The sequence below is a fragment of the Phalacrocorax aristotelis genome, chromosome 3 (assembly GCF_949628215.1).
Source record: "Phalacrocorax aristotelis chromosome 3, bGulAri2.1, whole genome shotgun sequence".
Classification (NCBI taxonomy): Eukaryota; Metazoa; Chordata; class Aves; order Suliformes; family Phalacrocoracidae; genus Phalacrocorax; species Phalacrocorax aristotelis.
Genome location: NC_134278.1, coordinates 100634824 through 100777420, shown reverse-complemented (window position 1 = coordinate 100777420; position 142597 = coordinate 100634824). Strand labels below are relative to the sequence as shown.

General features: G+C 43.0%; 5 protein-coding genes and 2 long non-coding RNA genes across 15 annotated transcripts in view; 4 read left to right on the top strand and 3 right to left on the bottom strand.

Annotated features, from left to right (window-relative positions):
* The window catches only part of EPHX1 (epoxide hydrolase 1), a 23587-nt gene extending 8682 nt beyond the window's left edge, over window positions 1-14905 (top strand). For 2 of the 4 annotated variants that reach the window (XM_075088752.1, XM_075088755.1), the window contains exons 2-9: window positions 2247-2431; window positions 4235-4415; window positions 6644-6871; window positions 7916-8045; window positions 8523-8737; window positions 11118-11226; window positions 12188-12313; window positions 13837-14905. In XM_075088752.1, the coding sequence (XP_074944853.1) occupies window positions 2252-2431; window positions 4235-4415; window positions 6644-6871; window positions 7916-8045; window positions 8523-8737; window positions 11118-11226; window positions 12188-12313; window positions 13837-14062 (1395 nt within the window). In that variant the 5' untranslated portion in view covers window positions 2247-2251 and the 3' untranslated portion in view covers window positions 14063-14905. Of the gene's footprint in view, window positions 1-2066; window positions 2164-2246; window positions 2432-4234; window positions 4416-6643; window positions 6872-7915; window positions 8046-8522; window positions 8738-11117; window positions 11227-12187; window positions 12314-13836 lie in introns of all 4 variants that reach the window. The other 2 variants (XM_075088753.1, XM_075088754.1) reach the window with 2 other exon arrangements.
* Window positions 14906-24477: 9572 nt separating this feature from the next.
* TMEM63A (transmembrane protein 63A) lies at window positions 24478-57184 on the bottom strand. Of its 2 annotated transcripts, XM_075088751.1 has the most exons (24): window positions 56961-57050; window positions 55801-55930; window positions 54716-54912; window positions 52346-52425; window positions 50739-50802; window positions 49308-49345; window positions 47991-48133; window positions 45418-45469; window positions 44169-44277; window positions 43708-43778; window positions 43164-43244; window positions 42359-42482; window positions 41867-42000; window positions 39453-39590; window positions 37933-38086; window positions 37061-37167; window positions 35301-35387; window positions 34607-34669; window positions 33508-33670; window positions 32278-32383; window positions 30138-30305; window positions 26581-26696; window positions 26152-26214; window positions 24478-25570 (listed from the first exon to the last, which is right to left on the bottom strand). In XM_075088751.1, exons 3-24 carry the CDS (start codon window positions 54899-54901, stop codon window positions 25400-25402), a joined length of 2418 nt encoding a protein of 805 aa, XP_074944852.1. In that variant the 5' UTR covers window positions 54902-54912; window positions 55801-55930; window positions 56961-57050; the 3' UTR covers window positions 24478-25399. The 2 variants fall into 2 exon arrangements, with proteins under 2 accessions (XP_074944852.1, XP_074944851.1); XM_075088750.1 differs by lacking the exon at window positions 55801-55930 and having other exon boundaries at window positions 56961-57184.
* A 17206-nt stretch (window positions 57185-74390) lies between these two features.
* Window positions 74391-77298, top strand: LOC142055809 (left-right determination factor 2-like). The gene is made up of 4 exons (XM_075089886.1): window positions 74391-74672; window positions 75364-75598; window positions 76440-76679; window positions 76959-77298. The coding sequence occupies exons 1-4, from the start codon at window positions 74408-74410 to the stop codon at window positions 77296-77298; spliced, it is 1080 nt and encodes a 359-aa protein (XP_074945987.1). The 5' UTR covers window positions 74391-74407.
* Window positions 77299-86705: 9407 nt separating this feature from the next.
* On the bottom strand, window positions 86706-96755 carry SDE2 (spliceosome associated SDE2). Its single transcript, XM_075088748.1, has 7 exons — window positions 96572-96755; window positions 95831-95948; window positions 93572-93683; window positions 92869-93038; window positions 92045-92156; window positions 90981-91389; window positions 86706-88008 (listed from the first exon to the last, which is right to left on the bottom strand). The coding sequence occupies exons 1-7, from the start codon at window positions 96677-96679 to the stop codon at window positions 87793-87795; spliced, it is 1245 nt and encodes a 414-aa protein (XP_074944849.1). The 5' UTR covers window positions 96680-96755; the 3' UTR covers window positions 86706-87792.
* Window positions 96679-110609, top strand: LOC142055172 (uncharacterized). Of its 5 annotated transcripts, XR_012659831.1 has the most exons (6): window positions 96856-98184; window positions 103833-103936; window positions 104019-104135; window positions 104921-107211; window positions 109326-109488; window positions 110524-110609. It is a non-coding gene; the product is annotated as an uncharacterized LOC142055172 (long non-coding RNA). The 5 variants fall into 5 exon arrangements; XR_012659830.1 differs by adding an exon at window positions 96679-96784 and having other exon boundaries at window positions 97950-98184; window positions 103833-107211; XR_012659829.1 differs by adding an exon at window positions 96781-96831 and having other exon boundaries at window positions 97950-98184; window positions 103833-107211.
* On the bottom strand, window positions 110139-112912 carry LOC142055173 (uncharacterized). Its single transcript, XR_012659832.1, has 2 exons — window positions 111759-112912; window positions 110139-111626 (listed from the first exon to the last, which is right to left on the bottom strand). It is a non-coding gene; the product is annotated as an uncharacterized LOC142055173 (long non-coding RNA).
* Window positions 112913-113609: 697 nt separating this feature from the next.
* H3-3A (H3.3 histone A) lies at window positions 113610-120387 on the top strand. Its single transcript, XM_075088746.1, has 4 exons — window positions 113610-113765; window positions 115212-115366; window positions 116805-116958; window positions 119750-120387. Exons 2-4 carry the CDS (start codon window positions 115239-115241, stop codon window positions 119876-119878), a joined length of 411 nt encoding a protein of 136 aa, XP_074944847.1. The 5' UTR covers window positions 113610-113765; window positions 115212-115238; the 3' UTR covers window positions 119879-120387.
* Window positions 120388-142597: the final 22210 nt, after the last annotated feature.

The window sequence follows — 142597 nt, the reverse complement described above, 5'->3', positions numbered from 1 at the left end:
GTGCTGTGCCTCTGTCACCATGTTGGCAGAGGCTGTGGTGCTGATACAGCATAAGCCAGGAGAAAGAGTCCCCTGTTTTTCTAGGTACCCCAGCCATCCTGCCTGAACAACGGGGCTGGCGCTGACAGCAGCTCTTTTCTCTTGGCATGGCTGTTTGTCGTGGGGCTTTGTAAACGTATTGCAGTTGGACAAGAGTTTGAATTTTTCATACGTGGTGTGTACATAGTTACGCTGGTGAACCTCTGTAGCCTAGGCATGGCCAGAGCTGTGCTGTGATTTCAAGGGAAGTTGCTGCTGTTCTCTGCGAAGACTTAGTAATAGAAATGGTATTAAATACTGTGGTAGGTATTATTTCTATGTGAAGTGCCTTGAAGTTTCTTGAAGTCCCTCCAGTTCTGCTTTGCAGTAAAATTTAATTGTGCTCTGGAGGCTCCTAGACTGCATTGGTTTATGTGTTGAGGCAAGCTGAAATTGGACAAACTTCTTAATTTTGGGGTAAGTTATGGCCTGAGTATGCTGGAAGTGGGAAAACATTGTTGTCTTGTGCTCCAGAGAACATGGCGAAGGAAAACTAGCATCTCCTCAAGCAACAGAAATTATGGAAGGACAAGTGAAACAAATGAACAGATTGAGTGATTGAGTTCTTTCAGTGCCTATCATTTCCATTTCTTCAGCCTCTGAGGACTAAGGAATTTCAGGTCACTTTTCAAGGCTGTAGCACTTGCGTATGTAAGCAATATATTGTTGCAGCTTGCTGTTGTACCTGCACAGTGCCTGACTTCTCTACAAATGATTCAGTGGCTGCTTATTTTGACAGTTTTATTTATTTCTTTACTGTCAGCCATTAGAAAATTAAACTCAAGAGGTTGACTAAAACGTGTCCTGTCACATAAAGGCACTTACAAGACGGGTCAGTTTTACTCCTGTTATAATCATGGCAACTCCCATTAACTTGTGTTACAATTCCTGTTTTGATCCAGGAACAAATTTGGTCCATTCTGTTGACTTCTTTAGCAATTTCAGAGCCTCAAATTACTCTGCAGCAACAAAACAAACAAAACCTCCTAGCTCTGGAGAAAATGAAGACTGTTCTGTGTTCATAAATAATGCTTGCCCTACAGAAGTTTGAAATCACAGAATGGCAGGGGTTGGAAGGGACCTCCGGAGATCATCTTGTCCAACCCCCCTGACTGAGCAGGTACACCTAGAGCAGGGAATACTTCATGTCTTCTCAATTCCCCAGAAAATGAGTGTTTGAAACATGACACTCTACAATTATGCATTAAATTGATGATGGTACTGTTCCCCAAACCACCTTACAAACATTTTTCATACTTGGAGGGATGCTTGATAACATCAATAACTAAAGAGCCTGAGTAACTATTTTTACTACTTGCAGCATGTAACAGTTCACATTATTCAAAATGGATTTTTTTAAGGTGTTCTATTTGACTAAAGCACAACAGCCCTTGCAGTCAGGTTGTGCAGATATGCTGTGAAATCAGGTTGTTCTTCAGTATGACAGAATTTTATCACTTGGTGAAGGGTGTGTTAGTGCCAGGAGAGCACACATGTGGTCTTCTGTTTTCTCTTTAGAACAGTTCCAAGGGAGGAAGAAAGGGAAGGTGCTTCTACCCTTTGCACTGCTGTTCAAGGATTATGTTATGTAAATATATCCCTGCCCTGCTCCCCCAGGCTCATCAGGAGGTACAAGGTGGCTGCCCTCATGCGCTTCACTTTTTATTCTTTATATATGTCTTGGGTTTTTTTTCTTCCAAATCTCTAACAATAGATAAGTGAGCCTTACTGAAGAGATGCTCTGCTTTGGAGTCTGTGGGAAATGTAGTGCTTCAGAGGAAGAGAAAGCATTAAACTTGAACTATATCCCCAGTCACCTTCTTTACAGTTGAAGTTTAGCAGCAATCAGTGGCCACTGCAGAAGCCAACATGGTGTGTTTAATCAGAGGACTATTTAATTACCAAGCCATGTGATCTCTGGACTTGCTTTGAGTTTTGTTTTTACTAAATGTCCTTTATGTAAAACATTTATTTCCTCCTCATTTAAGCTGTGTAGGTTAAAACATCGTCTTTCTGAAAATTTACAGAAGTGTTGATGTCCTGTGAGTGACAGAACATTGTGTAGATTGAATCCTATCTTTAAAAGTGAGTAAACCTCTACAGTCTTTACAAAGTATGTCTCTGAACTATCTGATTGGTCTTACAAGATTTCTGTACTTCTCTTGCAGGCATTATGCTGCTCGAAGTATTCCTGGTTCTGGGGACAGTCATCATCTACTTCTTGCTTTCCAAGAAGAAAGAAGAGACATTACCCTTCAAAGAAGGGTGGTGGGGGAAAGGACAAAAGCCTGACACTGAAGAAGATACAACTATTTGGCCGTTTAAGGTGGAAACTACAGAAGAGGAGCTGAGTGTAAGCAAATCTCTATACTGGGGAGAGAGGAGTAAGAAATGGCCAAATAAATGCAGAACTTGTTTGGAAGTAATTTTTAAATTGAACCAATAGTTACATTTATGAGAATGAGCAATGATGCCCAGGACTTGGGGGAAGGGCTTTTTCAGTACTTCAGAAGACAGGTATGGATTTCATATCCTGCTATACAATTTTGTTCTCAGCTGGCTGTTGCAAGATTGCTAGTAAATAAACCTCCTTTGTAAAGCCTAATAAACATAAAAATCATATTGCAGATTACTCAGCTCTGTGTTCCTGTTGTGCACCTTCCTCAGTTTGATTGTATAGACCAGGATAAGAACAATGTCTTTTTTTTCCTTTCAGAAGAAATTATGAATATCTCATTTTCTTGACTGCTCTGTTTACAGCTGTGTTGAATGCTGATTCTTCTGTAATTAATGATCTACTTTGGCCAACGCCAATACCACAGTGGTAAATTACAGTAAACACCTACGTTGCAGAATTTGTTAGATAGCGAGATTTTGATTGTGTAAGTCGGGGATTGCACAATTACATAGATCTGTGTGTCATAGGGGTTCAAACAGTACTCATGGGATTGCTTGTATTAGTCATTTATACTGGTTTCCTATTTTCTCAGTAAGGCCTCCTGGGGGTTTTAACACTTTGTTTGCCCTCAGTAATATCAGTGAACACTGATCTCCATACATGTTTTCCCCTTACACTGCAGACACAAAGCTAGATAATTTCTAACTTACAGGTGTTTTCAAAAACACACAATTCTGTATTATGACAGCTATTGCAACATAGCCCATTGGTAGAAAACTCTTTTCTAAACATATTCTTACATAAACTAGGAGTTAAAGTTATGCTAGCATACATTATTAAAACATCTTTTAAAGGGTGTCAACCATAGACAAAAAGCGTGAATGTAAAGACATGTTAAAAACTTCATTTAGAAATCCATGCTTTCTGTACCCATGATAAATGCCAAAACCAGTGAGCTTGCATACTAACGTCTTGCCTAGACGGAGACAGCCCATTCAGTGTGAGGCATGAGCCAGTGCATACGCCTAACTTGTCTTCTGTCAGAATCAGAGCCTCCTCTATTGTTGTATTAGAAAATGCTGTTCAGGTTTAAACCCCACAGAGGTTTGAGCAGTATTAGATTTCTAGACCTGCCTTCCCCCCTCACCATTCCATGGTTCTGTTTGCAGTAGGAAGGGGCTCTGGGCTGTCCTTCCCTGCTAAGTGACTTTGGACTGATTTTGCAGTATCATCAGCATCCCTTGTAGCCTTGAAGTGCAGTAGGAAGGTCACTTTAGTAGTTATTCTAGATTGGGAAACTTTCACTCCAGCCCAGCTTCACCAACTTCATAGTCAAGCGAAATCCCTTAGAGTGTTTCCTGGTGAAGACCCCAGCCCCTTGGTTTGGGAAAGAGAGCAAAAAGTTTGGGCCAGATCCATGCATTGATTCTGAAGTTGGGCTCACAAGTAACCTGGGGAGCAAAGTACTGTGGGAAGGCAACGAGACTCATGCTGTGAAGCCACAGTGCTGTCAGAAGAGTGTATTGTCCTCTGCGGATAACAGCCTGGCAAACAGGTTAGCCTGCCCTGCAAAACAAAGACAGAGAGAGGATTAAGAACAGCTGGAAATGGAAGAGGGAGGAGGCCATCTGGAGGAGAAAAATGGAGATGTTATCTTCATTCTGGTTTCACTTGGGAATAACTAGAAACCATGTACAGTAGAGCCCAAGATGGCAGACACAAGTGCCTGTAATGTCTCTTCTCTCCTTTTCCATCTAGGACTTATTTAGGAGACTTGACCAGGCTCGATTCACTGAGCCGCTGGAGAACAGCTGCTTCCATTATGGGACTAACTCGGTGTATCTCAGGAAGGTTGTATCCTACTGGAAAAACCAGTTCAATTGGAAGAAACAAGTTGAAGTCCTCAACAAGTACCCACAATTCAAAACTAAGATTCAAGGTGTGTGGCTTTTTTTCTTAAAAAATAAACAAACAGTAATACATAATCTTGTCTACAAGGGATCTTGGTGCTAAGAATGCTATGGCTGCATCCCATGGGGCTGCCCCTCCCTGGCTGCCATGGCCACTGAAGCAGCGAGAAACTCCATCGTAACTGAAACCTTTAGGACAAGGAGTGACAAATGTAATTCCCTTGTGCATGGATGGGTTGTCAGCTGGTGTTAACAGGAGCCAGGCACAGGCATTTGGAAACCGAACTGGATCTTAAGATGTACACATGTTCTCTGACTTGCATGCAGTCACACAGAAATACCCACAGATGCTGCCTCTTGCTCCATGTTGTTCCCCAGCTGCTGCTGTCATGGTGATGCCGTCAGTCTCGCAGCCCTCCTCGGCTGGGCATGCTGGCTGCTCAGGTTGTCCCTGCTTGGCAGGGCAGATGCACTCTGCTGTTCCATTTCAAGCATTCATAGGTCTAGAAACGTAGAATGCCTTTCCCTTGGGGTTGAGTGTGTGAGGTTGAGCCAGGTGTGAGTGAAGGGTTTGTCTTTTCGTTCAAAGCACAGGCACCTTTTGAATGAGGCCATTCAGCTAAGGTCTGCTGGAGCCAGAACTTCGTCAAACTGGGTGATTTAAATGCTTGAATTAGGGTTGTGCTTGGGTCATGTGGGGATACAGTTGTAGATGTAGAGCGCAGCAGGCAATCGTCTCACATGATGGCAAAACTCAAGCTTGAGATTATGCTATTACGTTTTTCCTTGCACCCATATTTGTACATTATTTCAAATGGGGCAGTTCACCATAATATTTAAAATGGATTTGGGACAATAAACGGTTGTTACGTAGTGGTTAGAAGATAAAGATTTTATTTAGGCGTATAAAACACAGTTAGTGCTGAAAAAGATAAAAGCAAAAACTCTTCCCTTAAAAAAGAAAAAAAAAAAGATGTATCATCTGAGATAAGAAAGGAAGAAGCAGCCAAGGACGATGTACTATGTATAGCAACGGGAAGACAAATTTCAACATTAGGAATGATTACAGAGATGAGCCATGAAAAGACAAGATCAGACCTGACGTATATCAGATTCATAGCTTCTGTCGTCGCTTGAAAGTTTTGCAGAGGGTACAGAAATCCACGGAATTGTCAAGGATGGGGAAATCTCAGTGAGTGAAACGGGGTGGGATTTCTGGTGAGTGGGAGTTGATGTGAGCGAAATGTGCTTAAATGCATCAAGAAGTGAGGCATTCAGGCTCTAAGAGCAAATTATTGTTTCCTGGAAAGCAAAGCCCTGAGTGAGTTTGAGGAAAAGCAGTTCACCTGGACCAACTAGTGCAATGCTGTGTGAAGCCTGCTGCTTAGGTATTGTAAGGATCACAAAGGAAATGGGACTGCAATTTTTACCTTTTTACTTAACAATGAGGAGACTGGCACTAGAATGTAGTTTCCAGGTTTGGTTTACTCATTTAAAGAGATACTGAAAGCTTTAGACAAAAGGCAGAAGAGAACTACAAAATGGAACACTTCAACTCTCTTTTAGCAAGGCATGTTTTCAAATCCTTGATTCAGCATGATTGGTTTATCAGCAGTTAAGATGAGTGACTTGATTACCGGAGGCCTCCGCAGACAGAGCGTACTTACTGAAGGCTTTTAAAATTCCTTTTGCTGTAACATTAGGCTCAGTGGCTGGAGACAGAAGCCAGACATGTTCAAGTGGAAAGTAAGGCATGCACAAGACAAGGAAAGTGATTAACGCCCCCGAACAAACAGCTGCTAGTTATGATGAATTCCCTATCCCTTGATGCCTTCAAGTTGCAATTGTGTGCCTTTCAGGAAGAAAAATCTGTGGTTGGCTGAAGCCTATCTAGTGCCATATAGGGACATCTGGGTAAAATTTAAGGGCACTTGGACTAAATGATGTAATCATCTCTTCTGCCTTTAATCTGTGTGAGTCACTGTGTTACCATTAGTAGATTGTTTCACTTCTATGTCTTAATTTGCCAATTTATTTTAAAACAGAAATATGCCAACCTCATTTGGCTGCTGTGCTGCTTAATTGCCCATTATAAAGTACTTTAAGGTCGTTGGATAAGTGGATCTAGAGAAATGCAGTGTGTTTGCATGCTCACCAAAAAGAGACTTCAGTACAGATTTGTTCATAATCTGTTCTCTGATTAGTTTCAGTGTCATGGTAAATTTGGGCATGTTAATTAATTATTTTATTTTTACAGGCATTGATATCCATTTTGTTCACGTAAAGCCTCCTCGTTTGCCTGAAGGCCAGTCTGCAAAGCCATTATTAATGGTTCATGGTTGGCCTGGCTCATTTTATGAGTTTTACAAGATCATCCCTCTCCTGACGGATCCTGCCAGCCATGGCCTCAGTGGTGAACACATTTTTGAAGTCATTTGCCCATCTATCCCTGGTTATGGTTTCTCAGAAGCACCCCACAAAAAAGGTATGATGTATGAGAAGAAACTGAAGTAACAAAAGCCTAGCCTCATAGTGAGATAGCCCCTGTTAGCGGAACAGTAACTCCTGGCTCTTCCTGTGTCATGTGGGAAGAGGGAGGTGAGGGCATGACTTCAGGTGACATCATTGATTAGTTTCAGGAGCAATGTATAGATAATTTACGAAGGACTATAAAAAGTTATGAAGTGACAATTCACAAATTGTAATTGAGTCAGTGAATTGTGTGTGGGTGAGCAAGAAGAGTAAACTTGATTTGTTGCTGTTCCTTTTGGGCGTTCGAATCCGTGTTCAGCAGCGTTATACAGGTAGGTGAGAAGCAACAGTTGAAACAAATCAGTTCATGTATCTGCATGGTAGACTGCAGCCAAATACCTGCTTGTTCAGCTTGTGCTCTGAATTATACAAACACAAGCTGCAGCAAATTGGAGTGAGGTGGTATTTAAAGTGATACTGAGTTTAGTATTTAATTACATGTGCAGGTGAATGATGTGGGGAAGGCTGGTATTGCTTTTCTCTGCTTCCCTGGTTGTGATTTATGTGGTCAGCATTTAGTGAAGTGCAGAAGCACATTAGTAGTGGAAACTTGAAGTTTCCAACTATCATTAAGATGAGGCTATGCTCATGGTAGACAAAATGGAAACTGCCTGGGCAATGCTCAGTGCCTCTGACAGGGCTCATCTGGAGTGTAACTACAGTTTAAAGGCAAGCCCTTTGAAGTCTGGCAGCCCCTCACTCTGGCAAGTGCGCAGGCAACTGGTGGGGTTAGGAGAACACTAGTCTGCAATGAAGGCTGGATTTTCTCGTCATGGTGTCTGCTTGCTCTCTGCACCTTCCCTGGGCAATGTGACAAGGGTTTCCATATAGTCAGTCTGTCAGACAGGCAAGGAAAAATGGACTTGTAGCTTTTTAGAAACTTGAATGTTGCCTTTATGGGGAGAATAAATGCTGCAGAGTCAGAAGTGTAGCTGGAACTAATGCAACAGTGATCTGTTTCTGTGGTTTTGTTTTTGGTTTTTTTTTTTTAATGCAGACTTTAATTCTGTAAGTGCCGCTTCTGTTTTTTATGAATTGATGCTCAGACTGGGATTCAACGAATTCTATGCACAAGGTGGTGACTGGGGCTGGCTCATCTGCACCAATCTGGCCCAGATAGCTCCCAAGTGAGTACCCCTTTGGTACAGTGCTGCATGACTGGCACGCAAAGCTGTTTTATTCTTTAAATAGTTATTTCTTGTGCACTTGAGAGCTCCTGTCCAAGTCCTCCTATGATCACTGTGTAGTTTTTCCTATAGTGCTCAGGGTTAAGCAGTGATCCAGAATTACACCTGTTCTTTCAAACACTCATGCAGTAGTTTTGTAATGGCCCCACGGGGGTCTGGAGTGGGGTAAGTACTTGTAACAAAAGGAGGATTTGCGGCCTGGTGTCCAGGACTGTGTGCCGATTACTGACAGCTGCCCCTTTGACTTGTCATTTTTGTGTGAAAAGCCACATACAAAGTACATCTAAGGTCACAATGTGATTAGCAGGGCAAATTTCAGGTATGTCCATTTTTGTTAATAACATTTTAAATATAACAACTTTGAATCATATTTTATTTTTGTTAATTTGTCGGGGATTTTTCTGTTTTTATTTTTAGCCATATGAAAGGTCTCCATTTAAATCTAGCCTCAGTTACGAACATGGGATTCACTCACCTGCTCTCCATTCTGCTGGGCCGCTATCTTCCAGGGCTGTTCGGTTTCCAGGATGAAGACGTTAAGCGGATGTTTCCCTTCTTGAAAAAGGGGCTGTACAGGATCTTGTTGGAGTCTGGCTATGCTCACATACAGGCTACAAAGCCTGATACTGTCGGTAAAACAAACAAAAAAAAAGCCTTTTGAGCTCAGAATACTTAGTCTGTTTATTCCTGTTGTACTTTCATAGAAACAAAACATACTGCTTAAAATATGCAGAAAATCAGTTGTTTTCAGGGAAATGGAAGCAGGAAGGTTAAAGATTTTTAAAGGTGCGCTCCTTGTCTGTATCCAAGTCAGGAAAGGTTACATACGGGTATTTAGTATTACACTCACTTTTGCATGCAGAATTGGTAAGCCTGCACATCAAAACTGAGCATGCTCTAAGTGCCACCAACCTCATTTTCAGTTTTCCTAAATAAAATGGTTTAATACTTTTTCGCTTCTGCTATCAGTGGGGCCTGTAATTCTATTTCAAATGTAATTATGCTGAGAGCAAAATATAGTTTCTTCACAGAGAATGGATCACATTCAAATGATGTGCACTACAAGAAGCTTTTAGCTGTCTCAGCACACAATGTACCTTATTTATAGGCGTAAGTAATACCTGAAAAGCAAAATCAAATTTAGTTCTCGTTGTTCTGAACCACTTGCAGACTTTGTGCCTGGCACACTTGTGCCTATGAATGTTCTTTTTAGACGAGCTAGTCACTCAGATTGCTTAACTACTAAAGTATCTGAGTATTAAGTGTTTCTATTTCGAAAACATCTTTTGCAACTGAATTGGACAACTGAGCCAAGAATACTGAATATATTTTTTTAGTGCAGCAGCAATTCCCTCGTGGATTTTACTAAAAACATAGCTAAGGACACATTTTCTTAATGGTTTTCTATAAGCTTACCTACAGAAGCAGGTATATTCTTAAAATATGTAGGCAAAATAATTTTATGTTTTTAAAATAATTTTGCTTCCTTTTGAGTTTTGGTTTCTAAAAGTTACTAGTCTCTAATCCCTTTTTGTGCTTTAAGAAAACACAGGGAAGCTGGTAGCTGAAAGTGGCCTAGCCATGCTCCTTCTGCTCTGTTTTCTGGCTGATTCTTGTCCCTACTAGTAACGTGTGTTCTGTCAGAGCCAACTGGGAACCAGCAGCAAGTTCATGTGTTGGGAGCTGGAGCAGGGGCATTCTTGCAATTTTGAGGACAAAGAAGAGAGGAGCATGGCAGGTGGCAGGTTCCTGTAGGGAGAAAGACACTCTGAAGAAGGGAGGGTAAGGTAGCTGGGAGAAGCGCAGCCATGGAGGCTACCACAGTCTTCCTAAGACTTCTGGTGGTACGGGGCTACCTTGCAAGCTGTCCTAAGCAAGGAAGTTGTCTCTGGCTCTTGGTATATACTGTGCTTGCTAATACTATACTCTTGATTGCTTCAGAGTTGGCATTTCATCAAAGTGGCCTGCATGGATTTGATTTTACACTTATTCTTTGGGAAACCTGCGTGGAGCGTGGGTTCATTTTCAACTGGCTGAAATAGGCAGCAGCGCCTGTATTCAAATACCGCTAGGATTGATGTAAATTTTTCCTATATGTAAACTGACGTACTCTTTGTTCACAGTAAGTGTATGAGAACAGGCTATTGCTTGTCCAGTTCTGCAGATCTGGAAAGCATGCTCAATATAACTTTCAAACACCTGGTATTTTAGTTATCAGTGTTAGTTGTTTGATAACTGAAACTCAAGTATCATGTTTAAATAGCAATTACTGATTAAATTGTGCTGGCTATAGAGTTAGCCATCTTTTGGGAAGGTTGGGTTGCATGGGTGGAACTTCAAATATATTGCTGTTCCTTAGGAAGAGCTTTTTCTAAGGTTTTTCTGAGCAGCTGGGGCAGGTTACAGTCTCTGTATTTCACAGCACTAGGATGTATTAGCAAAGTCCCAGGTGCAGGCGTGGTTTTTTCTCTCCAAGCAAACCAAACTATAAAAAGTATATTAAGCCTTGTTCTGCATGAAGTCAGTTGACTAATGCTAATTCAGAAGATGGACCTTTTAGTAAAGCCTTGCTTTTAATGACCGTCTAATAATCCTTTAAAAATATTTTTGCTGTTAGACAATGATGCAAGTTCTCCTGGTCAGGTGTAGGCATGTGGGGTTTGGCCCTGTAATACTGTTTAATACATGACAACTTCCAGATTAGTGGAAGCAAACCCTTCTTGGCACATAGAGCTTAATCTTATTAGCTTACATGAAGAAAAAAGGCAGCAGAAATCCAATACTGTTACATCAGGTCAAAAAACATACAGTGTGAGCTAATGCGGAGCCTGTGCGTTTGCAGATACTATCCGTTTATGATTCAACAATAAATGGCTCCAACTTGTTCTACTATTTTATTTATTTATTTAAGAACACAGCAGCTGGAACAGCTTTGTAACGTTATCTGCTCTGTATTATAATGGCCCGCTTCTGTAACAGTCTGAGTTCAATTTTTCTCCTCTTCCTTTTCAGGCTGTGGTTTGAATGACTCACCTGTTGGACTGGCTGCATACATCTTGGAGAAGTTTTCTTCATGGACTGATCTGGAATTCCATAACTTAGAGGATGGAGGACTAGAGAAGTAAGCATTTTGTCTTATGCCCTTTTGGATGAGGTGACTAAGCCCAGAGTCATAGCTGAAGAAGTTTGTCTGAATTGATCGCCTCGCATCTCGTAGGCAGCCTGTAGCGACCACAGATGGCACAGTGCTGTACTACAGCATGCAAAGAAGCAAACAGGCCACGAAGGCCTGTACTCCCTTCCTGCTTTGATCTGGAAAAAAGAGATACACCCTGCAACTCTGGGGATTAAAAACTGATTTAGGTGGAAGAATCTCATTAGGACAGAAAAACAAAAGTTACCATGCATTAAGATGCTGGGGAAGATAACTCATAATTCATTTTAATACTAATACTTAACTCTATGAATTTGCTTTAAATTGATCAGTATTGCTTCACCTACCTACCATTTGCTAATAAAGGATCGTTTTTAGTGTGCAGCAGAAATCTGAGATGAAGTCCCCTTTGAAAATTGCTGAGACACCTGGCAGGAGTGGGGCAAAGGGGCATGTTATGAAAAGGCCCCATGACAGTGGATTTGAATAGAGTGTTTGCACTGCATACAGCTAATAATTCGGTATGAAACATGCACTGGCTCTATTGAAGGCTCATGGCAGCATGTCAAATTACAAATAATAAATGGCACAAGCAGTTCCATGTGCTCTTCTGCTCCTGCCCTCCCAGTCTAGGGACAGTACAGGGAGCTGGGCTGGAGCGTAAGGTGCTTGTTGGAGTCTGTCTTCCGTATAGAAGTTAAAAGGTCATTTCCCAGTTTGTGTCTGAAAGCCTTTAACGTGCTTCATTAGTCACTGACAGACAGAGGGAAAGTAACACACTTCACCTCTCAACTCTTTTCTTAACCAAGTTAACTATTTTTTTCCTGTAACTTTTTTTCTTACAACCAAACCGAAGTCAAGTCCCTGCTAAAGTAATACAAAGTGGTATTCAGTTCTAACTAAGCAATCTCTGGGCTTACCTATTCAGGAAGTTTAACCTGGATGATCTGCTCACCAATATCATGATCTACTGGGTGTCAGGCTGCATAGTCTCCTCAATGCGTTTCTACAAAGAAAATTTGCAGAAGGGGGTAGGCACACAGAAACATGAAAGGTAAGTAAGTTTTTTTTCTTTAAATACTTTGCCCTGAACTTAATTTTATGGTTGCAGACAGGTTGCTTTTGTCTTATAACTGCTGCAAGTTTCCAAATGTTGACGAAAAGCCATGCTGTATCACCGCGTTCCTGCGCAGGACGGGACTGTTAGTTGATGTACTGTGTTGTGTTTGAAAAACATGGAAATTGGGTAAGAATCCTGAACCATCAGTAAGGAGATCTGACTGGAGGCTCTGCTTGAGGCCCTCCCATTCACCCTGTATCCAACTAGGGAAAAGCACATGTAAGTTCTTCCAGATTTTACTTATTAAATTAGCCTGTTGTTTATTTGTTTTGTAGTTTTTGTACTTTTCTGGACGCAGTTTGCCTATTTGTGCCAAAGATTTAAGTCCTACCTTTGGAAGCAACTTCAGCATTTGGAAGCAACAAACTGCATAATTTGCAAGTCATTAAGACTGATGTTCCTGCTGTGCAGACACTTAAGACAGCAGTTTGGTTGCATATACTTGTGTCAGCTTGAGTATTAGTGAAGGCTTTAAACCTGCCCTGAGATATTTGGAACCACAGCTCACTGCTGTGGTATTTATTTAGCTGTGAAATTACGCTCCCAGGAAGCTGACTCAGTTCTTGAAGCTGTTGTGGCTACACTGTGGGCAGTATCTTGCTCCAGTTCTGCCTACATGAGATGAGCTATATATGTGCCTAGAGGAAGGAGTCTTAAAGACTTAAGTAAAATTAGGCACCCAGTTTTCAGGTTTCCAGTGGTCATGCACCCAGCAATTTTTGTATCTGAATTTTAAAATATGTCACTTCTGACAATGCAGCTTACCTGTATGGGATATTTAAACCTACAAAATGTTGCTCTGTTTATAACAAGCGTGGCTTATTCCACTCTGTTAGGTAGTCTTCCCCTCAAACCCAGTTGCTTCCCTGCCCTTGCCACTGTGCAAAGCATTCTGCAGAGTGTGTTTGTGCCAGCTGAAAGCGAGGGCTACTTTACAGGGTAAAGTCTCACGTTCAGAAATGTTTCCTCTGAACTAGCGTAGATTAACCCTCTATTATTCCTCTCCTCTCCTCCTGCTTCAAGATAATTCTTCCCCTGCCTACCCTCAAGTTCTCCTGCCAGGTTTAACATGTTCTAGTTGTAATCTTCACTGTAAATCTCTCTCCAGCCCTTGTCAAATCGTGTGCCTTCCCCTCAATACAGGACTAGAGCCCTGAATGCAGCGCGAGGAAACTTGATACCCACCACCTCCTAGGGCTCTCTTCTCCACTTCCATGCTTCTAAGTTTTATGCCCTTGCAAAATTATCTTAGTATCAATGTATACAATTCCCGCCCCCCCCCCCCGCCCCAGGAATGAGAGTGTTGTCTAGTCTTCAAATTTAAGATCTGGAAGTCAAATTTTAATTGCCTAACAACAGCAAGCCCAATGGTTTAAGAACAACATTTCCTTGGGACTTTCCATTTCTTGCTGAGTTAAGTGTTTAAAAGATTAAAATTATTCTCTCTCCTCTCTCAGGCTCACAGTACAAGTACCTACTGGCATTGCCTCCTTCCCTAATGAAGTCATGCACACACCCCAGGCCTGGGCCAAGAAGAAATACACCAACATAGTTTCCTTCCATTTCATGCCTCGAGGTGGCCACTTCGCAGCTTTGGAGGAACCTCAACTTCTTGCTGAAGATATTCTGCAATTTGTTGGGAAAGTAGAGAAGGAGCAACTTCGGAATAAAAAAGGAGGCTAACTCCCCTAGCAAACAGCAGGGTAATTGCCTATAGCTTAGCACACGTACAGGCCTTACTAAGTCTACTGTAATCCATGTATTTAGATGTTATTCTTGAACAGATGTGAGAGAGGACAGCAAATAAAATTCCGTCTATGTCAGTGGGATACTGCTGTGGGGACCTACTGACTGTGGGTTGGTGGTTTTTTTCTGTTCAGCTAGGCTAAGAATGCAGCATGAAGTTTACTTGGCTGTCTTCTCCTCCAAGCAGAGACTTCTAAAATCTGTTCTGTAGTATTCCCAACTCTTGCTTTGCAATATGAAAAGTAGACCTTACGGCTAATAACAGTTTAATTATGACGAAAGGGGTGTGTTTCCACAGCAGCAGTAAAACTTGAGTTGGTGTAGGTGTGAGGTTCCTCACATAAAGACTGGGAACAGCCTGGCAAGACCTAGCTTGCACGAGTGCATCGGTTAATCAGCATCAATGATCTACAGTACCTTCAAACTAGCCAGCTGGCTACAGCTGCCTGCCTTTCTCTTCCAGCCTGGGCTGTTAAGCAGCTTCGTGGCTGTGAGGAAGCTCAGCTCCTCTGCACCAGGCTCCTGGGACAGCAACATGTGAGGAACAGCTGAAACACACAGGTGCCTGTAGCTGGGACCAGAAGGAGGGGTTGGGTAGGAGTAATTATAGCCCAAGCTACCTCTGCACTGAATTTGTACCCTTAACTACAGTCATAGCCCAGGACAGGCTCACGACACTGTGGCTTTGTACTGCTTGTGCAGGGTATTATAAATACTTCTTAGTAAAGAATAAAAATTTCATTATTCAAAATTAAACTGGCATTAAAATTTTGAATAATACCTGTGTTTCTTTTAAATTTTTTGAATAACCAAGCTTTTGCTTGGTCACTGCAAAGAGAAGCATCAACTCAGGACCTATTGATTCTGTACTGCGTCTGTTAAAAAGGTCAGACTGAAGGCAAACTGCTCAAAGAAAATTGAATTTGAAGGGCTGCATGTTTTTGCCAGCGACAGTCCCTAGTGTGTGCAGTTGAGCTTCAAGCGCACTTAAACTGTATCCAGATGACTGATTTCAGTATGGTTTTGTTTTCCAGTCACTTCTGATATACTTCCCTACCCTTGCAATCACAGGGAAATATAATCCACCAATAACACTTGCATGGATTAGTAATATTTCACAATATTAATTGAAATGGAAGCTGCTAAATAACGGTCACTCCAGCAGAGCCCGGCTCCACCCCACAGGCCTTTAAGGCTCAGGAATACCAACCAATACTTCTGTTTCACAGAAGGCGAGACACTGCTCCTGCTGGGAACGTTTGAATCTTAGTGCTCCAAGCCACCCGATGTGCCACGACAGAAAATCATTAGAGCAGGCTAGTTGTGGAACAGCTTGGATCAGTCTCCTGAGCAGAGACGAGACCTCTCGCTACCCTTCCTGTGCCTTCGCTGCTTCTGCACCTGGTGCCAGCAGAGGCAGGCGCAGCAACTCTCAGGTCTCCCTACGTGAGGTGACTTCAAGTACGGCTTGAAGGTCTAAGAGAGCTAACCGCTTCCAGATTAGTAGTGAGTGCTAATTCTGCATTTACTTGTAAATGCTTTCATTAGTCAAAATTTGTGTTCTCATTTGCAAAACATCGTGTGGTTCAGGCCAGTGCGTTTTGAGTCAACAGGAAGAAAGTACGGAATCATCCACTTTGTCTAACAGAGACTCTTCTCGGAGACGCCCATCCCCAAACTTGTTTCAGGTTCAGTATATTAGTAAAAAGGATGCTTTTTCAGGAGGAATCAGCTCACCTCTTCAATGACAGCTGTTTATAGGTACCACTACACTCGCTCTTGCATAAGTCTCGATCTCTGGACATTTGTTTTTGCCTTCTGTCCTGTGTGGCCTTACGTTTCAGGGCTGGAGACCATCCTTTCTCATCTTCAATGTGCAGGCAGACATCTGCTGCGGTGCTTGGGAGCGCTGCCATACACTGATAGAACCGAGCGCTTCCCCAGGGACTGCTCGGTCACAACGCAGATAAAGTAAGTGGGAAGGAAGTTTGCTATGGGATACCTGCCAAACCCATTTTCACATGTGAGTAGAAGGCTCAAAGCATTCTCTCTCTCCCTTCTGGAGCAGATCCGCTTGAAGGGGCCCAGCCTCACCAAAAGGAGGCATATCAGGGTTGCGTTTAGCGATCTTAGTTACAGCAGCTCATCCAGGCTCAGTCGCCAGCGAGAGCTGGACAAAGGACACCCGCCCATAGAACCTTCCTATTTTTATATATGCCTCAAAGTTCTCGGCGATCTGAGACTGATGATGAACGCAGATGGGAAGCGAGCACGTCCTCGCCCCGCTCTGCGCGCCAGGTAAGTGCGCTTCCGCCTGCTACAGACACCAGCTGCCCGCACCGTCAGTTTTACTTGGTATAGAAGATGGGCACTGAGACACTAAATCAAGCACAAAAATGGGTTTGATTAGCTACTGTCTGAAAGAGAAAAAAGTCAGGACATAAAAGGTGTAGACTTCAGAAGCTTAAAAACGATAACTAAATGCCTGTTACATAGGGAAGGGTGTTCTGAATTCTGATGTCACACGTCTCACACCTTAAGCCCACAGCCATCAGCAGCTGTTGTTCATCACCTACTTATCTACACTTAGATACAAAGATTCAGGAAAATACAATGGTGTGAGAGTATAAAATTCAGCTATGGGCGAGCTGTAGAGCCTGCCGTCCATTCCCTTCCCCTTTTTCAAAACGATAATCTGTTTTTCGCAAAACGCAGCCGATCCCACTGCCTGTAGCGCAAGGTTTAATACTAATGAAGTGTTCGCGGGCTAGCGGTAGTATCTGCGTGTCTTCCTGCAGGGAGCAACTCTCCCACGAGCCTGAGATTTGGATTTGATAACCACCTTGAGTGAATCCAGACTCACTCCTGATACACTCTGGTATTGGCTAACGGGCAATTATTTGGTGCAGTACTAGAGTCAGCAGTGCAAACTCCAGTCAGATAATCGGCAACAGTTTTAACATTTCTGTTAGCAAGGAACTGCCTGTCAGATTATTGCAATAGTAATAAGCAGTAAGAACGGACTCCCTGCTCTGTTCCGCTTGCTCTTATTTAAGCGAGCCAGCTGAGTACCTGCTGTTCACACAGTAAGTTTCCTCTTAACAAGGCCAAATGCGCTGCTGCTGGGCTGGCTGAGCTCTTTCTTGGGAATAAGGCTCTTTGAAATAGTAGCTACAGCCTTCAGGAGAACCCAGAATCCAGTGGCACTTTGATGTTCAAAACATTTCTTTTTGCTCCAGAGCCATTTCTCACTGGTGGAGCTTCCAGTCCTGGACCAAAGTTGCCCCAAGTTTCTGCTCGAAGAAACTGCTGTCCTAAAAGCCATTCCTCCTTAAGTTGCTCTGAAACATGCATTTATCCCACACTGAAACCAGAAGTAGCTGACCTAAACCCTGCTTTTTAATTAGCTGGTTACAGCCCATGAAGAATCTGGATAAGAGGTTCAGAACCATGGAGATGCCACTGAAAATAAACAGAACTTACACTCTGCCCCCCAGCTGAAGCGCTTTGGAAAGTATCCGCTTCCGGTATTGAAAAACACTAGTAAGGTCATCATCTTCTCACACTGCTCCAGCTAAACTAACTCCCTCTACAACCAACTTACGATTTTTAAACTACAAACCATAAAGTCCTGAAAAATCCAAGCTGCTATCTGCAGCCATTGGACATCCCGCACAACTAAACAAGACAAGCCTTCATGTACAGTAAATGAAAAAGGCATTACTAAGATAATGAATGAAAAATATATGAACAGAAATCACACTTTCATACAAAAAAGGAGGTTAAACCATCCTTTAGTGAGAAGTAGAATCTGTTAAGTCTGGCATCACAGTTCGAGCTAGACCCATAAGGGGCACTATTCATCACCACCGAGCCAGCAGGAACGGCTTGGGGGCAGGGATTGACTGGTTCAAGACAGTCAATCAAATGTACATACACTGTGTTTTACAGCAGGTGCGTTAAATGAAGATACATTTTTGTCTGAAAAAGGAATGGAAAGATCCTTTTGGATACTGTGGGAAGGGACAAGGAATAAATCCATATTGATTTCAGGGTAGCTTATTTTAAAACACTGAGCAATGATGCCGCTTGTTTTACTTGCTGTAACAGCACTTTAAGGAACATAACTCACTAAAACCATCTCGCTTAGGATTAGTTTTCTTTCACGAAAGAAATACCCTGTGCAGTGCCAGACAGCCCTGATGGTGTTATGCCAGTGCTGCTAGAAGGATTAGCCCCATTACAGTTGCCAGTTGTCTTCTGGAGAGCAGTATTTATAAACAGATCTGCGCTGAGTGACAGCTCTTTCCCCTTGCTAGCTGTAGTCCAAACTTCAGTCTTCAAAATACCTTCCTGATTGGATTTTAAGATGTTAAGAAGGACGTTCGTGCTCTCCCTGGGTTTAATAACCAAATATCTGCAGTTTTGAGGAGAGGACGTACGATAAATGAGATTTAAAAGTGATGAGTTTCCATCTTCTTAAGTGAAAGATAATCCCCCTTTGCAGCAATGGTTGAAACCTCCACAGACGCTCAGCGCAGAGGGAGTACAGCAGAGAGACATGGTGAACAGAAACGTGAGAAGACAAAGCGACACTCAACTGCCCGGCTACTGAGTCAAAGGTACCGGCACGACAAACTCCACTGTACGTGAAGACTGAATGCGCGACTGTTCCAACAGCACAAGGGAGGTGCAAGGAGGGAAACCCACTGCTTCACCTTATCTATGCTGCCTGTCGCAGCAGCTGCAAGGGGCCCGGCGCTCTGCTTGCAAAGCCTCCTGCCCCCAAGGCCGAGCACGGGGCGCTGGCTGTGTCAGCAGCCCAGCTGTCTGCCCCTCGTAGCAGCAGCTGCAGCCTGCTTTGGGCCCAGGGAGGGACAGGCCCTGGAGCCAGGTGAAAAAAGAAACCTCACACTCAGCTCTGAAATTCCTCCCAGTCCCTGAGTTGCCCCCGACCAGTACCCTCTCCACATCCAACGCAAAACCAGCTTTTGCCTGTCCTGCTGATCCTGGCTTCCTGGTAAATGCCCCACATCCTTTAACATGATCCACCTGCTGTCGCTTCATTCCTAGTTGTCCATTGCACAAGAGTACACGGATGCGTCCCACCCCCAGGTATTCAGATCAGCGCTGTCTTCCTCTGCAGCAGGGAAAGGCCTAGCCCAGCTAACGTTTCTCCCATGGTCCGTATGGCATCGCTTGGTCCGATTTCATGAGCTTGGGTTGAAGCTCTGCTCCAGCTGAGCCTAAGCGGTCCCATTCACTTTTGGACTACGGCCATTGTTGCCTTGTAGGATCTCATCTCTGCTCTGAGTGCACCTACTACCTTTTCAACTTTCCCAGGTAGAGGAAGTCTAAGAGCAGCTTTATCTCCCAGCAGTTCTTAAGCTCTTTTGCAACCAAGCCTGCACTGTTGGGGTGAGTTCGTATGTAAATACATTTGTATCTCTTGACTTCTAGGAATTCTCGTGCAGTCTCAAGGGAACTAAGGTCCACCCCTGCATTTTTTGTCTCAGTGGAATTTTTTTTTTTTTGCATCACCCAGGTCTTCTGTGGCTAATAAAGCTTTTTGCAGTGATCAGAAGCCATTCTTAATCTTCCAGAGAAACCAGAGACGAAGGAGGATTAAGTAATATCTCACACAAACTGGGCAGCAGGACCCATTGCAGAACACAGATATAATTAATTCTCCTAACTTCATCACTATGTCTTTTCCCTTTTGAAGGTAAATAACATAAGTAATTGCTTAAATTATTCCTCTTGAAGGTGCACAAGTGATTTATTTCTCAATTTTTGCCCTTTTCTTCCCAGCAGATTGTTATTTCTAGTCTCAGACGTGAATAAATTCTTCCTATTTTAGGAAAAATTTTGAAGTTACAGATGTCAAAGATAAAATAAGAAAATCCTACTCTATTCTCTAAAGCTAGAACCCTGTCATAAAAAAATTCAATGCCTGCAACCAAATTATGGCACTTGGCAATTCTTTAAATCACTTCCTTTTCTTTGTAGAGATAGCTGCTGCTTTTATTTCTCTATGTCTGTAGATGGAGGGGGAAGAAACATACTGATAATTGGCCTTAGGGGGAAAAAATTTAGTATTCAAAATAAGTTTTGATATGGAACGTCTTCACTCGAAAGAAGCAACTCTATGCGTTACATTTCAGGAGAGCAGGCTGTAATAAACCTAATCAATTTGAAAAGCCAAGTATAAAACACCACTAAGTGCATGAAAGATTTTCATATAGAAGGAAGGTGAGCTCCGTACAAAAATACATCTGTCTTACATTCCCTCTGTCCTCAGTCTTCCTCCTGTACTGCAGGAGGTGTTTTTAATAAACATCTAAAACATCCAAGAAGCACAACAAATAGATACCTTTCAAAAACAGTCACTAACTTCCATCGCAAACTTTTGCCCTTTTGCCAGCAGCAGGTAGATCAAGGTCTGAGGAGGGTTACAGCAGAATGAATATAATTTCTCCCTGACAGGCAATACCATCTCCACCTACTCACTGCAGGGGGCACAAAAATCCCCCAATGAAACGAACAAAAAGAACCTTTTGTGCAGGAAGTCAGATACAGTAGTAAAAAGGGGTCTTTTTAAAATACACAAACTTTTAATCTAACCAGACTCAAGGAAACCTCATCACGGCTGTTATGGATGTTTCCAAACAGAACTTTAGTGGAAAGAGAACTCCATCCAGAATTGGAAGTTAGAAATATATTTAGCTGATTAAGTTAGTGAAATCCTGTCCTAACACCACAGCGTGTTTCTTTCCACTAGCCATAAAAGTTGGTCTTGAGGTGGGACTTTCAATCCATTCAAAGGTGAGATCAGATACACGTTACACCAGAACTTACCTAAGAAGGCAGGAAATAAGCTGCTACAGAAGGGAAGAAATCCTCCTCCAGGAAAGCAAGCCGGTTTGCTTTCAGCCAGGAATCCAGAGTCACCCTTTACTGGAGACTACAGGCTCCTGGTTGGGAGAGATTAGTCATGGCGGCACATTGAGTAGGGAGAAGTGGCTTCGTATACTACACCAGTTAATTCATAGGGCCACACTCGTCGTTTCGTCAAAACCATTAAAAGCTAATTATGGTACATGCAACAGAAATATAGCTGACCTTGATATACATTCTTTCCAAACAACAAATGCTTACAGACTCTGCTGACAACAAACAAGCGAAGGTAACCCAGGAGCTCTGTGTTTCAGCACAAAAAAATCGGGAAGTTGCACCTGCTGCAGCTGAGATGCTATGGCCCAACCAGTAGGATGATGGACACAAAGCAAGAGCCAGGAGTTAACCTAAGAACCAAAATTAGAGGGAAGAATGTTCCGTTATAATGACTTAATTTTCAGCGTCTCCACTTTTGGTCATTTCCTTTTTGTTTTGATCTGTCAGACAGCTGTCCTCGGTAAGAAAGAACAACTTCTGTACCTCTGAAATATCTGAAACAGGCTCTTGCAGCTGTTACAGACAGGCAACAAGCAGAATCATTCGAGAAGTCTTTAGACAGAAAAGGAATTTGCAAGGACAGCTTAAGAACATATGTCCTCTTTGAAAGTTATGACCCCTGCCATCACGTGGAATTAAAAGTGTGTATTTCCTTGTAGCGTTGCAGTTTAGAGACATTAAAGTGTGTCTTTTCTTTGTACTCTATGGACTTGGGTTTGTGTTCGTGACAGAAGACGACCCCTCCTCCCCAAACCTTCCTGTGCCTCTCACCTCATTTTTGCCAAGAGCCAGGAGAACAACTCTGTGGTCTGCTGCTCCTAGGACAAGCCCACCTTCCTGAAAAGCGTAAAAAGGCTTCCAAACACTAATAAATGAACTGTCTGTAGATCACACGAGAGAGCTTTCAGCTGTGCTGCTGGCATCGGTGGGTAAGCAGAGCTGGGAACTGGATTTCTGTAGAAAGACAGGAAGAACATGGTCTGGTGCTACACTAAAGCATGTAAAAACTTTGCCAGCACAGAGATCTCCTTTTGGCTCAGGACATAGAAAAACCCAAAGGAAAAAAAAGGCATGAACGTGTGCGCTTAATGCAAGTGAGAAATAGCAATCTTCATTCGGCTGTTGTGGATGTGTTGTAATAGGGCAGGAGGTGAACCAGAGAGGGCACACATATAGAATAAGCTGTAACTGGCACAGAGGTAGGTTATCTAAACAAGCCAAGTGGGTTTGGCTGGCTTTATTTTGTTTTGAGTCTCAGCATACCATATAGCATTTTCTTCACTAAAAGAAGGTCACCTATAGTGAAGTCTTTGTAGAAGTGCACCGAATTGTACAAATATCAAATGCGTTCCGTTCTTCGACTTTTCAGAGGTGTCCCCTCAGTTGTGTCACAGAGAACGTGATCACAGACCACGCTGCAGGGCTTCCTCACGTTTTGAGTGTCAGGCTTGTCCACAGTTCATGTTCCACAGGAACGCTCCTGGTGGTGGGTGCTAGAACACAAAGACTTAGCAAGGAGTGAGGTGAGGGGCAGGAGTTGTTCCAACTGAGGAATGCAAGGCAAGCAGCAGGCACTGGATCTCAGCAAATATGGCTTCTGGGACCTACAATCAGTAACTCCAGCTGGGCCATTTGCTTAGGCTTCCTGCCAGAAGATTTATAAAAAGAACAGTAAAGAATGTGCAATGGCTTTAAATATGAATTTCAAATACAGTACAGCCAATATCCACATTTGCTGAGGCTTCCATCCCTCAGCTTTTCTCTAAGGCTCAGCAAGGAATGCAAGGAGTTTCTCCTGCTGATCTAATTTTATCCTCTCAGAGATATCCACCAGCATGAAAGAATGAATTAGAGCCAGTGCAGCTTCCTACTTACTTCTAGCTCTCAGAGAGAGATCCAGAAGATACTAGGGAAGCAAGCACAACATAGCAAAGCTGATAAACCAGCCTTTAATTTGTGTATTGCTATACATGGAGGTCTTGTGATAACTTACTAATAGGCGATCCCAGGCTTTACTCAAACCAGCACATGCCCTAATATAAAAGACGTTTCTATGAGTTCAACTGCAACAGAGCACAGTGGCAAACAAGAATGGCTGCTACATGATCGGTGAAATATGCAGGTGCTTTCTCCATCAGACACACAAACTGGTTCCTCGGATGCCAGCAATGACTATTTAGCAAGACACAACTTCCTATTACCTCGTAGGCTTTCCATATTCTATAGCTGAAGCACGTTAGCACGACTGGAGGTGGGTTTATTCAGGCTCACAGGAGAGCTGGCCCTGTCTGTACTGAACCCGTGCCAGCCACAGGGAGCTTCATTACCAAGGTTCAACAGCCTTCAACGCACAACAAGGAAATCTAATCACGGAAAGATTTTTTTTGTCCTTCATAGGACATACAGAACCTCACAGTGAATATCAAAAGTCACTTGTTCAAAAAAGTAAGCTATACTACAGAGCATAAAAATCCCACAGTGCCAGCACTGTAAACACGTCAAGTGTGGTAGCTGAATCATTTATTCGATTCCTCAATTAGCATACATGTAATTGTCCACGGCTTCTGCAGACACCTGTATGAGATGGGGGTACTGCAACCAGAAATGAATTAGAACAATCACAGACTTCTGATCTAATTAATACAACAGGCTCCGCCTCCTCCTTCTGTCCTCAAATCTATATGAGAGACTCACAGACAAGTAAAAAATGTGGAGTCTCTTGTGTTTTTTTTTTTTCTTGGTTTGAATAGCAATCTTAAATGGCAGTTTGTATCCAGGGTACACACCACCTCTAGTAATACCATGATTGCTAAAAAACCTCCACGATACTCAGAATTGTGTCAGAAGTCTGACACAAATCCACGCCCTCTCCCCACTAGACAAGGCTCCTCACTTGCCTTTTAAGAATCAGGAGTTATGTATACCTTCAACTAACAAGATGGGCTTGTCATCAAGGTTATCAGAGCCCTGCAGGGCCCTTCCTGCAGCAGGGCAGGTCTCCTGCTCAGCATTTATCCTGAGTGCTGGCCTGGGGAAGCTGGAGGCAGTCCTGCATGACACTGAACATCTGCACTCTCCCCTATATGGCACAAATTCTACTCCAATCTCAAGATGTTGCTGCTTCACAGACATGCTAGAAAAGTTCAAGTTCAGGAATAACAGTTTAACGATGAGGGAGGGCCAAAACCTTCTCCTACCCAAAGGTCACCAAGACTCATCCCCTAGAGAAATTTAAAAGAATTCAATGCTCTCATGGGACACACTGTCATTCTAAGCCTCATGACAGTGCTCTTATGAACGGTTCATGACACTGATCATGCTGTGAGGCAGCTAGCAATACAACTGTTTCAAGACACAAAGGAAAAAAAAATATATCAATCAAGACAGGATGCAAGAAATTTCTCTGAACTCAGTGTTTTATTGCTTCATGATTATTAGTTACACTTTGACATAACGTACTTTGGAATAAATTAGCACCTACTACATAATTTAAAAACTTAGTATCTCAGAGCTCATATAATTGGCACTATAGGAAAAAAACCCAGAGATTTGTCATTTTGACCCAAGATTAAAATAAAAATAAAACATTTACATCCTTTATTGTTGGCAGGTGAACTTTCATTGTGGAAGGCCCTTAAAAATAGTGAACAGAAACCAACAACTTAAATGCCCTCCAAAGAATACATAAAACCAGTATCAGATAAATCACTCCCTTCTTTACACCAGTCTTTCTGCTTTGGTACTTTTAGTACTGAAGTGCACTGTAACTCCCTCTACTCTTTTAAAGAACAAACATATCATGGTCAAGTTTACACCAACTACTTTGGGTGACAAGAGAAGAGACTCCCACACACCATCCTCGGCACCCACGCAAACAGCATTTTCATCAAAAGTGACATTGCCTCAGCATTTAACACATCCCAAGAGGTTATAAATACTCAAGGGTTTGTTTTTTTTAATTAAAAAAAAAATTTAAATAAATGACAGCTGTAATAGCTGCATTTACTTTGTTGACCAGTTATCTATATGCAGCATAAGTTATCTTCATAAGGCAAGTGATGAGATAGCATAAGTGAAGTCCCTGAGGATCAGCATCTCTGTGCTCAAGATGTTTGTTTCACAACGTGTGTAGACAGCCTGGAAAATAATCAATCCCAAGGCATCTGCTTTTTAATCTCCAAGCACAGCCGCAGACCACGCAATGAACTATTTCTATACCATAGGCAGGAATATGTAAATAAAAGAGTACTTAGTGAGTGGTGGGGAATTAGTTCTCCTAAACCTGGACCAAGTGCTCCACCTTGTGTTAGTCCTTGGCACTCAAAGCGAACCTCTTGATGCCTGCTCAGTAACTGCAGGTCCAGCTGAATAATTTACTATTTCTTCTGCCTGTGAACTAGTGTTGTCCACGGTGCCATATGATTGCTGCTTCTTATGGGCAAACATCGTCCTTTCTGTGGAATGAGGATGCAAAACTCGGGGGACGTACATCTGAAATCACAAGCGTTAAGGATTTTACTAGTCTCCCAAAGTATAACGTTGGGATAATTCACCCAGGATAATATTTCCCCTCACCACTCTTCTTTTCATCCATTTCCCATTCTTCACCTTAACACCTAAGGCCTTTTGCACCCTAACAGAGGCTTCTGGGTGAAACACTGACCTGTATTTGTAGACTGTGGCACAAAGACCTCTATTTCTACCTCAGTCCTACATCCTTTAGTGACATGGCAGTTAAGTCCTGCTACACGTCACAACTTTCAAAGTCACAAAGCAGTGGCAACTGACTGCAGTTGGCAGCTGTCCAGATGTGAGAATCTGTCTGGTGTACGGCCAAGAACACAGCGCACAGAACTGCTGGAAGTAGTGTGGCTCAACTACTCCTAAAACTTCATCCGAAGGTACTTCTGGAACACCACCTGGGAACAGTCAAGGAGCCCAGCTGCAGAAGTCCCTGGTCCCACACGCACATGGGAAGGCCCACAGTCCTACACAACTCTTTGGTAAGCAGGGTGAGAAATTAAGTTTTTCTATGAAACTTAAAAGAATATTAGTAACTCTTAACTTCTTACAGAAGATATTGGGACGGTTGGTACATCTGTGTCTTCTTCTCTTTCACCTTGCATGTCTTCAATCTGTAACCAGTAACAGGTGGGGAAAGGAAGAGAGACGATATCAAGTTGGTAAGTCAAAACAATATACAGAGATCTTAAGTGTCTGAAAACCTGCAGAGAGAGATCTCTCCGCAGTGCTGGTACTCTTGTCCAATCCTCTTGCATACTGCTCTTTCCTTTCAAATTCAATTCCTGCTAACACTGACAGACCTTCCACTGCGCCAAGCAGCCTACCTGTACTATCAGCCCTCTTTAGCCATCTGACCGGAACGAACCTTTGTGGACAGACATTGTTAGTGACAAGGCACAAAGAACCCAGCAGTAATAGCTGGTGCTACTTCAAGCACCTAGGTAGGTGCTGAAAGGTGTTACGTATCCATCACTTACCTTATAATTCAGTGGGCTCAGGTACTTGAAACAGCCAAAACATGTATAGGCCAAGCAAATAACAATTGTGATGTTGACAACTAGGAAGGTAAACATGGTTGTAGGTGCTTTAAAGCCTAGAAAAATATCCAGAGAACACAATATAAAGATACATAGCAGGAAAAAAAAAGTAAAGGTTGGTTTGGTTTATCTATCTTCCTCATTTTCAGAAGCCTTGTGTTCAGGTTTTTTTTTTTTCTTAGACGACTGGGCATACCACTTCCAGCCACAAACAGGAGAATGTCGTTATGCACAAAGCTCATTGACTGGTAGAACTGTTGAGCAAGCTGTTTCCCGAGCTTCCTTAAAGGCCAAGAAAGGCGGCTGCAATGCTTGAATGATAAACAAGACTCAGAGTGATTCTTCTCCTCCTCCCTCAGTCATCTATTCTGGACCCACTTCTAAAATATGTTCATTAATGATCTGTGAAGTGTAATAGATTGGGTCCATTTATTAAATATGATGATGGTACCAAACTAGATGGCTTGCAAACAGCCCAAAGGAAAAAAAAAATCCAAATGACCTTGATAGATTAGACAACCCCATCCTCTTTCAAGGGAAAAAAAACCAACAGAAAAACCCAAGTAAAATGAAGTTGTATGTAGAAAATGGTAAATATCTACAATTTGGAAGGAAAAATGAAATGTAGATAAGAGGGAAAAACAAGCCTGTAGCACTTCAGAATACAGCTGATGACTACAAGCTGAAAATCAGTCAACAGTGTAATGCTATAACAAAATATGGGAAGAAAAAAAATTAAAAACCCAAACAAGTCTTTGGTACCTATACAAAATAATTTGGTGCTACTGAACCTTCAACTTGAGCGGCCTTGTCAGTGGAGGACACCATGATAAAATATGAACAGAACTGGGAGAAATCCAAGGAAAAGAAACAAGAGAAGAAATTAAGTAATCATGAACTAAGCTGAAAAGTAACTTATTCTTCAGAGACAGAGATAAAACTATAGGAAAGGACATGGTAACAGCCTCTAGTATGGAAAAAAAGTTATAATGATTACAGTGACTTACTACTCTTCAAGTCCACTAGGGAAAAGAAATTAATCTCATTTTGGAGCAAAGATGACTTGAATAAGACATTAGGAAAACAAACCAACCAACCAACCACTAAACAAAAAAATAGCCATTTCCAAGCTTCTTTAGTCAAAAGAGGCAACAATCCTCAAATATTTTCATGGTAACCCCAGCATATGCAGTGGCACAGAACAGACAGGTTTTACTTTTTAGCAGGTTTTGTAAGTCCTGTGCAGATCTGCTCACGGAGGGGTGGTGGAGGTGGAACCAACAAAACCTAACACACACACACACGCAAAACCACCAAAAACCTCACAAACATGTCACTGTTCAAACAAAAAAGGGAAGTGAAAAATCCTCCCTATGGGTATTATGGAATGTCCTTTTAGATGAGGCTGTTTTTGTAAGTGCAGGTTACATCAGCATTTACCAGCTGGTGAGGCACGTCTACACCAAAGCCAACGCGCGGTGTGAACCACAAGGCAAACAGCAGAGATCAGGGGAAAAATAATCTCCAAAGGTCAGTTTTCCCTGCCCTGTGTCCTCAGCACTCCTCCCTTCCAACAGGTCTGGAGAACATGGGACTTAAGTGACTATCCCCAAAGACAGGGTTTTAACTGCAGATCATACCATCGCCTCCTCTGTTGCAAGTGTCCTGGTGGTGCTTTTGGTGCACAACTGGTGGATGGCATAAGAGCCAAGGAAGAAAACAGTGACTGAGAAGGAAATAGATGACACCAGGACAGCCTATCACCTTCTGTATGCAGTCAAGTGATATTTGATCCTGACTGAGAACTGGGATAGAAGTCCTTCCAGCCTTACGTTAACGTTATGAATGAGAAAACAGACTATCATCGCTGTACTCTGCAACCAGACTGAAACACCCACACCAGGCAAACTATACAAATCAATGACTAATCAATGAAGCTTTACACACCGTTAACTGATTTATTTTGCCGAGAAGGAAGCAAAGCACTCTCCTCTCTCCTTCCTTCTCTTTGGCACAAAAAGCAGCAATGAAATCAATGGCAATGAAACCAAAATCTCAAATTCCTCCCTCTCAGACTCATACCACTTGGCTAGACTGCCCCATGCACTGACAAATCACTGAACAATATCCCGTAAACAGGATCCTCTGTGCCGACCAAGCCAAAGATGGTAATCCAGTCTGTCTTTTCTGTTACTAAGTTCCATGACAAATGATGGTTTTAACACAAATGCAAAACCAGGGAACATTTAATTTAAGATTTAATTTTTACTGCACCAGGATTTCCTTCATAACAGTTAAAGAGGTGCATCAATCGCTGCATGTCAAGTTGATTTATCTCAAGCATGCTCTAGAAATTCTGCTGTTATTTTAGAGGACAGATTTGTTCGTCTTCCTAGTTGCAAAGACAAGGGAAAAAACAAGCTCTCAAACATACAAGTAATGCAGGGACATCTGCTCAAATCCAAGGACAGCCTGAAGCAATAGTTCCAAGTGCCTCTTAAATCCACAGGGAGCTATCTCTAAAGTTAGATGACAGTCTGCCAACAATACCTTTTGTGCTACTGGCATACTGCAAAAACACAATATAAGAGCGGCCATTTGTGTTATCAGTGCTGTGAAAGCAGAGAAGAGAGCAAAATACCAAGGGCCTCCTTCTCAAGAAGGGAAGCTCTGCTCCTTCCAGCATCACCGGCATCCCTGTTCCACACCAAATGCTTCCTCCTATATCACAGATAAAAAGGCATAAGCTATCGCCTACGCCTACCTTTTCTGATGTCAAAGCTGTTAGTACACCACAGCCAATATTATTGCTGCCAAGTATTTACAAAATACAGAATGTCCCTATTTAGAAATTAAATAAATTACACTCAAAACATGAGTTTTTAAATTACAGTATGGGGAGGAGAGTCATCATCTCACTGCAGTCCCCTGTGTGAAGTTCGACAGATGATGTAGAACACAGGTCTTACTAACATTAGCCAATATTTTAACAGTTTTTTCTGAATGACAGCTGTATTGGATGGACAGACAGCTGTATCAGACAGACAGAGGCCAATTCACCCAGGCAAATTAAACTTATGCACAGACTACAGAAATGCAGGTAATGAAGCCAGAGACCATCTTACTATAAAGTGCAAATTCTGAATAGATTTTTGTTTTATTTAATGATTTTTTACTGTCTGTCACTCCACAGCCCAACTGGCCAATTCAAACTCTACAAATTTAGGGAACACATGATCTCCTGTAAAATGAAGAAATGTGAAGCTCCATGCTAACAGTTTTAAGTTAACATATCATCCACCTCCATCCAAGTACCTTATGCAAACTTGTGTAAGCTGCAAATGTTGTACAATTCAGTGCCACAGGTAATCGCCATGACTTCCCATTTATGGAAGCAAAAATAAAATCCCACAGACCCTATGAAACTTCACATGTAATTTAGGTATGCTGGCAAGAGAGGTAGGAGCAGCTTCTAGATGGAAAAAGGTAATACTTACCTAGCCGCAAAAAAGAGAAAAAGTAGAGCCAGAAAAGGCAAAGAATTGGAGCTGCAAGGGCCTGATTCACAGCTGCAAAGTGCATCTTCTTCTCCAGCTTGGCAGGGAGATATGCATAGTAAAGGTTATAACGGTCAACCATGTGCTTCAGGAGTATGTATATTAAACCTGGAAGGAAAAAAAGGGAGACTCAAGGAAAGGCTGTTGAAGACTGGATAAAAAGCAGCAGACCTACACTAACCAAGCAACTGAAAATCTAGACACCAATGGTGGATACAGCCCAAATACCAATGGGGTACAGATGCATGACAGCAGCCTGCTCCCAAGGTTGCTTCATCCCCAGCCAAAGACCCCCAGGGTCTCCCCATCCCTCCCCCTCTCCACACACCTCTCTGTGGCACCACTTTTGATGCCAGAGAGACCCTGGAGCTCCTTCCTAGTGCTGGCACACGAGGCCAAGCCGGTAGGGAAGACTTGGTAACTCCTCCACCGCCATACTGGTAAGGAAGAAAGGTCTAACAGTGGCTTAACATCTCCCTCAGCCTTCAATAGATTCATGATTGGATTTCAAGTCAGCTATTTCTTATCCAAAAAGAAGAGCCAGTAACTGCTGTGACAGCTATGAATTGCAACAGCTCTGGTATAGTAGCATATGGTATAGAGGTCAGCATCACATTCATATGTACAACTGCACACAAAACAAAATGTAAATAAATATCAAGTACATTGTTACAAAAAAAATTGGCCACATTCTCTCAATAATATGGTTGTTGATTAAAACCAGTTCAGAACAACATCTAATTTAGCTAATTATGTTGTGGCTAGCTCTCTTAAAATTCTGGATTATAAAAAGAAAAATACCAACTATATAAGATTATTTATTACTACTTATGACTGATAAACAGGTTTCCAGAGTGGAAATATCTTTAGCTGCTGAAATGATTCTTTATACATAATCGTTATGACAGTCCAGAATCTCTGTGAACAAAAGATGCAGTAAAATAAGACGTAGATAATGCCACAGTCACTAAAGGTGGACAAGTGTTCATGAGTTCTGGACAGATTGCTATGTTTCTTGTGCATCCATACAGGATTTAACAGCTGATACAGGAAGAAGAATGTAGTCAAAGCCAGATATATAGGCAACCTAAGGCAGAAATATTAAGTTTTGTCCATGGGACAGAGTTAAACCAACGGAATAAGAGAAACATCCTCGAAAAAGGAGGTCTGTGACTCAGAAATCTGAAGACCTTCTCAGGGTCCTGTAGGACTGCAGCACTATCTATACCACAGGGCAGCTGTGCTCCACCCACATGCCTTGAACTCCTAAAGTAACTGGTTTTCTAAGCCAGCAAATCTACCAGAGTATACAGCATTTCCTTTTCCAGTCACAGGGCAGCTATGGTGTTCACCAGGACCACGTCCCAGCAAAGCAGTCAGCACATCGCTAGGTCACATCCCTGGGGTCATGACCATGGAGCATACAGCTGCCCAAAGCACAGGAGTGACCACAGCCCCTTTTCTCATTCTCATTCAGAATGTGGAATCTTAAATAAATGGTGTGCAATGCAGAAGAGCTGCAGTAGTGAAAAGGACAGGTTGTTTTCCAGTCTCTTGCTACTGGATCAATACACTTATTTTTGTGCTTCATTTTACATCCATCAGTCAAACTTTAGGACAAAACTTATTTCAAATGCACCTAAAGGACTTGGGGATCAGAATGTCTCAAGTCAAGTTTGGCTGCTTAAGGTGGACCTCCAGGCTGAGTACCCTCTGCAGCTTGCTTCTCCCAGACCTCAAGAACCCAGAGACAAAAATAATCCCCTCATCCCCAAATTTATAGGAAGTCCTGTGCTTAGCTATTAAAAACCACCACCAGAGCTAATACACTCAAACTTGAGAAATAAAACAAGCATTTAGTAGACATTAAATATACTTTCAACTTCTAAAGGCAGTACAAGAGCTAAGTAATTAACCATATTCTGCCCTGTTTTTCCACAAGAAGGGAAGGAAACTTGGATCCAAGTCCTACAGATTATCAGCATTTGAATGGGAATAAGAATGCAGAACTGGACCTTCCAAACCTCCCACACCCCCCCACCTTGCTCACACAGTGCCCACAGCTCACTGGAAAACTTACCGAATGGGACAATGATGGGACACGTAATGCTATAGGCCATGATGACAGTGAACACGCACAACATCCAGGCATACATTGCTCCAAATTCATATTCAAATGCTTGTTGCTAGGATCAAAAACACCCAAAATTCATGTCATCTATCAATGTGTCAGGAGTTAAGAACAGATTCACCAAAGCAACAATTCACCTTCTCTTATTCCCTCCCTATGAGAGATCAGTTATTTCCGTAAGAGGCATAAATGATGTAATTAGAGAGATGAAGTATTATGCATTTTAAGCATCTGTACTTATGGAAAATATGCTACTTCTTTCAGAGCCTTAAAGTAATTCCTCAGGAAATCGGTTTTCATCTACAAGAAGCAACTACTTAAAACCACAAGGCAGAAAATAATTGTGCCAAACTCAGGACCTGCATCTCTGCAAATTCCATTGGATCTGTACTGTTTCTTGTGTTGGCTTTCCCAGTAAGCAAAGCTCAAGATATCAAAGCTTTGGTGTGGTCAGTATTCCCACTTTTTCCTCTTAGGATGAAGTGATCAATATAAATCATTTTAACCAAAGCAAGGGGTAATATGCAACAGTTAAAAAATGAATGTTTAAATTATGCTTTTAAAAAAGAAAAAAAAAAGAAAGAGAAGAAAGAGAAGAAAAAGAAGCACTGGGGCAGCTGTATACAGGCTTAAGTTCCTATTGTAACACCTGGAATGTCAAGTAGCAAGACAATGCATCATCTGGAAGTGAAAGTCCACCCCTTAAAATGGAATATAGATAGTAACTATGTATTTTGCAAGGTGTATGTTCAGATTAAAGTAAGTTGTGCACACCTGTGTGCTGACAGAAGAAGCTATAGTTTCCTCTAGAATTTGAATTTTTAAAAGCCTGAAGTTTAGACTGTAAGATAAAAATCAGAATTATCCTATAAAATCCAAATCATAGAACTTTGACTTGGAGCTATGACGAGAATAATACCTGAAGTTCAGAGCTTTGATTTTTGATTCAAAGTTCAGGGTTTTGATTTTTGACCATCTCTGACTTGCATAAATACCTCTCTGTTATCTGTGCTGCAAATGAAGGTAATACAAACCTGTCATGGATGAGTGAAACAAAGGCCAAAAAAAAAAAAAAAAGACAGGCACTAATAGCTTAATGGCATGCAGGACGGGGGCTCCTGCTCTTTCTGGTAAGGATCAGTCACTTAATTGCCTCTTGCTAAGGAGGGTCTCTAATACCTGTTTAATATTTTTCCTTTCTGCTGTGGACTTGGCCATTATCATGCGTATGGTGTAAAGGATGAGGCCAGGCAGGCGCAGGAGCTCCATCCCATTGCCGATGAAAGCAGAGGCAATCACATAGTTCACAAAGAAGGCTCCCTGGTCAGGCAAGAAGACACATCTGCGAGGAAAGACATCACACACTGACTGGAAAGCAGACAAGCAAATAGGGCACGTATACAATGGATCCCTATCGCCTTTGGAAGTCTCTTACCGTAAGGATAACCACTGGATGCCATATGAAGTGGCTAGACGACTTCCAGTAATCTTGTTGAAAGAGAGTACTACATAGCTATAAGTGCAGTAAGTGTAGTATACTGTAAGAGCCTGGCTGAGTTGCAGTTTGGATGAGGAATAAACTGTTCACAAAAAGACACAGCAGTCTGATGGGTGGCTGATAGCAGACAAAAGCATCATTTGATGTCTGCAACAGCAACCTGAGACAAGATAATTCTGCAACAGAATAATTGTCTCTCCTTGCTTAGTAACTCCTAAGTATCTTCTTGTTACTGATTTTGAAACTGCATTTGGAAACCTAACTATGTCATAATAATTGCAGTCTAGTCTTTCCCTCCAGCCACAGTCACGAGAACTTATAATAACCAATACCTGCAAATTTGCAATGCTGATGTAAAAAAATGTTCTCATTTCTAAAAGTCAAGAGTCAATGGATTTCAGAAAGAGAACTGCTGCAGCTGTTTGGTCTCACTGTAATCCTCAGGAAGATCCTGTGTCCTTGACATTACATTTTCTGGCCCCCTTCTCACCTGCATCATGTCATCCTGCCCTTTCTTGTCTTCTACAAAAATCTGTGAAGTTTTGGGAAAATATGTGTGTGTCTCTATTGAACATTTGCATACATTAGCTAGCAGGAAAAAAAGTATGGATTTCTTCATAGCAAAATCACTTGTATTCTCCTGCCCTTACTCAGAAGCTCAACACCAACCCACAGGGTACCATCCCCAAGCAAACTTTAATGAACACTAACCAAGGTCAGTCAACAGCAAAACAAAAAAAGTCCTAAATATTCCTTTAGCAAAGAGTTGCTAATACTTACTCCAGCCTAACTGCAGAATCAGCCGATTCTCTGTCAAACAGCCAACGGAAAAAAAAATCAAGGCTGAAAGAAAGATAGTTAATGTAATTCAGTCTCCAACAGCTTAGTACTGTGTAAAATTACTTGCCTTTTAAGTAGTTCAGATCAGGCCAGTGGACAGAGAGAATTTAATCAAATAATCTGAACACTATTTTACTTTATCACAGTGACCGATAGTCAGAAATAGGAAAAAAGATACAGAATCAAACAAAACGGAAATGTCTACCTCATACTAAGGTTTTAATAATTCATTTTTAGCAGTTACTATATAGATAGGACAAATACATGTTACCCCGGTAGCCAGGGAAACAGTCAAATGCTGTAAAGGTGGAACGAAAAGTACAACTATAACTGAAGCAGAAGACGTAGTCAGGAAGCTGGGTTCTCAGCTATGGTGGCGAGTATGGGCAACTTTCAATTAGTCATTGATCTTACAAGGCCTTGAATTTCTTTGCTAAAAGAAAAATCAGCCTTTGGAAATTTTAAGGGCTATGAGGTCATCAGATGAAAAGACAAACATTGAAATCCAATGCGTAATGACAATACAGCCATACACACTGGAGGGAGTGGGGGTAAATCAACTATACCGCAACCCGCAACACAAGTGTATGATAAAAATACTCAAACATTACTCTGTTACACTTTGATTCTTTACCTGGTCAGACCAAGGGAGGGCAGAATCAATACCATGAAGATCAAAAATATGTAGACTTTATGCATCATTATTCTGTTCTCTGCAGATCTACCAACACAAAAAGTCACCGAGTAAGAAACTCATTTGAAAGACACCGACACATCAAGGATCTTGCCCAGAGAATATCAGCAGCCATCAGACTTCCAGCTTCCCCTACCATATCACATTGCTGCACAATACTTGCAAAACAAGCATCTTTGAGATATTCACTAATTTGGACCAAGCAGGCTCTCGGTATCTTCTTGGGCAAAGAAAACATTCCTGAACATTAATCCAGACTCTGCATTAGCATCACTACAGGTCTGCGCCACAAGGGGATGTGCGACAATCACAGCTGATCTCTCATCCAACGATACTTACATCTCACAACAGCTTGTAAACAAACAGCTCGTCAAGTGTTATGCCAAGAGGGATTAGGCAGTTCATAAAAGGGCACCACTGCCAAGAAACCAGACACTTAAACAAGCTACTTGACTGTCCTTGCCAAGTGTCAAGACTTTGGAAACAACATGACACTACTAATGCTATACTCCTACTACAGTAACAGAAACATCCATCTAGTGACACGCTGTTACCAGAAAAGTGCAGCAACTGCTATAAACAATTCAGACAGTTAAAGGTGGTATCTGACAGGGCATTAAAACCACAGAGGTTTTATTATAGGATCATGTAGCCCTTGGGCACTGTGGGACATATCAGTATAACTATACTGAGGCTTGAAATCAGATCTGTGATCGCTAGTGCCTTTAGAAAATTATTTCCACTGATTGAGAAGGGCTCAAAGTTCATGTGCCTACTGCAACTACCTAAAAAAAAGTTGACGAAAAGTAGACAACTTTGATAAATAAACAGTAGATTCTGGACATGATATCTTTCAAGGGAATGGCACAAAAATATTAAGTCCAAAAAATTTGACCTTAGCATATGAAAAACAAAAAATGGCTGCAGGCATGTTGAAAAGATTGAGTGAAGTCAAGTGAAGCTGGGATTCAGTGTGCAGTATCACGCTTTTATCCAACTGTAGGTAAACTAGGTATGAAATCTGATCTGCCAAACTAAGCTGTGCTGAGCTCTTCAAGTTAGCAGCACATAACTGTGCTTGACATCTCTGGAGTGCACCGGTCATATCTGAAAACCTTGCATTTACACGTCTGCTGGGCCTTGGTCCCATAGGTCTTCTCAGTTCACCACTAACAATATCCACAGCAACTGAATTGTGCGCCAAGAGTTACATCCAGACCATTTTCACATAAAACAACAAAAAGATGGATGACTTTTTTTATAAGTAGCACATCAGCACTTGGAGCACTTTCTGTTGAAGTGGCATTCTGGGGTTCTGTGATGTTCTCAGCCTGGAGGGGATCCAAACCCACACCTTCCGTCTTCCCAGAGAGCAAGCTAGTTATGGGATCAAAGGCACCTCCCATGCTCCTGTTCAAGCTACACCCCCTGAGCCTGCTTATACATTTTTTTTCTGATTAAACATAAAGAGGCAGAGGGAAAAGCATAAGCAAATCATGTGGTCAGATTATACTTGCTGCATTGATCACGAATTACTTTAGCTCCAAAGTATTGGCTATAACATTAGAAAGAGACAAGAACATGACATCCCCTGATGTGAGAGGTCTGCAGGCTGAAAAGCTACATGAAAGATGAGCACTTTCTCCTTTTATTTTAGTAATTCAGCTGATAAAGCCAAAATAGAGGAAAATCTTGCTTACTTTGTCCAGTGGGACTCCAGCAAAGTTGAGTAATAGACAATTGTTGGTAGCAAAGCTGAGAAGGACCAGAGCAAGAGCGTTGGGAAAAACTGACTGATGATGGGATTCTAGTGGAGGCGGGGGGGAAGGAAAAAAAAGAAGTATTACAAACATTTTAATGCAGACGTGGTAGAACAGACATTGCAATATTTTGCCTTTTTCTAAATTATAGCAGGTTTGACTGTAGAAAATATATTCAGATACAGTCTTAAAATGAGCAACTGCTCAGCATTGGTGTGCAAGACAAAAAACGAGTAGGATTGGGAATTAAATTTCATGAGAGTGAAGTCTCACAATCAGTTTTGATGCCATTGATACTAGCTTGGGGAAGTATTTAAAATGAACACTTTGCAAGACACTTGAGCTGCAGTCAAACTAGGACTAGATATATATGCCATCCTATTTTGAATCCAATAAGCAAAATAAACTCTGATGTAAAAAGCTATGGTTTTAAAATCTGAATTCCCTCCTTCTCATCATAAAAATCAAATTACAAGTTGGACTTCAGATTCCATTTTTGGCAAAGGTTTTTGATTACAAAATTTAGAATTGCATAAATCTGGAATGCAAATTTTTACTACAAACAACTAAGACATTTATAATAATGCAAAGTTTCAGGTGAAATTACTTCAGCCTACTATCAAGGAACAAAAGAGGACTAAAGACCTCATTTTGGATGTATGCTTTTTAATCAGCAGTTAAGTAAAACAATCCTGAGAATTTCAACTGAATTTAGCTTATAGACATTGTTTCATTGTCTTACTATACAATTGTCAGTTTATCAACATTTTGGTCTGATACACAGCTATATACAAACATATGGTGATACTCACATTAAGGTAGTGAATAGGTTTAGTGACATTGAACTTGTCCATGGTTGAGATGATTATGGAAGGAGTAGTAAGAAAAAAGAGCACAATAAAAAGCAGCAAATTAATGCAAGCCCATCTAAACCACCATTTCAGTCCACCCACTGAAAGATTTTTCCTGGAAAAAAAAAATAAAAAGGACATAAAAACAAACAGTAAGCATTTGCTATTAAAAAAAATAATATATATTATGACAAGTCTTTTTCTAAACCTGGGTAAGTAACTTGGCAAATCCCTGTGCCTTCTCTTCGGGGCAGGGGGAGGGGGAGAGAAAAAGAACAGAAGACAAAAAAAAACAACCAACCACAAATCCCCACCATCTTCGCCTCTCAGAGATGTTTAGAAAAGCTTTGTAATTGCTTCAACCCACTGAGTCTCAACGATCATTTCCTGCGTCCACAAGACAGTGCTTGAAGAAAGCAAGAGGAAATGAAGCACGCATGCATGCAAGAACCTTTTCATGAAAAAGGCAGATCAAACTGACCCTACTTGGAAAGCAGCTTGCAAGAGATTTTTAATTTGTGTCTCAAAATTACGCAGCTGCCAAGAGACACAGCTAAGAATCATGGTTGTTTGCTTTATGGTTACAGATTCTGTACTTTATTCCCAACTGCAGAATTGTAGTTCTAGAGGAAACCTCTCAAATATTAGGAATAGATGGCATAGTCACCTTGAAATAATTTCCTATTAAAATCATTAGGGAAAAAAGTGTACTTAAAAAATAAAAGTTACATACAGTAACTTGTGTATGTTTGTGTCCCACTTGCAGTTTTGGATTGGGTAATGGAAATGTCACAACAAATTTACTGTTATATGAACAGGGGATTATATTGACCTAATCCTAGGTTATTTGCAAAGCAATTGGAAAAACGTTTAGTCATTTTTAGCCTATAATTGTGACAGAAGGCAGCACAGGAACAGTTTAATTCAAAAAGCATTTATCTATCTCCTGTATGCAGCGGGTAAAGTCTGGGAAATTTACTGGGTCAGTAAAAAGATGTCAGAAGACAGACCATAGTTCACAGGGTGGATCAAATTATACTCAGCATGTGGGAACTCAAAAAAAAAAAAAATGCTTGGAGAATACTCAATACTTTTTTGTAGTTCGGGGTTTTTTGTTTGTTTGTGGGGGTTTTGTGTTGGGTATTTTTGGGGGGGTGGTGGGGTGGGGTGTGAGGGGTGTGTGCATGTGTGTGTGTTCTGGTTTTGTTTGGGTTTTGTTTGTTGGTTGGTTTGGGGTTTTTTTGTTAACAGGAACTGTAGGTACCAGAACTTTGGGGTGGCAAAACTCTAGTCAGCTTCTGAGAGGGCTCCCCACGCTCAATGAACACCAGTAATGGAAATAAATATGCATATCAGCCACATCCAAATGCTACAAGAAGTCTTAGTTTAGGGTTAAAGAAAAACACACTCAGCCGCCTTCTCTTAGCCCCATTCTAAACATACATTATCATACACAAATAGATGTAAGACAGGAATCTTACCAACAAATATTCTCAGGGTAAGGAGCGTACATAACCTCCCAGTTTGATACGCACAGCTCCCTGCTGTAGGATGATGGCTGGGGTTCTCCTTTACACTTAATACTCTGACATTTGCAGGCATTGAAGTCCTTAAGGATACTGTAAGGAAGAAAAAGTCGAGGAGGATTTTTCTATATTTTTACACCTGAAAATGCTGCATATGTAATGAGAAAGACTGGGAATAGCGATAAAGGGGTTTTTTTACTTTAAATAACCAGAGACCAAGGCAGTACTTAGGCAACAATCTAACGTTATATTATGCATGACCATCATATGAACAGTTACCACCACAGGTCTCTGAGATCTGACAAATTGGAAACAAAAAGTAGCCTTGGTTCAAACTGTTCAGTGCTTCTACCAACACAAACAGCAGCAGTAACTTGTATTAAAAAATATTCTAAAAATACATCGAAGCGTGAGAGCATTGGAAAAAATAAGAGACAGCCAGCTCTCCAAACACCTCTTTATGTAATTACAGCTGTTTTCAAATCAAAGCAGACTAAAGAATTAGTCTGCCCTCTCATTTCATTACACCAGTATCAAAACTAGCCAAATTTTGCCTTGAGTACCAATTCTTAGAATTTTTTTATCATGCTGGTGTTCTCACAATTCAAAATATTATCCTCTTTCACCCACTCATAAAATAATCAAAATACTTAACTTCATCTTCCAATATTATGAGTTGATTAACAATGTATTTAAACATGGCCAGAATAAACACTTTCAAGGATTTCTCAAAACACAGCAATAGAAGTCCTAGGCATATATTCAGAGACAGTACAACTGTGTGTGCGTTACTGTGTAAAACAAGTTCCACTCCAGATAAGGTCTATGACGCTAGCATGGAAACTGTATATATTACATTTGGAAGGGTAAACTCTAAAATTCCTGAATGTGCTTGCTTCTCAGTTGTGCTGTTAACATAAAGAAAACAAAGAACCACACACATGAACACCAAACAAACAAAAATAACCCCCCAAACCCAGATCTTTACCTTATCAGAATTCAAGTAGTGATGTCAAATTGCCAGCATCTTGCAGCAGCAAATATTTAAGAAAGTTAGTTACACTTTGACATATCAGCACTACCAGCCATACTACCGAGCACAGTCATTAACCGAGCTTCTACAACCACCCGACTCCAGTCCTGGCGTCGTGTTTCTCCTATCCTATTTCAGAACTCTGTGGAGCCTACTAAGGGCACCAAATAACTTTCTGATTTGATGGTAGTCTCAGCTTCCCATGTAATCTAATAGAACTTTTCAGAGAACAAAATCCACTGCATTAATTCCAAGCTAAACAAACTAAAATCTTCTCAGTCCTTGATAATTCAACTCAGAGATGTCAGCAGTGCAACTCAGAACATATGCCCAAGGAGAGACTATCCCATCAAAATAGGTATACAACAAATCAGCAGCTAGAGAAGGAACTTCAGTGCTTATTTCTTCTTCCAGTTTCACATCTTAAAATATTATTTCATGCTCTAGATTCTCTAAATACAGTGTGTAACGTTACAAAATTAGGAAGGGGACAGATTTCACCACACAAGCACTACTCAGTTAAAGAACAGCATGCAAAACTTCCTCCAGTACCTCAAATTCTTGCCGGGTATTCTATGCCCTGGACTTCCTTGAAAAAGTGCCTGTATGACTGTGTCTCTAACATGACTTGAAGGTCAAAAGAATGCAGACAATTTAAATCAGAGAGGCTACAAAGAATAGAAAAGCATGATAGATTACTTTTGTAATACAAATATTATTCTGCTTCCCTTTACTAACACTTGGTGTTAGTAAAAGATGTTCACAAAGTGTCAACAGAAAATGAGAGGCTACATGCACTTCTTTACAAATGACTGAGTAAAAAGCACTGAACAGCTTCTGATACTAGGCCTACACATATATCTATAATAACGTGTATCTACCACCTATGGTCGGGTCAGTCACTGACTCTGCTTTGTTGAGATGATTAACTAGCAGCGTTATTTGCAGCCACTGGGACAGTTTGGTAATTGGACCATTTGCACAGTATAAAATTGAGAAATCAGTAACTCATATTCAAGAGCCAATTAGTAGGCCAGACGGCCTACTATTAACCTACACTGATGGACTGGATCCCACACAGAAGAGAAAGGCTCCTTATCCCAATAAATGACCACAGCCATTTAGTCCCTCAAATATTTTCTTCACTTGAAGCACAGAGGCTAAATGCACATTTATGGGAAAACTTACCAGAAAGCAAAGCAGACTAAATCCACAGGATGGTGGAGAAGAAGAAGAAAGGAAGAAGAACCAACATAAGCAAACAAGCGACACAAACAGGAGATCGGTTGTACTATTACAGTTAAAAAGTACAAACAATACAGCACACAAAACTTACTAGGTTGCCATGGATTTCTCTTGAAATGTTACAAAAGCCATTCCCAGTGGGTTATTATGAACAGCTTGCTCCTCTTTTGAATATTCTTCCATCAGTTCATTTCTAACTTTAGTATAATAATCTACAGCATCCTCCTGTTGGGAAATTGAGGACTGTTACATCCAGGTACCAGATGGCAAATATCTTCACTAAAATACAGTTTACACAAACTATAGTCTCTCCTCCTTGTACTACTTCCACAAATAACAAATCATGTCACAACGCAAAGACTAACAGGAAGTTTTTCTTGTACTTCAAATATTGCGCTAAGATTACATTTTAAAAGTTTTGGGGAATTCCTTTTCTGTACAACGCAAGAACATGAAGGATGAGCTATCTGCAATAAATTAATAATGAATTTTCTGAAGCTCAACCAGATGTCACATTAAAGCTATTCTTTAATCTTCTAACAGTCTACCTAGCCATAACTAAAAATGAACACAAATCTCTTACCCTCTCACACCCTCTCATTTCACAACAGCAGAACTGACCACATGGCTTAGGGTTGATTTGGACCCGCTTGCCATACTTCTGATGCAGGTGTTCATAGTAAGTCACGCTTTTTTCTGCCTGTTTTCTGGACAGAAAAATACATTCATAACATTTTGCAAGAAAACAGCACCAACATCAAGCTTAAGAAGAACATAATCCCCAAGACAAAAAAGTTACATTGAGGACCGATAACAAATCAATCGGTCACCAAAGATATTAATATATCTTATTTTGGCTACTTTGTATAATTTATTTTCGAATCTGTAATAGCGTTATACACCCTACACTTGCAGTGAGGTTCCACAAAAAAACCTAATGTATGGCCCAGAAGATAACACTTTTTCCTCCTGTGACCAGCACCTCTGGCCAAAGAAGCAGGATCCCAGAGCTACTAATTAAATAGTCGGTTTTTCCACTTTGTACTGCCTGACAATAATTAAATACATACATACATATATAAACAAATAACCAGCAAGTCACAGAATGCTAGGGGTTGGAGTGGACCTCTGGAGATCATCTTGTCCAACCCCCCTGCTTGAGTCAAAGCTTAGCTTATGCAACACACAACATATCACACCTACAAGAAACAGGCTGTGCCCCACAACTCACCTTAAAACACAGATTAATCTAACTGAAGTCCAGAACTTCAAAAACAAAATTATCTTCTAGTATGTGCAAACTTAGTACTACTGGTATATGTTGATTAAGGACTGGCAAAGGATCCATAAAATTATGCTAAACTCAGGTAGATTACAAAAACAAGTACCTTTTTTTGAAGAGATGAATAAGTTTGGCTACATCATAACACAACTGGACCTCCAGTACAGTGCAAGTTGGGTAGGCAGCACTGAAAAGGAAGCAGTACTTGAGAACAATAAGAACAGAAAGTACAATGAGAAGCTGTTTCAAAGAGCATCACTGATGTCTACCTGACATCTCAATCACTCATTTAATTTCTGATGAGGTATCAGAGTGGAGACTTCCAGAAAGACAGTTACTGAAAATTACTTCAATGTGAGGTGTGCAGCATTATTCCCAAGTAAAGGCCATGTGGGAGCATGAATGGAAAGTGTGAACACAAAGCCACTTTCTTAGATTCTAATTTTAAGATCAGCTAACAAACTTTATTGAAATATAATCTTTTCTCAATTCTGTCTGGGGAATAAGTTATGCTTTTAGAAGATGGATATAATAATATGAATTTTAAACAGTGCAAAATTAAAAAAAACATTTCTGCTTGGGCAGGTAAAACTACTAGGACAATTTTAAATCTCCTGTTCCTAATGATACTACTCAAGCATGGAACTTACGTGAAATGGCCTTGTACTGCCTCTTCTTTTGCATTTTTCGGAAGACCAGTTATAAACAACGTGCACTTAACCTGCAAAGGAAAATGCAACTGAAATTTCAAGAAACCACATCACAAAAGAGAAAACAAGAATATGAGGAAGGCAGTGACACAGCACAAGTAGCTGTGTTGTAGAGGGGGAAAAAAGGCAGGAAATTTTACTATTGATGGGAACTGCATCTATTCAAGATAGCACCACGTTCAATGTCGATATTGGTAATAGGTTACACTAAAACATCACAAACTCCTCCCCAAGCCCCTTCTCTCCATCCATTTTCACAATTCACTCAGTAGAGCTTTGCTTTCACGGAATTTCTTCTCACGTCAAATTCTAGCAAACAGGAGGCATCTTAGCAATTTGGTTTTTTAGCATTATCCACCTGCAAACATGATGGTTTTTTTCATCCCAGTACAGAAACTTACTATGTTTTCTTCTTTATATGTGACATACTTCATGTGATGCCTCATGAAGCCAACAGTCAGAATCAGGTAAACAACAGCAAAAACCGTGTGCAGCCAAAGAAGATTATTACTGTTGGACAAAATGTTATGAATATGAGAAACAGGAAGAACTAATTGTCCAACTGATAGAAGTAGCCATTCAAAATGCTAAGCAGATCAGAACCTCTCACTGAACACAAAACGAGAAGAAAAAAAAAAAGGTAATTACTGATAATCAGTCACCCCTATGCAGACGCCTTGGACAGCCATTAGGGTTACTTGCTTATCATAAAATTCTATGGGTAACAGACCTACAAAGAAAACACATATTCTATGACATGGACATTTTTAGGAAGCAGTTGGCTTGCGCCTTCTCATTCAGATGACCAATAGCACACACCATGCTATTTGCCAAACTTTTTTTACTGGCCTTATTAGTTACCGTGCTCAGTGCATAACTGAGCTCTCCTCGAACACGATCCTTACTCAAATTGAAAACAGCCTAATAGAGGGCATAAGTTCTGCTTCTCTGACAGCTCCTTCCCCAAAGCTTACAGAAGTTCTGTTCTGTGAACAGTTCTTCAGTTCTGTGAAGAGCATTAGTAATTACATTTCACCTAAAATACAGGAACCTATTTTACAAATAAAAATCCCCACTAGTTACTAGGATGCATAACACAGTTTAAAAAAAACAACCAAAGTGCATGGGCAGAAACTCTACTGGATGTAGTAGCACGGATAGATATGCATTGATCAAGTAATAAAACAGATGAAACTGCACAGCTTAGCATCTCTGTTTTCCCTCTTTTACAGAATTTTAATTGTGATCTCAGATGGGAAAGATACGCACACGCATAAATCTGATGTAAGAGAATTTAAATCATCTGAGTTACATGTTCTAGTAAAGCTGTCAGCTTTATTTTCCTTCTGAAATATGGTTTCTTTTAATGTGGAGATTTCCGAAAACAAAATCACTAGATGTGCAGTCATTAGCCAAAAGAAACATGTGGTGTAAGAAGTAAGAGCTGAGACAGTAGAAGCCAAGTCTCCAGATTTCTTATCAGCACTGTAACTGCATAGCCTGAGGTAGAACATATCCCAGTTTCAGTTGATGAAGCGTGAGTAAGTAATTCCTACCCCATGAGCCATGCTGCAAGCATCAATTCATGTGTTTGGAGATTATGACAGGAAACAGACATAAGCATAAAAGTACTCTGCAAGATTTACTTACCCAGTTCCTAAGTTTACTATAGTTGTTCTTCCAAAACTATAGGGATCTTTATCTAGGAAGAACAAAACCAAGTAGCATAATTAACTGGTGCAACATGCAAACTATCAGAAAGTCATCTTTTACTCTCTTTTTTTTAAAATGTTGATATACTTTCTTTTTATGCTGAGCATGCTCATTGTTAAAAAGATTTAGAATGATAATCAACGTGGGTTTACACTGCATTTTAAAGTTGAAAAAAACAAACAAGACACAAAAAACAACCCACAAACCAGGATTACACCACATTCAACCCATCAAGAGAAATAATAGATTCCTTTAAAAATCTGAATACTAGGTCTTTGCAGCAGTTCCCTTTCTCCCTCCAATCTCCCTTCACATCCATTAACAGCATTGTTTAGAGATTTGAACATATTTCCTTCATATTTTTATTCCACCTTCACTGATTTCTTATCTCAGTTTTTTAAACTGCCTTAATCCAGTGTTGACAAAGCAGTACTGATAATCTTACTAAGGTCAAAAATGAGAAAGTTGCTATGACATTGTTTCTCTGGACTATCAAGTATTTTAAAAAATGCTAATGCAAGTGAGTGAAAATTGAATACATGTTCAAAGGAAAAAGAGCTAAGTGTATCTGGAAAGCTAAACAATCTTCTAGCATAGACTGTTAAACCACATTGCAAGTTAAGCCATCACAACAGGAAGAACTGCAAATGCACAAAATCAACATATGGTGGAAGGGGAGGAGGAAGGGGAGAGACACTAAAACTTCATATTTGTTTTTCAGCTGTATTTCCTAGCACCACAAAAATTAATGCAGGAAAACAGAAGCTGTATTTTCCTGCTTTAAAAGGCCAGCCATACTGTTGCCATTTAAATTAACAGAGAGCATCTATTGGTATCCAAGATACTCTAACTTCTACCAAATTGTAGTTAGAGAAGGACAGTGCACACAAATGGATGAGTATTACAAAAATCCATTTTGGTATAAATATACAGGTAGTAACTACACCCGAAGAGGGAACTATGTTCTATAAGTTCTTTGAAGGCACCAGCATCTCTCTCTCTACTTCACGAAGGAAGTGAAGACAGCAACTAGGGCACCAGTTGTGTTGGGTTTGATTCTGTAGAACTAGGGATGCTGGCTGAGAACACAGAGATGGAAAGCAAGGAAGGAGAAGTGACTGTGAAGTGACAAAGGGTCCTTTGATAGAACAAGAAAATAAATGCAAAGAAGAAAAAAAGAACAGCAATGGTCTTTAAGAAAGCAGATATTAATATAAACGGAGAATTGCTAAGAAAGAGCTCATAAAAGGGAAGTCAGAGATGGGAGTTCCACAAAGAAGCAACACTAAAGGCACAGGTACGATATTTCCCATTACAGATGAGGGTTAAGTCACAAGGCTCTCTAAAACTGAAAACAAAAACTATGCCTCATTATTAAGGACAGTCGAAGAGAATAAATTATAGGGACAAAGATCAGCACGGCCAGTACACAAAATAAGATGCAATTGCTGTGGTATAGGCACAAACAAAACAAAACACAAGCAAATGCTCTGCTTGAGAGCTCCTGGGAAAACCAAATGAATTATTGCCTTTTTTTACATCACTATTCACCAAGATGATCAACAGTGAAGAACTCAGTAAACATGATCTTGACAAGACTGATACAAAGCCAGGTATAAAATGGGCTTATAAGGGCTCATTATCAAAAACTGAAGACTGTTTAAACAGGATATAACAGAATTCTGTCCACCAGTACTCTCATTAGCAACCTGAATGGCAGACTAGAGGACACACTTATTGTATTTCTTGAGTGTGAGACAATAATGGTAGGTGTCACACTGGCAGACATAATCAGGACTAGACTACAAGAAACATTAAATAATTCTTTGTCTAGCCAGCACTGCCAAAGTGCGAGAAGATTTATCCAGTTTGGAGCCACGAACCAAGACAGAAAGGAACAATGGGAGACAGTCTAGCTAGATTTAAAAAAAAAAAATCAGAGGATGGCTGATGATTCTATGATCGGCCAAATGGAAAACACTTCTTATTAATCACTGAATTAACTGGTCTAGTTTATCAAAAAAGAGGAAAAAGCACAAATGGACAGGTAATACTCAAGCAGCTAAAAGAATATTGCAAAGAGGAAAAGAATAATCTGTTCTCCCCAGTGACCTCAAGTTGCAACAGGAGAGATTGAGACTGCATGCTAGAAAAAGATTTCTCAACTGTGAAGACAGTTTCCATTGGCAATCACAACCAATAAAAATCATAAAGAGCACCTAGATAAACACTGGTTAAGAGGGCAAAGGTCAAGTTAATCCTGCCTTGAGCCTTCTAGGTCTAGCCATCTACGTCTGCATGTAGTCTGCCATCTTGTTTCTGACAACAGTTTTTGCCAGATGTTTAAAGAACCCTCTACTCTCATACAAATTTAACATAAAATGACACACACATCAGACTGGGGCAGGGGGGGAATACCCTACAAAGTTTACCAAAATAAAAAAATTCCAAAAACTTTTGCAATGATGTAAAACACAAAATTCTTCTCAGAATACACAAAAAATTCTTACCAAGTAGATTACCCGATAGGTTGACAGGCAATATGACACACACAGACAAAATGCTGACAGCAATCAACAAACAGATGATGTGACGCTGGAAGGCAAGGTAATGTATTGCATCTTCACCACATCTCTCATGAATCTCATCATCGCTGCATCATAGACAGAAAAGCACATGGTCAGTCTACTTAATATCCTTGGGGCTTTGCGGGGTGGGCAGTTTGAACAGACACTAATTTCTCAGTCTATCCAGTGACATCTCCATCAATCCCTATCCGTTTGCAACATGGTTGTGTTCTTTCATACATAAATACAAGTTCCAAAAATGTCTTTTTCTTGTGCAGTATCAACATACAAAAACTAACATGAGGGAATTTAAGATGGAAACAAGTAATCTGAAAAGCAAATATAAATCCAAGTTCTTTCAGTCTACAAGAGGACAAAGTAATTTACTGTGACCTCCTGCTTTATGACAGTCACAAGGTGTTAAGCCTAGCTCTCAAACTAAGATCACACTGTGACAGTGTTCGCTCATCTCCATAAAGACTCCCCATGAGGAAAATGACAATAGAATCACTTTACTCTTACGACATCCAGTTAACAGAATATATTAACAGGCTTTGGAATGAACTCTCATCATGTATCCTTTGTCAGCAGGACAGACCATTATAATAGGAGTTTTTGGAAAGGGAAGGAACTGAACTAGCAAAAATGGAGAAAGACAGGCTCAATCCCCACCCTTTTTTTTTGTTTCAACATACCCAAGCTAGCAAATGATTTTTTAAAAATCATGATTTACTAAGCCCCAAGAGATGTAAAGAACAAACACCACAGGTCTAACTAACGCTCAGCTGCCAGGAAACAGTGGGATGAGCTTTTCCTAGTTACTCAATTCCAGCCCCAACTAAACCACCAGTTCTCCACAGAAATCCTTGCAGGAAAACCCTGTTTCCAGCCCAGGGCCCTACTGGCTTCAAAGAGGGGAACACCCACACAGTACTCTTTGAAGGGTAAGAGCCTAGAGCCTAGTTATTAGCTCAGAATCCATATAAATGCCATAGATTCACTTTGCTTCACACACTGTCTCAAGATCAGGAAGTCCCTGAGCTGCCAGCAGAAGGATGACTGTGTCCTGAAGAAGTATTCCCATAAGCTGACCCTGTTTTCATATTCGTTTTCCATCCCACCAGAGGCACCTGTATCACTATTTGTATTACATTCTATCTCCTTGAGGGAAAACTAAAATTTTTTTGACTGCAAACCCCCTTTTTAATTAAAAAAGAGCAAAGCAAACCACAGGTCATTATTTCCATTTTGTATACTTACTGCATCCGAAAAGCAGCTGTCATCCAAGAACAAAACCCCTGTAAATAAAAAAGCAAGTTTTTTTAAGAGCTATCATACAAAAAATATAGTCTCTAATCTGTAAGATTAAGACAAGTGTTTCCATTAAGCCAACCTCTTAGCTAAAAAGCTGGCAGTTTATTGGTCTGAAATCATCATTTAGAAACATACAGAAAAATACCACATACTCCACATACTGTTTACAAGGTACCTCATATGTCTGTCTTCAAGGAGTATTTAAGGGTTTTTTAATTACTTGGGCTTCTTAAATCTCCAATGAACAGAAGTAAAAATGAGGCTTCTAAGGAATTTTTTTTAAAGGATTGTTTTAAAGCAGAAAAGGTGATTATTTTTCCTAAAACCATTTCCAGAGATTCTCCAATTTCATGGATAAATTCCATGAGAGTCTAATACAAGCTAATCAGTTGAACGGTAGTTAGAAACAACGCTGTGATTACATTAACAGAAAGGCTTCTTGTATAGGTTTACAAATCCTCCTATGAAACTGTACAGCAGAGATCATGCCTCACTGAATGTTCCAGTATGGTTCAAAAAAATCTTGTCTCCTGAAAGGCCTCCTCTTTCAAGTGAATAGTATGAAGCTAGAGAGGCACAATTTTATTCAACAGTTTCAATGATAAAGCTGCTTTAGGGTTTTAAAAAAAGATGAAGAAAACTACACAAATAGCAGAGCAATCATGATCAAAAACCAGTATGCTTTTCATGCTCACACAATTATTTAGTTGCAAGGCTAGATAGTAAGTTGATACATTTAGAAAATGTTAAACTGTAGGCTGCCACCATTGGACAACTCTCACATGATTCATTCTGAAGCTGCAACACAAAATGAGAGAGATGTGTGAATTCAAAGACTCTAGAACGACCATGAATGGGACCAATTAAAAGTCTGGCCAGAAAATTGCCTTCCACTCCAAACCACTTTCAACACTAAGAACACATGGAATCATTACCAGCCTCATACTTGCATCCAGTTTTCTCATATTCATGAGGAAGACAATGTACTGTAAAGACCAACTAAGTATTATTTGCAACATGCGCATAGTGTACCTTTTTAAACTGTTATTTAAGCACAAATTATTTAGCAGTCTGTCTTCTTCCCTGGCTCCCCTTTGAAACTCTAACACATAGACCCCCTCTTAATGAAAAAAAAAGTCACTTAAAAAAAACAAGACACAAGATAATGGTTTGTGATATGGCAATAGTTTGTCAGGAAATGGAGAGAGGTTATGTATGGTTCTATAAAAACATAGTACACAATGCATTACTAATTTTTGCATATAGATGGCCTTCCAGTTTAATGACTGGTTCACTGGGCTAGGTGGAATAGCAAATTACAACAGATTCCACCCCATTACATTAAAAAAACCAATATCAAAACTCTAGAATACTTACCCTATCATATTCAAGATCTTCAGGTATTGATGAAGATGTTGACAATCGGTTGTATCTTGATTCACTAAAATACATTAAATGATGCTTTTAAGTACCTTTAATAACAGATGATGGAATTCCACAGAATTATTTCAACTTTAACAATTCTGAAGTAACTAAGGGACGTAGTACAAAACCATTTTTTCCACTTGTGAAAACCGTGGGTTTCATATTGTAGCATATGCTTAATTATAAAAACTTTTGCTATGTCTCATGTTGAAAAGGGAGGACACGTGAGCTCCCGAAGCGAGAGCATTTAACCAAACTAGAAAGAAGACAATGTTTTACTGGGATATTGAACAACAGTAACATTAGACAACGCAACACAGGTTTGGAAGCCCAGCAAGGATCAGATTTACAACATAGCTTCCTGTTCACATATTCCTTATCACAAAACACCACCTCTTTTCCCACCACCTCTCTTCCTACAGCCACTACTCAGAACTTCTCTGCACAATTAAATCGCTTACCTGCAGGGCCACCTCCACACACAAATTCAGTCCTGTTGCAAGGCTAGAAGCATTTAGAGACTCTGTAGCCCTCAAATATAGCAACGTACTTGTTTTTAGTTTGTTGCTAAAAAGAAATGTTGCAATGGTGATGTGCCCATAATTACAGGACAGTATCTGTTAAAACACAGTGTATTCATAGGTGTATCTATGATAATTTTGACCTAGCTGGCTCAGGTCACAGTCCAGCAGGGACAATAGCATAGGTTCCTAGGTGCCTGACTGCTCAAGGACTTGTTTGTCCCACAGAGGCCTCTACAGCCCACATGGGAACCTTTACCAGAGCATCTTCATTCTTGCTGCCTGAGCTAGCTGTCTCAGTTATTGCCCATCTTATTTTCGCCATCAACTTTTCACAATGGTCCAAGGATTACACCCAAAAAACCACATTTTGAGTCCTTTCCTGTTGCTTAGTTGTGAGTTTACCACAACTTAAGTTACACCACTAATATCAGGAAGAAGCTCGCTGTTAAAGTTTACCCACTTCATAAATAGACAGCTAGCTTTTAAACACCCCAAGACACCATCCTGTAGAAATAATATTTTTTTAAAAATATCGAAAGTTCATTTGCAGTGTTACGAAAAATCAGTGAAGAATTTCAGAAATCTAAAATTATGCATTTCTTTTTTATTTTTAAACCCTTCAGAAATATTATAGCATGGGCTGCATAGGGAGCTATGGGAAGACACCGGGCTTCAGTCAAGACAAACAAAATAGTTAATATCCTTCTATCACAGAAACACACTGTAAACATCAATGTGTAGGTACCTGACATGTTAGCAGACAAACAGCCTATTTTCTTGCCTCCGCTTCCTTAACTCACAACTGTAGAATGAAATTCACAATAGCGCCAAACACACAAACCACAAAGAATAACTCCATGAGTGAAACATTTTTCACACAAAGCACTGTGAAGACATTTTTAACACATATGTGCATGTGATTACAAACATATCTAATTGATACAAATGCACTTAATTTAAGTCCTGTTTACTGTACCTACTTCCACATTCCCCAAATGGTTTCAACAAATCAGTCTGATTGCATATCTTTTTTACCTTTCAGCTTCTGACACCAGAGCAACACGACCGTAGTCCCAGAATCTTTTTCTTATAATGGAAAATAGTAATATTAAAATCTAGAAAATAAAAACAAAGATCTTTGAATATTAATTTTTCCACTTCATAATAATTATTCTTAGACATATAGCAACTGTCAAAAAAGCTGTCCTAGCCCCTAAACCAGCTGTCATATGTTAACTGATCCAGTGGTGGCCATGCTACAAACCAACCTGTCTGGGACCAAAGGAGCAGAACACCTGCCTTCCTATTCTTATTTATAAAGGAGGAGAACTGTATGCAAAAACACTTCCGAATGCAAGTGTATGAAGGTTTGTGACAGGAAAAGTAGCAAGTAGTACTTCAGAGGAAGTCAAAACTTTCATAAATACACCTTTACTATCATTCACTACTTAATGACCAGAACTATGATGTAAGACTTGCAATTTTATTCTTTTATTTTCTTTTTAAACAGTGATGTAAATAGGCTGTAGGGGCCTCAACTATTTTCTCAAGTATGAGAATTATTTTTGTTTTCAGTAAAAGTAATATATTATTATAACTCATAAAGCCAAGAAACTTATACTTGATATCTGCAATGTATTTTTTTATCCCCCCGCCCCGTATTTTCACTTTTTCAAAGAGGCGAAGAAAACAAGGAGAAAAAAAACCAAACCACTATGTATTTCATTGATGCATTTCTTTTTTTCTCTTTTTTCAAAGAACCCAGTTGCTCTGTACAAAGCAATGAAGCAGAAGTAACAAGGCCTGTTTTCTATGCATATGTAGCACAACGCCCTCACATCCTAGCCCCTCCTACATGCCATACCTGTTTGGCTAGAAACTGGTGCTAGTGATGTAACTTATTTGGAACTATGCAAATACCGACTGGCCAGACAGGATATATGTCAAGGTTATCTATAGGTCAAGATTACACAGCTGATTTCCACATTTCACAATGAATAAAACCTTCTTGTAAGAGCCTTCCTCCCAACAGGGAATATTAATTTAGATTTTCCTCCTTCATCTGGCCATTAAACTTTACACAAGCAGGGAAGTTCTCTAGACCTTGACAACTTTGGTTGAAATTGGCTAATGTATTCTACAGTTATTAGGAGGAACTGCCAGACAAAAATGGGAAGACAATGCAATATATAAACCTCACTTTCTTAGGAAACCAGCCTAGAAATAATATTCAGAAACCCATCAACTGACAGTTACATGTCACGAAACATGTCACGAACATAGGAATATAGGAGTTGCTAAATAAATTGCAGTACTCGGTATGTGAAGGAGAGAGGAACATTCTACATTGCATCTAACTCTCTACCTAATGGTGTTTGAGAGGAAGGTTCAACAGCAAGGAACTCAAAAGCAGAGACTCAGTATCTTAAAATTCAACAGCAGCTTTGAAAAAAAAAAAGTGCCCCCGAACACTCAACTCAATCTTGTTAAATGCTGTGCCATCAGTCACACAGAGCAGTAAATACTGTACGTCCTCAGAAAATTGATTTATGGTACCATGCTACATATACCAAATCAATAGCAAAGAATGCCACTACATAACTTTTAGGAATATCCTCTATGTTCCTACAGAACTACCATCTCAGACCTTACACAGGGATTTTAAGTTTTTCCACAGTGGCTTTCTAGAACTCAGGAATTATGTGATATTTTTAGTCTCATTTTACTATCAGAAACCTCACCTTTCGGGCCAATTTCAGATCTACAGCTCTTTTTCTGGTGGCTTAAGACCCCCTAGACCAAAATTATAGAAATAACCATAAGTTTTATTAGAGTTTCAGGCCTCCAGATCAGCTCCAGTTTTGGAGCCTCCAGACTAGCAAATAATCCTATTCTTCCTTTGGTCAGGACTGAGTTGATCAGTACATTATTTCCTTGACAGCTTCAGGAAATCTAATTAAAAAGCAAAATCTGTGAAATTTCAGATTTTCCATATTGTATTTCCTTTTGAAAAACAATCAAGTTAGCAATGGTGTTCCCTCCCTGAAAAGGTACCCAGTACTTAAACCCAGAGTAAGGAAAAAATGTTCTTGCAGTTAAGACAAAACATAGAAATTTGAGCTACCACTACAAAGCCCACCATGGCTCCACATACAGACCCTATGATTCTGCACTCTCTCTACATCTACACATCCAACATACAGTGACACTGTCATCTTACATGTATGTGAACCTTTATCAATACTTGAAAAATGCTTTGGTGTTCCCCAGACAGCCTTAGCACATTTCTTATTCTGAAGATTCTAAGAAACAAATCCCTACCTGATAAATAAGAAAATTCCAAACAATCTAACTTCTGAGACGGCCACAAAGATTTTCAATACAAGAAATAGAAACTGGGCTTACAAAAAAGAAGGTTACATCAAGCAGCAGGACAGTTGGGATTCCACCAAATGTTACTCCTTGGAGAACCGTGCTGCCCTGGGCAGTGCTGTAGCAGTATATCTCATTTGTCGAGTTGAGAGGTATACTTCTATTCCAGAAGTAGACGAGATGAGAATGTCCAAAATCCAGAAAAAAGAAAGGGTTCATTTTGTCTTCCCCTTAAAAAGAAAAAAAAAAAAAAGAAAAAAGGTAAAACAACCATCTGAAAAGCCTGGATGGTATTTAGGAGGTGTACTAACATTACAAGTACAAGAAGTACAGGAAGATTCCGCCATGAAACTACTTCAGAAGCAAAGGCATATCTGACAATCTTCCCCTGTAAAATATTTCACAATAACTGACAGGCTCAGTTAGTAGCAGTCCCCAAGCAAGAATTCCAGACATCTAACCAACCACGTCCTCTACAGACACCCAAGGAAGATGACGGACAACCCACACAAAACAAACTTCTCCATCTTCTAATCTATAACGTTAAAACTACTTATTCCAGCCTAGTTTCTGATTCTAGGAGTAACACAGGGCATTAGATATTCCAACAACAGTAGTTTGCAGATTCTGCTCCTAATTGATGAGCATGTGTGAACGTATCGGCTTGTGAACTTTGTATTCAAATGTCAAGACCTTGATATTATTAACAAATTCACCAACTCCACAGAAAACTAATACACAAATACACATGCTCCTCTCTGTTCTTGGAATTTTGTGTGGTATTCCTTTTTTAATAGTAGAATTCAGCTGAAAGAACAGCACAGTAATTATAGACTATCATGAACAAGACAGAATAGAGTATTTCTAATTTTCTAAGAGAACAGCCATTCACTTCATTTTAGTCAACTGACCTGCTCAGATTACGTAGTAACATACAAGACCATACAACATTTGGCTATTGATACAAAGGTCTTTTTATCAGTGCAGGCAATTCCTCAGTTATTTTGGGGCTTTCTGCTTCAAACATTTCTTTTCTTGGACCTTATTAACTTGATGGGACAAAAGCATGCTTCATGCAGAACACACTTTTGACTGAGAAATTCATAAAGAAAGCATACCCCAAAAAACTCTATCCTTTGAAAGCAAATATTGTAGGTCCTCATCACACGGGTCCAGGGACACTATTTTTGGGATATCATGCCTCTGTAAGAGGACTGCACATGACTGATGACAGCGCTATTCTGGATGCTGAAAACCAAACAAAACCAAAACAACAATATGAATAACTTTGAGTTCTGCCTTGAAACAGCAGGAAAACAGCATGGAGAACACTCCTTTCAAAACAGCATTTGCTGAACTTCAGACTGTGTGACGTGATCAGGAAGAAATTTTGTCCCAACTGACATGTTTCATCACAGGGAAAAAAAAAAAAAAAGGGCAAAAAATCACCCACACAAAATTTGTACCGTGAGTCTGTCCTTGCTTTCTAAGGATTGAAATTTAGTGCTGACACTAGAGAAAGTATTTTTGAACATACTTTGGAAACCTTCGTCCTAACAACCGCAGAGACTGCATTCTAAATTTTAAGTAAGACACTAGATCTTACCAGACACGGTTTCCAGTTCTTGAAAGCTATTATTTTTAAAGAAGCCGGCCTGCCAGGAAGATAAAGTGGACTGCAGACCTCCCACGGGTGGAGCCGCGCTGCAGCAAGTACAGCAGCACGCCGCCGGCCGGCACTCGGCCACCTCTCCAGGTTAAGCCGGGCACCGGTACGGCCTCTAGAACCGATTCTCCCTTATTTTGGCTGGGACCCTGACAGCGCCCCCGGCCCGGGGAAGAGCCCGCAACTGGGGCCGGCAGGGCCAGCCTCCCCAAGCGGCACACCGGCAAACGCCAGGGCTCGTAACCGGCGACGGGATCCGGCCCCATGGCTCCCTGCTGGCCTCTGGGCACGGAGAAGGTGCGGGGGTTAGCCCACCCCCCCGCCACCCCTCCACAGGGAGGGGACGCCCCTGGGGACGCTCCGGCCCCAGCCGGCGGGGGGTCGGGGTCCCGTCGCTGAGGGGAGAGCGGGGACGAAGGCCAGAGGAAACAGCTGTTTCCTCAGGAGGGAAAGTGGGAGGCGGCCGGTCCCAGCCCCGCCTGGCAACGCAGCCCGGTGCTGGGGGCTGCCCTCGCCCCCGCGGCCTTACGCAGCCCCGTCCAGTCCCGTCCCCACACAGCGCCACCGACCAGGGGTGGTGCTGCCGCCGCCGCCGCTCCCGCCCTCCGTTACCTGCACCGGGGTACTCTCGCCTCGCCTCGCTTCCCCTCCTCACCACACGGGGTGCGGCGCGGAGCTCCGTCCCAGCCCCGAAGTTACAAGCCCCAGCAACAGGTCGCGGGAGCGGCGCATGCGTGCCCGGGCCGAGGCCCGCCGCCGGGCCGGGCCGCGCCGCAAACAGCGGTTAGAGACCGGGGCGGCGGCCATTACTCTCTCGCCTCTTTCCCGGGCGCCGTGACGGGGCAGCGCAGCCCCGGGGCGGCTGGCTGTTCCCGTGGGGATCATGTTACCCCTTGCCTCCCTAGCCTGCTTTCCTAGACCATAAAGTGCTTTCCTCCGGGAAGGGACCCCCTAGTAAAATAGTAAAATAACCGGGGGAAAGTCGCTGTCGTTTTTTCTCGCTGTCCCTTTTCATCTGCCGCTAATATGACATGGCGGTCGGGAGAGGCTGTTACCCGGATTTATTCGGCGGTTTTGTCGTAGGACAGGAGACACTCCTGGGAGCTGGTTTTATTTCCACGTGGGGTCTGCAAGAGCTTCCAAGCTGGAGGCTTGTGTACGCCAGAACTGCCTTTTAAGCATCTTCAGCCAAGCTTTCCCTTTATGCAATACCGTTTAAATTATATCTATAATGGTTTGCAACAGTTATTTCAGAAGTTCATAGATTATCAACAAACATTTTATTCCAGACTGTAAAGACAAAATCTCTGATGAAGAATGAAGGATTTCCGAACTACTTGGAGATTTCTCAATTTTAATGTTGAAGGGATGGCAGTGCTCTGGTTTGGACGAAACCCTTTTGTGCCTCTGTGACTCAGGTTATTCATTAACATAAAGAAAAAAAAAAAACCACCCAGATCCAAATAGAAGTTTTTATAGCAGAAAAGGAAGAAAATAGATGAGTTTTCAAGATTCCCAATCTGGTAAAGTGGACAAGCGTGCAGGTACAAGTGGAGCAGGCCATACACTAAGATAGGTAACGCTAAAATAAATTAAGTAGTAGTAGTAGTAATATGAATGTTCCATGAAATATTCAAAGCCCCTTGTCTCCACACACCTGTAAAGAGAGAAATAGCATTCAAATGTTGCAAACTGGAAAAAATGAGACCTAGGGAGTTTAACTTAATGTGTCTATGATAGATCTGGGATAAGACGGATTCCCAGCCATCCACAAAGATGTCCTATCCTTTACAGGGGTTAATTGCTTCCAGCCAACAGGCCAGAAATGTGGTACGGCAAGGCCCTGACATCAACCTCTTCTCTACCCTTTATTTCACTGTTCCCTTAACATTGCCAACCATCATCATCCTCCTATGTCTTAATCCTTTGCTCCTGATTGGCATGATTGGCCTCAATGAGCAGCAGGCACCTGAGGAAGAAGATGATTATGATAATGATGAAAATGTGACTGTTCAGAGGGAGACAGGGAGGCCACTTTCCTTCAAAGATTTGCACCCTACCTCCAGTCTTGTAGATGAAGCAGTGGTGATGTTTCAGAACAGCGACCCACTCTAAAATCAACCAAAATCATCAGGGCATTGCAAGGTTCAGTCTGATGTTACAATGATCAAAATCTCCGTCATCTGTCAATTTTTATGTTTAAAAGAAATTAGCATCCCAACTGCCAAGAAGCCAGCATCTCCTGCAGTTGACAATCCTGCTCCTGCCTCTCCATCTTCAACACTCTATGTCCCCGTGTATTCAAACTGTCTGTATTACTTAGGGTGCTGCATGCATACCCGCTATCCTGCTTTCTGCCATTCTATTAATCCACGATTGCTTTGCTCTGTCAAACCCTTGTTTTACCTTTCAGGAATGCCTGCTCAGTGGAGACCAGCATTTGGCTGTACATATGCTACTGTGTGGCCTTCCCCCACTCCATCCCAGAACAATGGAGAAGTCCCAGTTATGTGCACTAACCAAGAGACATTTCAAGATAGAATTTCATCATTCAGCTAGCAGCTGCTTTGTAGATAATATGTGGTTTTAAATTGGCTGCAACAGTTATGTTAGAAAATGGCATAAAAGTTCTCAGCTCAAAGCAGAGTGGTTCAGATTCACTGCTGGAATAAAGAAATTCTACTGTTGTTGAATGAATTTAATTATTTTAGCTTTAAAACACACTGTACTTAGGGCTAAGGTTGGTGGAAAAATTGTTTTACATGAGTGTAGCAGAGTAATTATTCCATCCTGGCTTTTCTGGAATAACTCTTCCTGTGGACAGTTTATTTCAAAACAGGAATTCAAAGTAGAATAATTATAATCACTTTATTTTAAATTAACTTTTACTGATGTAGCTGCAGCAGAGTAGACTGACCATGTAGACGAAGCCTCAATGTATGCTTGCAGCTCTTACACTTCTAGGACCAAAATCTGTTTGGGTATTTTCTCACTGGTTTCCTAAGCCATTTGTACTTTCAATTCTTGTCTTATTTTTCAGAATTAAGAAGGCCTTGCTCTGGCTAGACTGTCTTAGTCGATAGCATAAAATAGGTGATACTCAGCGATCTTGACATTGTAGTCTTGACATTCTTCATTCTGAAGAGTTTTGCCCAGCTACAAAATAATTTTTCCCTCTCTTTCTCAGAATAACATCAAGCTTTTGTCTTTTCATTTTTTTCCCCTTCCTCTGTCTAGACAGGCTCTTTAGCTAAGTGGTGTGATTTTGTTTATCTCTCGTTTCAACAGCAGAGTCACATTTCCCTCCTCCCCACCTCTTGTAAATAGGGTTTTGTTTACCACTGTCTGTTCTTTTGGTGACAAAAGCCACATACTGTCATTAGTTAGCAAACGTTTAATTATGTTGCTAGAGCAGATGGAAATCCAGCCTCAGGATGTAGGGAGCAGGCCAACAGAATTTAAAATTCTTCTATCTTTCTTGTATTTTGCATGCTCCATATCCACTTCAACAGCTCTTTAGCACCAAGTTGAACAAGTGTGTGGGATATTTACACTTACATGTGTGACTCTTCCCTTAACTTTATTAAATGACCTTATGGCTGAAAAACTCCGCTGTCACTTTAGTTTGATTTATCACAGCAGGGCTTCCCTTGATGGGTGAACTCCCAACAGGACATCAATAGTCTCTGGACATCAGTAGCAGGTGGCCTGATGCTTTACCATGCGTGGCAACTCTCGCCATGGTTTCTTCTCTGTGAAGAAACTCATCAGCCCAGCTTGCTGTTCCTTACTTATCTGCCTATTCAAATATATCTTAATGGATTTAATTCAGGCTTCTAGCCTGGCAGCCCTTTGCTATCTTTTAATCTTTGCCTTCATCTAGCTATCTGTTTACAAGCCTCAATATACCAAAGGATTTAGTGTGGGCATTATGGAATCTTTCTTTCAAAGGCTTGATCATTAATATGTGTATAATAAAAACAAACAAATAGAAAAATCTAGACAGACAGACTTAAGTGAACTCTCATCATAACACAAATAAGCAAGCATCAAGCGTTGATTTAAATTAACAATTTACTCTTGTTTTCTCTATATATTTATTAATCTTGTAGTGCTGCTTCTCATTCATAGATATATTTATTTTCAAGGTAGAAATAGCCTTGCATTAAAGTTGGAATGCATTTCTATTAAACAAGACTATTAACTATTATACAAAATATTTAACCAAATATATCTAGCAATATATGACAGAAATTTGCCCTGCTTTTCTTTTGCATTTTGTGTAAGGTAGGAAATGGTGAACGGGGTGTTGGTATTGATGCTCAAGCATGATTAATTTTTCTTATGATCTTTGTCCAGCAATATTTGGATGAAAACTGGAATTTAATTAAAATGCACAAGTAACTGCAATCTGAAATAGCAATACTGAAAAGTACAGGAGAAGTTTACAGGAGAAGAAAGTAAGCTTATTACAACATACTTTGCATTTAAACTTGATTTATGAAATGGTGAATTATTGTCCCTACCTTGTGCACTGAGCTCACTTTTTTTGATCATCCTGGCTAGGTCTGAAGAGGCATCCCTGTAAGCCCTCTTAGGCTTCTGTACCGATACCCCAGCTATAAACACTGCCTAAACCCAGCCGCAGGCCTGCCTGGGCTAAGACAGGTCTCTGCCTTACCAGGGGACAATACATGGGCTTCCTCATCACTCACCTGTGCACAGTGTGAGGTTTTAAACTTCTGTTTTGCAGAGTTGCAGCTGTGGAGAATCTTTTGCTGATAGGTAGGACTTTTAGGTTTATTATTAGCTTTTCAACACGCAACCGCTGTTGATGTGACACACTTTGGTACAAAACTAGGACAAGGTGACCTGAAATATGGAGGACTTCATTGTTTTCTGAATATACATATTATCTTAATGCCTATCCATGCATTAACCCTGAGTGTATAGAAGCTGAAGGGAGTTAATGCATAGGAGGCATAGCACTAACTATAATTAAGGCAGCTCCTTCAGAGAATAAGGGAGATGGAGAAACCATCTGTCACGATCTGGTCTCTCCCACTGAAAAGGAGAACACCTGGCCACAAAACCCATTGGGTTTAGGTGAGCAGATGTATTTGTCACCAGTGTAAAATATCAAACCACTTACAGCTTGTCATGTTTTCCTGTTCTTGGGCATAATATACTTAAGTTTTAGCAAAGAACTCTAGTGTCCTCAAGATCCTCTGTGCTCCTTACCTGTCCTGACCGTACGTAGTAACTCTTGTTGCAACAGTACTGGGGTGAGACCTGGACAGACATTAGCATCCTTGCCTTAGTTCTGCTTCCCCTGGAGCAGAAAGTGGGGTGATTGCTTGTGCAAGAGCCATGAAACGCTCCAGGGGATCTTGCAGTCTAAACCAGTGGAGGATCAAGTCGGCAGGGTTTGCTGGAACCTTGGATTGAAAGTAAAATTATATTAACCAACCTCTCAAATCCTGTTTTTGATCAGAATAGATCAGAAGAGTAAAACTAGTTTTTCCTTTTTTTTTTTTTTTTAAAATACTTCTCAGTCTGACAACTTTGAGTAAACTAGTCATTAAACTGGTTGGTCTGCTTTATCCACTCTCTGTCTGCAAAGAGTCCAGTAAGATCCCCGGCTTTTAGACTTAAGAACTGGGTTCCAAGGCCTCGGTGATGACCATTCCTGGTTCACTGGCTTGACTTCCCTTAAAATGTCAGCATCAAACACACTGCTCGAACATTTATAAATGTAATTTACAATATTTTTAAAGTGTCAAAAGCTTAAGCCTTAATATAGGTGGTTATATTTTAAATAAATATATTTTTCAAAAATAATAATATATTTGAATAGAAATCTGGATTAAATAATTTTTAAAGGACTTTTAAAATGAGTAATCTATTTTTGCCTTGGGCAAGAATTCCTCCTTCCCAATTCTGGATTTACAGATGAAAAAATTCAGAGTGCAGACTGTGAAGATTTCAAAGAGCTTTGATTTTATTTTAATCTCAGGATAACTCAAAACAAACCCAACACAGCAGAACTAAGGCTTACACTTTATTAGCTTCTGTGTTCTGCCTAGGAGCTTGCACCAGTAATTACCTCTGTAGATCTGTGTGTCTCGGCCTTCAGAAATAAGCTTGGTCTGTTAAATTCAGATTTTGGCTTTGCAAAGAGCTGAGAAGGTCCCTGTTACATTTTCCACTGCAGTAGTGACTTGGCTCCTTTGCAGATACGTGCCACAGCAGGCGAGCGCGGGGGGCCACTAATGACAGCAGGATGATCCTGGTGAGCCTAAGCAGGGGGTCAGGTGCCAGGTACGCCAGGCGCAAGTGTCCAGAGCAAATTGGTGGCAGGATGCAAAGTGGCTTAAGCAGGAAGCCGTGAAGAGCTATCACAACAGCAAACAGCCATGACCAAGGGCAGCGTGGCTTTTCCCAGCGAGGAAGATCCTGCACCTAGGGCCTGGCTTTACTAGAGCGTGACTGGAAATGGGGGGTGCAGCAGCATCCGACTAGTTCCAAGTGCATGGCTGCTGCTCCAGGCACGCTGCAGGCATGTGTGTCCTTGCTGGGCACTTTCTGGCACCTCCACTTTATGGAAGCAGAAGAGGTACCTAAATACTGGCCATTCCTTAGCATGCGATCACCTGTTGGACATACTATCACCAGACATAGCCTCACCAGAGGCTTGCCCACTCTTATCCCTCTCTATCCACTCTTTCATTTCTCCTGTAGTAGTTTATTTCCTCCTCCCATTCGTCCTTTCTCGTATTTCCTTTTCTGTGATGATTTTGTTTTCTCTGAATCACTCTGTCTTCTTTCTGTTCCATCTTTCTCCTTTCAAATGTATGCAAAGGGTATAAAGGTATTCCCTTGCATCTCCTCCAGCTGTACTTGCTATGTCTGACGTTGCCTCATAGTGAGAGTGTGGCCTGATCTGTGTAAAAAGGGAAAGTAATGTAGTCACTGCAAGCTGAGCTTAAACATGTGGGTGACCTATGGATTAGTGGAGAACTTTTTCTTCCCTGTAAGTAAGCAGTAGCAGATGGCAAGAGGGATATCTCTTGTTTTACTAAGATACTTTATGTACAGTAATTGTTAGAGTCTGTTGGTGATTAGGGTTTTGTTGATAGAAGCTGTGGTTGGCTGGTGCCTTTGATAATCAGGTTATTTATTTTGGTGTCTAAATATGGTCTTGAAAATTTTGGCCAAGGCATTTTGTTCAAGGTCATTATCCTGACCCAGGGACAGAACAGGGAAGAGAGCCAAAATGTTTTCAACTCTCCCTTCCTATTGATATTCTGAACAGTTTCAGTAAAGCAGATGTTTATATATTCAGATTATATACCAAATTATAATGAAGTGAGTGATCAGAATTAATTTGGGAGGAGATAAAAGCAGGTCCTGTAAAGTGGCACAGCCACTTTGTGGGAGTTTCTGGGGTGAGATGGACTCCAAGGCATATGAAAGGGTCCATGTTGTATGGAAGCACCTAGGCAAACTATTCCTGCCTTCACAACACGGTGCGCCTTTGCTTTTAACACCCTGCCTGGATTGGTTCCTGGGACTGAATGGTCATAGCTGAGAGAGCAGGTGTAAGCTGGCACTGCTGCATGTGGAGCCCCACGATGAGGAGACCTGAGGTTGAAGGCCCCAAATTGCCAACTGCTCCGGGGAATGGCGAGCCAGCTTGTTCATAGTTCCATTGCACCGTAGTTCCTGTGAAGATTAGAAGGGTTTCATATGTCAGTGTAAGACCCTGAACTTATTATTCAAATTATCACAGTGAGAGCATTTCTCAGAGGACATGAAATTGTGTTAAGAAACCAGTTCCCATCCACTTTCCTTAGGAAACAAGACAACCGTGTTCTGTAATTGCTGCGGATTTTGGATCAGTTTCAAGACAAGCCCAGGCAATAGTATATTTTCATGTTCCATTATGAATTGGAGCATTTTCTGATTTAGGACAGCATCTGTTTAAGAGTTCACCAGCCTGGGAACACGGTGAAGTCCAGAGGTAACTTTTCCTGCCACAAGGACTGAGAACAAATCAAGTGATGCAGCCTCTGAAGAGTTTTAAGAGCCACTCTTCCAAGTCTGCTGCACATCATGATTTTCAAATCCCTTCTGTTGGATTTGCAGAACCTGAACTTCATTGAAAACACCGTTTTCCTGTAGTCTGCCTTTGAGGTGTTCTAACAGATCCAGTCAAACGAAGTAAGTAAGTATCTCAAATTAATTCCCAGATCATCTATGTCTCTGCTCTGATTGTAGTAATTTATTTCTAGTTTTGCTGTCACAGAGGTAAAATATTCCTGACTCTATTTTAGAATTAAAGCAGACAAGAGGGACTAGGCACCCAAGTTTTGCTCAAATCAGTGAAAAATGGACTCTGAATTCCTTTTTGTGCATTTGAAAATCTTCTCCACGTGTATGATTTGTCAAAAGACCCTGGGTTCTGTCCTGGCAACTGCTGAAGCTAACAGCCATACTGCCTAAATAAAACAAATTTTAGTCACCATGTCTTCTCTATAGTTATTCAGCCTGGGAAGCTGATAGGTAGAAGCTTCAAATGCATGGCAATTCCTGCAGAATCTCATGTTGAATCCAAAACTAAAGAAATGCATTTGGTTGCTATGTGGAAATGTTGGCCATTCCTGGATTAATGCTTTTGAATAAGCAAATGGCTAGGTAAGAAAAGAAAAAAGAAAAAAAAACCACCAAAAAAAAAAACAACTGAAGTTTGGGTTTCACGCTTCAAGTGACCTGGCCAAGGGTGGCTAGATTCCCTTTTAAAATCAAACGACCATGATGCATCTCCCAGGGTCCTGTAGTATGAATGCTAAAAGGATTAAAACTATTCAGGTCACAAAGCTTTATTTCACTCTTTACAAGGGCCATGTTAAATCCGAGACTTTATATCCCTTGTTTACATAGATATGGGTACATGGCAGGAAATTACATAATTTAACCTGTGCCATGAAATAAAATACTCCTTTGTTTTGGAGTCAAATACACAAGGAACTGTATTTTCTCCAGTTCTTTCCTACTAAAGTAATTTCCATTAAAAAGTAATAACATACCAAAATAGTTACAAAAGCAATACAACGATAATATAAATATTTAAGTGAAAACAGCTTTGTGGTAACCGCTTGAGTGGAAGCAGTCTATCCACACACCCTCATTTCTGAACATTGCAGCACTGTTTGAAGGCAAAAGAAAATTAGGGGGCTCTTTTGATATCTGTTATTACACGATTCTAAAAGGTGTAACAAGGTACCCAATCTGGACAGAAGGGGAATGGAATGAACAGGATAAATAATAAATCAGCATAAATAGTAAACAGCTCACTAGGTTTTCAAAAAATGAATTAATGTTAATGACTTGAAATGGTATTAACAGATCTAAAATCTTTTAAAATGCATTTCAAATAACCCTATAGCCCTTTAAGGCCGTTCTCAGAGGAGATGGCAGAACTCTGAAGACAAAGAAAGTGTGTCTGCAAAGTTCAATGCAACATTTACAGCCAGTTCGGCGTGGCTCTTTCTGTTTAAAAAGAATGAATGTTAAGCATCGGGATGAGGGATTATAGTCTGATGCAGATCATCATTTCCAAGAAGATTGTTTTGTACCTCTTGAATCTCCCGCACGCCCTGGAAGCTTCTCAGACATCCTTCCCCAGTACCAGCCCAGCTCACCCAGAGCTCAGGCAGGCAGGTCTGGTGGTGTTGCTGGACCCATTCAGAATTCTGCTTCATCATCCTTTTGATCATGGCTGTTAACATCAAGGAAAAAAACCCATGTGCAAGTAATTATTCTGAAACTGAATACATCCAGGTTCCATGGTGTAAAACCTACTGATGCACAGTAGCCCCAAAGTCACTTTAGCAGCAGATGTTACAGATGGAAAACAACTATATAAGTAGTTTAGCTCGTTTTCCTGCTGTTGCAGTTATCTTTTTTCTGATCAATATATTTGCTAAGGCACTGCCCAAGTTGAATTTAAATATCTTAGTGAGGACTAATGGGAGCCTTTGGGCAGTTACTCCACACTCCATCTGATGTACCAAATTAGAGAAGTCTAACATATTTATCGATTCTATCTTGCAATCTCTGTGCATGTTATGACTTAATTTTGTCTCCTACAATATTGCACTGGTTTTTGTAATTTTCTGTGCAAGGAACAGCCCTTTTTCTTTTTTGCACTACACTAACAAATTACTATTTTGCATGACAGCTCACAATGCTTAGCAGAAGAGGTTCCTTTTAGATCTCACTCACTTTGGCCTTTCATCTCAGTTTTGGCCTGCAGAAAAAAAATCTTCCAGCAAAGTTAGGAATGCAAATTATTCAACTTTCATTAACATGTAGTTCATAATCTTTCTGCTTTTGCAGCTTCTCCTGGTAATAAAAATAAATTACAGCTGCTAGAATATAGTGTTATTCTTTATCTATCTGAGTTGGGAAAAAGTTATTTGTTTTTTCTTTTTCTTAGCAAAAGAGGAAAGTCTGTTCAGTGAAGCAAAAGTTATTATAGTTAAAATTAACTGGAGGAAATACAATCCATAATTAAGCCAGGCTACTCACTGCCACAGATTCAACATGAATAGTATTCCGAGTGGAACCTCAGCAAGTTCGCTGATGATATGAAGCTGGGAGAAGTGGCTGATACGCCAGAAGGCTGTGCTGCCAGAAGTCTGTGAGGTCTGGATAGGCTGGAGAGCTGGGCCAAGGGAAACCTTATAAAATTCAAACCTTATAAAATTCAAAAAAAGCAAAATTGCAAAATTCAAAAAGAGCAAGTGCAAGATCAGCCCCATGTACCAGTACAGGTTGGGGGCTGACCTACTGGAAAGCAGCTCTGTTGAGAAGGACCTGGGAGTGTTGGTGGACAGCAGGCTGGCCATGAGCCAGCACTGTGCCCTTGTGGCCAAGAAGGCCAACAATATCCTGGGGTGCATTAAAAGGGGTGTGGCCAGCAGGTTGAGAGAGATTATCCTCCCGCTCTACTCTGCCCTAGTGAGACCACATTTGGAGTACTGTGTCCAGTTTTGGCCCCCCCAGTTTAAGAAGGACAGGGAACTACTGGAGACAGTCCAGTGGAGAGCTACAAAGATGATCAGGGGACTGGAGCACCTCCCTTATTGGGAAAAGCTGAGAGACCTGGGTTTGTTCAGCCTGGAGAAGAGAAGACTGAGGGGGGATCTTATCAATACTTATAAATATCTAAAGGGTGGGTGTCAGGATGATGGGACTAGACTCTTTTTGGTAGTGCCCAATGGCAAGACAAGGGGCAATGGGCACAAGTTGGAACACAGGAAGTTCCACCTGAATATGAGGAAAAACTTTACTGTGAGGGTGCAGTGGAACAGGCTGCCCAGGGAGGTTGTGGAGTCTCCTTCCCTGGAGACATTCAAAACCCACCTGGATGCATTCCTGTGCCCCCTGCTCTAGGTGTCCCTCCTCAAGCATGGGGGTTGGACAAGATGATCTCCAGAGGTCCCTTCCAACCCCTACCATTCTGTATTCCAATATTATGTGAAAACGGGGGCATTTCTCAATTATTGGAAGGCCACTTTATGCACAAACTTGGCACAGAATTTGTAAGGGTATGGGACACAGAATTGTTGGTTGGAAAGGACCTTTAAGATCATCGAGTCCAACTGTTCACCTAGCACTGCCAAGTCCACCTCTACACCATGTCCCCAGGCACCACATCTACGTGTCTTTGAAATACCTTCAGGGATGGTGACTCAACCACTCCCCCACACAGCCTGTTCCAACTTTTGACAACCCTTTCAGTGAAGAAATTTTTCCTAATACCCAATCTAAACCTCCCCTGGTGCAGCTTGAGGCTGTTCCCTCTCGTCCTATCACTAGTAGCTTGGGAGAAGAGAACAACACCCACCTCACTACAACCTCCTTTCAGGTGATCGTAGAAAGCAATGAGGTCTCCCCTCAGCCTCCTTTTCTCCAGACTAAACAACCCCATTTCCCTCAGCTGCTCCTCATAAGACTTTTCTCCAGACCCTTCACCAGCTTTGTTGCCCTTCTCTGGACACACTCGAGCAACCTGATGTCCTTCTTGTGCTGAGAGGCCCCAAACTGAACACAGTATTTGAGGTGCGGCCTCACCAGTGCCAAGTACAGGGGCACGATCATTTCCCTACTGCTGCTGGCCACACTATTTCTGATAAAAGCCAGGATGTTGTCGGCCTTCTTGCCACCTGAGCACGCTGCTGGCTCATATTGGTGGACACGCACCAAACTTTCAGAAATCCATAGAGCTGTTTGGCCTGAAAGCTGTGTTGACATGGAGCCCAGCTCTCCTGATAGTACCATATGCGTTAAAACCTTCAGCTGCCGCATTTTCCTCCAGCGTGCCTGACACCTCCCTCGCACACAGGTTCCCTTCTGCCAATGGACGTGCTCTGGGACAGGCAGCTGAGGGGATTGCACACTGAGCCCTGATGGTAGCATTAGCTGGAGCACATTGGTTAAGGCCCAACTTGGTAGCTAGCACCGCCAAGGGCAGGGAAAGCCTGTGAATCCTCTCAGTGCCTCACCAGCCATGTCTGGCCTGGAGTTGGGCTCTCACCTGCATCACTAAAGCAGGAAAAACATACTCTTAAAAAAAGCTGATAAACTTTTACAGTGTAAACACACAGCTGCAAAGAGAAAAAAAAAAAGAAGCATTTTTAACTAGAAAATTAAGTGGTGGCCTTACAAAACACATCTATTTCTCAGTAATGGGGACATTCCTTAATGAAGTGGACTGTGGTGTAAAACAAGCAATTTAGGGCTGTATGCTTATTTATCTGATTCAACAGCATTTGCTAACTGTCAGCATTTTTGCTATCAGCCTTTTTTGTAGCCATCTGAGTGTTAATAAATCCTGCTTCCCCAGCTACAAACAAGGCACAGACGAGGGTGGTGGGGAGGAGGCTGCTGAGGGGACAGAAAAAGCTGTATTTAAACAGTTGTGTTTGCTTTTCTGTAAAAAGAAAATATCTTGGAGATCTCTCTTCTCCCAGAACACTGGCACTTTGCAAATGCTGCCAACACAAACCCTGCAAGCAAGCCAGCTGACATCAGCTGACCAAGGAGATGGTGGGGCTTTGGACATTTTATCCATTCCTCTTCAAACAGGCAGCCTTTTGTCTGGGCCATTTGACCAAAACATGCCCATGAGTAAAAGCAGAAGCCTGCCTATGGAAGGCGTGCTTAAGTCAATGCAATCTAAGATACACAGCACCAAAAGTTACGTGAACTGAGCTCAAGATCAAACCAGGTTTGCAATATCTCTCTCAAATAAAATGGGGTTTTTACTGTACTGGATACATTGTGGGATAAATGCATAAGGAAGTATTATCCCCATTGCTTCACTACCAGCATTTGTGACAGGAAACCAACAGGACATGTGATCTGTAAGAAATTTCCATTGGAGATGGCTGGTTCAATCTGGCCTAGACTGGAGATAAGGAAAAGCAGACTCATGTCCTTGCCTAGATTAAATGAATTGGATAATTTCTGTATAGCTCAAGCAGATGATCATTTGCACCACAAAACTTGCTCCTGAAACTGGCTTCTTAGCTGGCATGCAGAGTAAACCTAAGGGACTGAGGCTGTGGTTGCAGTGTCTTTGGTTTGACATCTGTGTGCTATCAGGACAAAATAAATGTGGTTCAGCTCAGACACGGGACATAAAGTTATACTTCCCAGAGTTGTATCAGCCAAAGTTCACAACATGGATGTAAAGTCCATTTTGTTATTTTATGCTCACTGGGGGGGATGCAATGAAATGCACATGTAAGGATAGGTAACTCAAGCAATACCTGGCTGAGCATAAAGCCTTTTGGCACAAAAAATTAACATGGACAAATTCTTGGAACAAATCAGAACCAGCAGTGAGTGGCTCTGCTCTTTTCAGTCTGGCCCTGTGAGCCAGATAAAACCTGGATGTCTTATGTTATCAGGCCATATCTTATTAAACTTTTCCATGCCAAATTCTTGCAGAGCAGGCTGAGGCCATGGGGAACGCACATGCAAACTCCAGTGAGCTATACCAGCCCCACAGGAGTCCTGGGTGCTGTTATTCTGGCTCTGTACACTGAGCAAGCTACTCATGCCCTAATGAAAGAGTAGCTGTCTCTAGAGGTAGAGGAGGATGGAAAGCCACTGCCCTGGCAAGATAGTTCCCCAGAATCTTTCAGCAGGCATATGCCATTTTCAAGGAACAAATACAGTACAGTACAGAGCATTTCTAGACCAGGCTGGTGGCTGGTGGTCTGTGGAGCTAAAGTGGCAAACAAATGTGATAACACCAACATAGAGGGCTGCCTCCCCGGTGGGGGGATCAGTGTTGCGCTGTGTTGCACCCCCAGCTGTGCTTGCACCAAGGGCAGGCTAAGCCACAAGCCCAGCAAATGCTGTCCTGCTCTCAGAGACACCTCACTCTCATCCTGCGCTGAAGGTGCTGCGCAGCTTGAGAGATGGGAAATGGAAATGCTTTTTGCCTCAGTCACTATTTAGAAATGAGGCATAAACCCAGACTGAGTGAAATCAAGCTGCTGTCTGCTGCCAACGGCAGTGCTTGGTGAGCTCCACGCTCGCTGTCTGGACTTGTCTGACATGGGGCTGGTCCCTGAAGAGGAACAGGGGCCACACCACCAGTGCAGACTGTGCAAGTCAAGAAGGAAGCCAAAGATACTTGTGAAATCCTGCTTAAAGGTATGCAGCCTGGGTTTAAAATGCTGGTGGAAATATTAAGTTTGAAGCACTGGCTGGTGACTGTTGGTGTGTTGCTGAGGCAGTGTGAGAAGGGCATGCCTTCATGCATAGCCTGCAGTTCACTTCCACTTTTGAAACCTCTAACCCAGCACCTCATATGACCAGCCTATTCTGTGGTGTTTTGTTAGCTATGTAAAACTTGGTGTGCTTAAGACTGAAAAAGAATATGAAACAGAACTTCTACTCAAATTCTTTTTTAACTTGGCAAGTTTATGCCCACATCCTAACCACTGTTGGTTCTAATTCCACACTCCTAGATTCAAAAGACCCTGACTTTGGGGAAAAACAGAACGAAATCTACATAGGGATATGCTCCCATCTCTGGATGATAAACCTGTTGCACAAATCAGGGCATTTCTTGGGGCACACATCAAGCAAAGGCTGTTCTATTATGGGCCCAATTGTAATACAAAATAATTATGGCCATGGAAATTCAAATCTTGAAAAATTAAATAGTCAGATCCTTAGTGACACATTGCAAATACATTTGAAACATTCTTGTTTCCCAGGATAATAGCTACATAATTAGGCTAAGCCTTTCACACTTTCTCTTTGAACCCATTGGATTTATTTACCAAAAATCATTGCATAGATATGCCCAGCAAATGTCTTAGAGAACTGTTTGTAACTAAATTAAAAGCTTAAATACAGAGATTCTCTCTTCACTGAGTACTGGCTTTTATTAAAACTGTGAGTTGCTCATACTTCATCCCTTGCAGCCTCTTTAAATCCTCTGTTTGACATTTTGAATGTGCCATGCAGGTTCTAATACACATTGCACAAAAAGAGCTATTCTAAAATTCCTGACTTTTTCTTGTTTGCATGACAAAAGGGGAATGACAAATCCTCCAATTGGACCAGATAATCACTCTCTTGTGAAAAGCCTACAATCCACATCCTCTGTTTTCTTCTTAGCTGAGCTTCAACTGTGTTTGGTTAATAATTTTATTTTATGTGTGAAGTCCATAAATCACCCTCCAATACACATTGGACAGTGAAGAATCCTGATAGATTAGACGTCAGCCACAAAAGAAATCACATCCAGATCCAGGAAAGCTGGGTGCTGCTGGAGCAATCAGGCATTTTCATTTCATGCTATCATGGTTTTTTGAAGAGCCCTCGTGACACAGTAGGACCACTCTCCAGAGCAAACACTAGCTGGGTGGATAAAGGTTTACAGGATCAGGTCTTCTGTCATGAAAGAGAGACCACTACAAATCCATGAACTGCAGGTTTATTCAGGTAACTGTCGCTACATAAACATAACAATTCACTGCTGGAACTGAGTTAGCCAACAGTTATAAAGCATACCTGAAGGAAACTTTGTAAGCCACCTGAACACTGCTTAGGTGCAGTTTGCAACCCAAGGCTCCAAAGCGGTTCATGCTGTGACTCCATTTGTCCCATCCCATGAGAATCAGGTGCCATTTAGCTGCGGAGGCAGTCGGGAGGGAACAGCCAGGTGTAAGGGGCCTTCCTGAGGGGCTGAGATGTTCACAAAGATCAGCAAAAAACCCCTTCCCTCCTTTTATTCACAAAAGCAGGAGTTTTTAACATGAGTTGAAGTTGAGGCAGTCAAATGAAGTGGGTATTTTTCACTGCTATTTGTGTCTTGGGAATTAATGTAACGGAAAATATTGATTCGTTCAGAGAAAGATGCTACACAAGGGGAAAGATTAAAGACTGTACTGCCTTGGGCCATGCACAAACTGTTAGTTTGTAGTATATGTTTCCATTTTAGCCTTAAAACGCAATTCAACTAAATAAGGTGCCCCTTTAACATCTGATGGAGGCTTTATCATATTTAAGGAGACAAGTTTCTTAAAAGGTTATAAAGACAAAATGAGCAGTAACGGAAGTGTTTAGTTAGGGTCTTTCAGGCGGCTTTGTTGCTTTCCTCTGCGTACAAAACAGGCTGCCTCAGCTGACACTTGTTTTAATGAGGGATGAACCACAACAGGGTGCTTTTGTACAAGTTCATTGCATCAGGTCTTCCAGCCAGACTTTTCTGAGGGCACACCATTCAGAGTGGACATTGGATGAAGCTGGACCAATTTTAAATAATTTACAGAGACATATAAAATCCAAAGAACTTTTGACGCTGAAGACATTTGTAGTATGCTCAGGCATGTTACTGCTGGAGAGGATGAGAATCTGCCCCAAGTGCCATGCTCCTTCACACGTTTTATCGATCACATTTTATATTTTTCAATTCCCTTCCCCTGGGATTGGTTTAAAAAATAGACTTCTGCCTCTTATGCCAGTAAAGGTAGGGGAAGCAAAGGATGTGAGCTTCAAATTTAAAGGTTGACTTCAAGGCAAAAATCCAATCCCACCCCCAGCCTCCAGGTCAGCTTTGCTCTCCGGAGAGAGCTCTCTATTGTGGTTGTTAATAGTGTTCAAAATACCAATATTCTTCATCCATGTTATGGAAGAGCAGAGTAGTTTCTCATGTTCACTGAAAGGTGATCTGCCTTCATATGAAGACTTCTTTTAAGCACAAGTATTATGAAACCCACAGGAATCCATAAAGAGTGATGGGACATTTTTCTAAAATGTCAGGCCTGTACATCTTCCACCTTCTGTGATTCAGAAGTAGCGTAAAAGGCCATAAACCATTCAGCTGCTGTGATTCACTGCCCTGATTCATATGCTTGATACAAATATTCAGAGATCAAAGCAGTACCTACCACCCAAAAAAAGATTTTAAATGATTTTTTAGTGCTTGTCATAAAGATGGACTTCCAGCTAAAGCATTATTCTCCTGATTGATATTGGCTGGTTTAGGTAGCAAGTCCCCTGCGGTAAAGACTGACGCTTCCTTTAAGAATCATATGGTGTGGTACATAAAGCAATGTACTCTGCAGATGTGTTTCCTCCCTGACCTAGGCTGAGCATAAGACACTGATCACTCAGGGGTTTTCTGGGCAAAAGTTTACAGGGAATTAAAAAAGGATGGAAGCTTCTCCCCCGTGAAGGAATTTGGAAGCTCCCCTAAACCTTCTTGTATTAACTTTGCAGTAGATGAAGGTGTTAAACTGGCATGTGTCTACCGACTGGGGAGTGATCCTTTTAAGTCCTCTGCTTCGTCCCCACTTGTGGAATTTGTTGTGCTTGTGGGACGAGGCTGGCTATAAAACCCTGGTGCAGGGGACCTCTGTCCCGCTCAGGCAGCCTGTCACCACATCGCTGCTGAGAGCAGCCCCAGGGAGATCCCCCCTTCATCTTTGCTAGTCAGGTGGCTGCTTCACCGACGGAGGAGGATGGATGCGAGGTTTGCCGAGATGCTCTGCGTGCTCTGCCTGGTCATCACGGTCCAAGCGTTTACCCAGGAAGGTTTCAAGGAGGTGTTGCTGAAGCAGCTGGGGCTCTCTGAGGTCCCTAAACTTCATAACAGAGACTTAGTGGATCTGGTTATCCCAGACCACATAAAGAACAAATACATCTCCATGCTGAAGCGCCACAGAGTAAAGCGCCGAGCTTTGCCAAGCCTGGCCGGCATCCTTAGGGGGATCCCTGGCAACGCAGGTAATGTTTCTGGTGTCACTGTCGGGAACTCAGAAAGCACTGTGCTGCTGCCAGGGGAAGCTGCCCACGCTCGCCCGGCTGGCCACAGGACAGGCAGAGGCAAACCCATCGGGGGAATGAGGCTTGGGTCTGGCTTTAAACCTGAGCTGGGTCAAAGAGATGCATGTAACAGCATCTTTAAGATTAACATGCACTAGTAACTCCCTGCACCTGGAGAGGGAGTCCTACAGTCCTTGCAAAGGGCAGGCTGCTGCTGGAGCTTGAGGGAAGAGAAAAGCCTTGGTACACAGATGACATTTTGGGCAGGTGGAAAAACAACGTAAAAAAAAAAAAAAAGTAAATTCACTTTTTCATTGCACGCAGGGTACAGTTTCCTGCTTTGGTGCCCAGCACTGGCAGAGAGATGTCTGCTCAATATGGGGGAAACTAATATAGGAGATTTCTTTCTGTTGCCTCCAGGTTGCAGACACTCAGACATAGAAGAATAATTAGGGCATTTGCAAGACATTGATTCAAGTATGCATTAGAAAAGGTGTGTTTAGTGGGTGTTTCTGCCACAAGGGCTCATCTTGGGAGCATGAAAAGTGTGTGTTGTGATGATAATTGTAGACAAAGTGGGTGGGTTTTGCTCACCAGGATGGCAATGGCAGGCTGTCTTTTCTGTTCCCAACATGCACAGGCGTGGCAGAAGAAGTCCTCTACTCTGACACCACCACACGCCAGAACCTGATGTTCGACATGGAGGGCAGAATACCTAAAAACAGCGAAGTGACAATGGCTGAACTGAAACTCTTCAAAAAGCCTCTGGACAGAGCAAACTTGCCTGCCAAGCAGTCTCACAGGCCTGTCTCCAATGCCAGAGTCAGTGTGTACTGGGTGCAACGGCAGCATGATGGTACCAACAGGACCTCCCTGGTAGACTCCCGGTAAGAAAAGGACCTCTCCTGAAGGCAAGACTCTAGCTACGGGGTATGGGTCCCCTGGGCTGGGTTCGGTTGTCAGGTGTTTGTGCCTCCGGTCAGTCTGATGGGGTTACATCTGTAGAATCAGGCTCCATAGTCTTTAAACCCAGAATGAGTTCGTAAGAGCAGATATTAGGTTAAGACTGCAGTATAGGATGATTCACTGAAATAATCTATTTCTGTGTCAAACGATGCCATGTACTGCTAGGTCTTCCCCTCTAAAAACCTTCACCTGGCTCACTTCTCTTTCGCTCTCTAACACACATGGGTTACTGGCTGCTGGTATTTGTTCCATTGGCCATTTCATTAGCTGGTTTAAATAAGTAAATTATCCAAAAAAAAGCATCTGATTCTGTAGCCTTGAGCTCTGTGGAAGTTTTACAACCCTTGAAGGCAGAATTAGACATCAAAACAATTTTCTGGGTGTGTAGAAACTTATGGCCCTAATACAGCTAGGACAGGAGCAGGTGGGAGTAGTGATGTTTACCAGGCTGTTGTCACTAATACTGAGGCTGCATATAATCCTGCACTGCCATATTTCTACATGAGCATGAATGAATACTTCGACATGAACATGCACAAAGGGTTTTATTTAGCTCTTCAGGGTCTGCTAGATCTGCATGCTTCTTTTTGAGGTATGAGTTAATTGCCATAGGTGCTTCCCCAGAGCACTCAGCAAAAATTGTCATGTAATCAAGGCATGTGATAATCTCCAGGAAGCAAATTATTCTGCTGCAGTAACAGCACTGTGAGCCTAGGCTTTATCTGACAGGCTCTTCTCTAATGCTGAGCCCCTGTTGCACAGGCTGGTTCCCATACGCGAGTCGGGATGGAAGAACTTTGATGTGACGCAGGCTGTGCATTACTGGCTGCGAAACAAGAGGCGGGAGCCAATGTTCCTGGAGGTCTGGATTGAAGGAGAAAGGGTAGGCAGCCATGCCTCAGAAATGGCCAAAGCTGTGCGTTTCACCTCTCAGGACCCCAAGGATAAAGCCCTAGGCAAACCTGAACTGGTGCTTTACACCCTCGACTTGGAAGACTATGGGTATGTATGAAACCTAAGTCTGTACTGCCTCCGCTGTAACTTTGCTCCTGAATCATTGTACCATGTGTGCCAACCCAGGTGTGCAGCTCTTGCCCTCGCAAGTAAACAGTTATGAATAGAGGAGTTGGAAAGTTCTGCTGAATCAGACCTCTCCTCATCCTGTATTTGTTGCCTGAATATTCAAATAAAACCTGAATGTGGCCCAAGTTTCATGTCTCAGGGCCCGCCTGTGTGGTTTTCAGTTATGACATCAGTTCTTGTTTCTCCCTTGACACACAGGGGCCCTGGGGATTGCAAGGAGGAGGCGGTGATGGGGAAGTCCACCTGCTGCCGGCAGAAACACTACATCAACTTCCGCGAGCTTGCCTGGACGCAGTACTGGATCATTGAGCCAGCAGGGTACCAGGCTTACCACTGCTCGGGGGGCTGCCTGCAGCCTCCCAGCTCACTGTGGCGCTTCGGCTATGGGGAGCGCTCCTGCGCCGTGGCAGAGACCTCCCCGCTCCCCATGATATACCTTGTCAAGAGGGGCAACCGCACGGAGATCGAAGCAGCCGAGTTTCCCAACATGATCGTTGAGAAGTGCAGCTGCGTTACAGATGGCATGGCACTGGTGTGAGAGGCGGGCGGCCAGCTGGGGACCCACGGCTCTCACAGGGAAAGTGGGATGTCATCTGGTCCCCTGATTTGCCACAGCCCTGCCCAAAGCCACCCCGGTACCCTGCCCTGGTACCGGCAATAAAAGTCTAGGGGGACCCCCAGATACCCGCCTGCAAGGGTCAGCAGCAGCTGGGACTACAGCTTTCCCACGCACCCCACTACCCCGCAGAGAGGGTGCACCTAAAGGCACTGTCCATATAGGTGGGCTCAGAAGAGCATCTGTCTTCACACATAGCTATGTGAGGGGTGCCTATGGAGCCTAACGCTTCTTGAGGCCCCCTTGATGCTATCCAGATTTCACTGAATTCAGTAGAGCTGCATCCAATTTATTTTAGTCCCCGCCCCAGGAGTACTGCAAACAGCTACAGGCAAAGGAGGAGTGATCATCGCCGGGTGATGAAGTAACACGTGGGGGGTTCAGCTTTTCAGTCTTAGACTCATGACGTTTCATAAGATTTTGCCCTCGTCTGTCCAAGTCACGTTTATGGTGAACTGTAGAGCAGAAGCACTTACATGTATATGCTGTATACACACATACACATGTGTACATATATATAGTATATGAATATATGTATGTATTGTCTACCTACATATTGGGTATATACATATTGTCTACATACATACATATATGTACATAAATTATTGTTTAGAGCTCAAAGGAACATATATATGTGCATATGTATCGTATGCCTATATACATATATATACATGTACATAAAATATTGTCTGGAACTCAAAGGATTATATTTTTGACCCCCGCACCATGGGCTTAGCACAGTTTTAGGCAGAAGTCCTGAAGTCAATGAGAACATTAGGACTTAAGTTTGCTCGCATGAGTGAGTTTGTAGAATCAGGCCCTTATTTTTCTGGTGTATTACAGTTATTTCAATTTAGGGATATTTTCCAAGTTTTGTGTGCTTTCAAACTCAAAGAAACAATAGAATAAAATATAATTGTTAAAGTAGCCATGTGTTTGCTTATATTTATTCTTAGGTTTAAATTGGAGGGAAAAAAACCTGTCATATTTCTGAATATACCCCAGTGCCCAGCTCCTATAAACATAAACACAGTAACAGCTTTTCTGTTACCTGTGTGATCCTACCTGCTTCTGGTAAAGCTTATATACTCAGGCAGGGACTGAGGCTGGGCTCACTCGGCAAGCGGAGCAGAGCCCACACTGCCAGCACTTCTCCTGCAGCAGCTGCAGAATTTAAGCCAACACTTTCTTAAAGAAAAAACCTAGCAACATATCTGACAGGCAAGAGGTGATGCTCTCCGTGTGAGCTGCAGCACTGCAATACCAGAAACTGCAGGCAACCAGCTGGAGCTGTGGTGCAGAAAAAGATGAGCTGCCTCCCGCCCCCTCCCTTCCCAGGTGAAGTCTTTTAACCCTGACCCTTCCTTGTGGACATCTGACCGACATATCCCCTGGAGAAATGCAGTGATAATGTGGTTTAATCCCTTTTTGAGCTTTGCTGAACTGTTGGTCTGGGTGTCACCAATTATAATGATTTCCGCACTTCACGTCAGACTCCTTGGTTCAAAACCTACTGAGATACTGGTTGCTCTGGGGGTGAAGTGGTTGCTGCTGTCCATCTCTGTGGGACATGGTCCCCAAGGCTCTGGCTGAACCCACTGTGGTGGGAGGACTCTGAAGTGAGTTTGTCTGGCTAGACATGGTGGCCATGGGCCATGGACCAGGTGAAAAGTGGGACCCATTGGACTCTGTGGTGGGTTTGGGTCATTCACCAGGAAGGCTGAGATGTCAAATGTCCCTGCTACCCTGCAGGACCCCAGGTCTGAGGCATCCCTGCCTGTCACCTTGGCCCCTGGGTAGGCTGGCACCTTTCACTTGTGTAAACGCCTGTGGCAAAAGAAGACCATTAAGGAGAGAAAAAACAGCAGAAGCACAGACTTACCTGTCACCAGCGCTGGGCTACGGCACCGTGGGTTACTGGAATGAGAACTGGATGAGCCGCCCAATCTCTGGCCATTTCCTTCTCATGACTATGTAGCATCTATCTTAATGGCGTTATCATTCAGCCCCAGTTCCTCTCCACCCCAGCTCGGGGCAGGGCATAGCCTGAAGGCCATGAGCTCAGCAATCCCTGTGAAGAACAAAGCGGATAATTTATCCACACAATCCTGGGGAAGAAAGTGTTTGAACTGGTTCCTGCCAGAGAATGAAGATCATTACCCCTGGCTTCCCTCCAGCCTCCAGCACTTGGACTCCAGACATCACCCCCCAGGCCTGGGAGAAATCGGGGCCAGGCTGCTGTGAGAAGTGGGGAGCAGAACACCACAGCAGGGATGCAGGGCTGGGACCAGTGGGGCGGACAAGGTCTGAGCTCTCTTCTGCTACCTTCCATCAGGATCCTGCACTTTGTCCAGCTCCCCTTGCTTTGCATTCAGCTCCTTTTGCTCTGGTATCCTGTGGACACGAGGTACATAACATCGAGCGGTGGGTCTGTGTGCATGTGTGTGACAGCTGGGGGAGTTGGGGAGGGGGAAGGCAGTGGCTGGGGAGACCCGATGTTACCGTGGGGACAACTGTGGGCATTGCAGTGCAGGGACAGGGCACAAATCTGTGAGCAATCAAGCAATCCTGCCGCCAGCATGGACACTTATTTATTGTTAGGGGAGCCGCACAGATACCATGGCATGTCCCTCCCTCCTCACTCCCACAGCCCCTCTGTGTTCACAGCCCTCAAGCCCAGTGCGTGGTGCCTGCCATCCAGGGCCGTGAGCACAGGGCGGAGGCCTGGGGAAGAGGTGACTTACAGAAGGCTGTAAGTGCAGAGAGCCTGGGTGGCTATGCACCAGGCTGGGCAGCACTAACACGACTAGCACTAACACCATGTCTGGCAGCTCACGTCTCCATCTCTTTGTGCCCACAATCTGTAGCCCCGTCCGTCCCTTCCCAGCCACCGCACATGGGGCCTCCTGCAGACTCCTGGTATTGCCCAGACCCTCCCTACCCTGACTCTGCACAGCATCACCGTCACCTGTTAAAGCGGCTAAAAAATCAAGCTTCTTAATTAAAAATTAACGAGTTGTGCTATTGTCTCAGTATGATGGATACTGTGGCTAGGTTTTAACCCACGTTTGATTGAAAATCCCTGCTTTTGGGGAGGCAGGACATTGCTCCTCAAACTCCAGCTGGCTTTGCAGTGAAAATGCAGCAGGCTCAGAGGTTGGACTGATGTGGGGAAGGCTCCAGAGATTTCTACAGTGCAAACTTCTAGGCAGAAGGCTGTGGATGAAATACTGCCACACCTGGGGCTTTTTCAGACATCAGCCTGTGCTGCGGGAAATTATCTCCCGGCTTGTCATCTTCAATCCGGGCTGCATTTGCTGTGATACCGTCTGTGTGCTACCTTGCTGCTTTTATATTGCTACAACTTGTAATGCATACAAAAGCTGTCAGGCTGTCATGTTATCCTTTCCATCTGAGCAGCACCACAGTCTCTGAGGAAAAACGGAACATCTTACGTACCTGGCAGCAGCATCGTTCAGAATTAACATTTATGCTGTGCTGTTAAAAAAAAAAAGGAAGAGCGGTGCAGTGGCGTAATGAACGACATGTAAGCAGAAATTATTTCAGAAGAATGTAAAGGTGTTTTAAGGCAAAACCAGGGTTAAAACGTTGGGCATCCTCCTGCACTAGTGACAGCACAGAGCACCTGAGTAGTGCTCAAGGAGAAGAAGGTGTGTGCAGTTCACATTAAGGGCTTCAACAGCCCTGTTAGTCCCACACTTGAAGTTAAGCTCTCGTGTAAGCGTTAGCAGTGGCAGTGTGTCTGTCTGAGTTAAAGCTTATTGCAAGCATGAGCTCTGACCTGCCTTCATGGAACGGCTTGCAAGATGATCCGTGAGGTCCTGCAATATTTGGTGGAGCTGGACATGGGGAAATCTATTGGTCTCACAAAAGCTTTTCTCATGAGAGAGGCTTGGGCAGGACAGCAGCACTTCCCCTCTCCGTTACCATTACATTTTAGGAGAGATAACAAAAGTTTCAAGCCACGTTAAATGCCATTGCTAGCTGAGTTACATTGATCCTTCTACAGTTTCATTTGAATGAAGGCTGCTCTCCCATTTTCTTTCAAAATCTATGAGAAGGTGCAGCTGTACCCTGCTGTCGAGACTTTATTTCCTCTCCCTCTCTGTTTTTTTTCCCCTTTGCATTTCACAAACTCCTACCAAGAGTGTCTGACACTTTGCCTTTCAGGGCAGCCTTCTAATTGCTGGTGAGGGTGGAAAGTCAGATGCCCAATCCACATCCCAGCAAAGGTGATAATCAGAGGAGCTCCTTGGCTTTGGCTGGGAACAGCTGGAGTCTGGGAAAGGCGAACCCAGGACAAACAGAAGGACGGACGCAGAGATCCTGCAGGACTTTGGTATTTTTAGAGGAGCCTCTTAACAGTCTCAACATCTCCTAGTTTTTGCCATTACTGTAAATGTGACATTAGCTCCTGTGCAAAGTGCTGGATTTGCAGCTGGGACCTGAACTCCTCTGTCCATTCCTGGAGCAGGTGCAGAAGAGCACCCTGCACAACCTCAGCAGGTTTCAGAATAAAGCAGAATAAAAAGCTATTGACAACTGCTGCCTTCTGCTCCAGGGGCACAAGGGCACTCCAGAGCTGCTGAGTGCTGGGATTCCCTACTGCTAAACCAGCAGACATAGAACGGCCGAGAAACAGTTTTTAACCATGGCAGGAAATAAGAAGTTATCTGGGGATACTGGGCACTGGAAAGCCATGTCGTCAGTCCACAGCTCTCAGTATCCTTTTTGACAATTGCTGAATCAGGGGTTTGGGGTTTTTTTTTAAGCTATTTAGTATTTTATTTTTAAAGGTACCCCTAACGTTTGTGTTTTTCTGTTTATATTTTTCCTTCCTCTAATTTTCTTAGTGATGATAAATCTGCTCCTTTGAAAGTCCACGTACCTGTATCCCCTATAAAAGTTTGTTTTCTGTTTGCTGAAAATGAATGCAATCAGTTCAGAGTTGCTGCTTCACAGATGACTGTCAACTTCCAGCCCAGACATCAGTAACTCTGTCACACTTAGGAGGCCTCAGCTAGTTACCCTATGCTGGATACAATATCACAGAGGCCACAAGGTGCCATCTATAACCACCAGACATCATGTTTTCACTCAGATGTGTAATATTTCCAGCAGATGTTTCACAAGCTGGCTGGCTCCTTATAAACGCTGCTGCTCTTTCCACACATCCCAGGTAGGTCTTTCAAGAGCTTCTTGCTCCTTTTTGTGCTCCAAGTTTTGTGCAAATTCCTGATTCCTTGTGCATCAAGACACACAGCGATCACAGTGGGGAAAAGCAGGACATGTAGCACATGCACTCAGGCCACCACGATTCTTCCCAAGAAGGCACAGCTGCTGGGTCTAAATCCAGACTAACCATCCTGGATCATCCAGCCACTGCCCAGCCGCTAGCAGTGCTGGAGGGCACCAGTGCCTGCCCAGCCCCTCCTGAACAGCTGGAGGAGGCCAAAGCAGTTGTCACTTCCCTACCTTCAGGTGCCATTAGGTATGTTAATTTGCAAAGCCACCCTAATCGCTCAGCTGTAACACAAGCCAGCTGAGGTGGCTGTGTTAACTAGCTAGGGTGAAGCCTTTAACATTGCCAGTTAAATGTTTTGGAGGAAGCTTTAAGATTTAAAAGCAGCATCTTCCTGAGAATAGACATAGACATCACTACAAACAAAACTTTAAAATGTCAACATTCTCCAGAAAGCAAAATCTTGGATAAGAATTAATTTCAGGTGGACCGAAATGATTAATTTTGGCTGTTTCTGGAATAGACAGAATGACGTAAAGGTGACCTAATACCCCCACTCTGCAGCAGCACCGTATGCATGTGCACCATGCGGCAAAGTCAGGGCCTCCGGTCAGGTATTTTGTTGTAAGAGCTGAGGGTTTCATCAGCGCTGCTGAAACTAGATGCACCTTCTGCCGTTAGCTCAGTGCCACCTACAGTAGCAAGAGGAGAAGCTGTCAGATTCAGAAAAGCAGAGGAAGAAATTCCATCATACGCAAGTGAAGTGCTGTTTCGGTCAAAACACTTTAGTGGCTTTTTAGCAAGTAATTTATCTGTCCATGCTGCAGAGGACTGCCAGGCAAGGAAAACGGGAAAGAAGCCTTCTGGCTGAAGGCTGTTGCTGTGTCTGCTGGTGATGAGCTTTCTAAACATCCACAAGTTATTTCTCTGTAGCTTAGTTTAGAAAACAAGTAATGAGTCCTAATCTTACAGTATGCTCGTGAATATGAACTCTTGAGTACTTCTTACACTGTGGGGAGATCCCGAGATGGAAGTCATTAGTGGAAATCAAACACACCGGTAAGCCAAGCCAGGTGGGGTTTTGTGATATTTGATTTCTCTGAAGTTTTTTCTTCTGGGCTGGAATGAAAATATAAATTTTCACTGAACAACAGCAACTTTCTGGTCCTTTGTGCCACAGAAATAAGCCAAAAAAAAAAAAATAAAAAATTCCAGTTTAGCTATGAATGTTCCCGTTTGGTGATGTTGGATGGTCCCGAGTATTGCTTTTTGGCACTGAGCAATCAGCAGACCAAAGGCTTATTAGAAAGCAGCACAGAAGGAAGCAGTATGCTCTAATTTTGAACTTGCCAGCCAGAAGCAATTTCTTACCAAATTTGAATGTTTTTCTTGAGTAATGACCAGCCCTGTTCCATGCTATTTTTTGTGTATCTGTACTTATATTTCTTTCCTGGGTATAGATGGATCTGTAAGAGGTGAGGAAAAGCCCTCCCTCAGGTTTGTGCCACCATTTTGGCCAATTAATTTTTTTCAGTCAGTAACTCTGAAATGCAAGAGAAACATGAGGCAGTGCACTAGATCTTCTAGATGTTTGAAATAAATGTATTTAAAATGACACTTCAGAAGAATTCTGTAGGTCACACCACTTGCTTGTTGGGGAAGTGTTTGCACAGGAGCATGAAACTTTTCTCTGGGAAGATTTTCACAGTTTCGGTGCATTTACAACCAGAAACACTGTTGAAATCCAAAGCTGCATTAATCCTTGGAAAAAGATAGATACAGGCAGGTACTGCAAACTCTGCATTATCCTCTGGCCCTGGACTAGAAAGATCACCCCTATTCTGAGGCCACACTGTCCTATGGAAATGGCCCGTACTATATTGAAATAGTTTGTTTAAAGTTGTTTTTTGTTTTGTTTTGTTTTTTAAACTGGTATTTGTTGACTTCTTTCTTTTCTTACCCAAATTCTTAAGAAAGCTTCAAGCACTTTGCCTGCTTCTTTCTGTTTCGTTGAAGGATGAGTCTGAGTCCTGTTTGTTGTCCGGATGTTTTCTGAAGGACGCCCTATGGACACATGGAAGTCTAGCCTTGCCCACGAGTGCCTGAACAGCTCTCCAGACAGTGTTGCTCGAGGATGACCTGTTATGTGGACGTATCCCAGAGCAATCCCGTGCTCCTGCTTAGCTCTGCAGGAGTTAAACAATTCCCAAATAAATGTGTCTAAGCATGGAGCTGTTTCAAGTGACACATTAGCTCTTGTGCTCTAATACCAATGTAGGGTATTTCTTTTAATTCTGGCACTACTGAAGACACAGTTGATCAATAAGTTGTTTGGCACTACTGCTGGTTTAAAATATTCCAGTTCCCCTTCTCCACCCAGCATTTATTCCCTGCCCTCTGTAATGCTACTTTGGTTGCACTGGTACAAATTTGTTATAGCCACATCGTATGCCCCATCAGGGAACTGATCTGGTTTAACAGGGAATACACAACAACAACAAAACGCAAATAGGTGACGCATGGGGTAGGCTAAGAAATGGCTGCGTCAGCACAACCGAAGCAAGGGTGCAATTAGTGAGGGAAAATAACTTAGGCAAGAGCTGTTGCCAAAACATGTCATTAAACTGGCCTATTCTCTCTTGGCCCACACTGTCCTTGCCTTACTACAGGGGAGCTCGAGGGTGTTCATGTAGATGAAGGCTCTCCTGACCCAAACAGTGTCCGTGCCTTTATGAGAGTAGCAGTAAGCACACCGAAGGCTTGCCACCCAAGCGGGACTGCCGCTGGTGGGTAACATTCCCAGCATAACTTCATTACGTTGAGGTGACCTCCCTCCCTTCCAGTTTCCTAATGAAACATATTCAGTAAACAAAACCACTTCCTTTCTACCCAGGGTCCATTTGCCCTGTGACAACCCCCATGAGATGTGATTTACAGAGTCTTAATGTCTCACTACTCTTCCCCTCCTTATCTTTCTTTACATTTTCCAAGACCCCCTTATAGATTAAAATGTCAGACATGCCAAGTGCTTTACTGCCACCAAACACCTTCTTACCTACTATATAATTTGCTGCATTTAAGTCACTGCTCATCATATAAAACCAGATTATACTAATGATAAGCTGCAAAATTACTTTTGGATCCCATAGGTAGGTAAACAGAGAACAGATTAAATGTGCTTTAACAATTTAGCCCTCAAGTGCCATGATTTACGTTTTCAGAACACCGTGTCAAACAAGTGCTGGGTTTGTGTACGATAGTGTAATTACCATCACTGCAAATGCCAGCCCATCCTTTTCATAACTCCTTGGGATGCTAACGAAGCTTATCTTGTGAATTTAGAAGTTGGGGATATTCAGTTGAAAGGATACCTTTATTTAACCACATCAAATATGCTTGCAAATAGGTGAATAGTCTCAAATCCATCCTGCGGGTAGTAAAACTGTAGCGCATGCAGTGTTTTTGATTTGCGTAGACATCAGCTGCTGCATTAGAAATAAATTCTGCACTTCCCAATTCCCACCCCTGTCCTCAGGAGGGCCAAGCCCCGTCTACTACAAACCGGGATCTAAGCGGAGGCACAGAACTGCCTCCCGGCTGGCCGCAGAGGCTGGCGGGGCAGGGCTCGGCAGCCCAGGCCCGCAGCGACACCTGCCGCCGGGACACACTGAGACCGGCGGGGCAGCGAGCCTTCCTTCCCACGTCATTTTATAACAAAGCCTGCCTGGGAAGGTCCAGTGCGTGAGGGAAGGATAAACCATCAGGTTAACCAGCATTTTGGAGCAGCTGCACCAACACGACTGTTTTAAGAGTTTGCCTGTAGAGTTTGTCAACAATAAATCCTTGAGCTTTAACACCCTCTCTCAATCCAAAACTTCCAAGCATAAACCAAAGAGCTTCTGACAAATCATAAGATTGCAAAGCTGACTGAAATATCAGATACAAGCTGCTCATGTCAGAGACATTAAATACTATAGGAGTGAACTGATTTCCTAGCATGTGAATCCCACTTCCTGCAATTCAAAACTACTTCATGAGCCAAAGTTTAAAACAGATGAACAGATGGTACAATGCCAGAAGAGGAGAGAGATAATTTTTAATTTTTCATGTCTCTACAAGAAAACCTGATAAGTAGATAATAAACATAATATTCTCCAGCATACGGTGGTAAAGTCTGAAATCTGAGGCACTGAACTAAACACTTCTAGAAAGCCTCTCCAACCAGAGAAGCAGCACCTGCACCCGCAGTCATGCGAGCGTGCTGCCCTTCCTGCACGGGGCCCTTACCACCTCACAGGGTAACTGCCAGCACTGAGATTACAGATGCTGCTCCAGGATAAAGCACCACCACTACAGGTATTTAAGTCCTTGGGAGACAATTCCATTGCTTTTATCACTGAAAAAAAAAGTTAAAACCCATCCTAAATTTCCTACTCAGCTTCAGATGATTGCTCTGTATGTTACTAACCTTCAGCAGCCAGCAGGTATACTTTATTCTTTTTAATTTCTTAAGGATGTGGTTCTTCCCTTTTCCCTCACTCAGATACCTTTCCAGAGCAAACTTCTTCTAAAAGAAATACTTACACGCATTAATAATTTATGTCATACTGATACCTGACATCCCACAGAAACTCATAGCACAGCATATTTATTTATACTGACCTCATAAATATAAAAATGTTCTTTTTATATAAAGAAACTTCAGCTTTTAAGCCTGAATCATAAGTTCAATATTTCTCAACCAATGATGGTTGTAACTCTGCTAACTAGAATACACATTAAAGAAGATTCAATATAAAGCTAAGAAAGGATTGCTGTTTTTCTTAAAATAGGTGATGACAGTGTCACAAAACCACTTTCCAGAAAACATTCAGGTTATTTCTTTCCATATACAGTGAGCTTGCTCTACTTGTTGCATTAAGACTTGTTGTAACTATTTGTAAAGTTTATCAAAAGATAGTAGTTTCACTCCTTTAATATTGAACACATAACTAACTCGCTATCTAGCAACTTACTCTATGTTAATCAAACTTCCTTAAGAGTAGAAACAAAAGACATCCAGGGGTGCCAAAGAGTTCTATGTGGCAGTATAACAACAGAATAAGAAAAATTTAAAAACACACAGATACAAAATTACATCTTAAAAAAAAAAATCACTTTTTTTTCCCTTTAGCGGGCTTTGCAAATAATGCAGGATCCATCTGGTCTCTAGACAGTCCTCTCACTGAAAAAAGCCTTGCTGCCCTTTCCTTTAAAGTGCCTCCACATTTCAGTCCTAAAGACATCAATTCCATCTTCAGTTTATCTAAACCCAGAGCTTCCATTTCAGCAGCAGAGTTGAATGCCAGTAGGTCTATTGGTTCCGCCTCCTGCAAAGATAAAAACATCCCATCAGACTATTTTTATTTTCTTCCTGATTGAGGGGGAAGAACAAGTATAGACAGAATGCTTTATTTTTGAGAAGACCTTCAATTATGATTATCTCATGCTCCTAATGATACTCAATAAAGTTAAGCAATGTCTCCGTATGTATTATGCTGTATATTCTCATTATTAGCAGTATTTAATGCTACCCAGGCAAAGTATCACTGCATCATGTACAAGAAAACTGAAGCCAGCCAGCAGCCTTGTCATAAAACATGGAAATCTTAGCAGAGATAACACACCCAAGAGCAGGGTGAATGCCCAGGTGAGCTTTGTACCCAGTGTCCAACTGTGCTGCTACAAATCTGCTCCTCGCAGTACCTCTGCTAGCTAGTTAAGGGCTCGCTCTAACACGTCCAGACAAGCTGCAGATGTGCCTAGGCTTGCAATGTACACAGCCTCCAAGACAGAAGTACTGGTCATTTTAAATGATATACACGCCACTGAACTTTTAAAAATTATTCCACTAGAATTAACACATTCTACTTGGAATAGAGGAATGCTGAAGAAAGTGGCAGTATTTAATCCTATTCCTCTGGAGACAAAACAAGTCGACACTGTCTTTACCCCCAGGGAAGTTAAGCACTCCAAAGAACACTGAATTAAAAACAACAGCCCACCATCTCACTTAGCAGTTCAGTCGCTTAACCTTGGCTTCCAGAGGCACGGCAAAGCTATCAGCCGCTTTTTATCCAGATGTATAATATAACCAATATGCCCCCAGCAGCAGGAGGAAGGAGGACGAATAGTTATTTCTAATGCAGTTACACCGTGATGATAAAAATAGATATAAAAGCACTCTCTTCTTAGCAGGATTAACAAAAGAGCAAGTTCTGAAGTTCAAATCTCATCCTGCCATAAGAAAATAGATTACAATTTCATCTTAAAAGGAATTAGTGTATTTGCAGAATAATCGAGGGTGAAAGGGACCTCTACAAAATGTCTAGTCCAAGCCCAGGGTCTTGTCCATGAAAGAACATAGACAAAGACTGGATAACTCAAATGCTGGAATTTAATGACACACTAACACCTGACATTAACACACTAAAAAGGACACAAAAATCCCATTTCATTCAATGCTTAAAGCATATATTAGTCTTACGGTATGTATCATGCTGGAGTTATCAAAGGGACTTCAGAGCAAGTAATAGCAGCAGTGGGAATGAGACCACTCTGTTATGGACTCAGCAAATACAATTAATGCTAGCAGAATCAGAACCTTTGTCCTGCTGAGCATACAGAAAAAGACTGGTTGCCTCATTATTCTTATCCTATTTAAAAAAAAACAACAATCCATTAAGGACTATTACAGAAATATTTCCACCTGCAATAACAATCTGCCATGGCATTGGTGGAGTTTCCTGTTATAGAAATAGACAGTCTCACAAATACTGAGCAAAAGGTAAACAGTGAAGAGTGGTAAACATCCTGTTTAAAATCTGCCAGCTCTATAAGTACAGTAGATGACAAAGTTCTAATTTATCAGATTACATCCTTGGTCTTCTTTGTATTTAACTGTATCAAACTTTCACTTATCAGAATTCAGTCATTGGCAGGGGCAACCTATGGTAGACTTTCTGCTCCAGCTGAAACAAGGCAGAAAATCCGAGCGACTCCCTAGCCTGAAAAAAGCACCACATTTTGTTTTACTGCTAGAATAAGCCTAGATTCATTACACCCTAAAAATTTTAATAGTAATATTACGCAAGGGGCAATGAAGCACAAGTATTGGCACCTTCTATTGCCAAACATTACTCAGGCTTTTGTCAATTCAGCGGGAAAAGCCATATTCTCCCTTGGCTAGAAGACTGATCCAAAGCCTCTTCAGGAGAAGAATCCCAGCCATCCTCTGCCAATAAGCAGAGAAGGAACCTCATGGTCAGCACTGCTCCAGACCTGGTTGAGGGCTGTGATACCAACCCAGATTGCCAGGAGAGATAATGGTATGGCAACAGTACAGACCTGCTTCCACCAGACGATGAATTTTAAAACCATTTGTCCACCATCCTTTGCAGTTCACACGACACCCATCATTTACACTAATCCTGTGTCTCTAGTGAAGGAGCTGCTGCTTTCAGACTTTCAGTGTTCAATGAAGAACTGAAGTTCGCACCAGACTTCTAGGGCTCTCTATGAGCTAGACTCAAGTCTTTTTATGATAGAAACTAAGAAAAACTGATCAGCTGGTTGGCTATGGGGACTCTACTTGGAACAACTTCTAATTTAAACATTGATGTCAATTATAAACATTAAAGTCAAATTATGTTATAATTTGACAGTGTTTGGTAATGTCTCAAGAAAAGTATTGATACGAGCCTTTCATTCTACAAAAGGATTTTATTTCCTTTTTTCGCCCTCAGTAAAGAATTCTGGATCCAGAGCATATTTATTTATGTAGAAGGAGGAAAAAACAACTGAAAAACCCCAAGGGGAAACAAAAGCTCTCAGGAAAGACACTACTAGAGAGTCCAGGGCAACTGCATTTTAGTAGAAACTCTACACTATTAGAATCTTAATCTTATAAAGTTCTTCCTTGACCCATTCTACTTAACATCTCTCAAGACAATGCTACCATACCGCAATTCAACTTTCACCATGGAGACACTGTCAACCAAGAGTCTTCTTTGGCTGCAGCTTCCATCAACTTGCTACATTCTATTTTCCTAAGTCATATGGGGCATCTTCAGTCAAGCTGCTTTTCCTTTTAAGCTTGGGATATTTTGTGCTCTGAATCAAACTGGAGATTTGATTAGCTTGTTAGGGAGACTATGATTCTAATTCAAGCACTTACATCTAATGCATTGAAGTCATAGGACACAAATCACCTCCCCTTTTCTGCGATCCACAACAGGAAAAGTGATTGAGTAAAAGCAGCTGAAGAAAAAGACTATCGCATCTTGTACTGCTTCATACTTACTGTGCTCTGTAACTGGCTCGTTTCCTGTGCCTCAGAAGAAACATTTTCTTGTTCCTCTTCTTTCAGAGCTTGGGTTACCTCATTCTTTTCTTGGGCCTCTTCCTTCACGGGCTTTGTCATTTTTCTGTTTTCATCAGCTGGAATTTCAGTTTGCCCACCTGCACATGTCTCTCCTTGCAGATGTTTTCCAGTACCTTCTGGCTGCTCCAGTGGTTTCTCAGTTGCACTGGTAGATGGAGTATCCTCTACTGAAACCACAGAGCTGCTTGAACATTCATTTGAATTACCAGCATTTTCACTGTATCTGCTGCCTGATGGACAACTTCCGTCAGATGCACGAGGGGAGTCATCTTCACTGTCATCCTCACAATCCGAACTGTCGTCATCATCTAATCCTTCCAATCCCAGCCTGGCACAATCAGTATGTTACTAATGAATATTAATCTATTTTAACTTCTTTTATTAGTAGTTTTATTGTCACTTCTCTCTTTCCAAAACTCACTTCAGAGAGCTGCAGTGAACTACTCCAGCAGCTATTTAGCATTGTTTAGTAAATGGCAGCACTGCTAACATGGAACAGGATCCAAACATCCCTCCAAAACACGTATCTTTTTACAGCATTCCCAACACAGAAATGCATGCTACCTATTGCTACTCCAAACACCACAGGAACCATTATGGCTTCTCTTTTATGTTACATTAGATGAAAAATGCCAGGGTAAAAAAAAAAAAATCTTTTCCTTTTAAGTTCATTGTAAATTAAATTCATTAATAAAAAAAAAAAAGGACAATGGGAAGTAGTAGAATATAACCATATTAGAAAGCAGGGAGGGAGGGAAGGGTGCCTATTTCCACAAATAAAGTTTGTCTGCTCCAGCTGAGACAGGACTATATGAATGCAGCAACATTTACTTTCAATTCTACGATTTAATCAGTTCGATGTATTTATTCCTATTTAAGTCTACATCTCAGGTAAGATGTTGCTTTATTTGCATTCATGTACCTAGCCTTTCATTCTGTTCAAGGCTTAATACTTGAGTATAAAACCAAGGCAAAATGCTTACCAAAAACATTTTTTTTTCCGAGATTTTGCTCCATTCTTTCCAGATTCACCTGGACGCTTCCGACTACTGCCACTTTCTGGTGACACCATTTTGCTTGAAGTAGCCTGCAATCCTTCAAAACAAGAGTCTACTTCATTAGTATAAAATTCATATATGCTGTAAATTCTACTTACCTTTTAATGTCAGATGCAATTTAAAACACTAGAAATAATCACTATTGGTGAGTATTTATATTGACTCAAAGCTTCAAAATAAACTCAGTAGCAGCAAAAGCTTTCCTACATGGCTTTACTAAGGCACAGAGTCAATTAAAATTGGATTCCTGAATGAACTCTCAGGTTCTACATCCCATTCAGCCTCAAGTTTCACTATCAAGCTGCCAGCAAGGGAACAATCTGTGGATAAATAAAATAACTACAAAGAACAGTAAGTGAAACAAGGTATTTTGTAGTCAGATTCCATTTCTCATTTTTACATAAGACCTGTTTATATTTCATCACTTCACTGAAAATTGACTGTAATTCTTACAACTGAACTAGCAACACTGCCTTCGTAGGATTTTGCTTTTATTACGAGATGGCACTGTAGCACAGCAAGATGAAGCATCACTTTTTTCTGTGCTACGCTGTTCAATGCTATTTAAGAGAAGCAGCAGCCAAAGATGAAAAATTAAGTCCAACAAATTTTACCAGAATTTAAAATTTCATTCAACTGAAAGTTACTGTCAGCAATTTTTTTTTTTATTTTCATACTGAAGTGAGGCTATAGGGGCTTTTCGTTTGCTTTATTTTTTGAGGAGAGAAAGTGAGGTTAAACTGCACTACCTTTAAGGACTGAATCTTCTAGTCTCTCAGCCATTTCATGACACTGTTGCTGGTAGTCTGGATTTGTGAAAAAGTGCTTTGGCTCTGCAAGTTTCCGCTGCAGCCTTTCCAAGCGCCTTTGCTCTTTTTCTGCTTCCCGTTCTGCTTGCTGCTTCACCCATTCAGCCATCCTGCAGGTGACAGAACCACAAAAATGAGACCAGTTCCAACATTTAATGTAATATCAGTTTGTTGCTTTGCAATTACTGAATGTTTCCACCACCTGCTAGGATGGCAGACAAGGGGGAAAGACAAATAACAATGCCCAGGGGAGTTCCTGAAGGAATATACGTACAGAGATTCTGCTACTGAGAAGAAAGTAAAGTTTATTTTGGAAGCCAGAAACAGCCGTAAGATCACATATCCCCAATATCATGGTCTGGCAGCTTCAGAGGAAAGAACCGTGAGAGTTCCAGATGAGAAAACCAAGAGGTGCAGAACAGTCTCTCAGAAGCAGGCTGCAGCAATCACCTCTATTTTGCAGTAATGTAATTATAGTCAGAAGAATACTGTTGGCTTCCAGTCTATCTGTGCTTGATTTCACTTTTGCTCTTTTTAGTATTCAAAATAAAATCTCAGTGCTACAACAGCCTGTCAGTTGAACGTTTTGTTAACTACACAGTCATTTTATTTTGTAATTCTAGCTCCTACGAAAACGCCTTACGCTTTTTCATGATTGACATCTCGAAGTCTCCTTCCACTGAGATCTCGGCAAGCCTCTCTGTTTGTTGTCTTTTCAATCTGAGCACCCAGTGCTCGCAGCATAGATCCAAACCCTGAGAAAAAGGTTATCAAGAATTAGCTAAAGAAAAAGAGAGATAAGCTCTTTGCAACAAAAGAACTAATTATGAAAAATGAATACAACGAATCCAACACTTTCCCTCAATGCAGCTGAAATGAAGGGTAAGTTGAAAGTTGCAACATGTTGGAGAACTGTCACTGGCTGAAATGCTGAAACACTAAGTGAAAAAAAGGTATCCAGCACTTACCACTCATCTCCTTTTTGTACTCCTGTATCACACCAGATGGGACTCCAGATTTACCAGAACCTGTGCAGCACTTCTAACAGGAACACCTATTTCTGGATTCCCCAGCAAAATGGTTTGAAACCTTTTTTGTCTCAAGATAACATTTTGGGTCCTTTCTAATTTAGCCAGGATATACCTCCCCCTCAAGCCCCTTCAGCCGCCACCAAACTTAAATCCCCTTTTAAAAATCTATCAAAAAAGAAAATAACTTTTTTAGGAGATAGCCTTAGCTGCTTCATCAAGATTATAATGATGTACAATGTTATGTTGGAAAGTCCCCCAGAATAGATGTCTATACACTCCTCAGCCACTAATTACTCATAAGCAAGGCTGCCGATTTCTCTCTCTCAGTCCCACCTTATGTTGTCTCCAGATGGAGAAAAACACTTGTTTAACTACCTCAAAGAAACACAATGTGGATTAATATTAATGTATTCCTTCAAGCAATTTGAAAGTGCCAAGCACTGTTTTTTAACTGGGTGCTGAAAAAATCTATACTTTTCAGTGCCCCAAAAGTACTTTTAAGAAGTGGTACAAACAGTAAGCAATCCAGACAGCCTACTGTATCATGAGGCAGAAAAAGTACTGCGTTCAGCTAATAAAACCAATTGCTGGCATTGGTGAGGAGAATTTCCTGTAGCTCATGAAACATGCTATTGAATTTTACATTCTGAAGAATGCGGACCTAGCTGCTACATGTAGCCAGGCATACTTCCAAAAATCAACAGCTATGTATTCACTAAGGACGCAGGTGCTGATTTAGGTCTGACAATAAAAAGCTCAATTGTCTTCTAAGCCTGCATGATCTGTACTCCCTTGAGACCATACAGTAAGTCTTGATGGCTCTGACCTGTGTTTGTCTGCCTGTTTTTATCAGGCTTTTAAGTTATAAAGTCAAAACAAAAGAACACTTTAGAAAGCAGACAAAATTGTTAAAGACCGATTTTAAATTGACCCCAACGGCAAATCAGTAACACAGAGAGAATCACAGAACGTCTACCCTGTGTCATCCCAGGATAACTGAAGCTGATGGACAACAGGTGAGAAAGAAGCATCCTATACTGTCAACTTATACCATATGCACTGCTTTTAGGGCACTTAAAGGAACCACAATACCTCATATGCTATAGCAACAGTATTTATTTCCAGTTCTATCTTAAACTGAAGAAGGCAAAGTAAGCCGAACTGCAGGCTGATGCAAGGCTGCACAATTATTCAGCATTTTAGTTCAACAGCTGGAAAATTCTGAGGACTGGACTGAAACAGCAAACATACTCCAACTACACTCAAATACTCTGCTAAACTTGCTTCACACATCATGTTCCATTTTAGGGAATGTCAGCAGCTGTATCATTTTATACATCTTCTATAACAGTGAAAATATTTTGTCAACATAAGGAGTCTAGTTTAGATTGAATTCTTTATTTCTTAAGCTACTGAGATCTTCAAGTTTATATGTTTTTTCAAATAAGAGAAGACAAAAATCTATTAGGACATATACCATACTCAAATCACAGACTATTTGTACATAGAATATTTGTCCTCAGTGACCATAAATGAAACTTAAGAGCCTCAGAAGCCAGGTGCTTTTAAATACATTTTCAACTCTGAAGTCACTATGATGCATGTTACAGATTTCTACTAGTGAGCTGAGCTGACCAGAGAAGCAAAGAAGAGCTACGCCAGCAAAGTCGTTTAGCTGAACTGCAGCTTCCCTGGTCAATTCTCAGCTTTGCACGTAGACTTTGGTTTCAGCTCAAAGACATTATATTAGTCGTTCACATTACAGGAGATCTGTTAACAGATTAGGACCATTGCTATCAGTATAGACTACCGTACCATAAAAGGTTTTTAACCTAAGAATCTAACGAAGAACAAGTAGTTAAGCAACAAACCTCCTTTTCCACCACAAAGTCTCGGTTCCAGACTATAAACAGCTCCATTCTGCAACACATCTTCATCGTTCACCAGTCGTCCGTTACATTTCACATACAAACTTTCTTCAGGAATATTCTAAAAACAGAAAATTGAATCATACAGTCAACTGAGAGTGAAACATTCTGACAAAGCAAATCATTAAGGAGCAACGTTTCCTTCCTTCCTATAGGAGCAAAGGGGAAGCAAAAATCAGATCATCTTAAAAGTGTAAATATTCCCTATGGTGCTTGTTTTAATTCCTGTTTACCAAAGAATTAAACACAGTCTAAATCAGCTTGTAAACGTGAACGGGGAAAAGCCGTGCTATGGGAATATTTACGCTGTGTTCAAACATGCTTATTAAAAAAAAAAAAACAAAAACAGAACAAACCCACATTTTTGGGCTGTAAATAAGTTAAGGTTGATACCTTCCATATATATATATATATATATAACGTATATATAAGAGACGACAGCACGCTCTTAGAGCAAGTCCCTCAACGCAGCTAAGCAACAAACACCAGCAGAAGCGTGCCCACAGTCGCGACATGACGACAGCCGGCCAGCCACCTGGCCACCAGAGTGCCTCCCGGGAGAGGCAGGCCTCCGGGCGGCGGGGCACCCACCGGGAGCCCGGCGCCCTCCCGAGACCCGAGGGGACGCCGCGCCCCCACAACCGCCACCGGTTCCCTTCCTCCCCCCGCCATTTTGTCGCTCACCAGCGCCCGGGCGCGATCGCGGAGGAGGCCGCGCACCGACCCACCGCCGGGGGGCAGCGGCAGGAGCCGCGCCCGCGGGACCAACGGGTCCCGCACCAGCAGCGCCATTGCTTCTCGGCGCCGCCAACGGCCAGCGCGCGTGCGCCCGTGACGGCAGCAGTGCGCGGTCAGGTGACGCAAGCCGAGAGCTCGGGGCCGGGAACGCGGATAAGGGTAGGGGGTGGGGCTCTATGCCGTCTTCAGGGGCTCCGTGTGGCGAGGTCTGTCTCTGTTCTCGGGTGGGTTGGCTGGGCCGTTCACTGCTGTTAACCCGTTCCTTAATTGGAGTTTTACTAGATTTCCTGTTTGCTGGGTTTCTGGGGTTTTTTAAGTGCTGGAGGATCAAACCGGGCTTATGGCAACCTGCATTTCTGGTATTTTGGAGTCAGCCTGATGCTTCAGTCTCTTTAGAGACCAAATCTGTCATTTTTACACCTGAAAGGTGTTGAGGCATCCTCCATTTCTGGTATTTTGGAATCAGGCTGATGTTTTGGTCCTTCTAGGGACCACATTTGTCATTTTCACACCTTAAAGGTGTAAGGCAACCTGTATCTCTTACATTTTAAACTCGAGCCAGTCTGACCTTTCAGTCCTTTTAGGGACCAAATTTCTCATTTTTAGACATGAAAGGTTAAATGAGAATCTAGGTATTTTTAGCAGTCAGTCTTTGGGAATGAAAACTCTGGAGCACGGCACTCTTGCCTAGGAGGGAACAGGTCTGATCATACCACGCAGGGCCTTATGCGCAGCATCCTGGTATCATCTTTTAGGAACTGGCCCCGAGCACTGTTCGTCTGGATTGTGCTGCTCGGAGAAATGCCCCGTCTCCCACTGTGAGCGATACCAGCAGCCATCCTGGGAAGCGGTTTCTGTGCATTACCGTTCCTACACGGATCATTCTAATTCAGACCGCTATGTGCAGCCTACCAGGTTGTAAAGACTTTTTACAACCTGTCACGTCGACTCTGAGAGGATGTAACAGCAGGCAAAATGGACCACGGCTACAAACATGCTCATGTGCTCTGCCGTTTTAGTAGGGGTGGCAGCAGCAGCATGAGAATGGAAATACTCATACCGCCTCGGGCAGCTGGGAAGGGGCAGTGCTGCCATTGCGCAGCACTGCAAGTGGAAGAAATGTTATGGAAATGTGCAGCCGTTGCACAACTGTCCGATCAAATATGGTGCAAATTTCATGTAAGGACTTGCAGGATGATGGATTCTGTCCCTGTGCCTTCTTTGTCCTGCAACGTGTGTTTAAGCGTATGGATGGGGAGAGGCCCCAACTCTGATATTGGGGCTAGATTTGATTACATAGTCACATGAAATGTTTTAAAATCAGGATGAAAGCTGAGCTGGAGCAGAAGGCCATGCTTGCTCTTCATTATGTGTGGTAACTACCGGTAAGCAGGAGACCGAATAAGTGGTTGGAAGAAAATGCACACCTCTACCTCTCCAGGAAACGATGCATACAGAGGTATGATGACGATCCAGATGATGCAACTACTGTGTTCTTTGGTGGCCTCAAATGTCCTCCGTGTCTTCAGCTTAACCACCCAGCTAAAGGATATTTGAGGGTAGGTGACTACGAGCTGTCTCTCGTCGGAACTGTTGCAAACCCTAGTGAAGATGTGGTTGGGCTGCCCTGAGATCTGCAGCACAATATGCCTGTCACCTTATTTCCAAATAACGATGTTACCTGCACTGCCTTTTTGTTTAGTAGCAGCATTGGCCAGAGCTGTTGCTCATGGCACAATCTGCCCACTCTAGCCCTGGCCCTGCCTGAGAGGGGCTCCCCTGCCAGGGGGTCACCTAGCACACTGAAAACCCCATGTTAACAAGTGAGATAGGCACCTATGTCGGAGCCAGTGGCTAAATTCAGGCCTTAAGCATTGATGATGCTTTAAAAAGATGGGGCTTATGTCTGAGCTGTTTGGCTGTTCCAAAAAGTTCAGTGCTGTGGCTGTCCCACCCTTTTTTGCTTGCAGAGGAGCCGTGCTGCTTGGCCAGGCCTGTGTAAGCACAGCTAAGTAGCTCTCGTGCCTGGCAGTCTTAAGTCAATGTGGTAAAAAAGGAGGAAGCTGGGAAACAAAGAGGCAGAGAGGTGACATGACCCAGAAGTGGGGACTTCACCCGCAAATGTAAACAAATTAGTAATAATTTAATTAAGCGGATCTCCCCGGGCTTGTCCTGGCCAACTCACAAATCAAACTTCACCCACCCGTACTTATGCTATCTTAATTTTAGCTAAAACATATTTGCAAAGCATTTTGACCCAGTCTAGACAATCCCTTACTGTCTTTCTACAACAAGTTGGTATTTCCAAATTATGTGTCATGCTGCCACAGTGTGACCATTCAAGCCTGATGTCTGTGTAGCCTGGAAAAGCTGTGGTTATTTTGTGCTGGATTGGGCCCAAATTCAGTTGACGTATTTTAAGTCACGTGGTACTGCTTGTTTCATTTATAATCACGTGCCGTATCTTTGGAATGATGCCTAATGTTACATTCCACTTGATGTGGGGTATTTTATTCATATGCCATATCTGATTGAAATGTAATTGGCAATATACAAGGTATGCATGTATACATGTGCAGATGAATAAGCATTTTCTTAGATCTGTGGGATTTCAGTTGCATTCCGTGGGCATGATTCATTTCCTCCTCTGAAACTCCAGCTATTGGTGCTGAGGGTGTGGAGCTTGCCAGCTTTACAGGCCAAATAGGTGGAGTCGTCCAGGACAGAGCTGGGCCACAGACTGTCTGATAGATATGCTGAATCAGTGTAGTCCACAGGTCCTTTGATCCACGTCTTTTCTGAATGTTTCTAACTATTCTTATATCTGTGCTGATGAATTCCTGGCCCTAGTAAGCACCAACTTCATTATATTTCCCTGCAAGGACTACCTTAGCTAACACAGCTGCTGTCATAGGGAAAAAGAGGACCAAAAAAGAGGGCCCGCCGCACTCTGAGAGGAGGTGCACATCAATGACAGCTGTCATTCATAACTGACACCTGGATTCTGCCTGCAAATACATAACTATAGCTGTGATATACCTGTGAGCATGAGAGCTGACAGCAGTAGAGTCATACTGACATAAATCAGGCTCTTTGTAAATCAGACATTCCCACTTTACAGGTAGTTTTGGCCTACTAATGCCATATTTGGTTCTGGGTGACTATACGTAGGTGAGTGACGCAGATCCTTGCACACAGACTTCAAGCAAGTGGAATAGGTAGAGGAGTAGTTTTCTTTCAGCTTGGTCCTACAGCAGTGCTAGGTATATAGTCTCCATTCTCATGATTTACACAATGCTGTTTAGCTAGTGCCACATTAATGTTGGTGGGCGAGTGTTCCTCTATCTCTTGTGCTTGATCACACTTCTATTCCTACAACTCATCAAAAGTCTATTGTCTTGCTCCTCACAAAAAAGTCATGTAGTCAAAGGAAGTAAAAAAGGCTGTTACTATAATTTCCCAGTTGAAATGTATTTTATTAGAAATGTTATTCTCTTGATAAAACAATGATCAGTCTCTGATTCTGCAGTGGTGTTTTAGACTTAATTAATAAATCATGCTTGCCACTTTTCATTTAGGAAGGATTTTACAGACATAATTAATTAAACCTGACAGTATCCTTGTGGGATAAGTAAGTACTCCAACTTTTAAAATACTAACACTCAGGCAAACTGATTATACTGCTTTCTCAAATCAGTGCAAGGACCAAGACTAGAATTTAGAACTTCCTGCTACCTTGACATAATTTGAGAGATGAGACTACCCATCCTTTTCTTATTTCATTCTGATAACCATGCGTGTGATGCCTGACTTGTTGGGTGTGGTTCTGTGGCCTATATAATGCAGTGTGTTAGACTAGACTATTTTCTGCTTAAAATCTGTTACTTCATTTAACTTGGAACAGAGGTTTTACAGTATCTCTGTCTGGAACCATCATATATGTAACTGTCATAATGCTGCTGTTCATTCGTTCATCCTTATTGTTTCCTCCAGTACATACCATTTTAATAGTAGTAGCAGCGCTTTATAGTGCTTAATAACGGTCTGTCAAGACCAAGATCACATTATGCAAGACTCTGTACTGAGAAAAGTTATAAGGTATTCATTGGCCCTTGATTTCTAATCTGCACATGAAGGATGCCTGTGGGAGTGATGAACACAAAAACAGTTGTTCACAAGGTACCCAGATTAACAAAGGATGGGTCAAAAGTTGCTCTAATAAGTATTCAATGTTTCTCACTCCTGAAAATGTTCCTAGACATAGGCAAGAGAAGGGATGAAAGGTAGCACTTAAAATATGAAACATATGTGTACGTTCCTTTTAGGATATTCTAAGTGTGCAGGGATATTAATAAAGGTAGATTTTGTCCACTGCAGTCACTTCAAGAATTTTAAAACATGCCTTTCAAGAGTGGGTTTTCTGTCTGCTAGACAGTCAGTCATGTACTATCGTATATACGGAGACTGGCTCATCTGAATATATATTCTTTTACATTTTAATGGTATCCCAAAGTGTAAGTTGCAGATAATGTATTTGCAAGACTTACATGTGTTATACTCTTTCATATTATTTTTGCATGGAGGATCAGGAAAGGATGAAAAGAAACCTTTGTGTGCGTATTCTTAGGACAATAATTAAGATGCCGTATGACATGAGGGAACATTTTTTACTTCAGATACTATGACATCGTACTGTTTGACAGAAATGTAATTAACCATAATGAATCTAAGTTGATATTTGCAAGTGCAGCTTCCTGCCAAACATCAGTAGTTGTCTGCTTCAGTTTCTGTGTTGTCAGTGCAATGGGTAGAGACAGCATGTTAAGATACCTGATACTGGGTTGGGAGCAGAGGGGAAAGAAATACAAATGTTACATTACTTATATTAACCTTGTATTAATACAATAACTACTCTTAAATATACTTATTGTCTCACAGTGAGTGCCTAGATATCATTTTCTGAACAAGTCTGTGGTAAATAACTATATTTTATTCTTCTTATAGCCCACAGTTTGTAATAGTGCAGCTACTTAGACATAATCTAGATTTAAAAATAGCTGTAAAACTGGTTTTGCCCTCACATTAGTCCCTTTGTTGTGCTTTAATATCTTTGTCTCCATCCTGTGCTGTGAGTCCTTTCAGGGAAGGAACATGTACTGCTCTGTGCATATATATGTAATGAACCTGAGAAACCAAGGTCCCTTTTTGCTGGGCCATAAGTATCATCAGCATGGTCAGCCTTGTTAGTGTTAATAATAATTTTAAATTTGGCAGCAATAATTTGACATGAATTGGCTAGTTAGACATCCAGGTAATCTTGTAGGAGTTAATACTTCAGATTCTAGCTTTCCTTAACCTTGTGTTTCCTCTGATTTGCTAGCCTTAGTGCTTAGGTTTGGTTTGCTCTGATTAATTTTAACTGAATACAGATGGAGAGCAGTGAATGGGTTAGTTGTAGTGTACAGTATATTTTATAGGAAAACAATACCAAAAATAGGTCTCTGCCTCTTTACTTTTGCTCTCCCTGTAATGAAACTAATTGCTTTTAATTATAGCTTGCAGAGACACTGTGCTGAATTACTTAATCTCTGTGTAAGGACTGGATTCTGGTTTCTTAATTGGCATCTGAATGTTTGGCAACTTTGCAAAAATCCAAAGCTAAGAGCGAGCATACAGTATAAGATGTGTATTATGTACATGGTAGCTCTCTATTATCTGTCAGACCCCTGTGCCTTAAAGGTCTTAAGGAACAGGAGAGAGCGAACATTGCATGCCCTTGCAATGGGAGTTTTTCATCCAGTTGTGGCACTGTTTGAAATAATTTGAAAACTCCTTGAAACATTTGAAAACTCCTAGACCAAAGTAAGTTATACTCTTCTTGAAACGATCAGCTGAAGGAGAATAAAAAAAAGATCGGGTATCTTAATTTGTTTTCCAACTCAGGACACTCTATGATTCTCTGAGATGCAAGTTCATTGGAAATGTTCCTTGCTAAAACTGAACTTGCATTTCCAGTAGTTGGGAGTAGCTCCCAACTTACATTACCCCACCCACAACTCCTTGCTTTCGGTTTACCTGGGGAGATTCTACAAGGAAGCTAAAAGAGAAAAGGAGGACAGCAAGAAAAGGGAGAGCACACAGGACAGGTCTAAAAAGACAGAAATTTAAAGCAGGGTGCCTCAAGCAGGTAAACCCTCATTTTGAATTACCTTCAGCAGAGGTAACACATGGTTACACTGGGCGTGGAATGTTGTGGGTGTTCATAAATCCTGTTTAAAGCAAGATCATGTCACTGATTTCTTCGTCCCTTGCTAAAAATGTTATCAGCCAGATCCTCAGCTAGTGTAAATTTTCAAAGCTCCATTGGCTTGAAGGAGAAATGTCTTAAGGATCCAGTCTGTAGCGTGGAGAGGCCTCATTCTTTGGGTGCTGAGTTTGACGTGGCTTCCTTTTGACTGGCCCATTGTAAGCCCCACTTATATTCAGATAGCATTCTTGTAATAGGAATATTTATCTCCTTGTGTAGAGAATGTTCTGCTAGCTTAAAGAGGACCTACAAATTAATAATAATGGATGCAGGGTTTTATTAGTTTCTCTTTAAAAGAAACCATACAAATAATTTTTAGGGAAAATGGTTGGATTTTTTTTTGTTTTATAAAGTAAGCTCAAGTTGGAAAATACCAACTTAATTACATTACACACTTGTGTATCTTCTTGTTGGCTCAATATTGGAATAGTTCGCAATTTTGTTTATACAACATCTTCTCACACCCATACAATTGAAATTAAATTGTTAGTATGGTGTTTAAGGAATGTCACTGGTGTATTTTGGACTCCCCTCCAGTGTTTCTTCTAATCCTTTCCAAAATAGAGGTAATTACGCATCATCTGTGAGGAATTTGTAATACAGCGTACTATGCCCCTCGAGGATCTTAAGTCATATATACGTGTGGCCTGGAAAAACCATGTCCTCACATGGTTATATTTGAATATTAGCAACACGACAATGATACAGCTGTGCATTTGTTCCTTTGTGTTCCTGTCTGACTTGGGCTGTGGCCTAGAAGTGATGTCGGTGTCAGAATATGTCAGATCACTTGTTTCGCAAAGCAGGGCCATGAAGAAGTCTTGCTAGCATGTGAAAGTCACAGATGGAAAATCATGTTGATGATGGTTGGTTTTTTTTCTCCCCGTTGTTCTTTTGTAGCAGGAAGTTACAGGAGCAATTTATCAGGCGAAGCCTTCATGCCACTCGAACTGTCTCTCACACCCGCAGAACTGGGCATGGCACTGAAGCACCTTCACCGCATGGTTCGTGCGGGCAGCCCTTTCCCTGTAAAGGCTCTACAGGTGATCTTGTGGCTGTCATAACCGAGGATCTTAAATATTGCAGATGTGGTGAGACCAATCTTCCTGGCCCTCTGAGCCACATACCAAAATTTAGGACTGCCAGACAGCCAGCTTGTTCTTCAGTGAACCAAGGGAGAAGGGCACCATGTGCTTTTTGCAGGTGGGAAATGACGTGGCTCCCAGGAATGCTAGCTGTCTATTGTGGGTCAGGGCTAGGCCAAAGGGTGTAACTTCAAGGTGTAATGAAGTGTAATGTCAACTTCAGTAGCACCTGATCAATTACTCCCTCTCACAGTGGGGGTTTATCCTACAGAAGCGCAGCCCATCTGTTGGATGTGGGACAGAGTGCCAGCATGGGAGCTGTGCTTGAAAACCTTGTAGCCCAGGGGAAGCAGGCTGGCAACCTCCCCTGTAGTTCTTTGTTGCTGAGGTTCCAAGTGGTGGTTCTTCTCTGTCTCTGCCTTTAGATCTGTGCTCTGTGCCCCTTGGTCCCTTATTAAACCCAAACGATGTTCTCCACTTTAGTTGTGTAGATTGTGGCTTGTATTTTAACATCACCATACACTTTAAGTAGTAGTGCCCAGGACTCAGCCTACAAAAATTGTCATGAGTCCCCACAGAACTTAGGATTTGCAGAATCATGCAATGTTTGCACATGCTAAATTTGTGCGTTCTCGTCTACCTTCTACTGCTATTTGTTTGTTTTGGTGGGTTTTGAGCTGCTGGGGGATCAAGCTCGTCTGTGCAAGCACAACTGCCTGACACTTTCTTTGGAATTCAAAAACAAAAGATGAGATTTTGATGTTATCACCTATCTGCAGGGGTTTGGGGCTTTTGCTAGAGCTCTCAAGACTCAGTGTAAAACTGAAGAGGGAATTTTATCAGCAACTGGCTAAGACATATGAAGAACTGGTGCTGCCTGATAAATTCTTCTTGTACGCACAGGATTGCTGGACTCCTTTAAAGCAGCTGCGCCCCATGAAAGTGGCTTTGCAGTACCCACAAAGAGAGTAAGGCTTGGCAGGCGCTGTTTGATCAGAAGGAACTACCTATTGCCACATCGTTCCTTTGTACCCTCGCTTCCGCTCTCTATCACAAGAGACGACGTGTGGTCAGAGTGTGTTTGGGAGCCAGGAACTTCTAATTCTGGTTCTAACACTGTTGTCTTCGTGATGTGAAAGCAGGTATATGGGCATTTTTAAAGGGTTTTTTAAAAATAGCCTCTAATTGGGGTGCCCACATCTGGCTATGTAGTCAAAGGCATACTAGGCCTGATTTTCAGAAGTGGTAAATACCCGTGAATCCTTTCATTCTCAGCTGGGACTGTAGATACTCAACAATGAGTAGTCAGGGCAAATTAGTTATTCTTTAGAAGGTGTGAACGTGAATTGAGCTACATAAGTTTCTAAGCATTAGGAAACTAATGAGCAGCACTAATATTAAGGACTGTTCTTAATAGCAACTGCAGTTTTCACATTGAGATGCCTTATAAGATGCAAATTTGAGAAGAGGAGGAGGAGTAATGAAGAAAAATGATGTAAAAATTCAATGCAGTAAAGTACACTTTACAGAGTGTGTGACTTCCAAAGAATATTGGGAAAATAGGAAACTTTCATTTCTTTAAAAAACCCCAAAACTGTAGTCTCATAAGACTGAAAATAACTTCGTGTTATTTGCTGTTGCTTTAAAATACACGGTCTGCTACTCCGTCTTCTCTTTCCCTTTCCCTTTTCTGCCCTCAGGAGACTGGCTCTCCAGAAAGTAGGTTTTGAGATTTGGGAGTAGTTAAGAAAGATGGTGGCATGCTTCACAACTTCACAACTGCATTAGGGTCAGGAATATTATTTTAGTTTCTGAGACCCTTCCTCAGCTGACTTTCACAAATGAGGCTTGTGAAGCATCAGTGCCGTTTCAAGACAATCTTACTCTTGTGCTTCTATATGGAAGAAGCAGATCTATTCTGGAAGTAACCAGTCAACAGAATATTGTTCCAAATAAATTACAATATTGGGCATCATACGCGATATTTTGGTCTGGTGTTTGCTCTTGGAGCCTGAGTACTGTGGTCTGTGCTGTCTGCACTGTACTGAAGTATGGCTGAGTTTCACTCTGACTCCTATCCCCAGGGCCCTTGTGAAGAAGAGATTCATATCTCATGGGATTATCCCACAGAGCAAAGAAATGAAATAAATAATATTACTCTCTTGGTTCTGTCAAGTATAGTAGCTCATAGAGCCTTTCAAGGCAGTGTCAGCACGGGATAGATATTGCATCAGTGCATAAAAAGACATCCTTTGCAAGAACAGCACTGCAAAATGAGGCCAACGTGAGCCTAATGGGTGGTGGAAAACAGTGAGCCTTTTTTTTTTTTTTTTTTTTCCCTCCCTAATGCAAGCCTGCAGGGGTTTATTTTCCAGTGTGTGTGAGTCTTGGGGCAAATCAGCTTGCTGAAATTCTTCTACAACAGGAGCTCCGAGGAAACCACTGAAGTAGTAGGGATCTTTTTTGGGAACCAATTAGAGCTTGTGCTGGTTGTTCCTCCTTGGCAGCTTTAATGAATCTATCAACAGAGAAGTACTAGGAAATAAAAGATTTTACAGTAGTCTCCATTAGGATGAAGCCCACGGGCTCTCCAGTTCCTTCCACAGTACAATACAATGCTTCAAAAAGACGGAAAAGGTTGTTATGATAACTTAGTCATGTGTGAAGAACCAGGAGAGCTAAAATGAGTTTAATAATTTTACTGTACTGTAACTTTAGGAAGAAATAGTCCCCAGAACAATTGCTGTTCCCTGTACTGCAGAAAATCTTGGGAAAGCCCACGTGAAATGTGTCTGTCAATGCAAACTAATTCAAGCAGGTACGGTAAATTTCAAAATCTTGTATTATCATTACAGAGTATAAACTCCCTTTTCTTTTTATTTGTCCACCAGTCCTTTCACCCAATGCCTTAGACATATTTTTATAACTAAATTCCACAGCATATCTCTGAAATACATTATGACATTTGATCATATTTTATCTAAAAATCCCAGATACTCCTTGTGGTATCATACAATTCCTAGTCTTTGGCAAGGCTCTACAATAACCTCACAATTATCTGTTGTACCCTATACCCCATCTGGTTTCTCTTTCAGTTAACCCTTGAGTGCACTCCAAACTGATAGTATCTTTTAAGAAAAAAGTGTAATACTGTCCTGAGAAATGGAAGAAGAAAAGGCATAAGCTTAGAGAAGGTAATAAGAAGTTGAAGTCCTTTGACAAGGGGAGGTCTGTGACTGTGTAAACATGTAGTGCTATTTGTATTGTTATTGTCCTTTCTTGTCCCATACATTGAAACAGATGAGAATACAATTATCCAGTATTAAGCATGTGGGTCATGCAAAATAAAAACATAACATAAAATAGACTATGGCTCTTTAGAAAGCTCTCTGAGTTTCTGTTTAGGATTTGTATAGTGTCAGTATAATAGGAATACTGCTTTTTTGGTGTAGTATTTCAAGACCCGTTTCCACCTTAAGATAATGAATTGTTGTACACAAGCCCTTCAAAGCTGATAAGAAAAAAATTGAGACTGTGGTTACAGCTACTATGCACCTTATGTACCTGGAACTGTTCTTAGCTGTGTATCAGGCAGTTAAAGATATTTTTTAACTTCCAGTCCTTAAAAGGCAATGGACTTGATTTTTTTAAATATAAAAAGGACATTAAAATATTAAGCATATTTAAAAGGCTATTATAAATAAAACAAATAAGCAAACAAGATAGGAATTGGAGTGGAGCTTCGGGTCATCATTATAGCGTGCTCTTACAGGTTTTTTTGTGTAGCGCACTTTCCACCAGAAGAAACTCACTACACTGAGGAAAAGAAAGAATTGATGCTATTTTATCTAATGTTATTTACTCTTTCATGTTCTGTAGGACCTCATTAGAAGGATGGGACATGAGTTCCAGCAGTGCATGTATGTTAATAATAGGCAGTACAGATGAGATTATAAGAAGAGAATCCTGGATGATACATAGGTAATTAGAGCCCGGAGTCCACATATTAAGAGCAGGCATGTACCCAGTGAAACTACACGCTTGGTAAGCCTTTGCAGGAGGGGAACCACAAAGATGGAGGCTGAGTCAAACTCATCGAGCCTCTTAAAAATTAGTGGTAATCCAAAAAGAGAAGCAAAACCGAGGAGTCCTGAATCTTATTCCCTAAGCTACCGTAGGCTTCTTGTCACTCCTTTAGAACTTTGTCCTTGAAATTCCTTTTGGGAGAAACTTTTCACTGAAACAGTGTAAATTAAAAAATAATAGTAAAGAAAAAGGTGGGGGGAAAAAACCAAAACACAGTTACTGCTCTTGGGTTATGAGATGTTAGAAAAAATGCAGTTTGTCTCTGCAATAGATTGTTCTGAATCCCTGGCACATATGTGATGCTCAAAGTATGAAAAGAAGTACCTTTGACAGGACTGATAATTTTGCATTTTAAAGTAGCTGTCTCTTTTAAGCCTTCTTAAAGAACCCAGGAATTCCAAGAATTTTTTCATGTGGCACATGTACTTTGTCATTATTTAAACAGGGGGACTTTCCTTAGGGATCAGTCTTCAGGGAGACACTTTAGCACATGTGTAAATTTAAGAGTATGTCCATGGAGTATGACCACTGAGGTCCATGGAGCTTGAGAGGTGCCTAAAAGTAAACATGTGTTTAAGAGTTTTGTTTAAGCAGCAGGGCCATAATGTCTAACACATGCGAAGTATTTTAGAGAACCGCAAAAGACAAAATACACAATTAAAAGACCTAATGAAAATAGATGAAAGAGAGGAAAAAGCTGTGTCTACTACTATTACACAACTTCTTATCTGTATTTCCAGTGTACTCTACAGCTGGTAGTTTTGGCCGGTGTGTTTTTTGCCTGTATATTGAAAGAGAATATAAATAGTACAAACGATAGATATGTGCGTATCAGCCAACTGTGCGTTACTACAATGCTGTCACTTCTGTGGTATACAAATACATGACCTAGAAAACGTCAAAACAAATAATAATAGAAAACTATTTACATAGAGACAAAATTATTGTAAATAATTTTGAGGTTTTAAATGACTTGTACTTTCCTTCCTAAGTGCCAGTGATTCCTACCCCTAGTAACTTCCTAGTAAAAACACTGGAAATAGTGTATTTTCATCCCTTATATAGATTATTATTTAGGAATACATTTAAACCTGCACCAAAATGTACTGTTAATACAAAATTAAGGTCACAAGTGTTTTCATTCTGCCAAAATACATCTTAAGAGGAAGATAGTTAAAAAACTTGTGAGCATTTTGTACTGACATTTTACTTTAATTTCCAGGAGGAGTTGTGACTGTATAGCAGCTGCAGCCAGAAACTGGATGGCAGGCTAGCCAGGACGGGAGTGAGGATGAAGCAGCCCTGGACTGGACTTTTAAGGACAGAGGTTGGAATTGGCTAGGAAAGACTCTCATGGCTGGGAGCTGCAGAAGGAAACACAGCAGGTATGGGACTGGGACTGGCCGAAAAACTAGGGGAAGGTGGGAATGGTTTGGCATGAAAATCAAGAGGATGAAAGATGAGGATAGGGTCAAGGAGAAAGGTGGTGAAAAATGAAACTGCCTGAGCAATCGAGGAGGGTGTGTAGGGAATATGAAATCATAAAATGGCTGGCAGCTGAGACAGGGAATAGGGGTGAGGACGCAGAGCTTGAGTGCAAAGGGTGGTTGGAGGTTCAATGCATGAGAGGAGAGGGGTGGAGCTGAAGGAGAACAGGAAGGGAGAATTGGGTCTAGGAGGAGATACGTGGATGTAGGAGTCAAGTGAGTGTTGTAGACAAATAAAGCTAGTCTTTTATACTCCTTCCCTCACTGGAATGTCTGAGTAGCTTTTTGCATAAGATGAATAACAACCGCAGCTTCCCCTGGGTAATAGGATAGGACCTTTCTCTATTGGTTGAGTTGGAACTAGACTAAGTCATTCGGATTTTTAGTTTGTGCTTTTGGGGGATGATAGGAAAGAAATATTTCTTCTTTGACCAGTGTTGTGCTTTAATCTGGCAGGCAGCTAAACACCAACCACACAGCTCTTCACTCACTCCCCCCAGTGGGATGGGGGAAAGAATAATTAAAAAAAAATAGGTAAAACTTGTGGGTTGAGATAAAGACAATTTAATAGGACAGAGAAGAAAGGGAAAATAATATGACAAAAGAATATACAAAACAAGTGATGCATAATGCAGTTGCTCACCACTCACTGACCGATGCCCAACCAGGTCCTGAGCAGCAGACCTCCGCCCAGCTTTTCCCCTGGTTTATATGCTAAGCATGACGTCATATGGTGTGGGATATCCCTTGGGTCAGTTGGGGTCAGCTGTTCCAGCCGTGTCCCCTCCCAACTCCTTGTGAACCCCTAGCCAGCTTGCTGGTGGGGCGGGGTGGGAAGCAGAAAGGGCCTTGGCTCTGTGCAAGCACTGCTCAGCAATAGCTAACACATCACTGGGTTATCAACATTATTCTCATCCGAAATCCAAACCACAGCACTCTGCCAGCTACTATGAAGAAAATTAACTCTATCCAGCCAAACCCAGGACAATCAGAGAGTCTTTGGAGTTTGGTGACAAAACGAACTGTGAATGTCTCTTGTAATGGAAAACCTTTTTTAAATGTTTCTGAAAGATACCTGCAATGTTGCTAAAAAACAGTCGTACTGCAGACTCACTTATTCTCCTTTGTCCCGATAACCTCAGAAAAGGCACACTCTTCGTCTGCTGCAGTTGTCTGTGGATCTTCACGCAGCCTGTGATGTTACTGGAGCTGATCCATTAGCTCTTTGGCCAACAGGGCCAGTCCCGCATACCAGCACTTGAAGCTGACTGGGAGCTACTTGAAGGGCTTGAGCTTGAAGCCTTTGCTCCAAAGCAACAATTTGTTTTTTTCAGTAACAGTTTTGAAACAGTATTTTCAACTTGATACAGTCATTGCAACTAATCCAGCCTGATGCCACAAATGCCTGTCTTTCTCTGTCCAGAGTCTCCTGGGCAAGTTGAGAGTTTCCCACCAAGGTGAAGACGAAAGACAGTATTTTGGAAAATGTACACTACTCAGCCAGCCACAATGAGTATGGGCTGTGGAAGTCTGCCTCTCTTTGCTGGGTGAGGGCTGTGCACGTCCTGTGAAAGGTGCTAAAAACATCTTGGACAACTTCTGATTTAAATGCTCCTCCTTTCTATCCGGTATCACTTGAGTCATCTTTGGCTCCAAACTGGACCGGCTGTTTTCCACCCTAACCTTATTTCCTGTAGCAATGTGGACACGTTCGCAATGGCGGTGGTTACACTGGGTGAAGATGAAGCGCTGCAGTTGTCCTTGGCATGTTGTCGGTTAAACCAGTGGAATCTCATTAGGTTAGATTTCTTCACGGTGGCTTACAGATGCTGAAGGGTGGAAGATCCCCGTGGTCTGCAGAGATAAAGGCCATCGGAGAGGAGGAGCGAACACTTATCTGTGCAGCCGGTGAAAGAAAGACATCTGGAGTCTTTTTAGTGTTGGGGCGGCTCTTTCTGCAGCGTCCTGCTGGCACACAGATATCATTGGTGGCAAAGCTTAACGGGCTGCCCCGGCTCGTACCTGTTCCTGTAGCCCTGGAAAAACAGGCGTTTAGTGGCGTTAATCGGCAAGGATGAAACCAGGATGCAAAAGTTGGTAATATTGGGGCAGTTTTCCCGTATCTGGGCTTTGTGTCAGGGTCAGCACAGGCAGTCAACAGGTAGTACCTTAGGCCGGCCTGCCGTATTTCTTAAGCGTATTACGTCAGTCAGAACTACTGGCGTTCGGGCGGGCGGCGGCGGAGCCCTGGAGGAGAGAGGAAGACTTGCTGGGTCCCCTGTTTCCCGGAGGAAAAAGACTTCCCATCGCCGTGGGCTGCGCGGCCGGGCCGGGCTCTCCGCGGGCGGAGGGGCCGGGACAGCCCCGGCGCCCCGCCCCCGCCGCTACGTCATGGAATTCCAAGGCGCTTCCGCCAATGGCGGCGGCAGGGGGCGCCGCGCCAGCGAGCCGCGCGTGTCCGCGTCAGCCCCGCGGCGGCGGCGTCAGCGTTGGGGGTTGCAGCTAACAGGGATAACCTATGAATTATTAATCTCCGGGCAGCCTCTCGCAGCTGGGAACTGGCGCTGCCGGCTTTTAACTTTCGCGGCTCCTCGTTAGGGGTTGCGTGTGTCATGTTGGGGACTGACGCCAATTTCGGCGCCTGGCTTCTAGAGTTTACAGAGTATTTGCAAATACTCCGTTGTATAATACTGTACGGCTTCGAGTCCTCTTTCCGGCTCTCCAGTAAGGCGCCGTTCTCTCATAAAATACTACCAATAGAGAAATTACTCTGATAATTCTTCTGTAAGTACAACAAAAACCCTTTGTAGTTTCTTTTTCCTGAGAGCCACCTCTCACAAACTCACCGTAGGGTCAGAGGTGTACGCCTGGTGTGTCTACACCAGTCCGCGTAGCGCAGCCCATTGTGTTTGTTCGAGTGCCAAAGCAGCCTATATCTATTTTGGCAGGTTGTTCTGCCCACGATAACACGGTCTTCCTCATTGGGTTTGATTAGCTGTGAGCGAACTGCTCTACTCACGTGGCTAAACTGCTTCTGCTGTTGGGGTAGCCTGGATGTCTCTGTGTAGAACTGCATGGCACCGTCACCCATAATAAAGATTTTGCAAATCAAATACAGCTCTTTCGTGTACCTAAATCACAGACAAGGTGGTGGCACCAGTTTGCGCAAGCACAGAATTTGACTCAGTAGTTGAAATGTAAAGAAAATTGCAAGTGACTGCTCAGTCATATTAGAGTAGAAGTTACTTTCCCGTAGGGTGTTTCATTTCTGACATTAACAGAAAATAAATAATAATATTTTTGAAAGAATAAAGTGAATTTTCTCATTAAACAACATGGCAGCTGATAAAACTGGATGGGGTCTGTTGGCGATGCAGTGCTAAATTCACCGTCGCTTCTCCAATAGATGCATTTCAACAGTGTGACAGCACTGATCCGGGGGCGAGACACCTCTTCCCACCGGACCCTCGCTTTCCCCGTGCCCATTGTGGCTGCCCTTTGCTTCCCAGTCAGAAGCGACCCCTGCACCCCGCTCCTGCCCTGATTTTGCAGAATGAGGGAAAAGGTGCTTCCACAGCAGAGCCTCGCTGGGTTAGCTTCTGGCGGGCCTGCTTACAGCAAGGGTTTTGGCGTTGCTTCTATGTAAAAAAAATTTTTTTTTTAATTAAAAAAACAAACCAAAACAAAAAAGCAAACCGCAAACCCCCCAAATCCGGTAAGAGGGACTCTGGGGGATGACATGGTGCCTTGTACTTCGGTGCGGGCAGGAGCGGTCCCCTCTCCCCTCCCGGCGGCCTTGAGCGGCCGTTGGTCCCGCCGTGGCCTCGCGCGCCCCCGGCCCGCGGTGGGGGGGAGGGGGGAGGGAATCCCCCTCGCGCGCGCGGCGTGTCTTTTGTGTTTGTACACACGGCGCCGAGGGAGGGGGCGGGGCCGGGGGGCGGGGCCGCGCCTTCCCTCCATTGTGCTCCATTGGCGGGCGGGCGCGGCCGGGGCGGGGTGCGGCGGTTGGGGGCGGGCCCGAGCGCGGGGCCGGCCCTCCCGAGTCAGCCATCTTTCAATTGTGCTCCGAGCCGCCGCCAGCAGCAGCAGCAGCAGCTCCGGCTCCTCCTCGCTCCCGCCCTCCCGCCCTCCCTTCCTCCCTCCCGCACGGCAGCCGCGCTCGCCCAGCGGACGGGGTAAGTCTGGCGCCGCCGCCGCCGCCTCCCCCCCCCACCCCGCACCCCTCCACACACCCCACACCGGCGGCGACCCCATCCCCGACCCTCCCCGCAAACTTTTGTGGGGTTCGGGAGGGTGGCGGCGGCGGCAGCCCCGGGTCCCCTTCCACCGCGCCGCCTTCCCGGCGCAGCCGGAGCGGCTCCCTCCGCCCGGCACCCCCCGGACCCGCTTGGCGCCGTCGTTGCCCCCCTCGCCCCCGTTCTAGACCCCCACCGGCGGCTTCCCTGGCCCCTCGGCTGCCTCCCCGGCCAGGCATCCCCCCGGATCGGGGCTGGGAAGCGGCCGCAGAGCGGAGCCGCTCGCCAGCCCAGGGTAACTCTCCTGCCTTCCTTCCCCTGCTCCCCACAGTTGTTGCTCAGCTTCACCATCTTGTCTCTTTTCTCTGGTCACCGACCATATTTTTTTTCCTATTGCATAAAAAACAATAAAAAGGGAAAGAAATTCACCGAAGGAACGACCCAAACCCAAGGCAATTTTTGGTTTTCGAGTGCAAACTTTTCCGCTGCCTCCCCCTTCATCCGCACCCACATGGTTTGGAGTTCCTTGCGATTTTTTTGGCGTTATTTTTCGCAATTTATTTTTTCCTCCTTTGCGAAAGGACTAGGGCTGCATTTCGTGATTGTTTCCATTTTGTTCTGGGTCTGGGAGATGAGTTTGCCTGTGAGAGGCGCTTGGGAGCGAGGCGGCTTTGGGGAAGCAGTTACACAGAAAAAAGACGGCACCCAAAAAAACCGACACCCACCCACCCCCCCCACAAAAAAAAAAAAAGTTTGTTGCTTTCTCGCACTTTATCCGCACCCTTTCCTTTTCGCACGGTAAACGCCGGTTCGCCGGCGGCTGGCGGAGCGGCGGCGGCGGGGGCCGGGCAGCCCGGCAGGGGGACGGCGGGGGCCGCTCCTCCGCTCTCACCCGCACCCGGCTTTCGGAGGGGGTGTTTCTGAGGGTGGAAGGGGCGGGTGGGGTGCCGGCCCCCCCTTCCCGCCGGTGCTGGCCGGGCCGTATTTGCAAACACTCCGCAGGTGCCGGGCGGCCGGCGGGGGCAGGCGGCAGCCGCCTCTCCGCGCCGGGCTCCTCGCTCGCCGCCGCCTCGCTATTGAATTCCTGGGCAAAATAACTATTTTTTAAATATTAAACGTTTAATTTTTAATTTTTTTAATTAATTTCCCCCCCTCCCCTCCTTTCGGCGAAGGGAGGCGTTAGGCGGCCGCGGGCTCCGGGGGTAGCGGCTGGCCCGGCCGTTGAGCGGCCGCGGGTAGGGGCGCCTTGGGGGGGGCGGCGGGGCCGGGGGGCGGCGGGGCGCGGGGGGGAGGCACAGATACCGGCGGAACGTGGGCTGAGCGGGGCGGCCCCCCCGTCCCCCCTCTCCTCCCCTCTCTCCGCCCCTCCCTCCGCCCCTCCGGCAGGTGTAAGGCAGCGACGTCGGCAGGAGCATGGCCCGCACCAAGCAGACGGCCCGCAAGTCCACCGGCGGCAAGGCGCCCCGCAAGCAGCTGGCCACCAAAGCCGCCCGCAAGAGCGCGCCCTCTACTGGCGGGGTGAAGAAACCGCACCGCTACAGGTAACGGCAGCGCCGCGCGCAGGCCGCACCGGTGGGGCACTCTCCCCCCCCCCCGAAAAAAAACCCTCCCCCGGGGGGGGTTTCTTCCCTCACCCCCTCCCCGGGTCAGCACTGCCGCGGGGTGCGGGTGTCCGTCCGCCCCGCACCTGCCCTAAAAAGCATAAATACCCAGTGCAGGCATGAGCCCGGTGTTTACCCTTAGCCCCTCTCCGGGCTTTTCTGTCCTGGCCCCTAAAAAAAAAAAAAAAAAATTAAAAAAAATATCAACGCCCTCCTCTACAGTCAGTACGCCCCTGCGATTTTTTTTTTTAAATTTTTTTTTTTTTAAACTACTGCTTATTTCAGTGCTCGTGCAGGGCTGTGCCGCCGCGAAGTTTATTGTTACTGGCATATCTTAATTTAGTTGTAGGGTTTGATCCCCTCCTCGGCGGCGTCTGGGCTCCGATGGCCGCGCGGGGGAGGCGATCTGCCGCGAGAGGGCGCGACGTGTCCGCGGATGCAGCCGTGGGCTCGGCTGTCCCAAGCGCAGACGTTGGTGCGCGGGAGGGTATAGGCTGTAATGAGCAGTAGATCTTTTTGATAATCCTCTAATAATGCTGTTTTCCACCCCGGGGAATTCTTTGCTCACTCCAGAACGGTAACAGTCGTGCTTCAGCTTGGAGGAGGATCTTGGGCTAGGTGTATGTATTCCGTGGGGGAGAAAGTGGATTGGGAAGGAGAAGCGACTTTGAAATAGTGGACTTAATCTGAAAGACTGTTGCTGTAGGTGTGAGGTGGCATTAATAGTCCAGGAGACAGGTAATAATGCTGGAGTAGGAAAACACAAAGTTTCCGCAGAAACAAGTGTGGTATTAGTTTCACAGATGGACTTTGTGTCTGCAAAAGTACGTTGTTAATCTGAATTTGCCCTTCTGACACTGAAACGAATACAAGGAAATATGCTAGATGGTTTGTGCTGATAATACAACACAGAATATAAATTCTGTTAGTTCTGTGGGTTTTGGCAAGTGCCTGATGTCAGTAGGGAAGAAGAACCAGATTTCCCTTAAAATTGCGCCGGCTGTCAGGCTGACGTCTGGGGGGTACCTGTGGTACAGCCGCACGAGCTAACCTGTGGCAGCGTTGCGGTTCGCCACGTCGGCAGCGAGGTGCGTTAGCGTCGGTTAGCTAACGTGTGCGGTCGCCTCGTCTCTGAGCCGCGTCAGGGCCTGGCGCGTCTGCCCGAGGGATCCCTGCTGAGGCCGGTGGGACTTTGCGCAGGTCAGTGGTGAAAAGCCGGTGACCTTTTGCTGGTGAAACTGGTTTTGTATTGTAAATGCTGGGACTCCTCTAGTGAAAACAGAGCGTGTGTGGTGCTTAGTTTAGATAATGAACCCATATTTTTAAGGTGATACAGAATGTTCTAAATACTAATTATGTATTTATTTAATTTTTAAAGGCCGGGTACTGTGGCTCTCCGTGAAATCAGACGCTATCAAAAGTCTACTGAACTTTTGATCCGCAAACTTCCCTTCCAGCGTCTGGTGCGCGAAATTGCTCAGGACTTCAAGACAGATCTGCGCTTCCAGAGCGCTGCCATCGGTGCTTTGCAGGTGAGCCTTAATGAGGGGAGCGCCTGCTCTGGGGGGTTCCTGGACGGGGAAGGCTGCCTGTCAGCAGGCAGGGGCCGGTGCTGTCACAGCGACACACACACACACACATACACATACATACATACATACATATATATACACACACACACAGGCTCCCTGCCCCAAGCCCCCCAAAACCTGGAGGCTGGAGGTACAGGAGGGCCCCGCCTCCCACCCCCATTGGCCAGGCTGTTTCTAGGGTGAGGCTCGGCTCCACCTGATTGGAGAGCTGCTGCAGTGGGCGTGGCCCCTCCTGGGGGGGGGCCTAGTGTGAGGGGATGTGCTCCCCAGCCTTGCCTTGCTCAGAGGGGGATCTGCTGATACCCTGCTATACCATAGGCTAAAACAACGCAGTGACAGGTCTGCAGCTCCTTACAAAAGATATTAAGGGGGGTGGGGGGGCGGGGTTGAGAGGGGGTTTCCTTTTTTTTTGGTTTGTTCTTGTTGATTGGCTATCTCTTTCTTAACAGCCCCCACCCCTCAAGTAGTTGCACTTGACAGAACAGCGCATCTTATTAAGACACTGAAGATAAATGTTTCCTCTATCCTCGAGCTTTGTTAGAGGCTTTGCCTTTGAAAGCTGTGCAGTCTGAAAGCATTGTCGTGTAAAGCTTGGTCTAGTGTGTCCAAATGGAGGGCTTGATATCCTCATATGCAGTTTAAAGAAATACAGCTCAATAAACCACATCTAAACATGGTTGGGGAAAAAAGTGCTTTTGTATCATGTGCTTGATGCTAAACACGTAATTTTTTTTCAATAGATTAGTTAAATAACTTATTTAGAGTATACTGATTAGAGTATACTGAGGGTGAAATGCCGATCGTTCTTTGTGCCCCAAATTCCTGCATCAAAGTTAGGTCCCCTCCAAGACTCTGTCCTTGTTGGGGGAACGTTTCCCTCTCATGACATAAATACACTCCTGATTAAAGACAGGTCTTTACTGTTCTTCTAGCTATTGAAAGATTGTTCCAGAACCTATCTGCAGTTGGAGAATATCTGACATGTAGGCAAAATTGAGTTTTTCTGGCTAATGACTTGCACTTGATAAGGGCCAAAATGTATGCCATGAGATGCTATAGACTTGAGCACATGCCTAGCTTCAAAAGGGGACTGTATGCATTTGCGAAGTTGCTGAAATTTTGCTTTTAGTTGTTCTGTCCTCACTGCTCTGAGTGAATGTGGTAGTTTGTAAATCCTGAGGTTTATCAGTGTATCTTTTTTTTATCAGGAACTGCTTATTAAAATTCAGTCAGTAGTTAATACGTTTTCAGAAGGCTGTTTTGCATTAAGGTGTTGTTGGTATAGAACTTGTCCATGTACTATTCCTAGTGCTTCCTGCATGTTTGAAAAACAACAACAAAAATAGCCACACCAAGAAAAAACAAACTCAAACCAAAAAAACCCACCAAACAAACCCCAGTCTCCATTAACGCCTTTAGTACCATGTTGTTCATGCTAGCATGGCTTATTCAGTGAAGTGTCTTAACTTTTCATGTAGTGATTTAGCAAAACTGTGTTAGGGGAACTTATGGATAACAGTCCTCACCTGCTGTAGTAAATAGTTTTTGTATTAAGTGCTCTACGTTTTTAAGCAGGAACTTTGAACTTAGTTGATTTTGTGGTTCCTGGTAAGAAAATGGTTCACGCAAGCTGTTCTCTTGCATGTATTCTAGAATGGTGGACCTTGACTCCCTTTCTGTAAGCAAGCCCCATCATTCCTGCCTTCTCACCCCAACCGTGTGCTGTGTCCTGGTCTGATGTTGGCATGCCCAGGTGCTTCCTAGGAGGTTGTTAGGTGTTAGAATTTTGTATCAACCCAAAAATGTGCCAATGGTTACCATAGCTGTGCTGGGCTTAATAGCAGCTGACTTAACATGAGCCAGAAACTCATGAAATTGGGTCCAACGCAATATCTGTCTAGCCCAGAATCCTCCCTGCAGTGGTTCACTAACAGAAAATCCTGTGGTCAGGGTTGTGGTTTTCCCAGGACAGGGCTTGTCCTTTGCTCTCCCAAGTGCCAATGCCGTGATTCTTACAGGTGTGAGGTGAGAACCTTCTGTGACTGTGGGGCCTGTGGTGTGTGCCCCAAATAGACGGGGGTTGGTTAGGCAGGAAGAAAGTGTAGGAACAGGACAAGTGCCTGATGGTAATTCTCAGACTGCTGTCCTGGTTTTTGTGATTCAAGCAGTTCCCGAGTCAAAGGTGGTGTCTTATACCTAATAATTCTCAGTACCTTTTTTTTTCTGCTAATTTTTGACTTTGGAATGAAGCCACCTCTTCAGTATCCTGTGGCAAGGAGCCGCATGCTCGAACTGCGTGTAGTGAAGGAATACCTGCTCCTCTTCTCCTTAACACTTGCCAATTTCACTTGATGCTTAATAGCTCTTACTCTGGAAGAGGCAGCAGGCAAGTCATTCAAATAGTGTAACAGAAGTTCCTAAACAAACTAACCTTCGGATAAGATAACCCCTTATCTTGTGATAGTCCTGCCAGAACATTGGTTCAATTGTGTTCTGGAGGATGTCTTCACCGAATGGCAACAGTGTGCAACTTTGACATAGAATGTTATTTGGTGGTTTATAAGAAAATGGAGGCTTTTATTTTTTGAGAATCTAAAACTTTTGCTGTTTGCAGGTAATAAAGATAGAAGCCTGAACTTAATGCCACGTTATATTGTACTTTGAATCATTATTATTTCTTTCCTAGTGCTCAGAGACTGAAAGTGCTCTTAACTCTTCTCTTCTTCACTAGGAGGCAAGTGAAGCCTACTTGGTTGGCCTGTTTGAAGATACCAACCTGTGTGCTATCCATGCCAAACGTGTCACAATCATGCCAAAAGATATCCAGCTAGCACGCCGCATACGTGGAGAGCGTGCCTAAACTTCACTATGATGGGTTTGTCATTCTCGAAGCAAAATCTTCTTCCTGTTATTGGTAGTAATGAACGTTAGATATTTTTTCCATGGGGTTAAAAGGTACCTAAGTATATGGTTGCAAATGGAAAAATAGGGGACAGAATTGGGTATTTGCAAGTTTTTTTTCCATTTTCATTTGTGTGTGGATTTTTAATATAAACGAGGGGACATAAAACATGAATGCGGTCAAAAAATGTTTCAGTGAACAAGTTTCAACAATTCAACTTTATAAAAAAAAAAGAAAGAAACCTGTCAAATTTTTCTGGACAATGCCAGCATTTGGATTTTTTTAAACAAGTAAATTTCTTATCAATGGCAACTAAATGGTGTTTGTAGCATTTTTATCATACAGTAGATTCCATCCATTCACTATACTTTTCTAACTGAGTTGTCCTACATGCAAGTACATGTTTTTAATGTTGTCTGTCTTCTGTGCTGTTCCTGTAAGTTTGCTATTAAAATACATTAAATGATGCCTGGTTTTAGTCTTGATTTTTAAATATTACAAGTGGGTCGTATTTGATTTAAAAAATACACCAGCCTTCCCTTTTTATCTTCAATATGTGACCTAAACAGAGCAGATCTAGGAAACAAACCCTGGGGATACTACCTTGGCTGAAGTAGTGTATATGTGAGGGTTTTTAAGAGTGTAAAATTTCTGTCCATTCCATGTGAAAGCGAGTTTGGTGAGTATGTTACTGGGTAGAGTCTGGAGCTGGACTGAGCTCGCTAACTAAGCTGTAGTGCGAAGAAACAGCAGTTCTGTTGCTGTTTAGGTTCCTTTTTACTTGACTTAATGCTGAATTTGGAAGCATTTCTGATTTTTGTGGTTTCTTAGTATGGTATAAGTGGTGGGGTGTGGTGGTTTGGGGTTTTCTTTTTGGTGTATTTTGGGGGTTGTGTTCCCCCCACCCTCCCCAACCCTTTTGCATTCTATCTGGTTTCTTGGTTTGTAGGTGTTCACTTTTTGGTTGACTACCTTTGTTTCAGTCACACCCTCTAGCATGTTTGAGAGCTTAGTCTACATGTGATCAGTTTCAGTTTGTACACTCTAGTCAAAAAGACTGTTATACTACTTTTGTTACAGTACTTCATAGAAGCAGTACTTAAGACAGGAACACATGTTTGAAATGTACTGGTTTTTTTTTATATTCCCCACCCAGTTGACGATGAAAGCTCCTTTGAAAAAAATTACTGCTAAAATGATGTTCTTTAAAAACTTCATCTTAATTTTTTTCACCTGAAACTTGGTTAAGGATTCTGATGGACCAGTCTGGAAATGAGCTATGTGGTATACTTTTTGATAGCTCTTGCAGATAATGGAATGAGTTACAGGAGAAAATAATGCAGGCAGTGAGGATTTCCCATCTATGCTAAGACCCCTACAGAGCTTATTTGCTGCTAACTTCTTTTGAGAGGTACTGAGTGAGCTCTAAACACATGAGTGAATTTGAAGATTTCCAAAGAGCATTAATAGAGATATATTATCTGCTTTGGTATCTTGAGCAGAGAACCAAAAATTATAGAGCAAATCACATTATTCATAACTTGCTCGGCTTTAGTAATGAATGCTGTCTGCCAGGGTTGTGCAGAGTAAAGTCTATTTAAATGGAGTAGCTTGTCACAGACAAAACTAATGCTGGGCAAAATGTGATCACATCCTTTTGATGCCAAGCAGTTCATAGCAATCAACTAAAAATTAAGGAAGACTTGTTCTGGAGCATCCCAAACAACAGAAATATAAAAGGTGAGCAACTGAGACTTAGCTGATTTGAATTGTCACTTCTCTCTACTTGATAACTTGCTGTAAATGCATTTCAATATAATCAACTACTTGTTTTGCCCTGTACTTCAGAATTCTGTTTTGGTCAACATCAGTAAACAACGCTGCAACCACCTATGCAAAAAGGTAAATAGGCTGACTTTTTTTTTTAACAACCTGGAACTGAACTATTGATAAAGGAACTGAATTTTTTCTTTCTTAGGTACATTAGAAAACCAAATCTAGAGAGTTTGGTACTCAAATACCAAGTTCTTTCTTTTAAAAGAGAATTGGGGTGAGGAATACCATGTCAATGCAGTTAAACTGTTCAAGGCAGAAGAATTCGTAATGGAAGATGAAGGGATCAGGAGTCTATGCAGCTGACAACACGTAAGCCTGCAGTGCTACACCTACAGTTTAGGGATAAGATTTTGTCTCTGAGAGTGTTGGTTATGACGGTTGTGGTCCTAGAGACACCACGTCAGTCATTAGAGATTAGCTGTCTATGTCTGTATTGATACAGAAGGCTGTCTTGTTTTTATTCCTGAGGAATCTTAGGGCACCACTGCTCTGCTCCTCACTTGGTTTCTCAAGTATGATGGATTTTCATTAACATATTTCCACTGTATTGCCGAACAAATTACTTAATCTGTAGCTTTCTCACCCCCTGTCCTCCGTACACTATATTTTTGTCTTTAATGTGCAGCAGCATGAAAGTAAAAGTAATTAAATTATCAGCTTTCAATAAGAACTTTCCTTTTCAAATGGTCAATGCTGAGAGTTTGGTTATTTGGGGTTATATGTTTTCCAGCAGATTCATAGAAGCTATCTGTCATAAGTATTGTTGACACAACTCATCAAGAGTTCACAGTTCACTTGTACCTGGGAGTCTCTCAAATACATGCTCTGCAATGCAGAAAGAACAAAACATAATGATGGGGATTGGTGTTAATAACAAAAGCTGAGGAGGAGGCGGAACAAGACTGTCTACAGTCCCTGTTTAACCAACTTTTTTCCGTGTGTCGTACCATTCGTAAAAAAGCGTTTTTGGAAAGTGGCAGCGGGCCAGGAGGACTACGTAACGCTCGAGGTCCATGGTTAGGGCACGTGTGGATTGTTAGGCAAGGTAGGATAAGCATGTTATTTAGTGTGAAGTTTTAAGCTGCTGATGTTGTGATGCTGGTGCTCTCTTCCTTCGGTCACTTTGGGATTACAGGTTCATGCTCTCTGGGCTGAAGAAGAGTGGGGCACAAAATGGTTCTGATCCAGTTATGTGCCATGGCGTGGTTTAAAAATAACTGAAGAATGGAGTTTTGATCAATGCAATTTCCCCATTTCACATGTTGACGTGTCCGTCGTGCTGTTTGGAGTGAGCGATAGCTGCTGGTGGCCCTGCTAGCTGTCTGCATATGCACGTTTGGGCATCACCTAAAAAGTAGTTGTCCAAAGCCTGCAGGCGTCTACCAGATAGGTATTGCAGCTTGTCTTCTTACTCTCCGTTGCCTGGGTTGCTTCATCTGGAGCTGACAGGTGGGAAATGAGTCACACGGGGAGTTAGCTGACCTACAGGATGATAATCCACTAAAACATTTTATTGCTCTTGGGTATCCTAAATGTTCTTTTCATAAAACAAGGGGTGGGCCTCTAGGCGCTGTATATGCCTGCTTGTTGGGTGAGATAATTTTTGAGGAAACCATTGACAAAAAAATGGATTTGAAATAACTTAAGGGTTTGGACACTTCCTCAGCTAGTTTTGCAAGCACAGCTTAAAGTCTTACAAGATTCTTAGTATCTATAGTTTCCGTGTGTCAAAGAAACTGTAATTAAAAATGTCAATTCCTATTAACTTGTGGTGTTTGTGAGTTGCGGGGAAAGGGAATACCATCAAACTTGAATGTGGGCTAATTTAACAGTGACAGAAAAAAATCTGCTTAAGTCACACACGCTGCATTATCTGCAAAAAATTACAGTTTACATACAAGAGAGATGTAATACTGATTTAAAGCATTCTTGTTCTGTGGAAGACGTGGCTTCAGGTTCCTCTTTCACATTAAAAAAAAAAAAAAAAAAAAGTAGACCGAACTTCAGTTCCTAGAATAGGTTACTTTTTTTTTTTCCTTTTTTTTTCCCTTCTTCCCCTCCCCATAGCAATTCTGCTATTTCCTGGGCAATACAGATGCAGCTGAGATTTTGAATACTAGAAACAAGTTGTGGTCATGTGGACATCCTCCTGGGGAGGAGTTTAACTGTACTGGGTGGAGGGATGGACGTGACGTGGCTCCTTACTTGTTAGTGACAAACATACTCAAAGGTTGAACATCTGTTAAGGCATATCCGCATTTCCATTTCTGAATTATTTTGTGAAGGCCTTTGTAACGTGTATGTGATAAGCTGGTTTTTAGGTCTTTGTTTTACACTTATATGTTAACAGCTGTACTTGCTGTTTTCTCAGAATAAATACAAAACTTTGGGTTTTTTCTTAAGGTGGATGCTTAGTATTAGCAACACAAAAAGTAAGCTTGCCTACTGGAGCCAAAAATGAAAAGTACTGGGAAATAACCTCAGCCTTGAGATCACTCTCTCTTGTATGGCTGTATCAAATTCAACAGGTAGTTGAGAGCTTGATTAACATGGAGCTTAAACCCAGCATTTTGGATTTTGTCTAGAAGAGTAACTTGCTGAATATAAAGTAACTAATATTGGCCTACCTATGTTTAAGTGATGCATCGCGGAGCTGGGTTCATCCAGCCCTTTATCCCATCTGGCAGTAGCTATTAGGTGATGCCGCTGGCCAGGGACCAGATTCATTAATGGTGGCTCTGTGGCAGGTTGTAGCACCTACTTGAAATTAATGCCATCTTGTTCAGGAAGGGGAGTAAGTGCAACTATTTCTGTTAAAATAACTGCTCACTAACAGTCCCTTACACTGGTGGATTTTTGGGATGTGTTTTATAACTTGAGATTACTGTCCCAGGACATGCATTCTTGCCCTCTGACTGTCATGGGGTTTTGTAACCACTTAGTGATTTGAAACCGCTTTTTGAATACACTGAAACCAGTGGGTCTCACACACACAACATTTCCTGTGCCATCGTTTTTGGCCAATTAGCCAAATAATTTCACTCTGCATATCTGCTTCATCTGAAGCCATAGAGCAGGCAAGAGAGTAGGACTAATCATTTCCCTAGTAGTGCACGGTTTAGGTTCAGTTTTGTAATATGTTTAATCGAAACTTCTGCCTGGGCTACTGTTCTAATACCAGCTTTTCCTGCCATGCTTGCCACTTTTGAGACTTTCTGATGGGTTACTTCAGGTTATCTGCCAGACCTTAATTTTGAATTAAAGGTTTAATGAAGTAGAGGCAGTTTTCAGATCAAAGGTATCGATTGCATTGTTTACTGCAATTTTGTTTCTTACTGTAGCAAACACACACATGCAACTTTTCTTGGTCTTCGTAATGAGTTAAAAACACTTTTCATGTAACTTGGCTTCAAAGGCTTGAATTCAGAGGAGGAATTCTAGTGTCAAGGAAATTTTTCCCCGGGTCCAGATCACCCTGTTAATACTGGGGAGCTGTTTGCTCAGCTCTTACTTGTGTATTATTCTCATCACCATGTATAATGAATCATCCTCAGTGACGAGATTTTTTTGCACTAAGTGGATGTTGCAGACTTGTTTATGGCAGGTTTGCGTACAAACAGACAAGTATTTTGCTGAACAAAAAGCCACTGTTGATGACTCTTTTTTTTTTAATCTGAGGAGGCTTTGTTATCCTCTGACCTGGATAACACGATATCAAAAAAACTAGCTCAGTGTGTGAAAAACACTACATCTGTCAATAGCAGAATCATAAAAGGGCCCATTAAAACTGCATAGGCTGATCTGCTTAATGTAAGCTACTGAGTTTCATCAGATAGTACCTAACCCATCTAATAATGTCTTTTTGAATTTAAAACATGATGTTTAGCAGTGCATGTAGCAGAGGCTAAAGACTTGTTATAAAAGACAGTGAGTGCACCAAAAGTATCTCTAGGGAATGTGAAGGGACTCTGGTTTCTGTCTGGGAGAGCTACACTCACATAGTTGATTAAGGCAAGAAATCGCTCTCAAAAAAACCTGACAAACTATAAGAATATTACTTTTTACATATGTTTTGGAAGGGTGCCTCAGCATGGCACGATTCCTCTTTTGAGGGTTATATTTCAAGCAGCGATTGCCTGGTTCGGGGAGCAGAACCCCCCTTATTGCCTACTTTCATATTGTAGGACAGCTATTACTCAAAATGCATCCCTCCCCTGCTACCTGGTTGAGAATAAAGTAATTTGGGCCAGAAGAGTTCTGGTGTATGGCCAAGTATCTACTCCAGATGAGACGAGCTGGTGACGTTTCAGGGGCTACGAATGGAGAAGTAGGGTCAAGGAGGGATGTGCAGGTAAGAATGTGTCTTCTCTTGCCCTTGTAGCTGATTTTCTCACTTCTCGCTGGACAGAAGTTGTCACCTATTTCAGACGGACTTTCTGCACAGGAAGTTGTTTTCTGGGTGTTGTCCCAGAGGCAGCTGTTATGTCTGGGGCTTTTTTCTGATCTTTACCACCCCTTCTCATCTTCCTGACCTATGCATGGGAATTTTAATACAATTTAAAATAATAACAACCAAAAAAACCCAACAACAATAAATCTGATCCTTGTAGGAGGTAGGTACCACCTTTTCTTTATCTAAGAATTTTCTGTGTATGACTGGCAGTGATGGAATACTTCTGAGTAAGTGGGGAAGGACAGCATGAATTGTAGCTGTAAGTGTGAGGGGCTTTTAGGTCGCTTCCTGCCTGTCATCGCTGGGAATATTACCTGTTACATGACGACAACTGAATAAATATAGAAGAAATTATTTATTTAAAATTAAGAGTATTGCCTAATTGTGAGAAATGGCTGCAAAATGCTGAGGCTTAGGAATGCTCTCAGTTGCAGCACGCCTAGACAAAAGCTTTCTCCTTTTTCCTTGATGGTGATGCTTACTGTCCCTTTGCAACAGTAACACTGAAGATCCAGGCACTTGGGTAAAATCCCCCAAAAGATGAGGTTGGGGTCAAAGCCAGGTACTGTGTGTGCTCTCCAAGTCAGTGTCATAGTCACTCTTGAGTGGGAAATAAGCCTAGATTTCTGTCCATCTCTCTTGATAAAACACATTTGTAAGCTTACATGTAGCTTGCAGTTTGAGATGTGAGCACGTATTTTCTGCTGTATTGTCCCCTGCCAACAGCATCCCCCTCATCTCCTCATGTGGGCACACCATTACACGCAGCAGGATCTTGAACAGCAGGAGTGCTTTGTTACTAGAAGCTCCTATGAAGTCAGTAAGATTTAAAAAAAAAAAAAAAAAAAAAAGAAAAGCCTGGAAAAGAAAAACAACCCCGTCCCTACAGCTCTGGAAACCACTTGTGTCTCCTGCCGGTGTTAGGACTGAGTGTTCTTGTCCCCCTACCTTGACAAGAGCCTATCCTTGCCACCTCATTGCACTATGTTTGCATTCATGTAGATGCTGTTTCATAGAAGTGTCCCAAGTAAAACCCGATTGGACTGGAAAACATCTATTGCATGTACATCCTGCAGCGACTGCAAGCTAATTTCATATGCCTCAGTGATAAATGTTAACCCTTGGTTTTGCCTGCGCCACTGTTTGCTCATGACTAATTAGGACAGGTGATCCCCTCTCCTGCCAACCGAGATTTGTGGGAGACTTTGCAAGTTCAACTACTTTTGAGTTTTCCTTAGTGTCTGTTTAAGTTGGTGAGGTGCATAATTACCTTCTCTGCTTTTACCTTGTGGATGGACTGCTTTGAGGAGAGGACAGGCTGAGATGATGTAGCAGTCATTGGGTGAGAAATGCTCCATTCCTTCCCCTGTACTGGAGGAGGAAGGCTGAAGAAATGATATTTACAGTCCTGCTCAGGCCTCCTCTCTAAATGCATCATTGCCTGGCAGCTGAGACCTTTTCAAGCAGCCTGTGGGTGGGAAGTCTGCCAGGTGAACACATGGGCATGGATGCTGGCCATAAGCAGTACGAGCATGAACTGTGGATGGCAGGATGGGCGTCCCAGCTAGGCGCATCCCCAGGACCAGTTACTGCTGAGGAGCTGTGCGTCCCTACATCTAAAGGCTGGAGTGACTTCAAATAGTCTCCATGCCTGCTAATTCAGGGCATGGGAGAGTTGCCAGGCTGAGGCATGCATCACCCTGAGACCTCAGCTTTCAGCTTAGCCATGGAGCAGGTAGGGAATTGACAGGAGTGATGCAGGCTTCCTTGTGCTGGCTTTCCGATGTGCTTTGCCCAGAGGGGCTGCCTCCACAGGCGAGTGGATGACGGCTGTTCCTTTGTGCCTCCTTTCATCTGCAGCCCTCTGAGGCTGCGGGCATGGGCCAGAGAAGATGCGTCAAGGAAGGTGGACATCTACAGCCGGGCTGGCCTGGTGCATGGGCAGGCATATGGAGCCCAGGGGTGCTGATGCCCAGCACTACTCTCCCAGGAGGACAGGGTGAAAACTGGGACTTCACCAGCCAGACATGAGTGATGGGGGAAGTCCAGGGTGTTGGTTTGAGGGATACTGCCATGGATGCATGTGCTGTTGTCCAGGAGATAACTGGCACAGTTGAGGCTGGCTGTGCCAGCAGGGCTTTGCCGTATTCCCAGAGCATGATCTGGGCTGTGGTTAGCAGTGCTAACTCTCGTAGTAGTTGCTGAACTGACGCCAGGGAGTTGTGCCTTGCTGCTGACTTGACCTGGGACTGGGCTGGGAGCTCAGGTGTCTGCTGAGACACACAGCACCAACCAAGGGAAAGCGCTACATGATGTGTGGACCTGTAATAGTTGTTGGCTCCCTCCAGCCCCTCTTCTTCAGGTCTATGTGTGCAAAAAATCAGCAAAAGCATTTTTCTTTGCCTGAGTTGTTGAGGAAGAGGGATGCATTTTCTTATGATAAATGAGGGGTAGGTATTTTTGGAGTCACCTCCATCCCCATGACAAAGGCCTCCTTCTTCCCTTCCATTCCCCGGTACGTGAAATGCTTTAAACTGATGTGTACTTGCCCTTGTTTTAAGTTATGGAGCCAGTTCCTTGATATAACCACCAGATACACTGTGTAGCTCAGACCTAGTGAAGTTAGGAGATGTTTTCTGTCTGATGTCAGCTTGAAGCCTCACAGACACTGAATCCCTCTAGAGGAGGGCACATCTGTTCAGGAATCTGATCTCATTTCTGCTTTATAGATTCTCCAACTAAATGGACCATTTGCTTTCATGAAAGTAATTGCTTTGAATGCTGTGGAAAAAAGAAGCCAAAGCCACAGACAGTATCTAACCTCGCCAGTGTTTATTCAATAAATTAATAAAATAAACACTAATAGGGTAGCATTCGAGTTCACAACAGCGCAGTAATCTATTCTGAAGCCGTGGTGGCTATTGCTAGCAGAGCGCACCACACAGCAGCCGCTATCTGTAATGTAAAAAATCTGGCTATGGGCACAGATAGCAGTTATAGTGCACCCACGAGCATCGTGGAGCCGGGGCGTAACAGCTCCATAGAAACACATCTGTTCCCTGCCACACTGACAAGGGGCTGCTGTGGTTCCACTCCCTGCTGCTGATGGCACTGAATTCGTCCCCCTGGTCTGAGTTACCTGAACTACAGGAGAGCCTGTAAAAGACAATGCTAATACTGGGGGGCTGTTGACCTTGGCATCTTGTTGCTGAAGCTGCTCTGACCTCCCTCCCGCCCGGCTGTTGTGCAGGCACGGCACATGCTCCTGGCATGGAAACCAGCGGTCTTGTGTCCCTGAATATGGGGAAATCTGGGGCACTCCGCCTCTGTCCCAGGCTCCGTGCCAATATGACTTGTGTGCTCTTTCTACAAATAAGAAAGGCATAATTACATTTTTGTTATAAACCTTCTTCTTCCCTTCCCTGCTACATCGCCCTGCCTCTCTCTGCCACACCTGTAGCCTTACTGCTCCCTACCCACCATAAAACAGAGACACTGCTGCACACCCTGTCTGAAAGGAGCAGCGGGTACGTCTTTCTCCTTGCCCAGACTCCCTCACCTCCCTCTCCTGCCACCGCACCCACCCAGTTTCTGACCTTTTGTGTGGCAGGGAAGATACAGCTTGTTTCTGCAGGTACCACAGCTGCTGCAGCAACTTGTCTGGCTAAGGCTGTGTCAGCTAAAGCTGGCAGCAGCCTTCCCTCATAGTATTTGATTCCCCTCACCTCCTGACTTTGGTATGAGGTTGGGCAGATGCTTTTTATATATTTTAAATAATAATATACATTATTTACTATATTATATTAAATAATAAATACAAAGCACACATTATATAAATATATTAATAATATTTTATTGTAAAGATATTGTTAGCAATATATTATTTTTATATAATTATATATGCATATAGAATATATGCTATAATATATTGTTATTTAAGTGTATGAGGTTGGGCAGATGCTTTCAATATGCTTAAATAATATATTCTTTTTAATAAATATATATTTAAGCATATTAAAAAACATCTGCTCAACCTCTTACCAAAGTCGCAAGGTGAGAGGAATCGCATACTATGATGGAAGGCTGCTGCTAGCTTTATATCTGGGGGTTTTTTTCCCTGGAGGGCTGGTAAAGTTAGGTTGCCTAAGGTTTACTTGTTAATGTTGCCTTTTCTGTATTGTTTTTAAGAAGAAGCAAAAGTTAAGTGGATTATTCAAAAAGAAGAGACATTTTTGCAGATGTACAGCTATTAAAATGGCACTAACAAAACCATGGAGCTCATCACTATTGCCCAGGCCACAGCCACCAGGGGCCAGCCCAGGCACTTTCTTTAGGTTGTGTGACATGCTGCAGCGCCGAGAACTGTGGTTTCTCTCCCTCTCATGCATGTACCTGCTCTCTCCTGCCCTCTCCTCACCTCCTCCAGGAGCCCCTTTGCAGTTTTGCGGCAGATGCAACACAGTCCTAGTGATGACGATGTCTTTCTTGCCTATCTATCTTTCATTAGACACTAGAAGGCTCATTTTGTTTCTCTGACGGCCTGCCACCCTGAAGAGATTCCAGCACATGCTCTGCAAAGCAGCTCAGGGCCAAGGTGTGTGCCTCTGGTTCCAGCTTGCAGAGGCGATGTGCAAGGGAGCTGAGGAATGGGCTACGGTAAAGCCAGTGACAGGGCAAGCGTCCAATTTCAGCAGCCTCCTGTGTTGAGCTGGTGTCGTGCAAAGATGTGGTTTTTCCTCATGCCAGCAAAGGTCTTGTTGGGTGGTTATGGTTTTTACTGCCAGATGGGTGAACATGGCTCCGGTTGGGGACCAGAAAAGCTGCCTGTGCTTTCTTCTTCTAGCTTGAGGACTATGCATATCCATCCCCAGGGTGGAGACTGTGCATGTAGATGTTATATCTCCCTCTGACTCCATGTCCCTACCGCATACATGTGAGGGGAAGGCAGTGCTGTTAATCTGTTAGCCCTGTGCAAAGGGTCTTTGTCACATGAAAAATGGTTAAAATTGGTAGGAAAAAAGTGTTTTAGTTCTGGGCTTCCAGAAAAGTGCAACACCAAGCTAAAATGACCTTCTCAATACCTGACCAGTGGAGGAGCCTCATCCCTAGCCAGTCTAGTCTGGCTAAGGTATGCTAAGGTGGTACCAGTAAAAACTAGAGGTCACCCTTGATGTAAGATGTGTGTGCCGGCTGTGAGGTCCAGCTGAATGTGGTCCTGTCCCTGCCTTGCTGAGAGCCTGTCTGCAGTCAGCTTTGCCCCAGGGCTCCAGGGTCACAGCAAATGGTCCCCTAACCCTCCAGGGCCCACCCAGCTGCCCTCTCACTAAGCACCTGGGCGATGGCTGCTCCTGCAGGGAACTGCCAGTGGCGGTCTCGCGCCTGCAACTACTGCAGATGACCGAGGCAAGTCCACCTGTGGTTTGCACTGTGTCAAAATGTCACCTACTGAGTACTGGGAAATAGTGTGGGAGGGATGGCACAGACCACGTTTGTGATTCCTGAGCTCCAAAATCCTGTTTCACATCAGTGTTCCTCATTTTTCTTTATACCTCGTTCCCCACCACATCCACACTGTTCTTCTTCCTGCAAACAGCTTAGGCAGGCTCTGCCAAGAGTGAGAAATATTGGATGCTGTCTGGAGCTTGCTTTAAGCAAGGTAAAGAGAGAGCAGACAAGGTCCGAAGTAAGCTGTTTGACACTATGTAGAACTGCCTTTATTTAGCACCATGGTGCTACTGTCATCCTCAGGATGTAGCCTGGCACAAATTGCTTCTCCTGTTGGTTTAATTACAATACATTGGTCCTGAGATGATGATGCTGCTTTTAATATTGTGAAGATTCACACAGTACCTGCTGCTAGATCCCATGGGTGCTGGTTGCTGCTGGACCACAGTGCCAAACCTCAGCTCCCCGGTGAAACTTAGTAAGATACTGAGTTACAGCTTTGGTGTGAAGGCAGTAAAATTAAACAAGACTCTACCCAATAGTACTTATGCAATGCCAAGGTTGTGACTAGTGTTTCACAGGTTGAGGAGGAGCCTGTTGGAAGCATTTTTGTATCAAATAAACCCAGAACCAAGTACAATAAACCACAGGGTGGAGCAGAAGTGTGGCAGAGATGCAAAGAAGCAGAAGATGAGAACTGGGGAAGAGCTGCACTGAGATGCAGTCAGCGGCAAGGAGGCAGACACCCAAATTCCCTGTGAGCCTGGGAGCAGGTTTTCTTTTCCTTGTCTTGGCCTGTGAATTACTTTCTCAACAGCTTTGAGCAACTTACATCAGTTCTGGACTTCCCTTTTCTCTCCTAAAAACAGGGTTACTGCTTTTATTCCTTTGCAATGGTGCTGGGAGGACTGTTACCATTTGCAACACGCTCCATATAGCCACGAACCACTATGTGAGATTTACCCTGGAGATGAGGGGTTTAGCCCCCAAAACTCACCCTCCTCCTATTACAGGTCCTCTGAAAGCTGGAAAAGATGCTCCCCTGCTGGCAGAGCAAGAATTCAGGTGGGGCCGCAGGGGGGGTCTCTCCTGGGCAGCTTGGAGAGTACACTCTTGCTGATGGAAACCTACTTTCAGCAACGTTGTTGAACACCCTGCTGTGCTAAATGCTAGCCTAGATGTTAATACTGATATTACACATTGCTGAACAGATTCAAACAGTGGGAAATACACCCACCTTATTTAAAGGCAGCTAAATATGTGCACTTTATTTAATAAAGTGTCATAAAGCATTTTTGGCATTACACCTGTCCTTGGTGCCAACAGTGTTGGCTCCTGTGTCTCTGTTGGTTACAGGGCTCCGTAGTGCCCACGTCAGAAGCCAAATTTTGGGTTTTTTATGAGGAACCAACATCTTTGGCTGAGGATTTTGGCTCCACTTTGTGAGTGCAATCAACCAGTGACGGTTGAAGATTATGACATTAAAAATATATTTTTTAACTACAGTTAATTGATTCTCATGGGAAATTAGCATGCAATGGGCCATTAACTCTCTATTTATCTTTGCTAATCGACATCAGCACTGCTGTCTGTTACTGTGTCTCTGCTGTGACTGGTGAATCTCCTCATACCTCAGTGGTGCTGGGCTTTGATTTTGGAAGAGAGAGGTTAACCCCAGCTGAGGCCGGCAGCAGCCACCCAGCTCTGCAGATGCAGTTGGAAGACAAACGCTGCTGGATGGTTTTAAGTTATTCTGTGGATGCCCCGCTGTACCCTCCACCCCTATATTTCTTACTACTTCTTTCCTTTTCCTGCCCCACTGCAGCTCCGTCTGGGAAGCCAGAGCCACGTGCGTGTCTCCAGGCTATACATCAAAACTAGGATTTCTGTGACCGTGGCTCTGCAATAAACAAGGAGAGCATGTCCCTGCTTGACTGGTAGGTTAAGCAGATGTTCGGTATCTAGGCCTCATTTCAGGCAGGCAGAAAAGGAAAGGAAGAGGAGGATGATTTTCCTCTTCTCCCAAACAGCCAATGATGCCCTTGCAAACCTGCGTTTGCAACGCCAGCCTGCAAATTCAGCGTTAACAGCTGTTCTTGAGCTGCTGGCTGGATTGCAGGAATGCTACCTACCAGGATATTTGAGCGTGTGTGGAGCTGGCTCCAGCTGCAGAGATGGAAAGGGCTAAAAGGATGTTTTAAAGCCAGTGAAGAAATACTGAAAGAATATGCTGGAAGCTTGGGGGTTATTGGGCTGTGTCACATCCTGGCTGACCGCTTTAACTCTCCTTCGAGCTAGTCTCCTTTATTTCTTACAGTAGCAGGTCAATTTTTCATAACTTCCCTGGCTGAAAGGCGTCTTATTATCTGTTGTTGTTGTTATTAATCTCCAAGGTTACATAGCATCTCTGTGGTAGAAATGCAACCCTAAGAGCGAGCTGAGCCATCTTGGCTCTTGGTCCCATTTTCGCATCCATCCAGACACCTTTGCCCTCACGCACAGGCACCAACAATGGGGAAATGTCCCATTGACAGAGGGATTTCATAAGTGTTATTAATATAACAGGGTTTTATAGGCACAAAGCAAGAGCTAATTAATGTGTTAGTGTGCTCTAGTTAATTGGGGAGACTATAATTACCACCCTACCTGGGCTGGACACAGTTAAGATGATGTGGCTTGCTCTGTTTCATCTGAGGGGTGAGGAGCAGAGCAGGAAGTTCCCAGCCCTGTGCTCCAGCTAAGAGGTCAGCCTTCCCCTTGCCAGGTTAATCACACCACCGCCTTCATCTATGTTGTTAAAATAGCCCCTCACATTCCTATTTAAGCTGCTTTAACTGCACAAATGACATCTATGTAGGTACAAGAAAGACAGCGGTCAAAATTATAGCCAATGGCTATCTGGAGAGCAGAGCATCCATGCAACAGTGCTGTTAAGTTCTGAGTATTTCGTGGGAGAAAATGGAAGGGCAGTCGTGCCCTTTTCAACCTGCTCCAGAATAAATCCATCACTGAGCAGAACCATTTTAATCCGCAGGTTTCATAAGGAAAAAAAAGCCTTTCAGCAGCAGCACAATGGTCACTACAATGGGATGCTCGTAGCAAAAACCATCTGAGGGCTGTGCCAGGCAAAGAGTCTGTGTTTCATAGGACCCCGTGGGAGTGACAGTCACCTGGCTGGTTTCCTCTGCCCGGCTGCTGAAAACATCAGAGAGCATCAGTTGTAGTGACAATGGTGGAAGCTGTTTTGCATAAATGCTTCAACTTCCCGTCATATTAAAAGGGTTGTCCTATAGTAAGGTTTCTCCTTAGTCTTACGTCCATGTGGAAGAGTGCCACTGGATCCGGTCAATGAGGCTATGCAGCTTCGCTGGGCATGAGGGACTGAATCCGGACCCTATCGAAGGAGGCAATGGCTTTCTCAGCTTCAATTCGTTCCTGCATGTCTGTGTTTCAGAAAAGAATAAACATTTTACAAGTTGAGGAAGAAGGGGGAAAAAAAAACCAAACCCACTACCCTCTTTGATCAACTATTTTGCTAAAGTAATTGAAAATTTCTCCTGCCTGTTATGCATCTTTTCTGGGAGGAGTGATACCGAGGGATTTAATGAGGTGTTGAGGTTGGCTGTTCGGTGTGCACAGGGGCATTTTGGATGGCTTTCTGCTCTTTTAGCAATAAGACAAAAAGGATTGGGAGTAAAAGACTCATCTGGGAGGAAAGCTGCCTGGGACACAGAGTTGATTCAGACAGGTAATAGGGTGCCTGTGTGCAGGAAGAAAAGTGATTTAACAGAACACAGGTCTCCATTTCCAAAAGTGCAGAACAGCTCAAGCCTGGGGGGAAGTTTTTGCAGGAACTCACCCCTTTGACAGTGCTCCTGAGGGCAGCAGCCACCCCAGCACCCACCTGGCTGGGCTCTCGCCCCTGAGATGCCAGGCACTGCACAACGGCGAAGGTCATTGCAGCTTTACCAGAGCACCCCGCACTGATTGCTCATCCAGAGAAACCAGCGGTTGGTGCTGCAGAAGAGGAGGAGAAGGGGTGGGGAGGTGATTTTGGGTAGTGGGGGGAAGAAACTGAGGGTGTTTGCTTAGCAGATATGCTGAGGCTGCCCAGCACTGAGAAAGCTGGATCCCTTTCTCCTGCTTACCTAGTGTCATCGAATGAAAACAAGAGGCCAAAGGCTGAGGTTTATGACTTGTATGTCTGAAACAAATCAAAGGAAAGAATATTTGGCTTGCTCAAGTATGGCAGAGATTGTGCCAAGTCTTTCATGTGGGAGCATGGCTGAAGTGTTACTGCACGCTGGGGCAGGGGTGGCATGTCCTGATGGGCGGGGATGGTGGTGGCTGCAAGGGACAGGCCAGGAATCACAGATATTGGGCTGGTATATAAAAAGCCCCATAGAATAAACTATATAACTCAATGAGACAAGGAAAGGAAAGCTGGATGTCACCCCAGTAGTCTGCGGTCCCCTTTAGGGACCTCCAGTTGCACTGTGCTGCCTATCGCCTGCCTTCCCAGCCCCTTCCCCATCCCACCTCCCACCTGTGGCAGAAGTTGGCTATATGAAAGGATAGAATTTTGGAGATGAGATGAATGTGGTCTTTCACTATCTTCCATGTGTTTGCTCACTCAGTTGTCTGCCTGACTTCCTAAGTCAGACTTTAGCACATATCACCTCCCCCTCCCATTTCCCTGCCTTGCCATTTGGGTTTTCCCTGAGCATTTTCCTACCCCTTGGGCTGCGAAATTTCCTGCTATGGTCACCCCTTGAATTTATATGTGCAGTGCAAAGGCTGACATGGGGAGATGAGAAGTATGGCAGCCATGCAAGGGGAATATTGGTTGTGTAAAGCTTGCAGCAATGACAGGAGAGCGCTGAGCTGGACAACAGGGAAGGCTCTGCAGCCTGATTCCACCATGCCAGGCCAACTTCAGGATGGAAACAGGTACAGGGCTGGAGGAAAACATCTGTTGTTGGGCGAGTTGCTAGAGGAGCAACAGAAACTCCTGCATGAGCTAAGCCGGACAGAAAGAAGCATTGTCATGTCTATTTTAGGATTTTGTCCTTCTGCTCCTTGCCATCCCGTCCAAATACATCCCTTTAATGGATGTTGCTCAAGAGGAAGCACATACATTCTCCTGCGAGAGGGTGTCTGTGCCCGTAAGACTGTTTTCCCAACACTATAAATTGGTCCTATAAAAGATGTTACCTCTCCCTGCCGCTCCTTAATAACTAGGTGTTGTGGCTATAACAACACTTCGCTGCCATCATATTTTTCACCCAGACTCAGTCCCCCCTCTTTTTCCCTCCTGGGTACTGAACAGCTTTCAGCAAAACCAGGCAGTCAATCATCTCAGCATCCCACATCCCAGCATGCCAGTGCTAGTGGCAGACACTAGGTAGGGCAGGGGTGATTGGGCACATGGATGTCAATAGAAGGATCTGGTGAGGATGCTTTGGAGGAGGTGGGATGTTGGGCACAGAGTGGAGGGCAGTGGCATGTGAGAATTCAGGAGATGGGTGGGGCGGCTTGGGTACACATGGTGTAGTCCTGGACAGCCCTCCTGGGACCCAGCTCTGCAGTCATGCAGATAAAAACCACTATTTATTCACATTTGCCCGTCTGAGACGATGACTCTTTCACCACGTTGTGGCACTCTGTGGGGAGCCCAGACCTGAGACATGAGCTGCAGTGCAAGCTACAGGCTCATCCTTGGAGACTCAGCACTCCTTGTGTGTGAGGAGCCTTTTTGCTGCCCTCATCAAGCAAAGACAATCAGCGCTTGCCTGGTGGCAGGCACTGCCCTCTGCCAAACCCTCCTGACAATGTAAATCTCGAGGCAAGATGGAGCAGTCAAGATGCCCAGCTGGCACTGGGGCCGCCCATCTCTTTCCCATCCCAGCCCTAGCATGTCCATGGAGAGCACCAGAAACCCTGCTGATGGCCCTGGCAACTCAGAAGGGGAGTGGAAAGGGCAACTTCCAGTTTTATTTAAAAACGATAAATGCCCGACTCCCCTGCTCACGTGACCAAGCAGGAAAGTGCTCATCTGCACCCAGTTTCCTCCCATCGAGTGCCACTGGGACCAGCAGCAGAGTTAGGTCCTCTCCGCATGACCGGCATCCAAGTTGTGGCACTTGCCGGGTCTTCATGTAGCCACTACTTTGTGCTGCTCCTCCCTCTTCTTCGCACACATGCAACAGGGATGTAGCAGAGCAAAGCGCATCTGAAAGTTCACGTTTTCAGATTTCTTTTCCCTGAGGACCTCGGAGCCCTTTCACTGAACACAAAAGATGCAGCGTGTGATCCTTCAAAAATGAAGCACAGTGTGTAAGCAGGGTGCAATGTGGTTGCTGAAAATCTGTGCAAACCCAATACCAGGGCATTATATATTGCAATAATAAAGGTTGAAAATAAACCCTTAGTGGTTATTCGTACAGCTGAAACTTTGAGGTACCCTTCAGTTACTGGGTAAAGCCTTGGAGGGGGGACGACTTTCAGTCATGGTTCACCTCTTCTTGTCTCACTTGTATGCATGGCTGGGTGCCTTCAGGGTAACGAGGGGGAGCTATATGCTAGCGAGGATTCATACATCTTGGGTCAATTGCAAATCGCATCTTTATACTTAAAAACAGGACTTAAACATGTTGATCCTCTTTGCCATTCATTGTGTGAAGGAAAAGGGGAACATTTAAAAGGCAACATATCTTGTCAGCTCACAGCTGGCACATCCTGGCCAATAGGCTGAGCAAAAGCAAGCAGCTGAAATGTTGTCTCTCTCACTTGAGCCTAGGTTTTTTACAGAAGATCCCACCCTCTTGCCACATGTTCATTCCCTCTCAGCTAAGCTGCGAATGTGAGACCCCCCTTGCTGCAATGCTGCGGTAAGTTGCCATCAAAAACAGCCTCTTTGCTTTTATGCTATTACAGTAAACCATGGCCAAGCATTTGCATGATGACAGTTTTAACAAGCTAGTTTTCTGACAATGCATATAATCTTGTTATCTTCCTGATAAATTAATGCTTTAAAAAAACCCCTTTTTAACGATCTAAAATGTTAACTATTATTGTGCTTGGGCTTATTAATATTTTGGTGTACAGTAGCAACACTGGAATAATGCCAGGAAGTTGTAGGTATTAACGCTTCTTTGCCTGTCAAGATATATAAGTCTTAGGTGTGGGATGTGGGTGATTTAAATAATTCCCATAGATTGATCAGCTTCCCTTGTCACATATATGGGAATGGGAGAAATCACACGTATGAGCATGCTTAACAAATGAGCTGTCTAATGAAGCGCTTTCATCTACAGTCATTAACCACCTACTGACAGAGGAGTGGAAAAAAAACCCAGGCATAACCCCATGTCAAAGTTTTGTACTGTGTCCTGCCGTCTTTGACGATGGCAGCCACTCTCACCTGTCACGTGAGAGATGCTCCCAAAATCACATTGGTGTTCAATGCATTTGGCCACCAGTGAAATGTAAGGCCCCGCAGTAAACAAACCCAGTTAGTGGGAAGATAGTGATTAACAGGAATACACTAAAAGAAAGGTATTACAGAGTCTGATAGGAAGAGGCTTATTTAACAAACCCCAATGAAATCTTTAATTAGGCAGCTTTGAGCAGAGAGTCGCCAGTCCCACAAAACAGAAGAAATCCAAAACAAATAGCTCATAAAATGAGCATAAATTTAATATAAGAAAAAAACAGTCACAAATTTTCATACATGTATGTACTAAACAGAGGCTTTCAAAAAGATGCTCTGTCAACACACCTTTACAACACGAAAGGGTCAAGGACTCGCCAGCTGCAGGCACTGCCCAAAGCAAACGGGGGCTGCAAGGCCAGAAAACCAATGTGCTGGGCAGTGCTGCTTTGTAAGAGTCCAGGTAAATCAAAAAAGCAGGAGAGCCACCATGGAAACAGGAAAAAACGCCACCTACGATTTGTCCAAAACCTGTGCATTGATCAGCAGTGCTTTTGGGCCATGCAAAATGTCACCTGGTGCTGTTGGATGCGGGGCACCACGCTGGGTGGCCACCAGCTCCTCCCAGCTTGCTGCAAGCAGTTAAAAAGCATCTCCTGGGCTCCAGCCTTTCTGCCCCTTAGGTTGGGACAGAGCTATTTACCCGTGCATGGTATTTCTCAACCCATGCGTGACCTGCCTCTTTGTTTCCCTCCTGGAGCAAATGGGGGGTTATTGAAATCAGGGTCCCCATGGGCTCGGAGAGGATGGGTGGCATTGGTGGTGGTTGACTCCTCACCGGGCTTCTGAGAGGGGTTTTGCTGCTGGGGGTAGGATGTCCATATGGGTCCTGAAGAGCTTGGTCCACATCTTTTCTAGGGTGTATCAAATACACATTTGTCATCTCCAAATCCAGGGCTTTTGACACATCAGGTGGGATTTTTACTGTGGATGTGGGCTGTGAGTTTCCATCTATTTCCCAGTGCTTTAATCTATTTTCTCAGAGGCTGTCTGGGGCCCTGGCCCTGCTCAGTCTGGCCTGGGCATCTCTCCCATAAATGTTTCCTGACTCCCTGTGTGCAGGAAGCAGTTTTGGGGGATGTTGAGGAAATTCTTTGTCTCCACTTCCTATTTCTTTTCCTGCTTGACCCCCACAGCCAGGCACGTGCCCTGCCAGCTCAGGCAGCCTTGTGCTTCCTTGTTTTGCTCCATATCTCGCCATTTATAGCTTATAAAAGAGATGGAAAGGGCTGGGTTTTTAATAGCTGGTGTTAGCCTGGGCGATACCCCAAGTGCTCGAGTATGCCCAGGCGCTGGTGCGGCTGTCCCTGGAGAAGCACAGCAGCTTTCGCCAGGCTGCTCTGTCCTTCCCAGAGACCAGCGTGGCCCTTGCTCTGCAAAATATCCTCCCCGTTGGGTGGCAGGGGAGCAGAGTGGGTCTGGGTGCAGGCTGAGGGCCTGACTCCTTCTTTCTCAACCTAGCTAAATGGCTTTATTCCCACAAATAACAGGAGGTGGCATGCTGTGAGCGCTGCCAAAATCCTGTCCCTTTGACAGCATGGTGGTTTTTCCCCTGGTTTCCTTTGTTTGGGATTAGAAGGTCAACTGAAAAAAAAAAAAAGGGTCTTAAAATAACTTTCTGGACTAGCTGGTGCTCTAGAAACCGCCCCAAGTGCCCAGGTAGGTCTAGTGAGTCTGGAGACACAAACAAAAGGCTGTGACTGATGTTTTCCCACCAGGACCGATTTTTGGCAGCGGTCTGCCCTGCTTGACCTGACTTGCATGATAAGCACTATGCCTTAGTGAGCCAAAAAATAGAAAGCTTTGAAAACTGAGAGCCCTCGGTGTCTCAGATTAACCTTTAAGACCACTGAGCACTTCTCCTTGGGCTGTTGACCCATGCTTTGTGGGCACAGGTTCAGGTCTCTGCATGCCCCCTCCAAGGGAAGATGCTCACCCTGCAGCCCTGGGCCATGGAAGTCCCTCTCCACCCTCCCTGCTAGAGCTGAGGCTGCTCCCAGTTCCCTTTTCCTGCTGTAAAAAGAAGTTAAGGTTAAGCTTCAACAACACGGTTTTAGTGTCAGGATTTTTTTGAATGTGAGACTTCTGGGTAAATGTGAGGTTTGTTTCCACGCGCTGCAGCGCCAGCCACTGCTGGGAGGGCAGCAGCTTCCCAAGATTGTTCAATAGTCACTTAAGCAGAGTAAGATCAAGTTTCCCTGTTGGTAATGTAGCCTTTAAAGAAAATTTCTTTCTTGTTGCTTAAGGTAAGGGAGGGACTTAATTTTCCTCCTGCAGACCCCGCCCCCCTTGCCTGTGCCCTGGGCCCCAGGCATCACGCTCACCGCTCACCGTGTGCCTCTATTGCCTTTACGGCAGCTGCCGCTGACAGCTCTGGCTCAGGGATGGGCTGGGGTGCAGTGTGATGAGGTGGGTGGGACAAATATATCTGAAATCTATGGCTTTCCCTTACCGATTTTAATGAAAGAAAAGCATTTATTTTTCTTTTGCCCAGAAGAAGCAGCCATGGGAGCAGAAAGCCAGCAGCTATTCCCAGGCACTCATGTCCTTGAAGAGAAAAAGGGCTGGAACTAAACCACTTGTTAGGTAGTAATTTGCAGTGCTAGGAAGTGGATTTGTGCTACACGGAATGCATCTGTGCAGGAAGGAGGCCAGCGGCCATGCTTGCATCAATGGCAATCAGGTAAGGGCAGCTCTGGGCTGAGAAAAGATGGGCGCGTACGTCAGTCCCATCCCATGAAGGCAGGAGCATGGCACCAAGCTGTGGCCTTGGCGCAGTCCATCAGGTGCGACCTGCCCACTTTCTTGTGAGCAAAATGTTACAATTCACTGGGAACCTGCTTGGGAGTAAAATAAAATGTTTATGGAAAGTAGGGAATATCAAGAGGGATGTGTGGCAGCCCGATGGCACGGAGCAGTTTGGTTTTATGGCTTGTAATCCAGTAGTTACGGTATTGTGGTAGGAGAGATGCTAATGCTGCTGTGGTGAGAGCCAGCCCAGCTCCTTTGCCTCTGGTGCTGCTTTGTGCACTGTGAAGCCACCTGAGCTTGTGTGAGATGGCCTCGTGGCAAAGGAGTCTCGCTGTGGCTTGGCAAACCCTGGCCAAGCTCTGCTCTGTGTCTCTTCTCCCCAGTCACTGCCACTGACATGCTGGTGACCCCAGGGGTCAGTAGGCTTGGGATCATTTTGGACCTTCAAAATCTTTGCTGGATTTTTTTTTTAAAGATTTTAGCCTGTACCTGCAGCTCTGAGAGTTAGCTGGTTTAGGTCAGACATTGGCGAGGCTGAGCCTTTCTGTAAGGCAAAAGGAGCCCACAGCAGGCTAAACACTGGGCATCTGCCTTTGCTACGGGTCTTTTCCATTTCTGTGCTCTATGTATTGCACCATGGACAAATGGAGGGTATTACAGGGGAATTAGGATGGATAAACTTTGGAACAACAGGAGTGAA

Excerpts from the sequence above, each read along its gene's own strand:
- TMEM63A (XM_075088750.1), bottom strand. The coding sequence starts at position 54,901 with ATGAACCCTTTCTTTTTTCTGGATTTTGGACATTCTCATCTCGTCTAC. Across the intron at positions 48,134-49,307 it reads ACAGCTGCTTTTCGGATGCA|CGATGATGAGATTCATGAGA; the intron begins GTAAGTATACAA and ends TCTATGATGCAG. Across the intron at positions 42,001-42,358 it reads AAATGAGAGGGTGTGAGAGG|GAGGATGCTGTAGATTATTA; the intron begins GTAAGAGATTTG and ends ATTTCCCAACAG.
- LOC142055809 (XM_075089886.1), top strand. The coding sequence starts at position 74,408 with ATGGATGCGAGGTTTGCCGAGATGCTCTGCGTGCTCTGCCTGGTCATC. Across the intron at positions 74,673-75,363 it reads GGGGATCCCTGGCAACGCAG|AAGTCCTCTACTCTGACACC; the intron begins GTAATGTTTCTG and ends GCGTGGCAGAAG. Across the intron at positions 76,680-76,958 it reads CTCGACTTGGAAGACTATGG|GGGCCCTGGGGATTGCAAGG; the intron begins GTATGTATGAAA and ends CTTGACACACAG.
- SDE2 (XM_075088748.1), bottom strand. The coding sequence starts at position 96,679 with ATGGCGCTGCTGGTGCGGGACCCGTTGGTCCCGCGGGCGCGGCTCCTG. Across the intron at positions 92,157-92,868 it reads AGAAGATTCAGTCCTTAAAG|GATTGCAGGCTACTTCAAGC; the intron begins GTAGTGCAGTTT and ends CTTGTTTTGAAG. Across the intron at positions 91,390-92,044 it reads CGGAAAAAAAAATGTTTTTG|GCTGGGATTGGAAGGATTAG; the intron begins GTAAGCATTTTG and ends TGATTGTGCCAG.
- H3-3A (XM_075088746.1), top strand. The coding sequence starts at position 115,239 with ATGGCCCGCACCAAGCAGACGGCCCGCAAGTCCACCGGCGGCAAGGCG. Across the intron at positions 115,367-116,804 it reads AAGAAACCGCACCGCTACAG|GCCGGGTACTGTGGCTCTCC; the intron begins GTAACGGCAGCG and ends TAATTTTTAAAG. Across the intron at positions 116,959-119,749 it reads CTGCCATCGGTGCTTTGCAG|GAGGCAAGTGAAGCCTACTT; the intron begins GTGAGCCTTAAT and ends CTTCTTCACTAG.